We start from the raw sequence: 121,736 nt of genomic DNA, 5'->3' as shown, positions 1-121,736 counted from the left end.
AACCAGTACAGCTGCAACACCCCCACACCACCGACACACTACTGCAACCACCATACCACCACAACCAGTACAGCTGCACCACTGCCACACCACCGCAATGACCACACCACCACAACCAATACAGCTGCACCACCACCACACCACTGCAGCCGGCACACTGGCACAACCAGTACAACTGCCACACCACCACACCACCACAACCAGTACAGCTGCACCACTGCCACACCACCGCAATGACCACACCACCACAACCAATACAGCTGCACCACTGCCACACCACCACAGCTGCCACACTGCCACAACCAGTATAGCCACACGACCGCCACACCATCACTAGTACAACCACATCACTGCCATACTGCCACACCACTGCCACGCCACTGCCACACCACCACAATGGCCACACCACCACAGCTGCTACAACTGCACCATTGCCATACCACCACAACCACCACAGCCACTGCAGCTGCACCATCACCACACCACAACTGCCCCACCACCACAACCAGAACAGCCACACCATGGCCACACCACAACTGCCACGCTGTCACAGCCAGTACAGCCCCACCACCACAACCACCACACTACCACACAGTACAACCACACCACCACAAACAGTACAGCCATACTGCTGTCGCACCACAACTGCCACACTACAACAGCCACTGGAGTTGCACCACCACCACAGCAGCACAGCTGCTACAGCCACACCAGTGTCATACCACCAGAACCACCACTTCACCACAACCAGTACAGCTGCACCACAGCCACACCACCACAAACACCACACCACCACAGCCACTACAGCTCCAGCACTGCTACACCACCACAACCGCTACAGCACCATCACAACAGCTACAGCGCCATCACAACCATCACAGCACCACAGCTAATACAGCTACACCCCTAACACACCAGAGCCACTGCAGCTACACCACCACACCACCAGCATGACGGCTACAGCTGCACTAGTGCCACACCAGCACAACTGCTACAGTTTTACCACCACCACATGGTCACAGCTGCAACATCTACACCACTGCTGTACCTGTACCGCTGTTACACCAGTGTCACAACCCAACTGCTACAGCTGCACCACCACCACCTTATCACAACCACTACAACTGCACCATACCAGCATGGTTGCTACAGCTATGTCACGACCAGAACCACTACAGCTACAGCCCCACAACATCAGCACAGCTACTACTGCTACACCGCCACACACAATCAGTACAGCACCACCATCACTGTACCAGCACAGCTCCTGCAGCTACACAACCACCTCACCAACACAACCACTCCAGCTACAGCACCACCACACCAGCACAACCCCTACAGCTATACCACTGTCACACTGCTACAGCCACTGCCTCCACACAGCTTCTGCAGCACCGCAGCCACTGTGCCAGCACAGCCGCTTCACCAGCACACCCCAGGGGTGAGGAGGCTTTTGTCTCATGTTGCTGAGAACTGTGTTGGGTGTTAAGCTTTATTCCGATGATATCAGGAGAAAAGAGGCAGCTGCTTCTGGCTGTTGGCCTCCCGTTATCTTGTGCTAGGAATCTACTTCTGGCCTTTCAGACTGTTCTGCTGACGTAGATGCTTTGGGTGAGAGCCACTGGGACATATTCACTGCGATAAAGCCTTGACATAGAAATGGAAAGAGAAGGCTGGATTTTTATTGTGTGGTTCAGTTATTACTTCTGACCCTGCTGCCCTCAGTAGCATAATGACGGCAGCTCACAGCAGCAAGAATTCATAGTCACATGGATATTAAAGATGATATCTGAATAATAGCACCCTGAAGCCTTATTGTAGCTCTTCCTTGTCTTGCATTGCAGATAGCAGTCTTGTGAAAGTAATAAAAGCAATCTTTTTGAAAGAAATAATTTCAAAAAAATAATAGGTGATGTTTCAGCCCCGTTGTTCTTTCCCATTAACTCTCTTATCCTAACACAAAATAACTGCATTTTGGTAGATAGGTGTAGCATGGTAAAGATCTAAAAGTCCCACTGGATTTTATGTTCCTTCTTTTTTGTCCCTGCAGATTGTGCTCTTGCTTTATGCTGTGCTGTTGTCTGTCAAACCTGTTTTAAAGGTCTTAGCAGATAAACCTCCACCATTTCTCTTGCACCTTTATTATGCATTTCAGCAGCTTTTACTCTTGGCAATTTTCCTGATGTTAAGCTTGAACTGCTTTTTTGCTTTATTATTCCTTCTTACTTACCTGCGACTGATAAATGCGTGGATAATCTGGGTACCTCTTAGTCATTGCAAATTGAGATTTAGGAAATGGTAAATGTTTGAAAGCAGAAGCGTGGCTTTGTGCGAAGCATACAAATATTCCTTCTTTTAGTCTTCCCAGATAAATTAGTTCCTTTTGGTTTTTGTAAGCTCCTTCCAATTTATCAAATTCCTCTTTGGTGTTTCAGATGCTCACATAATCTTTTGTATACTACCTTGCCAGAGCCCTGTTAGACACAGTTATCTCTTTGCTCTGCAACATGCCAACCTCAGAAGTGAACCCAAAATTGCACTGCCTTTTTTTTGTTGTTGTCAAACTGTTCTGAAACATTGTGTCCTGAGGGAATTACTACAGGGGATAAAGAGAGAACAGTGTCCATTCCCATTTAATCATTAATTCTTCTATGATGGTATGTGAGGATTTAAATTATAAGCCACGGATGAAATTGCTAGCTGCGGTAAGGACTGGGCTGTTTAGACGCTTAGCAAGTGTTCCTGTTTGGACTTTTGGGAGCAGCCATCATTCAAATAAGAAACACTTACTACATCTTTCATTTCCTGCCCTCAAAAAATGAGTGAGCACTCCATTTCTCTTAATTCATTGACCCGCTATCAAATACTGACACTTTATAGTTACAGCCTCTCTTTCTGTGTATTAAGCAGAATCTTTAAGGGTTCTGTGACCAACTTTTTGAGCAGTTTGGAGCAGCTGCGTGAGTTACTAATGCTGGTGGGGAAACTTTATACTTCTCAGAGCATCTGCTATCAGGCCTGCCTAGTGTATTATTGGAACCTGGTGGGGCTCTAGGTAAAATAAACAGGCATGTAGACCAGCTTAAGATTTTCTTTTTCTCTAAGTGCTTTGCTTTTAAAATAATCTTGTAATTTGGTTTTACAAAGACGCTTTGGGCCTGCTTGCTACTGAAGATGGACTTGCTGGATATGAGTGCTGATACTGAGCAGTGACATGTGGCATGACGTCCGATGCACTCATCGAAGCTAATCAACAAGCACCAAGGCCATTTGTGTCTCTGTTCTCTTTGGCTTCTGCCTGCAGAGTCATCACAGCGTGATGGTATCACAACCTGATGGGTGCACATTTGTCCTTTCCTCTTGACTGAGACATGAGGAACTCAGATTCCAGGAAAAAAAAAAAATCACCTTCCTGCTGATTCACCATGTAGTTTTAGGCAAATCATTTTAACTTTGTGTTGTTCAACTTTCCTGTCTGTGAAAATAGGGATAGTAATACCTGATTCACAAAAGTACTGCAAAGACAATGATATTATTGTTTATGAACGCTATCCACGCATTGTTAGCGCTAACTTAGCTCCCCAGACAGTTTACATTTCAGAGGTTTTTATCTTCAGCTCCATGGGGGAAAGTCTTTCTTACGTGTGACATCAAAATGTGCATGTATGAAAATCACCACTTCATCATAAAAACAAGTCCATGGCTTCATTGCCTGGAGCGGGATCAGAGAGGATAGGTTGCAAAGACCCAATGTTGTGGATGAAAGGCTTCTTTAGTAATTAGGGACACTATAAAAAAGAAATGCAATTACTTTAATATACACCAAGTTTTCGTTAAGAAGTGTGATGCTTTTGAAATAGAAAACCTTTTAACGTGGCAAAGGCAACTTACCCCCCAAGCAGAGGTGCTTACAGATGGCTTGTTAGAGATGGCTTGGCCTACTAGCCCAAGAAAGTTATCTCCATCACCTCTGCTGAAATCTCTGGGACGAGAAACATGCCCTGAGGCACGGTGCAGTGCACGAGGGGCAGCAAGAGGACAGCACCAAAACAGGACATGTCTCAGAGCCCAGCAGATGCAGACTTCCCCACTGACTGCATGTGTCTGAGCTAGCCAAGGAGAGGCCACAACATCTCCCACATCCCACCGAGTAACCTTCTAGTGGGAGTAGGCGCTGGTTATTTTAGAGAGCCTACCGTTCATAAGACTTGTCATTGTTCGAGGACCCTGTGTGGTGACTGTAAAGAGCAGCTGGTTCTTGGGGTTGGACTGTGGTATTTTGAGTGAAAATTGACTCTGTGTAAGGCAAAAAAGATGAATGGAAAAATAATGAGCCTGAGCTTTTTTGGTTGGTGGCCCTCCATTCTACAGTAAATGCAGTGAACTTGTGGGCCAGTTTAATTTCTGGTAAGATCCCAAAAACCAGTGGTCTGTAATCAGTTGCATAGGCCAAGCTTGAAACTAGAAATGTTTTTCCCAGGACAGCTAAAGGGAAACTAGTGATTCCTCTAATACCTTACAGAGTGTATTGATTACTAGCTAAAAAGATGGATTAAACATCTTCTTTCTTTATTGCGTTCCAAGTACACAGCCTCTCAGTAACAGCCTCAGTGTGATGATCCAGAGAATGAACATTACTCTTATCTGATACATATATATATATGCTATTTAATAAGTTCAACAATACAAGCTGTTTGGGATGGCTCTTTGCAATCAGACGCTGTGATTAGAGTTTTGATCAGTGCAGTTTGCCTTTAAGAAGCAAAAACACACCCTGCATTCAGGGGATGCTTATTGTAAGGTGCTGCCTTCCATCCAATTAGTAATATTCTGGGCAAGAAATTAAATTGGGTGCTACAGAAAGAAGAAAGCATTAATTAGAAAAAGATGCTGCTGTCGGAAGAAGAAAAATAAAGCTACTCATATACCACTTGCCTCTTGTGTTGTGAGTAATACGGCTATGATCTACGATGGAGCCAAGTAACCCTTCACTTTTTTTATGTGGATTACATGGACAGATTCAAAGCAAGCAGCCCCCACTGGGCCCTGTTTCTGTCCTAAGCAGGCGAGGCCATGTCTGACAGTGACTTTAAGTAGACTTGTTGGAGCCGGTGCCAAATGGTAATAAGTTGCTTTCTGATGATGAATGGTACCTCTGAGATATACCGCACTGAATTTTATAGCTCACTCTCACGCCACTTCTGTGCAGATAGCTTGGGCTCTCTCAAGCTGGTATCTGAACAGGAAATTCAATACCAAAATTATGTGCAGGCTCTGTTTTCTTTTTCCTCTCTAGCTCTTTTTTTCCCCCCCCCCCCCCATGAAAGAGCATTATATGAGCAGAACCGACTAGTGAGAGGCTGCCGCACAGTAAGAACCCTTGCTTTTGTGTATTTGCAAAGGGATCTAAGGTTGGAAGCTGGCTTTCATGTCTGTATTACTTTCTGTGACTGAGAGCTGACGCTGGAGGGAAGGTAACTGTGGGACCATGCTAACTGCAGAGACTGCCTGGGCGAGGCCAAAGGAGATATGAATTTTGGCACTCCTATAGCAGTCAAACACAACAGAGGTGAAGCTCACATTTATGAACCACTTTGCTTGCAAAGGGACCCCAGAACTTTGAACAAATGGTCCATATGAGCAAAGCCTACCGATTCCCTCTTACCCCTGTGCAAGACATATATTGGACATGAGACAGGAGCCTTTCCTCCCACACACCCAGACACAGCAGGTTAAATGATTGGTGATGGGCTGTAGCGCAGGGTTTCGTCTAAGGAGAACATCCCTCAACGGATCTCTATGGACCTGGAGCCTCTATGGACATGGATCCAGCTGGGATGGGCAATTTCTATTGCTTCCCCCTTCACACAGCTGCTGCACAGCCTCTCTCCTGCAACTGCAGTAGGAATGCTAGGAAATCAGGATCCGTCCTTCAGTACTGACGTGGGCTCTTGACTGCATTAAGGTTTTTTTTCTTTTTTGCAATTGGTGTGATACATGCAATGACTTCCCTCCAACATGGAAGACAGCATTTGCTTTTTATTAATGGGGCAGGATGGTGATAAAGGCAATAGCGTGCGTTAATTTGCAGGACTAGAAGCCAAATGTGTGTTTAGGCTGGACAATAAGAGTGTTTTGAACAGACATTTGCCAGGTTGGGCTGTTCTGGCACCAGGAATTTTGTGAAGACTGTCCTTAGTGTGGAAATGATCTTAATGGGTGGATGTTTAACCCATGGGATACTGTACCCCACACAGAGCTTGAAATGAATATATCCGGGGGATATTTGGGGATATATAGGAGCACATTTCAGGCAGATGATACCATCAGCATCTGTTGGTTATTTTCTTTTGTCAGGCCAAAGACAGCGAACATGCTAGGAGTAGCAAACGGCTAGCATGGTTTTGCTTTGTCAGAGTGCTTCCTTTAGATGAGTAAGAAGGAATGTTAATTTTCTCTCTTGATCCCTGTTGGGGTTAATCAGTAACTTCTTGGGGCAGCATAGAGAAACTAACCCCCCGGTCAAACAGGAAGACCGCAGTATACCACAGCCCAGCCTCGGCTGTCACAGGAACATCCTTCTTGCGGTTTCTCCTCGAGTCCTTTATTTCTGACTATTTTTAACAAAGCTGGAAATGCATTACGGCTCGCAAGCTGCTCCTGGTGAGCCAGGCGGAGAGGCTGCCCGTGGCTGCAAGTGGCTGAAGCTTGCTTTGAAATTGCATCCAGTGTCCCTCTGCGAGCAGCTGGGGCACTGGCTGGGGGTTCCTCCTAGTTCAGGAAACACGTAAAAGCTACAGGCCGCTGCCACCGTCTCGGGATCTCAGATACTTGAGTGTCCCCGAAAGACCAAACTAATGACTTGTGTCAAAGAACCCTGTTTCTTTTTAACGGAGACTCACCTCTAAAATGAAAGACACACGCAGCTTTTTCTTCTCGCTTGCAAAAATTTTCATTTATATTTTCACCAGTGGAAAAAAATTGTGGGCATGGGCCGGGCCTGGCAAAGTCCTAGGAAAGCTGGCAGCTCTGTGCAGTGGAGAAATGGAGAAATAGCTCAGTTGTGACGCTCCAGGTAGCTTTCTAAGCAGAGGGAAAAGAAAATGCCTGCTCTCCCTCGCAGTATGTGGGTGTTCCTGGGAGCTCTGCTGGGATTTGTCCCTTTGCGTGACTTTGCGGGACAGATTAAGCCTGGTCTCATCCGAAGCTGCAAAAAGACTTTTGGAAGCTACAGGGAAATGAGACAAAAGCGGCTTTTCTCTTTCAGCTTTCACAGTTCCTTGCGTAAGTGGCAAACGAAGCCGTAATCGGTGCCAAGCAAAGCAAATAATATCATCGGGACGTTTGGACCAACGAACCACACTGTGTCTTTACTTAGTTTCTAGATTTTGATTGCCCAGCTCCTCCCGGAGGTTTTTACCAAAAGACTGACTTGTATTGCTGCTAATGGCTTACTTGATGCCTATTTGACATATATATATATATTTTTTCCTTTTAATTGACAGCTGCTTTGTAGCCCACTGCCAGAACCCCGCTTACCCCCAGATTTTGAAGAGCGGGACCCCCCCCCGGTAGGGAAGGAGGGGCTGCTCGCCCCAAACCACCGCACGACGGGCCGCGGCGGGGCGCGGGGCGGGGCGGGGGCGGATCCCGGGGCGGCGGGGCCGCTGCGGACGAGCCCGCGGAGCCGGCGCTGCCCCGGGGCCCCGCACGATGCCCTACCTGCTCGTCAGCACCCAGATCCGCCTGGTGAGTCCGCCCCGCCGGGGCTGCCGCGGAGGGGCCGTTGCTCGCGGGGGTGGGGGGCCGAGAAGAGCGGAGCCGCGGTGGCCGCAGCCCCCCCTCGCCCCGTGCCCTTAGTGCCGTCCGGTGCAACGGGAGTCCGGGAGGAGGACAGGCCTCCCGTGCCGGTTAGCTGCCGCCCCGTCCGCCCGGTAAAACCTGCGGGTCTCCAACGGGGAGTAGCATAACCCGCGGAAAGCGGTCGCAGGATCCTGGGAACGTCGGACTTGCAATGTCTGGCCGGGTGTCCTCGCCGCAGGTTGTCCCTCGTCCCCGGATAGCCCCGCGTGGGGCTGCGCCGGTGGAAAACCGAGCCGCGGTTGAAGGGAAGCGCGTTGTTGGCACCAAGGTTGTCGTGCGGCCCCCGGTCGGTGGCAGGGGTTTCTCTCGGAGAACCAGGCTGGCAGCTGCAGCCTCTTATTTGGATATAATGACATAACGGAAACGTTAGTTCGTACCGATTGGAAATCTGCAGCCCACAGTATTTCAGGACTTCAAGGGCAGACAGATATGTATTTGTTTCTTTTGTCCCCCCCCACAAAGGGGAACTATATTTATTGTCCGAAGACCAAAATACAGTGACGTGGTTTTGCAATAGGAAGGGTGGGATCGTGAAAAAAGCAGATCAACAAGTTTTCAGGACTTTGGTGAAAGGTGCAGCCTGCCATAGCTGAAGAACATCTTCCATTACACACTTCTGAAAGCCGGTGGGGACACGTGGGGAATTTAAATATCCTACTTTAATATCTCCTATCTCCACAGCACTACTTGAAAATATTGCTTGGAGTTAGGTCCGTGCGGGCAAACCACTGCCCCGACCTGGGGAACGAGCGCTGGACAGCTCGAGATCATCCAGTGAGAGGATGAGCAGGCAACCCAGGCTGGCTTTTAGGAAGGCTGTGAGTTGGACAGGTTGTTTTCTGTTGCGTGGTGTGTCTGTAGCCGGAGTGAGTGGCTGCAGGTGGGAATGCTGCAGGGGCAGCAACTCGAACGGAAAAGGCTTTTCCCTTGTGCCAGTTTGTATTTTTTCCAGCTCTCCAGACAGCTAATGTAGGAGTGTGCCTGCTTGTTACACGGCCAACTAAAATACGTTTGATTAGTTGAGCTGCTTGAACACTTTCTAGTTGGGCTCTGATCTGAGCTCTTCCCGAGGCTTTGATTTACCTGCAGTTTGTCAGAGTCTGTGGCTAATAGATCAGTGCTGAAAGAAGAGGATTTTGCCCTCTCTGCTAAACTCAGTTCTTGCTCTTCTGCTTTTGCAAAACACACGTACCTTGGCTTTTCTAGGCCAGTACAAACACTCTGCTTTGCATGCTGTGCGCGGTGACAGAGCCGAGCCACGCTGCTGTCCCTCCCTCGGCCAACCGTCCGTCTCGTTGCTAAACTAACCGCGAGGTCAGAGTGCACGGCTTCCCCTTCTGCTGTGTTTGCTTCTGGGACCGAAAGGTTCACCCTGTTGCGTAAGGCTGGACCGCTGCATGGAGCGTGCAGAGCACGAACAGCCTGGGTTTTGCAACCACTGCGCAAGGCTGCAGGACCCTTGGCCTGTTCCCCGACGTTGGTTTCTACAAGGGGTGATGGAGAAGAGGGGGGCTGTAAAGGATCTGGGGTATGCTTAAAAAGGTATGCCATTACCTAGGGTTGAGCATAGCTTTGCGTGTTATAAAGTGGTGTTAACAGCATACAGTAGGTTTGCCGGTATCAGCGGATAGATGACATCCACTGGAGAAGCAGCTTTCACTCGCAAACTTTCTTTGTGTAGCATAGACAGGACTTAAAAGGAAACAATGAGTCCACCTAGTAAACTCAATTGGAAACTTGCCATTGTCTTCAGCAGAGGAATAGTCCGGAGCCTGCGGGAGTGGGTTTTGGGGGGCTGAAGATCCTAGCACCCACATTAGCACCAAGGAAGGAGGGGCGAGTTGTGGGTCCCATCGTGCAGGCGTGTGTGATCTTACGTGCTCGTCTCCATCCTGCTCACCGCCGCAGCCAGCTCTTGCGGTCATGGCTCATGTTCAGAGACGCTGGAATTATTCCCCCCACCCCGAGCTGAGGCACCAGCGTGAACGCTTCAGCGTCTCCTTTCTCTGTTCTTGCTGTCCTGACTTACGTGTTATTTTGGGGCCGCAATGTTTCTCTTGTAAAAACCAGCAGTTGGATCCTGTGTTTTCCTCATCTTTCAGCTTTACTGTTCCAGGGAGGCCGGGTGCTGCCTGCCGGCAGGGTTGGTAACAGTCCTGCAAGGTGGCTGTTGTGGCTCACTTGAGAGGAGATCGCATTTGAGCTATGAGTATTTGATAAGCCCTGATTCTTAGTTTTGGACTTCCTCCAGACCAGGAAAGTCTCCCAAAAAGGCACTTTCGGAGCACGATGCAAAAGCGTTTTCGCACCTCCCCTCCCATATGACATGTGTGAAGTCCATCTGATGGTTTAGGTGGCAAGATGACTCATGTTTCTGGTTGTCTATCCCCAGCTCCTCTGCTGTCCTTTTGGTTTCAAGGGAGAGTGGCGGTCCCTTGTCACCCCACCGAAGTTCCTCTACCCTAATCACTCCCTGGTGCCTTTTCTCCCCTTTTTTCCTACCTTTCCCTGCTAGTGCAGCCGTTCCCAAAGCTGGACTCTGCCAGGCCAAGGTGAACGGTCACGGGAAACCTCATTACATGGTAAAACTTAGAGCCTCGCAAGTTTTGGGTGAGGAGGCTGTCACTTCCTCAGTGCTGTCCTGCAGAGGTCCCCTGCGGTGGACCCGTGGGACCAGGGCCAGCGTGAGCTCAGCCAGCAGGTGACCCTCTGGGAGCAAACCAAGGTCCTTTCCGAGGAGCACGCAGGTGACTGTCCTGAGCTGGGACACCTCAACACTGCTCCCCAGCGCCAAGCAAAGGAACCTGCATCAAATACCAGTGGGATCTGAAATACGGCCCTGGAAACCTTCTTCTGAGGAGTTGCTCCTTCCTGCTTGCCTCTGACACAGTTCCCTTCCCAATGCATCTTCCCCGGTTGTGCCTGAGGCCGGTGCATGGCTTTAGGACTGGGACTTTGGAGAACTGCAAATGTCCCTCATACTCTGCTGTTTGTTCCCTGGACAGAGGTGGGCATAAAGCAAACCTGGTCCCTACGGTGCAGCGACAACCTCTTACCGGAGCCGTCCTGGGGAATGGGGAGGGAGTGGCCATACTGCGGTACATCGCTCAGCTGCTCTGCTGCGTTTCCCTGCAGGAGGTCGGCCCAACCATGGTGGGAGATGAACATTCGGATCCCAACCTGATGAACTACCTGGGGGCCACGAAGAGGAACATGTTGGGTAACCACTTGTAAGTGTTCCTGTGCTGTGTCTCATGCTCTTGTCTGTCCTCATTGTCCCCAGAGCTTCCCTCCTGTCCACCACAGCAAATTCCAACTGCATGTCCACCTTTAAGCTCAGGATTAGGTTGCTGGTGAAAAAAATCTAGGTAATGCCTTGGCAGACCTGAAATGCCTGGTTACTTTTCTCAGCTCTGTCTCGCATCCCTGCGACACAGAGTTGGAGAACAGCCCGTTGTCCATATGCCTCCTCTGGAAATGGGTTATGTTGATGATCCTTTTAATAGACTTTGTTTGCAACTTTCAAAGCATTTCATACACTCTGAGTTGAAATGTCCTTCACAAATGGGGAAGTGCATGGAGAAGTGACCCTTTTGAGGTGTCCGTACAAACCAGTCTCAAACTGTAGACTCATCCTCATACCCTGGAATTGCAGGAAGCTGGTGCACCAGCAGTACCCTTAAAAGTGACGTAGGTTTTGTACATTCAGCAGCTGCTCCTTGAATTGAACATGCAGTGACTGTTCAGTTTGCATTTAAAAACAAAACCCTGTGGTTCAAAGTGCTTTCTGAAAGCCACCGCATTTCACAAGGTGGTGGAGATCAAGGCATTGAAGGGTTATGCACGTGTCCTTTACCTTGCCTGCTAATGCTCACCTGCAGGAAACATTTCCTGATATTTCAGTTAGTTCTTTCTTTTTCTTGCTGTGACCCCATTTTAGCACCTGACCTTCCTCCTCCTCCATCCTTACCTTTTACATGTTTGGGATACCTCCAGGCTGTTACCTGATGCATGCCCTAGCTGAACCAGAATAGGCACCATGAGCATTTTAATCTTTCTGCATCACTTGCTGCCTTTACCCTGTCCTTAGTCCTTGTAGCCAAACTGCCTCCCTTTTGTTACCATTTCCAGTCCCAAGACACTCAGAAGCCAACGGCTTCTGGCCAAGGGCGTGCATCCCTCCTCTCGCAGCCTTGGTCCGGCTGCCGCCTCTTTTGCTGCCACGCCACCCAACAAGCTGATTCCCAGCCTGTCCGATCGCTTTGTACTCTATCGCAGTTCGTCTGAGGTGCCTCCCTTTCACTGAGTGCCTGAGCCAGCCCCCCTCGAAGGCTGCTGCGAGCCTCTCCTTGGGCTGCAGAATTAGAGCTACTCCCCGTCGCCCTCTCTGACACCAACCCCTTAGTCTGTTTGTTTCCAAGGCGGATATATTATACCATGTCCCTGTGTATCTCTCTGCCCACACTGAGTTTGACACCATCCTTCATGACAGCGCAGCTTGTAAATGTTAGCGACCTGTTCTTTACATCTTGTCCCACATTTTTTTTTTCCACTTGATATTTCAAATTCTTATTTTTCTGTAGGAGAAACAAAGCAAAACAAAACCCCAAATGGAAGTTGAAACAACAGAGGGGAGCAGATAGATTTCCGCTGAATCTTGCCCACTCGCCCCGTGGTGCAGAGGAGGAGTAGGAGGAAAACCAGGCATTAAACAGAAGGAGGCCTCTCCTTCCCACTCTGTTCTGCAACTTCTATCAGCTGGGCTGGGAAAACCCACCTACGCAGTACCAGCCTGGCAAACATCAAGGTCTAAGTCCTCAATTCCTGCTGCAGTAAAAACCTGAATAAGGTGGGAGAATAAGGGAAGAAGAGGAAAAAAGTTTAAGGCCCTTGATGAAGAGGAGCCCTTCCAAATGCAAACTCAGGCCATCGCCGCCCACCTGCATCTGCAGGAAGACTGATCTTGCACCCCTTCTGCCACTCAGCTCTCTGCCTAGCAGCGCTAGGGTGGATTTGCCGGCGGAGCAGTCTCTGTGCTGCTATTCCGAAGCCCGTGGGCGGCAGCGAGATTGGCAGGAGTGTGAGCTTCACGCGGCTGCCTGCAAAGCCGAGCCCAGGAGCAGGCAGGGAGTTATGCAATGAGAGAAAGGAGACCCGACAGGGGAAAAAAGAAAGAGGAGGCTTGAGGAAGGAATGAGTGCTGCTGGCTCCTGTGAGATAGGAACAACTCTCTAGGATTCAGGGGGAAGAGAAGGCACAGGAAAGATAAATAAAGTGCTTCCATATTCTCTGTCCCGACAGTCAGGGAGGAGTGTGAAGTTTCAAAGTGCCAGATTTTACTTCTGTTTGGGAGAATCGATCCGAGCTTTTTCTAGGATCTGCTGCTAGAGCCTGGCTGGTGGATTCACCACCTTTCTGGCCTCCCTCACCAGTCTGTGGCTAGCAAGTGCCCGACAAATATTTTCAGCTCGGTTTGGCCCTACCTGTTGCTTAGTATGGCTCGTATTACATCTAGGGTAGTTCTCCTACATCCCAGTGGCACGTCTTCCCCATTTGCACTTGAGCAACAGGAGGTGGAGAAAATAACTTCAGAGGGACGTGGCCACTCACGCCCTGAGAGGCACAGTTGCATGCCAGCGGGTGAGCCCTGAGCCGCCTTCCCCAAGAGGGATGAATGGTCCTCTGTTTGCACCACTGCCTAGCAGGGTTGCCCTCCACCTAGCTGGAAGTGAGGCTTTACCAACAGTAAACTCAGCTACGTGATGCCACAAATCTTGTCCCTCCCGTAGCATTGCGGGTCTGAAAACCTTAAACCTGACCTGATGAGCTCTGAGGGAGTCTGAAAGAGAAGGTCTAAGTAGCGTGGACTAGCTGGGGCACTATAATATACAAATGAACTACTTAATTACCTGTAATAAAGGAGAGAAGCAATCCTGTTATGCAGCTCTGCACTAGCTCCTGCAAATGTCATGTTATTAAGTTCAATCAGCTGCTGGCATGCAGGAATGTGTTGTCGCCCCCTTATCTGACATATAGGGGCAGAACCCTAGGGGCATCCGGGGTTTAAGAAGGGAAGAGCCAGGCTCTGCATGAGCCTGCTCTTTTCCAGGAGCCACTGTGGAGCCAAAGATTACAAACCTGACTCTTAGCTGCTGCCCTGCTGCAGAAGAAGAAACTCTTCTGGGGGCAGTCTGTACCCTTGAGTAGACATGGATGGATGGATGACTGTTGGGTCCTGTCCCAGCCATCTCTTATTTTTATGAAATCTATCCACACTGCTTGGTCTTAAATGAAAACAGATGCTGCCTCTTTAGCTCATTCTGGGAGTTGAGGTCCAAGGCACCTGCTAGTGCTTTAATTTAGCTGTTTCTCAGAGCGTAGCCAAACTGCATCACTAAGGAAGCTGAAAGAACAGCTGTGCAGATTACAAGGCAATTGGCTGATCACTAGAAATAGCTGCATTTGGAGGATACTCCTATTCTAGTTCAGTCCCCTCCCCATGTACCGCATGAGCTCATTTATTTGGGCCCCCTGATTCTGGTGTATCTGGAAGGCAGGGCAGCTGGGGCCAGATCCTTACAATGTGCAGGTGCACAAGTCCTGCCTAATCTCAGGTGATTTTTATGTTCCCTGTTGGCTTTTAGCTGGGTGGAAAGACTTTGCAAGTTTTCATGGCCACCCCATATTGTTTCAGACCGGTTGCAAACAGAGATAGTGGTGTATTTGGTATATGTTGTATGCAATCTTTTGTTTCACTGAATACGGAGTTGTGTTTACAGGCCTGGGCAACACAACCTTCCTTCTGATTTTTAGCTCAGCCACTCAGATTTTTTAGGTTCCCACAAGTAACAAACAATCCCTGCCTCAGTTTCTTCCTCTACATAATGGGAATAATATTTACCAATTTCAACATGTGAATCTGAAGCACATGTGAAAAGCCTCTTAAAGAAAGCATTAACTTCAAAGCCACTTGTAATAATACATATCATCTTTACGCCACATCTATAATTATAGCAAAGTATAGTCTGTCTTAAGAAACAGAAAAAAAAAAGCTTTCACATCTTAGCATTATTTCATGCTTTAAAAGTACTCACCACTCCATTAATATTTTGCAATCTTAGCAATAGCAACTTTGTCTGGAAATACTTTTGGGTCCTTTTTTATTGTTATTCGTATCAAAGTCAGAAGAGTCATTGTTACGATGCCCAAACAACATCACTAACGATCCTGTATCCCATCATTATCAGCTTATCTGGTGCTGTGAGTCATCTAAGAGCTCAACAATTATGAAGCTTATCCCATCTGTTTGAATAAATGCTGTTTCCAGAAAGACTGTGTTAAAAGAATATTAAGGCTGCCAAATCCAGCACTCAGGGTTATGCTTGCCATTTCGGGTCTGCTGCTTCCCAACCTAATTCAGCCCGTTTTGCGTCCGCACTGTGCGAGTCTTCCACTCCACAATCACTGGCTATTTTCTTTACGGTGGAAGCAGTATCGCAGCCCGCAGGTCTTCAGTGGAGAGGCAGCCTCCAGGATCAGGTTGAAAGAAGGAAAGTTTTTGCTCCAGCATTCACAGAGCTGTCAGAAGCTTTAGAGAAGAGCTGGATAGAGACCCCCACCTGTCAATTCTTAGACATCCACAGTGTGCAACCGCTCTGAACTGCCTGGGTAGAGAAGAGTCGGTGCTCCACCTTATTTGGCAGCTGGTTTTTGAGCACAGATGACTTCTGGTTTTTCAAAGGCTTAGTACTTGGCTGAAGGCAGCATGTTTTTCCAACCCCCAAATTTCAAGCACAGGCTTACAAAAACACCACCTGACTCACACACATGTTCTGATGCAGGCAAACATTTTTTTTTTCCATTCCTTAGAAACATTTGAATCCTTTTTTTCTTTTCTTTCATTTCCAAAATGGTCCAGCCAGGTAAGCTAGGGCCTAGGTGTAAGCAACAGCAAACATGGTCTGATAGCAGGGAGCTATCAAGCCTTGTGAGCTCACAGATCTGCAACTTCCCAGTAACAGAGAAAGTCAAGAAAAAGCTCAGGCTGTTCCTGTGCTGCAGTTGCCAAAGATGCTGTGTTTGAAGCCTCTGCCCTACTTTCCTCCTTGCTTTGCAGACAGTATCCTCTTTTTCCATGGATTACCAACCACATACACTTGTGGACTCCCTCAATTGCAGCTTCAGTCCAGTTAACCAGCCAGCATGTGGCTTTGGACAACCAGTTCCAAAACCACCCTTCAATTTTAGGTGACCATTTCATTCCTAACAGCTTTGGTTTGGAAGCTGTGGGTTTTGGCCTCTGCCATCTAGTCAACCAAGACATTGCATCACGCAGGCTGTATGCCAGGTGTGGTCACGGCAATGTCTTATACTGTTTTATTAGTGATGCTGGAGACAGAGTCATTTCCACAAGGAAACCCTTGTCTCTTGCCTTTCCACCTCATCTCACTTCTTCCCCTCTTGTCTGCTTGCAGCTGGGAGTACTATGTAAATGATGCACCCCGGATAGTCCTGGACAAGCTGGAGAACTGTGGTTACCGAGTGGTCAGCATGACAGGCGTGGGCCAGACGTTGGTGTGGTGCCTCCACAAGGAATAGCAAGGAGGACTTCTGCGTTCCGCCTGGACAAGACCCTGCTGTGGATCATCTCACGCAGGACTGACAGCAAACTTTCCCCCTTGAGTAATTCCTTTCTGTCCCAGACTCCAGGAACTCGTGTAGGTGTGTGTGTGTTGGGGGGGGGGGGGGGGAGTGCCATGGAGGCAAAACTTCACCTAACAGAAGCTTGCCATCCCAGCCATTGCACAAGGCCTTAGAGGAGGAATGTATGCCCAATCCAGACTAAAGGTAAATCATACGCAGAGAACAGATGGGTCTAACTATACATTCGCCCAACTGGCAGTCTGGCAAATACTATCCTTTTACATTTTAATCATCCTCTATTTAGCATGCATTGGAGGGAGCTCAAATAAGAGACTTACCAGTCTCTTCCTTAGGGCTGCCCCACAGAGGTGCTGAGCTGTGAGAGTTCAGAGCATGCCGCCACCCAGTCTATGGGAGGGCAGTTGGGAGGGGAGGCCAAACATGAATGGCACTCTCTCTCATCTCTTGCAGCCAAAGTGGTGGCTGCTAAACCAGCACACTGCCCTTTGAGAATCCCTTCATTTGGCAGCAAGGCCAGTTTCTCTCCCCAATGGAATTGTGGTTAGCAGTGTCAGACTTTAAGTCCCAAGACTGCCATTCAAGCATAACACCTAGTTCCTGAAATAGCCTTAGAGCAGCACAGGAAGGTCCAGTGGACATTTCAGGTATGGGCTGTGTAATCTTAACAGCAGCAATTGCAATGCTGGATTGTTTTGGACTGTGTGTATTGATCCTGCTGTAGTGGTAACACCAATAAAACATTTATCTAAAGAGACTGGCATCTTTCTGTGGGCTGTTCTGAACTGTTGTTGCTGAAATCTTCTGGATCCACAGCTCCTGAACAAGCTTTCAGGAATAAAGAAACTTCAAGTTTGAAGAGTTTGGGGTTTGTTCTGACAGCACCTCTCAAGTCCTGTGACTGGGCAGCTACTCTAAGTACACAGGCTCATGAAGTAACATGCTTGCTCAGAAGCCTGTGCAACCATATTTTCCCCTCTGTGGGAAAGGGATAGGGGTTGCAGTCGATGGCAGTTTGCATTCCTACAACAGTTTTAAAAAAGCAGGTTTATTGACTTAATTTAAGAAAACAGCTTTTTAAATGAAGAATGACGGGTTTGGGGGGAATCCGTACTCTCTCATCCTAGGTGTGAGACTCTTCCTCATCTTCCCGCTTGAGCTGTTCAATCAGCTGCTGTCTCTCTGCTGCTTGGCGCATCCGCATCATCACCAAGCTCTCATAGTCTCGCTCTGAGACGACTGATCTCTAGGAGGAGAAAACAAACATGACCTGTAAAGGACAGTACATAGCCCAGGCTCTGACTCCCTACAGTCTCCCTCTTCATAAATCACACTGACAACATGCATGTTCCAGTTCAGGGAGGTGGTTCATAGCAATATGATCCCAGGGAAATCAGTAAGGTGTGAAAGCTGCCTACTCTGCAGAAAGTAGCCAGCATCCTAATGAACTGTATTATTGACCCTTAACAGTGGCAGCAGTGAGAGAGAGAATGGGATAGACAGGGAGCCTGAATTACCTCAACGAGGCTGGATGGGGAAGCATGGCTTGCCGTGCTGTGGCTGGTTACTTTGGATGACAAGCTTGCTTTGCAAGTACAACACCAGTGCACAAATTCCAGTGTACAACTAATCAATTATAAAGGCTAACACCACAGAAATGAAACCTTTCCCTGGTGTAGTCCTGAGAGTGGCTGTACAATGAAAACGGAGTATATTCCCAAGCCTTATTGAGGGAAGAGTGTTTTAGCTCTCAAAAGCTTTTATAGCTTTACTGCTGCGTGCAGTAGCAACTGTCACGTCAGCTAAGTGATTGCAGACTCTACCTAATAAATGTAGGCTGCAGATGACAGCTGCTATCTCAAAGCAAAGTGGTGGTTTTGGCACTCTGCTTTCAAAAGCAATTTAGCATTAGTAGGTGGCCTTACCAATTTTGGAGGTACTCAAAGCACTGCAATGCTTGGAAACATCCATCTCATTTGCTTGACACTTCAAGGTAGAACTAAAAACATCTTGACAAAAAGATGAACAGAAAAATTTCATGTTCACTTTTCTAGGAATTAGATTTAGTGGTGATTTAAGGACATCTTAAATAGAAAACGTAAGGGATGAAAAGCCACTGGAATAGCAAAATAAGATCCTGCAGGAAGGTGGGGCAAGTGCAAATTCGCTATTGTATGCCAGCAAAGTGGTTCCTCCAGCTGCAGAGAGACTAGTTGTGAGAACAAAGTAGAAGCCCACAATTAATTGAAAACTCAGGCTGGGAAACTAAGAGATTAGTACACCATAACTGATATCTTAGCAACTGCATGAATGAAATAACCTTTTGGTATTGTGCAGCATGGATTTTCATAGTGTCTGAGAAAGAGCCAGATTGTATCAGCCTTCAGTGGCAGAACTAGGTTTCTTCAAAGTTCCTGTCCATTAACCACAGATATTTACTGTCATCTGCCTGGCTGAATGAATTAGTCTACATGAGACTCATGCAGATGAGTCACCCATACAAACCTGAATCACTACTTCATACACTGGATTTAAATTTAAAATAGACAAGAGATCACTTCCCATGTCTTTTGTGAGCCCTGCTGATACAACAAGCCATCAGAAGTGACAGTAGGAAGAGCACCAAGGGGAGAATCACGGTCTGATTCAAGATCGGCTACAAGTCGACATTCGTGTTGGTGGTTCTCAAGCAATCGGATGTCTCCGAGGGAGCTTGCCTTCTCCTCAGGCAGAGTGTGGGCTGATGCTTTGCCACTTTACACACCTACTTCCTGCAATCCTGGCAATTACCAATAGTGTAAAACCCAGTTTCTGACGTGGCTGACTCAGCAAGGGCTTGGCTCAAAACAAATTCATACGCACAAGGAACTGCAGCCTGGGAAGCAGTGACAGGAGGCAAATGAAGAGAAAGAGGCATCATGGATTTTTAGTGTTCTGGGTCCAACCTGGCTGAACTGTCCCTGGATTTGCTTCTCCCAACGTCTCCTCGTATTGGTGAACGTGGTGGTCACAGTTCTCTCCGAGTGCTTCAGCAGTTTCTCCTCTGTTGGACTCAGGTGCTGCTCCCACACAGAGTAAGTCTTTATTTTGCATTTGATTTTCCTAATGCTAGTTACATGTTCATTTTGTTGCTTTTTAAATTTCTATTTGTCTGTATTTCTTTGGTTTCCTTCAGTGTGATTGAGTCACCGGCTCCCTTCCTAACCACCTACTGAGATTTTTATACTGTGCCCTTCACCATGAAGGTGGCTGGTTACCATGGTACCAAAGTGCCCTTCTGTTCTAGATACTAGATTAAATCTGTTCTCATGGTGACTGTGTGCTATTGCTATTCTTCATCAGCTTGTTTCTGCAGCGCAGATTCAGTGAGCTCAGACATCACCATTTCTTCTCTACTGAAGAGAAAGACTCCCTAATATTTGACATGCCAATTGCTCCCTAACACAGGGATGTAGTGTGAAGAAGTTTGCATTTCCTGCAATACCAGCCTCTTTGTTTTCCTTCCAGCTACAGGAACAAGGAAGGAAGAGGTTGTTCCTGTTCCGTGTGAGTTGTTGCTGATCCTGCAACTGAAGTCCAGCATCTGACTATTGAGCAGTCAGCAGTTCCTTTCACTGCCTTTCATCAGCATGGATACCTGGAGGAGAGGGTCCATTAAGTCCACAACGTTCTTCAGGCGTTTCTCACTCAGGAGACACAAAAAGCTGGGCAACCAAGTCATCATCTTGAATCAGAACAGCCACACACTCGACAATGATGGACAGTGCCAGAAGAGGGAATGCTTAAGGGATCTGAAGGACAAGTCTGATTACCTGTCATGTCAAAGCGAGCAAAACCTAGCCAAGGCACAAGCACCTCCCAAGCCTCCCCGGCTGTACCTGGACAGTTCTAGTTGCCCTAACATCATTGATCACACAGATTCTCACTCCGACATCTCCTTTTCTGGTGCTACTCATCAATACCATAAAGCCACTCAAACTCACTTCCACAAGGACCAGGCTACAGACTGCGGGACCTCAGAGACAGGTTCCCAGAATGGCACACCTCTTTCTGATCTGTCTGATCCCTTCCTGTCCTTCAAAGTGGATTTGGGGCTATCGCTTCTTGAGGATGTTCTGCAGACCCTCAGAAAACAGAATCCAAGAGATTATGCCATTTGAAGGTATTTACCATTTAATGTATCACATTTACCTACTGACATTGCCAGTTTCGCTAGTCCTGACAGGAGGAAGGATACTGCAGTGTCCCTGTTCTGAGTAGCCTGTTTTGTTGTTCTTGCCTAACCCATTACAGACTGTTCTTGTCCTTGCTAAGGAGTCCTTTGGAGCAGAGCTGTCAGGCTGCATGCCTAGCTGAGAGCACTGTCTGCTGGAACCTCATGAGCGAGTTTCCATTCTCTGCAATGGGAATTTCCCAACCTTGACTGTGTACCTTCTCCTCATGGAAGAATGGACTTGTTTGGCAAAGGACTTATTTTGGGGATGTGGCTGTGACTGTGCGGAGCATGAAAGGGATGTGGTGTACACCATTTGTGGATAACCAGGCAGCTTACAAGGAGACAGCAGTGCTGCCATCTCAAAGCCACAGCTATAGCAAGGGTCAAAAGACAGAAACTGGTGTTTTTTCTCCCACCACATTTGGATGCAGAAGTCAAAGATATTCCTCCTTTTTTTTTTTTTCTTGTGGCTTTCTCTTCCCCTAATTCAAGTGCAGTTGGCACTCCCAGGCTGGAAACAGGTAAGCATCCATAAAGGCTCAAAAAACAACAACAGCAGTTTATTTATCTACTAGCAGGAGAAGAAATTTCCCTAGATACTGCTGCTTGAAGCATGCACTGATCTATCAGCTGTACAGATATAAAAGAATAAATGTATCTGTGATTGGAAGTGTCTTGTTGCCTCATTTCATTGGTAGCAAGCCAAAAAAAGCCCCGACATCAAGAGCCCAGATCCCTTGATCTATAATGACCCCTCTGGTCTCTCAGGTTTTTATGAGGGGGGTGCAGAAGCAGTATGGCTCTGTTTTTCTGGGCTGGGAGAAGGCTAATGCTGCTGGCATGCTGCTATCCTCCCCTGGGGAGGAGAGAGCACACACAGCTCAGAATCAAGACCCAGTGCTGAACTGAACACAGTTCTTCACATGCAAGCTGGACAGCCGGAAAAGCTCTGACAGGCTGAGAACACTTTAGGCAGTGTTGGGGTGAGCTATTAAAATGACACTGCGGAAGCTACTGGGTCACCAGGTCTTACCTTTTCACACTCCTGAATTAGATACCAGGGCCCTTTTTAAAAAACAATCCCCACATTCCCCCCTCATCCCCCCAAAAGAAAACAACAACAGATAGAGATAATCATAAGCTTTGGAGACAGGCAACAGCAATGTGCACAGAGACACTCCAAGAAGGTACAGACAGCCCTTAACCTGCCAAATTCACATCAGGCTGTAAAGGCAGATAATAAAAACCAAACTTGCTGCAGCCTCAAAGGAGCTTAGAAAAGATGCAAGACAGTGCTAGACCAAAAGCTTTTCCCATCACTTCAACATGGCTGAACAGATGGCTCAAAATGAGTGGTGAGCACTGGTAGGGGGATACCAATACAAAAGAGGCAAGGATGACCTTCCCAGGAATGAGTACTTCATGCTCTTGTAGTGGCAAGCTACGCTCTTCACAGCATTATACAGCTGTGTTGTGTCCTGAACCATCCAGAGCTGCAGCATGGCAATCAGTCATCACTGTCAGATAGCCTAGAGTTACCATGGCCAATCCACAACTCTTGTAGTTCAAGCATAATTCTCCCGTTGAGCTCTGGCAGCTCTCCAGGAGCTGCTGGACAATGCATATTCTTGGCTGTGTGAGGAAACAAGCCAGCAAGGACTTCAGGGGCAAACATTGTCTTCTCACAGTGGGGCCTTTAAGGGGTCAGCCTCAATTTCACCTGGGCACTGCTTCAAAGCTCCCCTGGCTTGAGTGTATGTGTGGCTCTTAGTTATTTGAGGACTGTGGTACACAGCTCCTGGCTGACTAGCCCAGGCAGGGAGTACATGCAGCTCTGAAGTCGATGAGTAGCGAGTGTGTTGCCATGAGAACATTGCGGCTCTTTGGCTGTTTTCTGAAGGGAAGTGGGGAGGGAGCTGCATTTGCAGAGTGGGAACAAACGGGGTGGAATCAGACAGAAATAGGAGCTATCCAGAGGGAGCGGCAAATAGGAAGTAAGGGCAGCTTAAAAGAGAATGAAATCTGTGCAGGGCTGAAGGAGAACCTGAAAGTGAGAGTGTGGGCCTTGATGGATGGGAAGCCAGACTGGATGTGAAAGGAGAAGGTGTGGAGTGGATCAGGGCAGTGGCAAAAGGAAGATCTCTGAAAGACTTGATTTTGGATAGCATGGAAGTGAAGAGCTGAGGACAAAGGGTCAGTTAGAAGAAGTACAGCCAAGAAAAGCGATTACCAAATTACCAATTTTGGAAACATCCTAGTGGAAGCAGGAACAGGATTTGGGAGAGGCCCTAGGGTAGGAAAGGAGTAAGAAAGGAAGGGATCAGAGTAGCTTGGAGATTTTAGCCTGGACAGCAAGACTATAATGTAATCAAAGAAACCGCAGCTGCTTACACATAAAAGCAGTAGAAAGGACGGACAAGCATCAGAAGTGTGATTTCCTGAAAAAGGATGTAAATCTGTGGTTGTAAGTCCTCACCATTTTAAAAGCCAACATGAGAATTATGGGGCTGTGCTGGACAGAAGTGACTCTCCACCTCCACCCAGCACGAACACCATCGGTCACTTTAGCCTGCTCTCCCTTGCTGCTCCATCAAGCTAATCCCTCACAGCAGGCAGATGCTGCAGTTTCACACAAACAAGCTTTGGTCACGGAAACAAGCCAAGACAAACTCAGTCATAAGCCAGGGCTTTTACAGTCAAACCTTCAGAGGCAAGAATTCACTATCAAGCTCCAACTGTACCAGCGACCCCCTTAGGTATGGATGAGCTCTTCAGAGCCAGTTCTTGTTCTTTACTAGTGAGGAATACTCAAACTCATTGGACTGGACTCTGCTTTTTTTACAGTTTGTTTTCTAACACTCTCGCCACCTCAGTGAATCTGGATTGTTAGCAGGGCTCTCACTGGTTCTACATTGTGCATGAAGATCCACTCAGCTCTGCTTCCTGTGGCTACTAGGCTAGGCTGTCATAACTGCTTTTGCCCAGGATTTCTGGGAAACAATGCCGCTCAAGGCCAGGCTGTTCAGAGAATGTGCATCCCAAGTGAAAACATACCAGCCTCAAACAAAACTGGGACAGCAACAAGACATTCTGATGAGCAAAGGCATCTACTGTAACTAAAGCGCTTAGCAAAAAGCTGGGACACCAAATGTATCAAACAAGCCTCACAGGCTGCCAAAAATATTTAGGTAGTGAACGCATAGAAGGCTGATCTAAATGCACACACACAAATTAAGGGCACCTGCAGAGCATGAGGCAAGATTCCTCTCAACAACAATCAGATCTGAGTTTTGATCTTTATACCACAGGGAAAGGAGGGGAGGGGAAGGAGTGTCACATGAAGTCTGAACTGGAACTGAAACAACCAGCAAAGGAACTCAGGCTCCTTCACACCTTCCCTCTTAGCCAGCCAAGTTACCATTAAATAGGTCAGAAAACATGCAGAGCACAAAATACATTACACTTTGTTCTATAGCACTGAATTTAACATGCTTCAAAGAAATTAATACAATTTCCACTTCAAAGGGCCAGTGGGAGCAGAGGGTAACTGACAGCCAGCAAATTGTTGCAGCACAGCCTCAGAGTCTGGAGAAACTTACTTTCTATGTTTTAACCACTAGATGTTATTGCCTTTCATCTGTGTTGTGGTTGGAATACATCTGCTATCCAAGAGCAACAGCTCCAGATGGATTAATAATCACCTTGCACTCAAAGTGTCGACCAAAGCCATTAATAACATTGCCAAAGATGACCTAAAATGGACAATAAGGTCTCTTTACTAGGACATTTAGTTTGATACTGCTTTCTTTTCCCTTCCACAGACCCTAAGAATATACATTTGCTTCTTTCAGCACTGAAATCTCATCCTCAGCGAGTAAACCAACCTCTCTAAACAAGCCTTCTAGGAGACTCATTCCAACCAGCTACCAGCCAGAGGATTCCCAGAGTCAAAGTGTATTAGAGTAAATCCACAGGAAGAGCACGTTAGAGGCTTCAGGCCGAGCAAAGAACATCTTTTTCACTTGCAAGAGAGTTTGTGGAAAGAACTACTCATCCAGGTAGCTTGTGTCTCAGCGTGCTGCTAGTCAAACAAAAGGTCACTAAAAAAAGGCTCATCACAAAGCCAGGCCCTTCACTAACAGCTTCTTTTCCAGCTCTGCTGGGAATCAGTGTATTTCACCCAAAGTACAGAGCACGCTGTTAAATTTAGCTTGCTATAGAAACAGATTTAAGTAACAGCAGCCTATGTTCAACTTACCTGTGAAGTCCTCGGCTGACTAGCACTGTCAGAAAGGACAGTGCTGGGATTATTCTGGGGCTGGCCCTCCAGCCAGGAAATCTTTAGAGGATTACTTATCAGGCCAACTTCATTCTTCACAGCCATCTCCTACCAATGAAAATATTCTTTCATCACCATCTGAATTTCAGAACACACTACATTGCAGCTCACTAACAATCATAAGAGTTTTTCCATGTTTCCATGTTTCCAGCCCTGAATCAAGGCAAAGCAGGGCACAAACAATACAGGTTTCACAGCTGCCCTGCATAGGAAGCACCCTTTTTTAAGGCCCATACTGCATCAAGCAGAACGGACATATCACTGCCAGTAGTTCTAATAAAAAGAACACAGATACTTATTTTGATATACTTTGATTATTTGGATATATGAGTAAAAGAGCAGGTGACAAGGAATAAAGAGAGACACTTGCATAGTATAATCTGAAGTTGATGGAACTAGTAAAATGAAGAGTAACTGGTGATTTTTGTTTCATTGCCACGTGAATGATTATAACTTATAGTGAGTCAAGATATTTTGGGTTTTTTTCCCCCCCTCAAATCTGCAGATGCCTGATATAACCTGTAAAACTCATTAAGCCCACCCCCACAAAGGGTAATTAATCCTCAGTCAGAGCTGGTTCAACAGCTCAGTGCCTGCTCTTTAAAGCAGCAGCTCTTTCCTCAGCCATTTACATGTGCAGCCTGCTTGTTTATGTGCACAATCTGCTCTGGGTTTATGCCTTGAGCTTTGCCACTCCCTTCATGCATCTGTATCATTGTACTCTCGTTACCCTTCTCCATGGCTTTAATGATAAAGCAGTGGCTCTAGGCTGCCAGTCTGCTAACCATTCCCTCGTGCAACACCTCTTCTTCTCCACTCTCCACTGAGCATATCTGTGGTCTCCACCAGACTTACAGCAGCCTTAACCGTAGCAAATTCCACGACTGCACTCCCTGTCTTCCTACTTGAGATCAACAAATTGAGCACATCGCCATACTGTTAAGAACAAAAAAGGAAAGGTCAGTTACACACCCAGATGAGAAGCAAAGTACATCTATGGAACACATGGAGAAAACGTGTGTCTCCACAGACCTAAGGCTTGAGCTATCACCCTTTCTGTATTACATAATGCTTCCATGGATCCTGACCTGACATAATTTCTGCCTCTCCAGGAAGTGATTTTGGGGAGGTATGTGGCTACACACCTGGCTTCCAGCAGGCTACAGTGCAGGATGGCTGCTCAGCTCAGCGTCCTAGCTAAAGCAGATACTCTTATGAGGGGAAAATAAAAAACATATGCTGGGACTAATCAGAGCACAGGCTCTCATCTATGCCTGTCTCCCATCTCCTCATAGCAGCTAATGTACAGGACTTTAAGTGACGGTGAAAATGCATCATAACCACACAGCCAGTCTAATCTTTATGCAGGGCATGAACCATTAATGGAAAAGAGTTTCTGACAGCTCTGTTTCTAGCAGGAATTGCTGCTGGGAGCGAGACAGGGATGCCAACTGGGGAACAGTTCACAGCTGATGCTGATGATCTCTGAAAATGGCATGACTGGGAAAGCTGGACAACAGCAAAGAAAATGAGCTACTCTGGTTTCTATATAGCTTACCAGAATTTACTATCCCTTCTTATAGGATAAGAGCAGGGAAAGATCAAGTAATAAAGAAGAGTGCCAGACAGGACCTTTTGAAGGATCCGCAGCAGAACATCCTTTGAGTATCCCCCTTTTGTCTCATCTTCTTTCCTGCATTTCCATTTTAGCTGGGAAATAAATGTGACAAGTTAATTTTGTCTACTTCAACACACTTTGCCATGCTGAATGCAGCTCTTGCCACCTGCAGAATAATCAAGTTGGCTCTTTACAGCTTACAACCCCAACATCGCCAAGACAATGATTTCACCATCAAAACATGCAAAGGGAATAAACTGTTCAGGCAACAAGGAGAAAGACTGCTCATTGGAATAAAAAAAGCTCATACCTGAAAGCATATTAATGGCTATATTAAGGTAATAAGTTGAGGTAATAAGCAGATGTTCCCCAGTGCCTAAAGCAGAGACAATTCAAATTCAGGCTCAAAAGTCGAGATTGAACAGTAAAGGAGAAAAAGACGGGGGAGGGAGGGAGGAAGGATATTTTATAGGCAATGACAGGAGCTGTTTGCATGCATGATGAGTGCTAGATAGAGGAACTTCGTTCCCACTGTACAAAGGGCCATGCCAGCTCAGCAACAGAGCTGAGGTGCCCCTTCTGGTTTCCAGAGCTGCAAACGTTCTGTCAATTTTCACCAAGCCCCAGCTTTATAGGGATATCTTACCTTGAGTTTGGGGGTTATTTTGCCTTCTGCTCCATTCCTTTCATGTTTGCCTAAAAAGAGTGAAAGAAAAAAAAGATAGAAATGACACAAGCAAAAACTTTCTCACCTAAAGAGCATTAGCACAAAATTTACCCTGAGAATGTATGTATGGCAATAGCAACTGCACTTCTGAATTTCTTTTGCACTAGACTATTTCAGCCCCAAGAGTCTTGCACAACACATCAGAAGCCCCAATATAGACAGAATATTGGATGCCAACATTTTTCCTTTCTTTGATTCATACACTTGCTGTAATCAAGAACAGAAAACACGTAACTAAAAATACAAGTGGGAGCCCTGTGTATGTTAGATTCTGTATCATTTCTCCCTGCAAGGGGGGCTACACTGCTAGGAACAAGTGTGGAAAAATTAAGTAAAGACAAAAACAAGGCTAGCATAGCCTGAGAATTTAATCCGGCCCTATAACAAAAATACATTACAGTGACTTGCTTTTCATGCAAAGATCTCAGAGTTTCACAGTAAGTAAATGCTCAGCATCCTCCCCAATTCCCCATATGTGAAATTAAGTTAAGAAAGGCTAGGCTAGGCTGAATGACTTATGTAAAAATCACACAGGAAATTCATGGTGACCCCAAAAGAGAGGTTCCACATCTTGACCTCTGGTGTTATTCTTTTACTCATTAGATCAACATTCTCCCTGTGGGAAAGCAGGAGATTTTACAGTATGACCTCTGCCAGAATAAGAGGGGTAGGAGGCAAAAGATAGTGAGTCTTCCCATCAAACTGAACTCCTTAACAAGAACTCTAACTTGTTTTGAAAAGCCGAACAGAATTTTTCTGAAGCATACAACCATTTTAAGCCCACAGAGACACAGTATGAAAAAAGGCAGGTCACTATAGAAATCTGTGGGTGGGAGTGAGGTTCAGGAATACCAAAGGATGAAGTGCAGGGATTCTGGAAAAGCTCATCCCCTCCTGTATGAAGGGGACTAATGACAGCTCCCAAACAGCCCATGAGAATTAGAGGGAGACAACCTCACACATTGTAACTTTCTATTTTCACATTGCAGCACAGAATGCAGATGTTTTCCAGTTCAACACATTGTTCATTTCCTGAAGGACTTGATGTTTGTCTCTGTACAAATGATAACTAAGTATGCCCCAAAAACATGAGAGAAACAAGTTCCAGGAAGTAAAACTCAGCAACCATAGATTGTACAAGACTTTATTCTCCTTACTGAGTCTCTTTTGGATGATAGAGACTAATGACTTTCAAGAGGATGCAGAAGCAGTAAGCCCAATGACAACTGTCACTGTTTGCAAATTTGAACGGGTCCCTATTTTAAGTATGCAAGGCTGACTGCTTTGATTGTGACAATCAGATAAGTATGACTTTAGGCTTCTTTCCCAGCACAACTGCGGGGCTCCACATCAGGCCATCTAGGTTCAATGCTTTAGATGATGACCGCCCATATTCCTTGCAGAGGAGCAGCCAGAGACAACACGTGAAATATTAGTCTTTTGACTTGTCCCTGAAAATAAGCTGCTCAGTAAGAGTCTTATATATGGCAATATGACTAGGCCAGAAGCTGCATCCACAGGTGAGCTCTGCCTGCAGGTGAGTTGAGTCTTGGAGGCACGCAGTTTGGCTAAGGGCTTCAGTATCATCTATCCTCACCTTGGATGCGCTGCTCTCTCTCAAGTCGGATCTGTTCTTGAATGAGTCTCTGCTGCTCCTCAAGCTGACGGGAGCCTTCTTCACGCAGGCGTATTATCTACAGGACAGGTAAGACAGCATGAATATCTCAGGGCATGGTTTAATGGTTGGCTCACACCAGCCTAAAACCGTACTACTGACAAAGAGAACAAAGAGAGTCTTACACTCATCTCCTGAGGCAAATTCCTGCTACTTCCCCTGTGCCAGCCCCACTGCTCATATACTGACTGGACTGCTCATATTCCCTACGGACAGAGCACCTATCAGCTAGCATGTAAGCACTTAGCTGTTGCTATTTCTGCTCTGCAGAAAGAAAAGGACAGACTTAAAAAAAAATTAAAATAAAAAATTTAAAAAAATAATTAAAAAATTATCTGAGATTGACACCATTTGCCAGACTGCTACAAGACCTCTCCACAGGCAAGCCTCTCTCTCTGGCTCATAGAAGCCATATTACAAAAGGCTGAAGAACTGCTACACTCAGGTTTGATGCATCTCATCACATGGATCTCATGATGAATGCGAAGACTTCCAACAATTCTTCTCAAAAACAACATAAAAATCCAAGAATTCATTACTACCTCTTGTTCTAGTGTTCTTGTTATCCGGATCTCCTCTTCTTCACTCTCACGGGTCTGGGCTTCTCGTTCCCTGGCTTCAAGATCTGCAGAGAAAAAAATAAAATAAAATCATCCAAAGAGAATTTTTACTGTTGCTATTGTTGTCTACAGAGCTAGACTGAAATTCAAAATAGAGTCCTGATAGCTACGCCACCTCTCTTCTGCCCAGATACAGCAATGTACTAGCAGTCCCAGCGGTCATCAAAAACCTCAATACCTTCCCAGAGTAGGATCATCCCCAGACATGATTATGGGAGAAGATTTCAACTACTACATTGTACTGGGCATAAAAGAACATAGCTGTTAGAGATGGACAGCAGTTTAATGATCAGTGGCGAGTTCCAGTGGTAGAAGAAATGCAATTACTCAGCTAAGGAACACTTCAAGCCAAAACAAAGTTTTCATTTCATTACCAAGCTTTACTTTCTTTCGCCTCTCATCAAGCTTTTGTGTCCTTTCTGCTGCTTGCTTCTTGGCTTTTCTCACTTTGTCATATGCTGCCTGTCAAAGAACCAACAGAATAGTGTGAAACGATATAAAGCAAAAGGGATAAAATGCAAAGTGATGAATAAAGGGGAAACACTTCAACCAGAGGTGAAGCATTTTCTGTCTCTTTTTAGAGACCGAATGTTGGAAGTTAACACAAATATCCTGAAAACATTAAAAGAGGTCCAATGCTCTCTAGATTGACCCTGAAAGGACAGTCAAAAAGTCCAGGAAAAACTGCAAAGTATATTTGAGAGAAAGCCTAACCCATTTTACAGGTGTGAAGAACATTTTGGGCTCCTGAAGAGGCCAAAAGTGGCTTTGGGGGCACCGGTAACATTGGCAAAGAAATGTCATATTCTGAAAGGCACGGAGTAATTATTTCTTTTATACCTGTTGATGACGGGCCAGGTCTGGCTTAGAGCAAAGTTTTAAAATAAACAAGGTTTACTTTACATGAAAGGTTTATTCATAAGATGGATGTTTAATTTGACTGGGGGAAAAGTATCAGATCAAAGAACACCAGAATTCTTCAGTAGTAATAGCACATAATTGTTCATTTAGCACCATACAGACTCAAGAGCTGGAGTAAACTCTCAGTTTCACTGACACTCGTTTAAAGCAGTTGATAATCTGTTCACCAACCTTTACAGAATCCTTCTACAGTAGGTAAAGCACAGACTTGCACAAGTGCTTAAACATTACTTTTGAATAGTCATACCTGCAAGCACTCCTCTTGTTTTATAAACTAGAGAAGCTGATGTTTTTCCTTCCTGCATGTGAAAGGTTTGCTAAACACTCTTTTCCCTTTTAAATATAGAAGCTAAACGTTCTTGGAAGCAAAAAGCTTCATCGCTCCTTGGAAGGGAGATTACAATTTCTGCCAATGCTTGGAAAGAGGACAGTCGTATCATATTTTTAAATCTTATCATCTGAAATTTTAATATGCATTCTCTCATGAGTTTATCTGGATACAATTATTTGCTCATGCTGAACTTTTTGTTTTTATGCTTTCCCTTCACATATCTGGACTACTTTCAGGGCTTGAGTAGTTGGTACTCAACCACTACTTCAGCAGGAACACAGTCCAAGCTATATCTGGAAGCCCGCAAAGTTCTTGTGGCAAAAGGACAGAGCTCAAGACTATGATTTGACTTTTCTGTTTACAAGTCTCTGTGCCCCCTGGAAAGAAAGACTTTGATCCATAAAGATCACAAGCCTAGATATTATTTGTTTGTCAGACTGAATTCAAGGGAACTGCAAATGCAACGATGTCACAGGAATTTAATGTGTCTCTGAATCAATCAGTGGTGATTATTTATTTCTTTATTTTAAAAGTGGGACATGCCTCAGTTTAACACATTAGTAAACACAGTATCTCACTCAGTAAATGGATGGAACCACACAGAAAACATCAGATTGGACTAAGAACATTTCGTCTAAGTTTTTATCCAGCACATACTATTTGATCTCCCAGTGAACTACAAGGCTTAACAGATGAGACTTGATTCATGAAGGCTCCATCAGAGAAGGAAGCAGGGAACACGACAGACAAGAGGAGAGTTTTCACTGCCTCCCTATCAGGCTTGCACAGAGTAACACCACACACTCCCACCATGAAGAGAAGATAGGCATCCTTACCCTTGCTGCTGCATCTGTTAGCACTGCTAAGGCCTGAGATAGTTGGTGGAAGACTTCCGCTGGGAATTAGAAGAAAAAAGGGTAAGATGCAGAAAACCATGCTAGTGGTCTGGAGATGAACCAGAAAAGACAATCCCTTATGGAAGGGACCTGCAGAACGTCAGAAAGAAGAATAACCTTTCCAAAGCATTTGCAAGCAAACCTCATAGCCAGGATCTCCCCAATTCAAAGAACAACATTGTTATCTAAACTTCAGTGTAAATTAAGAAACAAAAATTGGGACCATTGCATTACAAGAAATATCTGGAAAACATGAATTCAACAGAACCCATATAGAAATGCATTCCTGAACCTGCAGTCAGTCTAAAACACAGTGTGTTACAAATAAATTCTCCTTTCCATATTAATAACTTTTCAGTCCAAGATCCAAACATTCCATTTTACATCAATATTGCTGAACCTTTTCCTGAAGGTATATGCTTATTAGCTGGAGGCCACAATCTTCAATCCACCTCCAAACTTTCTGCAGATAATCAAAACTCCCAGTGTACTCAGCTGCACAGTCAGTGCCAACTCTCTAACAGACAATAATGGACATTGCCCATATAGAATAATTATTTATAAGCTTACTATTAAAGTTTTGATTCTGAGAAGTATGAATTAAAAGAATGACTAACCAGTTAACATCAGTGACAATATGGCCAAAGGTCCAGGATTCAAGTACCAGACGGAAAGATTTTGGGAGGTGCGAATAAAATTTCAGCATTCACTTAACACTTAGGCTTTTGAAAGCCAACACATATGCATTTAATCTTAAAACCCAGAGGAACCCAGCAATGAAAATAACTCTTAATCCTGCATATGTATACATCATATGACACAAAACCAGGTATTCTCTTAATTGCATGCAAAGACAGACCTGAGGTTAGCAGAGCCACCTCCAGGAGTCTGCACATGTGGATCAGACAAGAACAGTGGTTTGTGTCCACACACTCCAACCTTACCTGCTTTGGGATTGTCCGGGTTCTTATCCGGGTGACAAGTCAGGGCCTTCTGGCGGTATGCTTTCTTAACCTGCAAGAGCCAGAACAGAGATTCATCAGTTAGTACTGTTTGGTCTGTATTGAGAAACACAACCTGGAAAACTGCACCACAGAAGTGCAAAAAAGCCTCTACTCAGAGGGTGTGTGGGGGTATTTTTGGGTTTTTTTTGTTGTTTTTTTTGCTTAACTTAGAACACACCTCCCTATCATAAGCTGAAGACTGTAGTAGAGCCAACATTCATTTGCATGACTAGAAGTCCCCTGGGCCTGACAGAAAATAAAAGCCATTTCTGGAGTGCCACTGGTCCCTCAAACGTAAAAAATGAAGGAGCCTATCTTAACAGCAAGAGACTACTGAAACTCACTTTTCAACTTCAGTGCAGTGACCTGCCTTTTTTATCACACTGCATTGAAAGGATAACCATTTCAGCCCAGGATATTTAGTAAGCAGGCAGCTATATTTTGAATCAATTCAAACCTTTTAAGGCCAGAAATTTTATTTTTAGGTGCATTGCGTTACAGCAGTCACAATCATCAAGACCAAGTCTAATACACTGAAGCACAGTTTTCGATCCAGTCAGGGGGATACAGCGTTCTTCATAGCTATAGCTATTTGGGACAGAGTATGTACAATTTACTGCATAATGATTCAGTTTGGCAGGTGAAGAAATTTTGACCAAAGACTGTTTAATCTCTTCTACACTTCAAAGAAAAATTGACAACTTTATGGGCTAATTCACTACAGAGGGTTTTAATAATCGAGTTCTCTTTATCAGGGGGAACATCTGCATGCAAGAAAGGAAAGGGAAAAAAGCTGCTCTGTTCAACTGCCAAGCAGTCTTAATCCGACCACAAGAAATAAGTGGTGGCTCAGCACCACCTCGTGGACAAAACTGAGGGAAGGTAGATGTGCAGCTGAAACATTACAGGCCCAATTCTGTCTCCTCCACAAGGAAGACTCCAGCAGAGAGAGAGGGAAGTCTTCTCATATCATGCATCATTCACAACTATCTTAACAACTGTTCTATACAGCAAGTTTAGCTAAGGCTTCTCTAAACAATTAAGTTAGATTTTTTTAGGTAAGACTTAAGTAAGCTTTGCTCCACTTTGTTCAGCTCTTTTGGTGACGCTTCTCTGAATATAAAGGTCCTCTGGGTTGTTTCAAATACTTTATATCAAGGAGTAGAACTCTAAATTACACCTGTCAGTTTTTAAGTTGTATTGTAACATTCAAATCGTAATTTCTTCTTTTTTCCCATTGAGCAGCTCAGCATTGAAATTGAGGTCAACTGAAGCATTTCACCTCATTCAGTCCCATGTTTTATATTTGGCTTGTTTCCCCATTTCATGCTTATGGTACCTGGAATTTCCAGGCAGTCTCTGATACAATTGCTGGACAGGCCCAGACTTTAGCTTCCAAGTTTTACTCAATTATTCTTCTACTGCTCTTTACTGCTTTAAAAAAAAAAAAGAAAGAAAAGAAAGAAAAAAAAGAAAAGAGAGAGAAAACTTAACAGGGAAAAACAAAGTTCTTATTTTAACTTTGTTCGGGTATTAGGAGTTTTACTCAGCAAGTCTTACTACCCTTGAACAGCTCAGTCACTTTCCCTGTTTAATCCTGTAGGCCCTTCAGACATTTATAGTGTTGACTTTGCTTTTAGATTAAAGAAAAAATAGGAACATGTAATTCAAAAAAAAAAAAATATAACAAGATATCGTGGGAACCTACAGCACCTAAAAATGATCTCTAATAACTAGGGGTTTTCTTTTCTTTTGGTAAACATCAGAGGAGACTTCCTTCTGAAGGCACATACGCAAACAACGTGGGAGGAAAGTTGGCTGAGGCTAACTGGAATTTCGCAGCTCATTTCAACTGATTTCGCCCTCTTCCAAAACGAGGTCTCGCTCCACAGGTTTCAGACAAGGAAACAGAAGCATAAGTGGAGTGCAGCCAGGTCACCACTAGAAAAACGAGCTTTTCGCCTTGCTAACAAAGACAGCCGCCAGCAGCTAACAGGCGACAACGCAGCGCCAGCCCAGCTACAACGGCAGCGGTGCCCACGGCGGCGATGTCGTATTAAAACAGCGGAGCAACCGCTGAACTGGCGACGCGGAGACCAGCAGAGCAGTGCGAGCACCCAGCGCCACCTCCCGCCCTCCTCCTCCCCCTACAAAAGCGGCAGCAACTTCCGTTACTGCGTGAAGAGCGGAAAAGCCGGAGCCGCCGAGGACGGGGAGGCGCAGAGGGAAGAGAGAGGTCCGCGGCCGAGCCTCCCGCGGCCCCGTTGGGAGCCCCGGTCCTGACCTCCTTCTCCGACGCCTTCTCCCCGACCCCCAGCAAGCCGTACAGGTCCAGCTGCAGCACATCCTTATCGACCGCCATCTCCGCGCTGACCGGCTTCTCCCCCCGCCGCTGCCGAGCACGCCGGGCCCGCTCCGCGCGCTGCCTGCCGGGAAATTGAGTCTTTCGGCGCCCCACGCTGCGGCGGTGCCGGCGCGACGGGATAGGGACGCAGCTTGACTACAAGTCCCACAATGCACCGCGTGGCCCGCGGCAGGCCGGGAAGTTCTCAGCGCCTGGGCGCACAGCGGTCGCTCCCGGCAGGCATGGCGCGGATGGGCGGGTGTTAGCGCAGTGCGCTGGGCGATGTAGTTTGTTCATGGAACAGCGCGTGGCGCTTGGAAGCGGGGCGGGGCGGCCGAGGGACTACAACTCCCGTCGGGCCTTGCGCCGCCGGCGGAGGAGGCCAGAAGTAAAGGCAGCTTGCAGGGTGCCGCAGGCTGTGCCGGAAAGGAAAGCACTAAAGCTGCCCGCTCTCTGCTCTTGGGCTGCTCAGTGCGCCTGAGCCAAGGCACAGTGGCTGGGGACGACCCTAATCTAGTTCTCCGTATTTGTTTATTGCTCTTTCAAGATACGTTCATTTTTTTCGACAGCTTTATATATGTGTATATATATTCCCCCAAAGACATGTCTTGCTTTAGCCCTTCATTTTGCATCCTGGTATCATGATGGAGCTTTCTTCATGAGAACTGTGTTTTCCTTATACCCTTGAGTTTCTGGCTAAGCCCTTGCTGAGCTCCTGTTTCATAGGGTGTTCAGTCAGAAGATACAAATCAGGGTTTGTGAGGCTCTTCTGCAACACTGCCTTTTGAGAAAGCCAGGTTTAAAACTTCGTGGAGGGATCCTGGATGGCTGTGGATATCATCGTTACTAGAAAGGACTAGGTTAAGCTCCACAGTGTTAATTTAAAACAGTGACAGTCTTTTCATTTGTGTAGTATAGCACAGCCTGGCAACAGGATGTTCCTAGTGTTACCTCTACAACAGGCAAACCACAGCAGAGCTCCTCTTCAGAATTAATTTGTTGTCTGGATTTCTTTTTTCACTTTTGCACACACCTCTGAATAAGCCACCTGATTGCATTTGGCTGTGACTGGCCATGACTGGCTTGGAGCCAGAGATGTAGTGAAACACTCTGTATCTCCTCCGACGTTGTACCGTCTGTGCTGCTTTTGAGGGCCTTAATCCTGACTCCTTGGGAGTACCTCGTATTGCTGTGTAGCAGAGCTTGGTGCATGTTGTCCCTGTTCTCTGTCACACTGTTTCTTCAAATAGTCTGTGGTTCACAGAGGATTTTCCTATCTAATGATTTTAACTCCTTTACTCAGTTGTACTGTGTCTTTTTCCATCCTTGTCACAGGCATGTAGCCAGCTTTTGAGGCTATGCAAAGCCAGCCAACTGGGCAGTAGTGGGCAGTTGTGAAACCCCAAGGTTACGCAGGTGCAGATACCAGGAGCTCTCAGAAGAGGAGAGAGCTCTTACAGAGAGACTGGAGAGCTCAGGGAAGGATGGAGACCCTTGTGTTTCAGAGGACAGCAGAGGCACCCTATGTGGTAATACTGCTACTTGTGAGACAACAGAAATGGAGGGAAGAGGGGAGTGGTAGACTTTCGGAGCCTGACTTTTCAGAGGAATCGGAGGGATAAACTAGTCAGAGAAGCCAGGTCCTTGGCTAGATTCTAGAGTGATTTAAGAGTAACATTCTATTTAATTTGTGCTCCTGGTTTCTCTTTAAACTGCCTCTCCATTTTGGAGCACTATTTTACCCATGAAATTGAGTCCTCCTTTTCCATTGCCTTGGATAAAAGCCAGCGTCAAGGATAGCAGAAGCAGGGCAAAATGGGGGCCTTTGGCCAATATTGTGCAGAAGGTGTCCTTTAGGTCACTGTGACTGGCATGCCAGGCCACAGCAATGCTGGCTCTGGGGGATTGTGCCTTCGCCAGTCTTGCCTCATGAGAGGAGAGAAAAAGGACTCTGATTTCAGTCAACAGTTGTCCTGATGTTCTGGGAGAACCTTGTGGTGCCTGTGGGAGAACAAATTCTGTTAAAAATGGCACTTGATCCCTGAAAGAGAAAAATATTCAGTGATGCATTTACCTGAGAGTGTAGGGGACAGTTCTCTCTGCTCTAGCAGGCCTTTCTCAGGCCAATATGTCTAGCGTGCAGTGAGGGGTAGGGGAGCAATGGATTCTGCTACTTAAGTGGCACATGTATTTCACACTCTGTCCTTAGTCTCTAGTAAGGTGATTGCCAAAGGAGGTTACCCCAGTGCTCATGTGGGGATAACTATGGAGGAGGTGGCAGCTCAGAAGAAAACAGTGGCTGTTAGTAGTGCCATAGTCTATTCATCACTGCAGCATGACAGCTCAGATAAGGGGCTGAGGGAGGTTTCTTCTCAGGTGTTCAGGGCTCTGATTTCAGAAAGAAGTGCAATTTAAGAAAATTAAAACATGAAGCCTTTTGCATCCAATGACCATAATAGATATAATTCAATATATAAAATTAATATATATAACTAGTAAATAATTAATATATATCATATATAATTCAATGATATAAGAATAAGCCTCTCTTGTGGATTGGACTGAATTGCAGAGTCCATCCCTCCTCAGGCTGAGATCAGAGCTAGGCTGCCTGTGCTGAAGGAAGACTGCCAGGCACCTACTCCATTCACCCAGGAAATGAATGACTGCCTGGCTGTCCTGCAGGGGAGAGACCCTCCTTCCCAGGTTGCCAAGTTAGTGAGCCCTGTTGGCCCTTTGGCCAGCAATGTGTTAAGAGCTGACAAGGAGCTGTGGTGTCACCAGGATCTTCTGAAGTGTTTCAGCCTTCCCTTCTTCACCTTCTTTTGTGTTCAGGTGGCTTCCTTCAGAAATCTCTCAGCTTCCTGTTCATGTTGCTTTTGCTCAGAAGCAAATAAAGAGTCTTTGCCACTCAAGCTGCTTGAATGTGGATGTAGTGAGTTGCTTTATGTTTTATGTCGGAAGTGGTTTGTTTGTAACAATTGATGCTAAGTTTATTCTCCTCGACGCATTCGTATATTAAAGGGCTTGATATTTTTCAAAGCTGTTCATCTATGTTTGGGGCTAATACAGCCTTGACTTCTAGTCATATCTACAGTTGCTAGCACATCCTTGGGCAGAATTCTGTTAATTATTCTAGAAATGGAAGTGCAGAGAGCTTAAATGGACAGACTGAGATTGCAAAAGGCCCTGGCCTTGGCGAATGACCTTACCCCTGATAAATTCTTTCCTCATTCTCCTTTTTCGGCAGTGCTGCATATCCAGCTGTTCCCATAGACTTTGGTGGGAGCTGCTGGCTGGCACTGCTGAAAATGACAGTTTATTCACATTGGAGGCAGTGGCAGAACTGTGGTTGGGACTCAGCAGTACCCGGTCCTCTACTTTCAGCACCTCTTTCCCTACCTTTGCAACTGCAGTTGGAGTTGTTGGCATTCGACATCTCTGAGAATCAAGCCCTGAAGGTCTCATACTAGATACTGCGAAGCCACGACTTCCAAGATCAGTAGATGCATCAGCCCCACTAAGACAGTCTTGGTTACCCAAATTTTACTTTGAGTTAATTTTTCCCCTTTCCTCTCATTGCCTTCCTCCCATGCCCTCTTCCTTGTTTCCTAGGTACACCAATCCCCTGATAACAGAAGCCTGGCACAGCAAATAGGTGTCCTGTTAACTCAGGTGGCTGAGGGCATTGCCAGTGAGGAGTGTTACAGGCCAGTAGTCCAGCCTCCAGGTACCCGTTTTGGCTTCCAAAGATCTAATTTTGTCTACTGGTCAGTGTGTGTTATAGTGGGAAGGGAACATGTACTTTCCTATCTAGCTTATAGAAGGGCTGTGTGTCCTGTTTTTCCTTCTCTTCGTCTTATGGCTCTCAAATTGACCAAGAGCAGCCACTGAGCTCCAGATTGGGTCTTGCTGTCTCTGTCTAGGAGGAGTTTTCTTCCTTTCAAGATCAAATTGTTTGGATTGCTCCTTGCCAGTTCTATAAGGTGATCCTTCCCCAGGGAGGAGCTTTTGCTACTCCTTACCATTCTGTGCTCTGTTATTACACATTAGGACCTGGGATACAACTGTGTTGCTACCTCACTGTAAAGAACAGACTAGTGCGCTTGCTGCTGTCCATATACGGTCCGGACCCTGCTGTGGCACGCCTTCTCTTGATACTTCAATTAATGGAGAGCCACAAGCTGCTCCTGCACCATTGCATTATTGATGTTGGCTGTGCCCCAGGAAGGCTGCCACCGAGTCAACAGCATGTTCTGCTTGGGTGTTGCCACACTTTGAATGATCTCAATCAGAAAAGTGAAGGTAGAGATTGCCTCATGAGTCTGGACTCAAAACAGCTAGAGGAAGAGAAGAATAAACTTCTGGAAGAGGCTGCCGCTGAACTGCAGGAAGTGAACACGAGGAAGGAAAAGGTCCTAGAAGTTGCAAGGAGAATACAGCACCAACAGAAGGACTGGCTTTTTGTGGCAGAGCAGTGGCTTTTCTCTTCAGAGACTTTGTTCATTTAATTCTTTCATGTTTTGCAAGAAACAGGCAAGGATTTGGGTTTCATCTGTGTGAGGGAATGCTCCCAGCTTCCCCCCCCGTCTGGTGCCAGTCACAAGCAGTCTGCATTCCTGTGCTTCACACTCCAAAGGGGAGGATGTCAAGGCTTTGAGATAAGGCCTGCTTGGGCACTGGGAGGATATCAAAGCTTTGAAATGAGACCTGCTTGGGCACCAAGACCCTGGGAAACAAAGCCTTCTCTCACTGCCGGAACAGTGTTAATTAGGGTGGTCTGGACTATCTCCTCCTCGTCAAGACCTTGGGAAATAACACCTGCTTTCACTGCTGGGACAGCGTTAATCATTGCAGACTGGAATTAATCCCTTCTTACCCGAGCTATGGGATCTCTCCTTGGGACCACCACTGCAAGAGTAAAACAGGCATTCGCAGTCACTCAAACTCCTTTCTTCAGTGCTGAAGAGTGCTCAAGGCAGCTAGCCTGCCAGTGGGGATATTTGGCTATCCCCCTCCACCCCATGACTGTGGGTGCGATCGTCGTATAAATGACAGAGGAGAGTTGAACCCTGCAGCCAAGAGCTAGGGACTGTGACTGCGCAAGAGAACTACAACTGGCCTAGCAACTCCACTTCCACCTTCCCCTAAAGGGTATAAATAGGTTGGCCCAGGAGGCTGTCTTTGGCTCTTCGCAGGTGACAGTGGGTCTGCCAGCTTGCGGATCCTCTCGGGATGGGGGCACCCTCCTGCAGTTACATCCCTGGGATTGAGTGTATGTTGGCTGCTCAGGCAATGCGTCAGTAAGATCAATTAGAATTGGAAAATAAGTATTCTAGTTGAACTAAGTTTCTGTTGATAAGAATTGTTGCTTTGTACTGTTGTAACTTGTATAGTAAATTTAGATCTTTAAAATAAGTTGTGGAGTCATGCAGTAAACCTCCTTGTCCCCTCCTTCCCTCCCTTGCGCCGCATGAAACCCTCATGGTCCGGGACTGTAAAGATAGTCGGTCGTCCCATGACAGTCACGTTCCAGAAGTTATTTCCCTCTTTTATCCCCCCCTGCCCCCGCAAAAAAAATCTGTAGGCTAATTCAGATGTAGTCATCTACGAATAGGTATTAACACTAAGTGACCAAATAAACCCCCTTCCTTCTAGAGACTTGGCATCCTAACTCTTATTGCTAAAGATCTCTTAAAAACTTGCAATCCCTCCCCTCTGCTTCAAAGAGCATGAGATTCTGCAGCATCCCTTGGTGGTACCTTCTCAGCTGTGCAGCTGTCTGAAATCAAGTGTAAGAGGAAACACATCTTGGTGCTTGAGGGCATGACTATGCTGTCAGGTAGAGGCAGAGACAGGCTAAAGCTGGATGTGCAGGTCCCAGGGACAAAAGTGCCTGGGGGTTCAGCAGGAAGACATCCCAGCTGCTTGGGTGGAGGCCCACTCCAGGCCTGGAGGCAATGCAGCAGTGAGTTTTTGGCCCAGACAGAGCTCTGCTGCCTCCAAGCTCTGCTGGTTTGGTCTCTCAGCTATGTGATGAGCTCGACTGTTCAGCATCTTCATGTTTCTGAATCACAAGACATGGACTTACTGATCTCATTTTCTGTCAGCTCAGTGCTCTCTGCTCCTCCTGCCTTTCTTGCTTTCCATGAGCACATCCTCCTTGAGTCAAATGAGATTTTCCTCTTGTTTGTCCCAAGTAAGTTTTCTGTAAATACCTCCTGCAAAGTCTCCCGTTCTCGAACTTCCTCCTGGAGGAATCCCTGCTTGAATTATAGCAATTTCTTAAGAAACCAAGCCTAAGACGGAAATCCCTTATGAGTTTATTTTTAACCACCTCTTACGATATTACAAGACATTTCACAAAATAAATCAAGAGATGACAGGGAAATGATTATCACAGAGGCCCCTAATGACAGGATGCTAGGTAACATTCTGTCTCAGTAGATTTTAAGGCATGTTTCTAATTTGCTGCATTTCTGTAAATATAGGTGATTCCCTACAACTCCAGATGGCTGGCATAAAAATCACTCTTAAAAAGTCCTATCAACTGTATGGAGTCAGTCAGCCAGCAGGTTAACTCACAAATACGTAATTTGCTGTTGCTTTCCTAAGTGCCTCCTTCACCTCCTTGTTCCTCATGCTGTAGATCAGAGGGTTGAGCATGGGGACTATAGTGGTATAAAATACAGCAGTGACTTTCTCCATTTCTGGTGAGTACTTGGAGCCCGGCTGCATGTGGCTCAGTCCTGCAGGCACATAGAACAAGGTAACAGTCAAAAGGTGGGAGGCACAGGTGGAGAAGGCCTTGTGCCTTCTTCCTTCAGCAGGCCTACTCCTCAGGATGCAGAAGAGGATGCACGCATATGAGAGGATGATGATGAGCAGCACAGACATAGAAATGGCCCCATTGAAAGTCACAAGTAAAACCTCATTGATATGGCCATCAGAGCAGGTGAGTTTCAGCAGAGGGTTAGTGTCACAAAAGTAATGGTTGATGACATTAGGCCCGCAGAATGGAAGCCGCAGCAAGCAACATGTCTGCGTTAGTGAGTTCAGAATCCCCCCCAGGTATGACCCGGCCACCAGCCAAATACAGACTCGCTTGGGCATAGACATAGTATAGAGAAGTGGGACACAAATAGCCATGTAGCGGTCATATGCCATCACAGCCAGCAAGAACACTTCTGTAGTCACAAACACAAGGAAAGAGAAATGCTGGGCAAAGCATGCTGAGTAAGGAATGTCTTTGTTTTCCACTAAGAAGCCAATTAGCATCCTTGGAGAAATGACAGAGGAATAGCAAAGATCAATAATAGACAAATTGCAGAGGAAGAAGTACATGGGAGTGTGCAGCTGGGGGGTTATCCTGATCAGGGTCACCATCCCAAGATTGCCTATCAGGGTGATGAGATAAATCATTAAGAAGATGATGAAGAGAGGAAGCTGCAGCTCTGGCTTGTCTGTCAGTCCTAGGAGCATGAACTGTGTCACCGCGGTGTTATTGCCTTTAGCCATATTTATCATATTTCATGATAGTATACCTGTTGGAATGAGGAAAACAATCAGTGTGAAACAAGAGAGAGCAATTGCATGGGTTACATAGGATGCCACAATCAGAGTTCCTTTTTTAGACTATCCACTAGAAAGTACAAAGCTTTGATGCTTTAGATAGCATCTAACTATGGCTAGGTTCTCAGCAAATCCCCACTGGCAGAATAAATCCTCTAAAGCCTTTCAGGAGCTGGAATTTGGCTGCAAGCCAAGCAGGTCATAAAAGAGTGATGATATGTACTCAAGGCAGATAATGGCAAAACAGAGAGGGGAAGAGTGGACCTAAATGCAGAGCTACCTGAAGCAAATCTGTGTGCCACCACGTGAGTCAATTTTTTTTTCCACCTGAGCCACCCCTGCAGTTCCCCTTTTTCCACAGAAGGAGAGCACATACTATTTTTGCAGTATATCAAGGCCTCTCCCAGTCACTGAGCTGTCTTCTGCTTTTCAAAGACATTTGTTATAGCTTTAGTTAAGACATGATTAGGAGCTCCTGAAATACAGTATGCTGTAGTTGCATCTCTCTACTACCCTGTCCTAAAGTGTGGGAGGAGGCAGTGGGGAGTGCTCAGTAGCGTTGCTCAGGTACGAAGCGCATCAGTGAATTTGTAACTTAGCTGTCATCCTTAGAGTTTCAGCGGTACCCATCAGTGTGGCTATTCCAGCTTGAGGTACGTCATTGCACTCCACTTCTGTACGAAACTAGATTTTACTTCAAGTTGCACAATAGATGTTGTTTTCACTTTACAAATCTCTTCATGAGGCTCCAACGTATCATAAGTGGCTGGTAGGATGTTTCTTGGGTTTATGCTGCAGCTATTCTTCGCTTTCACCACTCAATGAACACATTTTCCTGAGGGAACCTGAGCATCCACATCTTATGGAAAGAACCATGATCGATCATTCTCCTCCTTCTCATTATTACTGTTCTAGGTGTACTCAATGCTAATGCTGGGACCAAGGTCTTTCCTTCTGCAAACAATAAATAATATTGCAGCACAGGCAGAAGTGGAAAGTTTTTCTCGTTGCTGAGGCACATTTTTATTCTGTCCAAAAAAAAATTCCCGGGGCCATACTGGCAAAAATCATGGAGACTTCCTCGCAGGCTCAGACCTGTGTAATGCTCCTGGCAAGGCTGCAGGTTTCCAGCATGACTCTGGATCCTTAGAGTAGTCCTGCTCTTGTGTCTTCCCTCTGTCTTCTCTGCTCAGCCTACATACTCAGTTCAGGACAGCAGACTAGCTAGTCAAATGTTTTCACAGAGGCATTATCACAATGAGCTGGTGACACCTATTTAAAGTCTGGAAGTGATGCCTAGTAATTAGAGTAAGAATTTCAGTCATATGGAAAACGTGCAGTGCAGATGTATTCCAATAATCAGCATTTGCTCTGAAACAATAAATTTTCAAGCTTGAAGACTGTACAATCAAATCTTATTCTAGAGTTGAAGTGTATGCCTAGAATCCTTCACTCGCTGTATAATACTGTAGTCTTACCTAGCATCCAGATGAGTGTTTCAGAATCGGCTCTGAATTGCATACAATATGTATGCAGCATCCTAAGACAGAAACAAGAAATGTGATCGATTTTGCCTCCATTTTTAAAATGATTCTAATGTAACGTGAGGAGAGAAGCGGAAGTTTGCAAGCTGATATTTGAAAAGAAAGAAAATCATTATTTCAGCTCCAGCAGCAAGAAGAAGCAGTGAATTGCACCAACCTTTTGGCCAGAATGATTGACTTTGCCCCAAAGGGCTTATGTAGGGAGACAGCTTCTCGGTACATTTACTTATTTGGCCCTCATGGACAGAATCCCTGAAGTAAAGCATAGCTCAGCAGAGAGTTGCAAGCTGGTCACAGAAGGGATCATTAGAAATTCTCTGAGTCTGGAGGAAGTATAGACTTAGGCCTTATCCTCAACAGCTAATTATACAAAAACAGCTCATTAACCTTTCTTTGCTTAGTTCTGATGTGGGATAAAAATAAAATCTTCATGCTGTGAAGCCACAGGTGAGAGAGAAGCCATATGACTATTTCATATAAAGTTGAATTGGATGCTGAGGTTTAGAATTTATTCTCCTCTTCTGGACTGCCTACGTTTAGAGTTTCACTTGAACTTGTATAGAATCTTAGACATGTTAAGGTAGTGGAAGTATGCGTGGGGTAACCAGACAACTTCCAGTGTGCATATGCCCCTTCAAATCAGTCTCTCCCCTTAATGTGTAATAGCTTCTACAGCTCTGACTTAAAAGACACCGATTTCTCAAATTGATCCTTTATGTCTGGAAATCACCACTGTAATTGTATCCTGTTTACCATATGACCAAGAACTTCATGGAGGCTGAAAAGAGGTCCTCTCAGAGGGCAAATACTACTGAACTCAACCCAAACTAACTGTACCAAGCATAAATTACGGTGGACTTCAGTATAACAAGAGGAGTCAAGTGTGCAAAGCAGTGAATTATATTTCTCTAATAAATCATGCTTATTTTAGCTAAGGGCCATTGCAGAAACTTCCTTCATTTAAAAGTTGCTTTCTTCATGGGCATCCATCTGTGAAACATTCCTTGCCTGAAGCTTAAGTATGTGCTTAACAGCTGTGCTCATTTGGAGTAAACTTAATTAAGACTTCACTATATTTAATACTGTCCACTTAGTTATAATTAATATTAATGAATTGGCTTTCAGATTTATTCCAGCCTTAGATACAGCAGGAGAGTTTTAGGAGGGCAGTGATTTCAGAGTAGAAGTGATGGATGACACTGGAGTAGCAAAACTTCAAGCTCAGCAACCCACGAGTGTGTATCAAATGCAGTGTAGGCACTGGCTATAAGAAATATCTTTCTTCTCTGTTAGGAAATTTGCCAGCATATTGGGAACTACCATAGAGGAGAAGCAAGCATCTGGAAATGAGAGCTTGCTGAGAAAGAAGTACACTGGTGTGTGCAGCTGTGTGTCAACCCTAATTATCATGACCACCTCTAAACTCCCCAGAATGGTGATCACGTAGATAAATAAAAATAGGAGAAGAAGTGGGACCTGCATCTCTGGAAGATCGGACAATCCAACAAGCACAAATCTAGTTAGTACCATGTGATTTTCTTCAGCCATCGCCTGAGCTTAATTGTTATCTGTTGGAAAAAAATAGACATTCTATTAAATATCAATACTAGCCATTCCTTGTATTCCAATAAGAAATGTTGTGTTCTATAGACACAGAACAAAAAGATCTTCAGATCATACACAAAGCAATGTATCTGGAAACAGACTCCATAGTGTTCTGGCTGATCAACAGTGATCTCAGCAAACAGTTAGTGATGGCTCCAAGTGCTATGAACGGATGGACAGTGTGGATTCATAGATGAGAGTGAAGGAGGGATTTTGACCTTCCTAACTTTCTCCTAATTATCAGTGGCATTATTCTGTCCAAAAATAGACAACTGACAAAACAGACAGCTACTTCCAAGCAAGACCAAATGCTCTTTATACTAATGGGAAAGAAAGAGAGGCATGCCTTACATGTTGGTCACCACCACCTAAAGTAGGTCCCTCAGACAGATGAGTCAGGTGCATTTTTCCTCTTACTTTAATGGGAGCCTAGATGACAGCCCTACAAACAGACTTCAACACTATGGCTATCTAATGTTCAGCACAATGGACTGCTCTGGAGGGGTGGGATTCTTCACACCAGGCAAAGATGCCTAACTGCAAGTGTCTCGGTTTTAAGTTTTCACATGTGAGCTTGGTGTTCTAGCTCCTATCACAGACAATGAAGAGCCAGTCAAGCCATCATTAGTTTCTTAAAAAAAAAAAAAAAAAAGAGCTAATCAAACATGGAGCTTTATTGCTTAAGCATTAAGTATCTAATGCCTTTTCTGATGTCATCAGGACAGCCCTCCAAGGCTTCAGCCGAGGAGGGAAAATTTAGAAATTTTCAAATGTTCCTTGACCTCCATGAATTGGCAACTGTGCTTTCAAATTCCTATATTAGGGAATATGGATCTGCCAAAAGATAGCCATCTGTGAGGCAGGTGTCCAAGCTCCTCTTATGATCTAGATGTGTAGTCTAATCTAGCTCTCTGGGCTGCTTCTGCAGACAGTGAGGAGAAGAGAAATTCATTCGGTCCTAAAAGAAGTGTCTGTTGGAAGTGTCTTAACTGCAACCTCCGATTAAGTGTCCAACTTTTAAGTGGTCACGTGACAACTAATCCTTAGTTGTATTTTCTCTTCTGTTTTCTGCGTTTCAGGAGAGCAGTAAGATTTTTTTCTCCACCATCAGATCTTCCCCATGATTTGGGATGCAGCAACATCCACAGCCAAGGAGATCTGCATGGGAATCCTAACCAAATTCCATGGATACTGTGGTTTCTGAGCATCTCAAGAAATGTCTGAGTAACCAAGACTTCACAAACTGACCAGTGGTTATTTGTGCCTCAGCCTACTAGGTATACCATTAATTTACAGCAATCTATATAGCCAGCACTTCAGACAACTTGGAACACCTGAAGTTTCAGATTAGTTTTCCTAAAAGGTTACCAGGTACATGCTATCAGAGGCATCAACACTCATTCCCCAGTTCTCAAAGCCTTGTCTGGTACAAGGAGCTCCAACCCACCAGAAACTGAATGCTTGCATCTTTGTCATACCCCTGGCTGCTGCAACCTCTCAGAAGGAAGAGTAGAACCTGCAGCTGGACCCTACCCAATATCACCCGTGGTGTGAAATACTTCCTCAAAATTGTTAGATTACCCGATGAAGCCCAAACCTCTGGAAAATTATCATATAGGTAGGATAACGTTAATATTTAAGGTGATGCTTATCACACATATTCTTGCCCATTGAAAAGTTGGGAGCCTTCTCAAAGGTGATTTTCAAAGCTTCCTGTATAATTAACAAAGAGAAGTTACTTCCAGGTAATGTTTCATGTCATTCTAAGTGTCTGAGATTGGTGCTGGGATGAACTACCTTCTGGATGTACCATCTCTCTATTGAGTTTAACTAATCTTATGTCTGCCACTGTGCAGGAAAATGATAATCTTGTATAAATGTAGTCTCAAGTACGCAATGAGTGTATCAAAGCATCTTGAAAGGACTCTCACCACACAATAAGCCAAAATCCTGAATGCCAATTGTAAGTCTGCAACATACTGGGGGGGCAAGGGGATATCATGGAACTGGAAAAGATACGGAAAAACATGACAAGAATACTCAAAGATATGACCTAACATCTGTTAAAGGAAGAGAAGGTTGGCGGAGGGCTCTTCAGGAGGGAAAAGAGACAGCCAAGAGAGGTAGGAGAGAGATCCCTACAACTATAAGCGATGTGGAAAAGGTGAACAAGGAAAGTCTCTTCGCTGTGTCTTTCAACACCAACGGGAGCTAGAAGGTGCCATACTTAGAGCAAAGAAAAGGAGATATTCTTTCAGCACCAAAGAGTTGGAGAATGGAAGAAAATTAACAGGAAGCAGCATTCCATTTTGATTTGTTGTTACACCCTATCGGTTGTTTATGGCCACAGGGAGACAGGATAGTGAAGTAGAATTGTTCGTCTAACTTATGATTGTTTTCTTAGAAACAGACCCCTCACGTGAGGCATGGCAACATGAGAAAGTCATTGCCTAGTGAGGAGAACAACAGATTCTTTGACTATTCCTTCAAGAAAAAAAGAAAATAAACACATTTCTTTTCGTAGTGTTTTTGCTTCAAGCCTAATTAGGAACAGTGAAAAAAATGACATCATATGCACTAAGGAAAAACACTGGTATTTACTATACCAGTTGTCGTGGCCTGAAAGGAGTTGTTCAGGACGACCTCCCTCCCCTTGGGACCAATGACAAAGTTTGTGATGCCCTTGGACTGAATTAAGGTGAAACGACACCAGCCAACCAGTTTTAAGATTTATTAACACAAAGATAAGGCATGTGGTCAAATAGGATCAACTAGCTGGACACGTCCCGTGTCACACGTTTCAAACAGATTCAACAAAAGAGAGGGAAAAAGAGAGAAAAAGGGGAAAAGAGAGAGAGAGAGAGAGAAAAAAGATATCACCACCCGTGGATCCAGCGGTGTCCCGTTGGTCCTCTTCCTTTGGGAGTCTCGGCGGTGGTGGTGGTGGTGGGGCTCCCGTGTGGTGGTAGGTGGGTCCTCTTCACCTGCCACTCTGAGTCCGATGATGTTCCGCTGACTCCACTCGAGATCTTCAGTTGTCGCAAACAAGCCCCCCTCAGGGGCGCCAATCCCCGACACCAGGCAAGGAGGCTTCTGCTCCCTGTGCGCAGCAAGAGCCATGTGCGGAAAGGAGAGAGAGATTTTAGGGGCCTTTGGGGACATTGCCAGCCAGACATGTGCAGCTGATCCATTTGTCCCCCCTGCTCTCTCCTGGCCCTGGGAAGAGCTGGCTGGCACTGGCCCTGGCAGGAGGGGAGGGGATGCCTGGGGTCTGCGCAGATGCAGGCAGTTGATCTCTGCTCTGGTCCTTCCTCTTTCAGCCTTTCAGCCCTTGCAGCAGAGAACCGGGTCCTCAATCCGTTCCCTGGTGGTCCAAACCATCCTGATCCTGAGAGCTCCAAGGACAAAGTCTCCATCCAGAGCCAACCGAGGAACCCTGCCCTCCCGCGTCAGAAGCCTGTGGGAGAGGTGGCAGCGTGCTCTGGCAGGCAGCTGCATTTGCTGCTGGAGCTCTGCTCCGTCCACAGGGGCCACCTGAGCGTGCTGGGAAGTCTGGGAGCTTCCTGGCCTCTCTGCCCCAGGGGCCTGGGCTTGTGCTGCCGCTTTGCCCTCTGCTGCCCTTTTCCCAAAGAAGCAGTGCTGTCTCTTCACCACGTGTGGCTGTCTTGTCTCTGTGGGAACTAAATGGCAGAAAACTCTGGCCCTGAAGGAATCAGGACCATCCTGCGAGGGGTAGGACACACGCTCTTTCCAGCAGTCTGTGGCAGCGCAGAACAGACCCATACACTGTGTCTTTGCCACAAAGTGCCAGCTACCCTGCATGGGGTGCGAAACCAAGAGGAAAGGAGAAGACAAGCTTTCGCCTACCCTGCTCTCTGCAGAGACGGGGGCTGGGGCAAGAGCAGGCCCCCGCGCTGCGCAGGGCTTCCCCATGCCATGGAAGGGCTGGCTGGGGACTGGGGTGCAGCTCTAGACCTTTTCTAGCACCACGGCCTACAGTCCCCAGCAGCCCCCCAGGGCCCAGCCGCGCGGCGGGAGGACAAGGGCCGACGCAGCCCTTGGGGGCCGCCCTCGCCTCCACACGCAGCCCTCAGGGGCTGCCGTCCCTGGGGCCGGGCCGGGGCTGGGGGTCCCCGCCAGGGCAGCGTGGTGGGGCCCGAGCACGGCAGAACCCCCCGGCAGAGGGGACGGCTGGGGGCAGGGGGAGGCAGGCGCAGGGTGCCCCGCTGCGGCCTCGGCCCCCAAGGGCAGCCAGCCCCCCTCCGGCTGCGGGCCCCAGTCCCGGCTGGCCCTGGCTCCTGCCCCGGCTCCCCGAAGCAGCCCCGGCCCCTCCCCGGCTGCCCACAACGGTCCCGGCCCCACCACGGCCCCGCCCCAGCTTCCCCCAACGACTCTGGCCCCACCCCAGCTCCCCACAACGGCCCCGGCCCCACCACGGCCCCGCCCCGGCTCCCCACAACGACTCCGGCCCCACCCAGGCGTCTCGCGGCGTCTCTGGCCCCGCCCCGGCTCCCCCGAATGACTCCAGCCCTGCCCCAGCTCCCCACAAGGACTCCGGCCCCACCACGACCCCGCCCCAGCTCCCCACAACGACTCCGGCCCCACCCAGGCGTCTCGCAGCGTCTCTGGCCCCACCCCGGCTCCCCACAACGGCCCCATCACGACCCCACCCCAGCTCCCCACAACGGCCCCAGCGCTGCCCCGGCTCTCCACAGCGGCCCGCAGAGCCCCTGGCCCCGCGCCGACAGGCCCCAGCAGGGCCCCGAGGCTTTTTTTAATTACTTTTAATTACTTTCTATTCACATTTATATTTTCATTATTCATTCCATTAGCTCTTATTAAAGAATGTTTTATCCATTTAAACCTAGGCTTTTGAATATATATGCTTAATTTATTTAGTCTTATAAATGTGTATATATGTGCTTTGCATGTACACATATCTAAATATATATATAGTATAGTGCATGTATGAATGAATAAAATATGTTTTTGCATGTTTGTATGCTCATATATATATATTTCTATACAAGTTTCTATTGCGTGTAAGTGGATATCGTAGGTAAAAGTGAGCAGCTAGGGCATGTCTGTGCAAAGATGGAGAGGACATCCTGAAAAAACCCCTACAGCATAAGGCACAGGGATGTTGAAAGATGAGTGAAAGAGCAAGCCTCCTTCTGCCCTCTCCTAGCTTTGCTGTGCTTGACATTGCCGTGTCAGGGTCCTTTCAATTCAGTTGCTTCTGCAGGTGAAAAGCAGACTCACCGTGAACCCTGCATGGAAGGGGTCAGTGGTGTGTGTGGGCATCGTTCACCCCAAACTCTGCCAGGCTCTGACTCCTTCCTGGGCTGAGGTGGATGAAGCCTCTAGTGCTCAAGGATTAGAGGAAAAGAACAGCTATGCAAGCCTTGTCTCCTTTTCCTTTATTAGGAAAACATCTGTGCAGTGGAAAGAAAGCGGAAAGGCTGAGGAACAAATACCTCACTGTGTGAAAGCAAGAAAGGAGCTGTTTTTGAGACTCTCTGTGAGATGACATTGACCCACACCAAAGGGAAACACCACTTCTCTTCTCTTCTTGCCTCCTTTTTTTCATTCTCAGTCCGAGAAGGTCTCGCCCCGTCTTCTGGCTAATGGCATTAGTTGTGGTTTGCCATCTTCCCGTGAACCTGCACTCGATAAATGCAGGTGTACTCTGGGTTTCCCCAGTTGCTCTGTATGAGAAGTTTTATATACTGAAAGGCCCTGGGAAGCTCGTTCTGTAAAGAAAATAAGGAAGAAGCAGCAGCTTGACCGGAGCGTAAAGAGCAACAGTACAGTCAGTAGGTATCTGCCTCTGCCAGCCCTAGTCCTTCTGAGATGGAGCAAGCTCCCCAAAGGGGGTGAGAGCAGCTGTGGACATCGAAGGCTCGCTGGTAGCAGGGCTGCTGGGAAGGCCAGGGACATGGGGAAACTCCTGCTGTGGGGGAAGACACCTGGCATCCTCCCTGCCACCGCCTGCTTCAGCTGGGCCCGCGTCCCCCTTCCCACAGCCCCTTCCTTCTGCTGCTTTCTCTGTGCTAACAGAGAGGCCAGGCAGGCGCTCCTGCATGCAGGGCAGCCCAGTGTGCAACCCCCGCGAAGGCCCGCTGTCTCCTCCAGCTGCCTTGCCAGCAGGAGTGGGAGTGCGGGCAGAGAAGGGTGTCCTGGGAAGAGGGGATGCCATCCACCCTGCTGCCAGGACTGATGGTGCTGCCCACTGGCCCCTTGGCCCAGGGAGAAACAATCCACGGTCCTTCTGCCACGGCTTTGAAGGCAAACCTCTTTTCCTCCCAGGCATCTGGCCCACATGCACTTCCTGTACCTTCAGAGGGAAGGTCTGAATGGCTTGTTCTTCCACATCGTACATGAAGGTCCCCAGGAGAGTTTCCTCTTCTCCTTCCGCACCCACTCCCTTAGAGACCGAGCACAAGGGGAGCAGGTCAGACGCGAAATGACAAAGAGGAACCGTGCACACTGCATGCAGACGTGTTATCTGGCCAGCCTCTGCTGGGGCGCTAGCAGTAGCTGGGTGCAGGCTCTGGTGAAGCGGAGTCTGCTCCTTGAGTTTTGATCAAGAGCCTTGAGATGCTTGGCCAAAACAAGTCTTAAGAGGGATAAAGCCATCCCATCCCCAGAAACAGCCCCTTAGGCCACTGCAGTGCTTGGGAGAGGCCGGGGCACGACTCTCTAAGGATGCACAAAGGCAAGCAGGTCCCTGTTAGGGCTTTTCCCCATGGCCAGAGCCAAGCCAGAAGTGCCTGGCAAAGACTTACAGACACAGTGAAGTCTCTGGGGGCGCTGCTGATGGTCCCAGATGGAGAGACTGCCTTGAAGATGTGCTGCACGGTGACAGCAGTCGGTTGGATTCGTGCAGGCAACCTAATGACCACCTGGCCCTGAGACCCTTGGAAAGGCCAGCAGTGCCCTGGGGAAACGTCTGGCTGCAAGCAAAAGGCAACAGCAAAGAGTAGTGAGGGAGTGGCAGAGCCAGCACCACTAAACACGTAGGCAGCAGCACAGGTGCCTGTTTGTCTATGGGCTGTATTCCAGCTGATAAATGAATAGTGTGTGAGGAGATGGGCAGAAGCACAAGGCCTTCTTCCCTGCCCGGTAAAGGGCACTCCCAGTATTCCCGAAAAGAGGAAACTTTTGATTAGGAAAGCATGAAATCTGCCACCCCACATCTGAGTCAGGGTCCTACAGATACCGCTCTGCCCAGCAGCTCGGCAGCTCCCCTCGCTCTCTTCCCCAAGCCTCCCACCCCACTGAAGAATGGAAGGGACTATCAGGGATGGGGTAGGCAAATGGGGGCGGCTAAGGAGAAACTCCTTCAGCCAGCTGTGACCAGGCTTCTGGCAGGATGCCACAGTTCAGTTCAGTTCAGAACAGTGTCCCTCCTGAGGGGAACCACTGGTCTGTAGCAAGGCAAGCCCGGTATTAGACCTTAGGTTTCAGGAACCAGATCAATGCTGTGGGCTTGAGCAAGACCAAAGCACAGAGGGGAGATGCCCTGGCATTTGTCCCCAACTTGGCAGGAAGGAATGAAACCAGCACTGAACCTGATGATTCCCGCTACGATACCTGCAAAATTGTATCTGGAGGGTTTGCAGCAGAAAGGAACCAAAGCACCCTGCAGAGCCAATTATCTTCCCACTCATAGCTCTTGGATGTCCTCTGCCTGTCAATGGTGCCACCTGAAATGAGGAGAGAGCAGCTGAGTGCTGCTAGTCCAGTGGCTGATGTTAAAGGCCCTCACCACTCCTGTTGCTGGCACCACAGGCACAAGGGCCTCTAAACTCAAGGTCAGCAACTCCAGATAACCTTAATGTAAGCTCACTGGAGGGGAAGAGAGCTCTTCTGTGAGCACCAAAACGTTTGTAGGGGCAGTGCCAGAGGCACCAGTGAGGGGCCTGATCCCAGGCCTGGGAGTGAATGCAAGAGAGCCACTCTGCCACAAGCTTGCTTTTGGACGCCAAGAGGTCATTTCATCTCCCTCTGCTTTGGTGAGCAGCCTCCTTTTAGGAGGTCTATACACAAGCACAAGGCAAGGAGACTTGACTTCCTGTGTGCATACCTGAGCTTTTCAGAGCCCAGTCAGACACCTGCATGTGGTCCTCCCAACTTGTCTGAGACATTGCCTGCTTCGTTTGCTGAACTTCCTAGGAAAGACACGAATGAACATGAGAAAAGACCACATCAGCAGGCAGTTCAGTGTGACTACTGCAGCCTAGCACAGCGAGTCTGTTAGAAAATGCAAGAGAAGCCTAGTCCAAGGAGCGGCAAGACTCAACACTTTCTGATGTGAAAAGCGAGGACTTGTGAATAGCTTCCTTGCCCACAGCCATAGTGCAGACGTGGGTCAGACTCCCCACACCCTTGTCTCCACCCGCCAGCTCTCCAGGTCAGACTCAGACTCTGCCAGCGCTGGCTGCTCCCGCGAGTGTTCCTATGTCTCATCATTGCTTCGGGGATCAGGCCAGAGCTACCAGAGGCGAAGAGTAGGCACAGAGCCAAGAGAAGGCTGTCAGGAGTCCTCTGCTGCCTGAAGTGGCCTGGCTAAAGGTGGCCTGGAGAAGGGGCTTTATAGAGGAGAAGCTCAACCAGCAAGTTCCTGGCAAGGGATGGGTGCCTGGGGTGACCAAGAAAACCCCACCAACCACCCCGGAAAGTGCCTTCCCGGGGTCCTGCTTGTCCAAGCCTTCTTCCACCAGATGCAGGATCACCTTCTTCGCATCGTACATCTCCACACTCAGGTGAGCCACCTGCTCCGTCAGAAGCTGCATCTCTTGGGCTTGCTCCCTCAGCAGAGCAAGTGAGTTCCTGAAGACAACAGGAAAGGAGATCCTGTCAGAGAGCTGCCCAGCCCCTGCTGGGAGCCTTCAAGCTCGGGGAGGAGAAGAGACACGTGGGCTTGGGCCCCCTTTTCTTTCCCTGCTTTGCAAGTGCTTCCCGGCACCGCCAGGTTTAGCAAAAGGAAAGACACAAGGGAAAGATATGAGCCCTGGTCCTTATGCAAGTGAGTGCAAAGAGCAGGCGGTCAGCTGACGCTGCTCCACAGAACCAGTGGAACTGTCTCTTACCGCAGAGACTCCAGTTCTGCTGCAGACAGCCCTAGCAGCTCCTGAAAGACAAAGGCTTTCCGTTAGGATGAATATGCACTCCCAGAACCGCCGGGGCTTCCCAGAAGGGGCTTTTCTGGGAAGACACGGCCTAAGTTGCTGCTTCTGTGGCTCACTCTGCATGGAACCGGCCGAGTCAGTGAGCCATCCAAGCACCACCAGCAGTGCTCCTTTGCAGGACTTTCCTGTCCCACAACAACAGTCACTCACCTGTGTCACTTGCCTTGTCCGTGCTGGCAGCAACACCACACAGTAAACACCAGCTGTAATTCACATCACCAAAATAAATACAGTTATTTTACTAGGACTTCTAAAAATCCCTGTGGTCACGTTGTCTCCTCTCAGACTGGGGTGGCAACAGGACCTGATGCAGAGAGAGGACGCGACTCCAGCTGGGAGCCCTTATTACCCCAGGCCTCAGGGGTCTACACAGTCGTCATCTCCAGGCCTGCTTGGTGCCCCAGAGCTCCTCCCCATTTCCCCTTACTGCTCCAGTGAGCACCAAAACCAGGCTCCATGGGCCTTCTAAGAGCTGCTTCTCCATCATGCCCCCTGCACTGCCCTTCTGAGAAGCCCCAGCTCAGCTGGGCTCTGCTTCCAAAGTGATGCCTAGGTCTGACCCTGGCTGCCTGTCCTTCCCTCTGCTTTCCACAGCACAACACATCTCTGAGCAGTGTTGGGATACTGGAGCAGCACAGTGAGGAGCAATGCAGAGCTGGCATCCCTTGGATGGGCTCACCACCTGGAACTCATTTCCACAAGAGAGTTGCAAAGCCTTTTCTCCCTCTCCCTCTCTCTCTCTCTGTCTGCCTGCCTGGCAGGGAGACCACCAATCTTCCTTTGATTTGGACATCCTCAAGAAGCACTTGGGCCATGGGAGTTTCTACAGAGACCGCCCAAAAGGGCAAGCTGCCAAATAGGCAGGACTTCTGTCCAAGAGGGGTCCTACTTCCTAACGCTGTGTGCATCGATATCAGTTCTTAGGCAGGGTGGGCTCCACTTGCAGAGAGCAAGCACCTCAGGAGCACCCTGAATCTCTGAAATGGGAAATTGGAAGGCACCCCAGTGCCTCTCCCTCACCCTGAGAGTTGACATCCAGCCTGTTGGTGCTACCGCTGACAGCTGTCTGCTCATAAGAACTCACCAAGAGTGACTGGGATCAACAAGAGGAGGATTTTCAAGAGCCTTCTCTTGCACAGGGTGATCTCTTGCCTGAAAAAGAGGGAGGAGCCTTGTTGTTATGAATGCTCCAAGTCTGGGACAAACCTCTTCCCAGGTGCATTTTCCTCTACAGGCTGCAGAGAAGCAAGTTTGGCAGTCTACTGCTGCTGGCAGAAAGCTGAAAGACCAACCCCCAAAAGGCACATGGTCTCTGTCAGCCCTATTCCACATGGCGGGCAGCTCTTCTGGGAAGAAAGTGCTCCAAGAGCACCTCTGGAAAAGGAGTTTCCATAATCCAGGGAAATAAACAGATCTCGCAAGGGAAAACAGCTTTCTGGCAGTCTCTGTGGTGTGCTTGCTTTCTCTTTGGCTGAGGAAGGAGGCATGCTTTCCCTGGAGATTCCCAGGATCCTTTCTGGCAGGGGTGTTTTCCACACAACGGGAAGAGCAGGAGCCTCGTATGGCTCCTCTGCCAGAGCCTGCTGTCCAGACACATCTGCGAGGTGTCGTGCTGCCGCCTGGCCCCTCCAAAATGCACCCCGCATTAGGCTGCATCTGCGCTGCCAACCCAGCCAGACACCCAGGGAGAAGAAAGCGGCCTCGTACCGATTCTCCAGGCACCGTCCGGGCCCTGCAGCATCCTCCGCCGTGTCGCTGGCAGTTCTGCTGCCAGAGGAGGCTGTCGGTGCCTTCCACACCCTTCCACGAGGAGCTCTCCCCCTTGCCATTGCTGTGGGAGGCCAAGCTCCCAGCTCAGCTCGTCCCCTTCAGGCCCAGGAGGTTGGCTGGCACCCGGCAAGGCACCGACCCGACCCTCAAGAGCAGAGAGCTGCAAGGCCGCCACAGGCTGCTTCCAGCTGCCGAGGGGCGGCTGGCCCTGACCTCACAGCAGGCCCCGCCATGGGTCACAGTGGTGGCTGCGAGGTCACACTGGGGCTGGGCACACCCGGCGGGCTCTCCTCAGGCAGCGCATTTAGCCCTAGGAGCGTGTTTGTTCCTCGTTTTGTACAGCCCTGGGGGCCTGGATGGCCCCTGCGTGGGGGCACCAGACGCACTGCGGGCACTGGGCAGCACAGCCCATAGCAGCGTCCTGCAGAGGTGGCATGGGGGGCACAGGGCCTCCAGAGCGTGGGCCGCGTGTGTCCTGCCCGCCTGGGGCAGGGCAACCCCTGCCAGCCACGGAGAGCTCTCTGCAGAGACGGGGGCTAGGGCAAGAGCAGGCCCCCGCGCTGCGCAGGGCTTCCCCATGCCATGGAAGGGGTGGCTGGGGACTGGGGTGCAGCTCTAGACCTTTTCTAGCACCACGGCCTACAGTCCGCAGCAGCCCCCCAGGGCCCAGCCGCGCGGCGGGTGGACAAGGGCCGACGCAGCCCTTGGGGGCCGCCCTCGCCTCCACACGCAGCCCTCAGGGGCTGCCGTCCCTGGGGCCGGGCCGGGGCTGGGGGTCCCCGCCAGGGCAGCGTGGTGGGGCCCGAGCACGGCAGAACCCCCCGGCAGAGGGGACGGCTGGGGGCAGGGGGAGGCAGGCGCAGGGCGCCTCGCTGCGGCCTCGGCCCCCAAGGGCAGCCAGCCCCCCTCCGGCTGCGGGCCCCAGTCCCGGCTGGCCCTGGCTCCTGCCCCGGCTCCCCAAAGCAGCCCCGGCCCCGCCCCAGCTCCCCACAACGGTCCCGGCCCCATCATGACCCCACCCCAGCTCCCCACAATGGCCCCAGCGCTGCCCCGGCTCTCCACAGCGGCCCACGGAGCCCCTGGCCCCGCGCCGACAGGCCCCAGCAGGGCCCCGAGGCTTTTTTTAATTACTTTTAATTACTTTCTATTCACATTTATATTTTCATTATTCATTCCATTAGCTCTTATTAAAGAATGTTTTATCCATTTAAACCTAGGCTTTTGAATATATATGCTTAATTTATTTAGTCTTATAAATGTGTATATATGTGCTTTGCATGTACACATATCTAAATATATATATAGTATAGTGCATGTATGAATGAATAAAATATGTTTTTGCATGTTTGTATGCTCATATATATATATTTCTATACAAGTTTCTATTGCGTGTAAGTGGATATCGTAGGTAAAAGTGAGCAGCTAGGGCATGTCTGTGCAAAGATGGAGAGGACATCCTGAAAAAACCCCTACAGCATAAGGCACAGGGATGTTGAAAGATGAGTGAAAGAGCAAGCCTCCTTCTGCCCTCTCCTAGCTTTGCTGTGCTTGACATTGCCGTGTCAGGGTCCTTTCAATTCAGTTGCTTCTGCAGGTGAAAAGCAGACTCACCGTGAACCCTGCATGGAAGGGGTCAGTGGTGTGTGTGGGCATCGTTCACCCCAAACTCTGCCAGGCTCTGACTCCTTCCTGGGCTGAGGTGGATGAAGCCTCTAGTGCTCAAGGATTAGAGGAAAAGAACAGCTATGCAAGCCTTGTCTCCTTTTCCTTTATTAGGAAAACATCTGTGCAGTGGAAAGAAAGCGGAAAGGCTGAGGAACAAATACCTCACTGTGTGAAAGCAAGAAAGGAGCTGTTTTTGAGACTCTCTGTGAGATGACATTGACCCACACCAAAGGGAAACACCACTTCTCTTCTCTTCTTGCCTCCTTTTTTTCATTCTCAGTCCGAGAAGGTCTCGCCCCGTCTTCTGGCTAATGGCATTAGTTGTGGTTTGCCATCTTCCCGTGAACCTGCACTCGATAAATGCAGGTGTACTCTGGGTTTCCCCAGTTGCTCTGTATGAGAAGTTTTATATACTGAAAGGCCCTGGGAAGCTCGTTCTGTAAAGAAAATAAGGAAGAAGCAGCAGCTTGACCGGAGCGTAAAGAGCAACAGTACAGTCAGTAGGTATCTGCCTCTGCCAGCCCTAGTCCTTCTGAGATGGAGCAAGCTCCCCAAAGGGGGTGAGAGCAGCTGTGGACATCGAAGGCTCGCTGGTAGCAGGGCTGCTGGGAAGGCCAGGGACATGGGGAAACTCCTGCTGTAGGGGAAGACACCTGGCATCCTCCCTGCCACCGCCTGCTTCAGCTGGGCCCGCGTCCCCCTTCCCACAGCCCCTTCCTTCTGCTGCTTTCTCTGTGCTAACAGAGAGGCCAGGCAGGCACTCCTGCATGCAGGGCAGCCCAGTGTGCAACCCCCGCGAAGGCCCGCTGTCTCCTCCAGCTGCCTTGCCAGCAGGAGTGGGAGTGGGGGCAGAGAAGGGTGTCCTGGGAAGAGGGGATGCCATCCACCCTGCTGCCAGGACTGATGGTGCTGCCCACTGGCCCCTTGGCCCAGGGAGAAACAATCCACAGTCCTCCTGCCACGGCTTTGAAGGCAAACCTCTTTTCCTCCCAGGCATCTGGCCCACATGCACTTCCCGTACCTTCAGAGGGAAGGTCTGAATGGCTTGTTCTTCCACATCGTACATGAAGGTCCCCAGGAGAGTTTCCTCTTCTCCTTCCGCACCCACTCCCTTAGAGACCGAGCACAAGGGGAGCAGGTCAGACGCGACTTGACAAAGAGGAACCGTGCACACTGCATGCAGACGTGTTATCTGGCCAGCCTCTGCTGGGGCGCTAGCAGTAGTTGGGTGCAGGCTCTGGTGAAGCGGAGTCTGCTCCTTGAGTTTTGATCAAGAGCCTTGAGATGCTTGGCCAAAACAAGGCTTAAGAGGGATAAAGCCATCCCATCCCCGGAAACAGCCCCTTAGGCCACTGCAGTGCTTGGGAGAGGCCGGGGCACGACTCTCTAAGGATGCACAAAGGCAAGCAGGTCCCTGTTAGGGCTTTTCCCCATGGCCAGAGCCAAGCCAGAAGTGCCTGGCAAAGACTTACAGACACAGTGAAGTCTCTGGGGGCGCTGCTGATGGTCCCAGATGGAGAGACTGCCTTGAAGATGTGCTGCACGGTGACAGCAGTCGGTTGGATTCGTGCAGGCAACCTAATGACCACCTGGCCCTGAGACCCTTGGAAAGGCCAGCAGTGCCCTGGGGAAACGTCTGGCTGCAAGCAAAAGGCAACAGCAAAGAGTAGTGAGGGAGTGGCAGAGCCAGCACCACTAAACACGTAGGCAGCAGCACAGGTGCCTGTTTGTCTATGGGCTGTATTCCAGCTGATCAATGAATAGTGTGTGAGGAGATGGGCAGAAGCACAAGGCCTTCTTCCCTGCCTGGTAAAGGGCACTCCCAGTATTCCCGAAAAGAGGAAACTTTTGATTAGGAAAGCATGGAATCTGCCACCCCACATCTGAGTCAGGGTCCTACAGATACCGCTCTGCCCAGCAGCTCGGCAGCTCCCCTCGCTCTCTCCCCCAAGCCTCCCACCCCACTGAAGAATGGAAGGGACTATCAGGGATGGGGTAGGCAAATGGGGGCGGCTAAGGAGAAACTCCTTCAGCCAGCTGTGACCAGGCTTCTGGCAGGATGCCACAGTTCAGTTCAGTTCAGAACGGTGTCCCTCCTGAGGGGAACCACCGGTCTGTAGCAAGGCAAGCCCGGTATTAGACCTTAGGTTTCAGGAACCAGGTCAATGCTGTGGGCTTGAGCAAGACCAAAGCACAGAGGGGAGATGCCCTGGCATTTGTCCCCAACTTGGCAGGAAGGAATGAAACCAGCACTGAAACTGATGATTCCTGCTACGATACCTGCAAAATTGTATCTGGAGGGTTTGCAGCAGAAAGGAACCAAAGCACCCTGCAGAGCCAATTATCTTCCCACTCATAGCTCTTGGATGTCCTCTGCCTGTCAATGGTGCCACCTGAAATGAGGAGAGAGCAGCTGAGTGCTGCTAGTCCAGTGGCTGATGTTAAAGGCCCTCACCACTCCTGTTGCTGGCACCACAGGCACAAGGGCCTCTAAACTCAAGGTCAGCAACTCCAGATAACCTTAATGTAAGCTCACTGGAGAGGAAGAGAGCTCTCTGTGAGCACCAAAACGTTTGTAGGGGCAGTGCCAGGGGCACCAGTGAGGGGCCTGATCCCAGGCCTGGGAGTGAATGCAAGAGAGCCACTCTGCCACAAGCTTGCTTTTGGACGCCAAGAGGTCATTTCATCTCCCTCTGCTTTGGTGAGCAGCCTCCTTTTAGGAGGTCTATACACAAGCACAAGGCAAGGAGACTTGACTTCCTGTGTGCATACCTGAGCTTTTCAGAGCCCAGTCAGACACCTGCGTGTGGTCCTCCCAACTTGTCTGAGACATTGCCTGCTTCGTTTGCTGAACTTCCTAGGAAAGACATGAATGAACATGAGAAAAGACCACATCAGCAGGCAGTTCAGTGTGACTACTGCAGCCTAGCACAGCGAGTCTGTTAGTAAATGCAAGAGAAGCCTAGTCCAAGGAGCGGCAAGACTCAACGCTTTCTGGTGTGAAAAGCGAGGACTCGTGAATAGCTTCCTTGCCCACAGCCATAGTGCAGACGTGGGTCAGACTCCCCACACCCTTGTCTCCACCTGCCAGCTCTCCAGGTCAGACTCAGACTCTGCCAGCGCTGGCTGCTCCCGCGAGTGTTCCTATGTCTCATCACTGCTTCGGGGATCAGGCCAGAGCTACCAGAGGCGAAGAGTAGGCACAGAGCCAAGAGAAGGCTGTCAGGAGTCCTCCGCTGCCTGAAGTGGCCTGGCTAAAGGTGGCCTGGAGAAGGGGCTTTATAGAGGAGAAGCTCAACCAGCAAGTTCCTGGCAAGGGATGGGTGCCTGGGGTGACCAAGAAAACCCCACCAACCACCCCGGAAAGTGCCTTCCCGGGGTCCTGCTTGTCCAAGCCTTCTTCCACCAGATGCAGGATCACCTTCTTCGCATTGTACATCTCCACACTCAGGTGAGCCACCTGCTCCGTCAGAAGCTGCATCTCTTGGGCTTGCTCCCTCAGCAGAGCAAGTGAGTTCCTGAAGACAACAGGAAAGGAGATCCTGTCAGAGAGCTGCCCAGCCCCTGCTGGGAGCCTTCAAGCTCGGGGAGGAGAAGAGACACGTGGGCTTGGGCCCCCTTTTCTTTCCCTGCTTTGCAAGTGCTTCCCGGCACCGCCAGGTTTAGCAAAAGGAAAGACACAAGGGAAAGATATGAGCCCTGGTCCTTATGCAAGTGAGTGCAAAGAGCAGGCGGTCAGCTGACGCTGCTCCACAGAACCAGTGGAACTGTCTCTTACCGCAGAGACTCCAGTTCTGCTGCAGACAGCCCTAGCAGCTCCTGAAAGACAAAGGCTTTCCGTTAGAATGAATATGCACTCCCAGAACTGCCGGGGCTTCGCAGAAGGGGCTTTTCTGGGAAGACACGGCCTAAGTTGCCGCTTCTGTGGCTCAGTCTGCATGGAACCGGCCGAGTCAGGGAGCCATCCAAGCACCACCAGCAGTGCTCCTTTGCAGGACTTTCCTGTCCCACAACAACAGTCACTCACCTGTGTCACTTGCCTTGTCCGTGCTGGCAGCAACACCACACAGTAAACACCAGCTGTAATTCACATCACCAAAATAAATACAGTTATTTTACTAGGACTTTAAAAATCCCTGTGGTCACGTTGTCTCCTCTCAGACTGGGGTGGCAACAGGACCTGATGCAGAGAGAGGACGCGACTCCAGCTGGGAGCCCTTATTACCCCAGGCCTCAGGGGTCTACACAGTCGTCATCTCCAGGCCTGCTTGGTGCCCCAGAGCTCCTCCCCATTTCCCCTTACTGCTCCAGTGAGCACCAAAACCAGGCTCCATGGGCCTTCTAAGAGCTACTTCTCCATCATGCCACCTGCACTGCCCTTCTGAGAAGCCCCAGCTCAGCTGGGCTCTGCTTCCAAAGTGATGCCTAGGTCTGACCCTGGCTGCCTGTCCTTCCCTCTGCTTTCCACAGCACAACACATCTCTGAGCAGTGTTGGGATACTGGAGCAGCACAGTGAGGAGCAATGCAGAGCTGGCATCCCTTGGATGGGCTCACCACCTGGAACTCATTTCCACAAGAGACAGTTGCAAAGCCTTTTCTCCCTCTCCCTCTCTCTCTCTCTGTCTGCCTGCCTGGCAGGGAGACCACCAATCTTCCTTTGATTTGGACATCCTCAAGAAGCACTTTGGCCATGGGAGTTTCTACAGAGACCGCCCAAAAGGGCAAGCTGCAAAATAGGCAGGACTTCTGTCCAAGAGGGTGCTACTTCCTAACGCTGTGTGCATCGATATCAGTTCTTAGGCAGGGTGGGCTCCACTTGCAGAGAGCACCTCAGGAGCACCCTGAATCCCTGAAACGGGAAATTGGAAGGCACCCCAGTGCCTCTCCCTCACCCTGAGAGTTGACATCCAGCCTGTTGGTGCTACCGCTGACAGCTGTCTGCTCATAAGAACTCACCAAGAGTGACTGGGATCAACAAGAGGAGGATTTTCAAGAGCCTTCTCTTGCGCAGGGTGATCTCTTGCCTGAAAAAGAGGGAGGAGCCTTGTTGTTATGAATGCTCCAAGTCTGGGGCAAACCTCTTCCCAGGTGCATTTTCCTCTACAGGCTGCAGAGAAGCAAGTTTGGAAGTCTCCTGCTGCTGGCAGATTCCCAGGATCCTTTCTGGCGGGGGTGTTTTCCACACAAGGGGAAGAGCAGGAGCCTCGTATGGCTCCTCTGCCAGAGCCTGCTGTCCAGACACATCTGCGAGGTGTCGTGCTGCCGCCTGGCCCCTCCAAAATGCACCCCGCATTAGGCTGCATCTGCGCTGCCAACCCAGCCAGACACCCAGGGAGAAGAAAGCGGCCTCGTACCGATTCTCCAGGCACCGTCCGGGCCCTGCAGCATCCTCCGCCGTGTCGCTGGCAGTTCTGCTGCCAGAGGAGGCTGTCGGTGCCTTCCGCACCCTTCCACGAGGAGCTCTCCCCCTTGCCATTGCTGTGGGAGGCCAAGCTCTCAGCTCAGCTCGTCCCCTTCAGGCCCAGGAGGTTGGCTGGCACCCGGCAAGGCACCGACCCGACCCTCAAGAGCAGAGAGCTGCAAGGCCGCCACAGGCTGCTTCCAGCTGCCGAGGGGCGGCTGGCCCTGACCGCACAGCAGGCCCCGCCATGGGTCACAGTGGTGGCTGCGAGGTCACACTGGGGCTGGGCACACCCGGTGGGCTCTCCTCAGGCAGCGCATTTAGCCCTAGGAGCGTGTTTGTTCCTCGTTTTGTACAGCCCTGGGGGCCTGGATGGCCCCTGCGTGGGGGCACCAGACGCACTGCGGGCACTGGGCAGCACAGCCCATAGCAGCGTCCTGCAGAGGTGGCATGGGGGGCACAGGGCCTCCAGAGCGTGGGCCGCGTGTGTCCTGCCCGCCTGGGGCAGGGCAACCCCTGCCAGCCACGGGGAGCTCTCTGCAGAGACGGGGGCTGGGGCAAGAGCAGGCCCCCGCGCTGCGCAGGGCTTCCCCATGCCATGGAAGGGGTGGCTGGGGACTGGGGTGCAGCTCTAGACCTTTTCTAGCACCATGGCCTACAGTCCCCAGCAGCCCCCCAGGGCCCAGCCGCGCGGCGGGTGGACAAGGGCCGACGCAGCCCTTGGGGGCCGCCCTCGCCTCCACACGCAGCCCTCAGGGGCTGCCGTCCCTGGGGCCGGGCCGGGGCTGGGGGTCCCCGCCAGGGCAGCGTGGTGGGGCCCGAGCACGGCAGAACCCCCCGGCAGAGGGGACGGCTGGGGGCAGGGGGAGGCAGGCGCAGGGCGCCCCGCTGCGGCCTCGGCCCCCAAGGGCAGCCAGCCCCCCTCCGGCTGCGGGCCCCAGTCCCGGCTGGCCCTGGCTCCTGCCCCGGCTCCCCGAAGCAGCCCCGGCCCCTCCCCGGCTGCCCACAACGGTCCCGGCCCCACCACGGCCTCGCCCCAGCTCCCCACAGAGGCCCGCGGAGCCCCCGGCCCCACGCTGACAGGCCCCAGCAGGGCCCCGTGGCGGCGCCGCCTGCGCCGGGGGAAGGGCCGGGCACAGGCACCGCCCTCCCGCTCGGGCCGGGGCAGGCAGGGAGGGCACGGAAGGGGCGAGGGGGCCCGGCGGCGCCCCGGGGGTGGCGGGGGAGCGGGACAGCCCCAGGGCGGGAGCCGCCGCGGTGCGGGGGCTCGGGGCCATCTGCTAGACCCGTGTGCTTATCTCCGCGGCGCTGAGCGGGAGGAGTTGCTGGCTGCGAGGCAGCTAGACGGCATCGACCAAACGCCACAGGCACATGGGGCCCGGCCGGTTTCGGTGGGGGTGTGCGGAGCGCAGGCTGGGGCCGCCATGGGACGCTGCCGGGCCCTGCCGCCTCGCCGCATCTCCCACAGCTGCTCGCGCTGCCTGGGCTGCCCGGCCTTGCGCACATTTGCTTCCCCCGGCTCATACTGGCATCTGCCTTCAGTGCTCTGAAAGCTGCCTGACTGGTCCATGGTCCTATTTTGAAGGATTATGGGAAGGGTTTTTAGGGTATTTACATAAGATTCCCAGGGCATCTGAAGCAGAGATACAGCTGCTCCCTGAACAGCACCACAAGCATTATAGTCTTCCCTTTGTTTGTAGCTCTGTCTCAAAAGCAAAATGGAATCGAACATGCCAAAGGCCAAAATAAAGTTGATGAATCTTACCAAGAGTCTTGGTAGGAGATTCAAACTGAGCCATTAAAAAAACCAAAGCAAACGGAGAAACAACCGCCTTCACAAACCTGAGTGTTAGTTTTCTAAGCCTAAATTTACCATTTAGGTAAAATGTAAAAAGGGGGGTTGACCCCCTGCACAGGCTCATTCATTCCACCTTCTTGAAATACCTAGAGTAGAATGAGATTGCTTGTTTGAGGAATATTCTAGCGTTGCCAGGGCAATGTAATTATAGCAGAAACAAATGAATACAACATCTGTGTGGGTCTATTCTCTTTGCTCGCTTTTCTCTGTATCTCCAGCATGAGGTCTCTGTTTCTCATCTCCATTTACATCTTAGCTGCGTTTATAGTGGTTTACAGCACATCTCTCCTTCACAGGGCTGTGCTGAGAAAAAAATATTTATGATCTTGACATCCTCTAATTCTCTTCATACCAGGGACATATAAAGGGCACAGGCGAATTTGATCTGTATTGCATTAAACAGGAAAGTGACTCATCAACAAGAATATCTCCACCAAGACTCATGTTGGACAAAGTAGTGACCTGGCAAGAGGGAAGTCATACCTGATACTCTGGTAGAGAGGTGAATGCGTACTCTTCTACCTGCCTAAGAACACAGACAACCTGAACTTTTAAAATGGAAAGAATGTCTTGAATTGTGTCTAGAAGCAAGCATGATGTGATGCTGAGGAATATTCATTTCACTGATGCTGCTGGTTGATCTTCAAGGCAGCCTTAAATAGGACTCTGGTATTAATCTAGTTTGGAGGTAACTAGGTGGCCAAAGCTAACACAGAGATGTGGAAGAGCTCCAATAAGAATTATCGTCAGAGGCCAAAGCTCTAAGAAAGTATTTTCAATTTCCTTCTTCTGGGTGGAAATCTTTGGCTGATACATGGCTCAGGGCATCCTTTTTCTTCTAAAAAGAATTTTGCTATATTTTGTGAGAAGAGAAAAAGGTTTGAAAAGCTTCTAGAGTCCTGTGTGTTAGAATCAGCCCAAGTGAGACTGCTGACATGATTTTCACTGATTGTGCTTGTCCTGTGCTTGTTCATGGTAGCTGCATATGAGAAGTGATCGAACAGTCCAAGCTAGCAGTTAAGAAAACCCAGAAGGTTCATAGTTATACAAGAAAAGCTATGCAAAAAGCAGAATCAGACAAATCCCCTTTCTTCTCCTCTGTTATGTTATCCTCCTTAATGCAGAGACATCCCTTTATAACTCATGCGAATCAAATAATCAACATGCAATACTCAGTGAATACTTTTTTTTATCAAAGTAAGCTTAAATCTAGTTTCTACAGGAACAAATAAAAAGAGTTATCCATCTTATTTATGCCTCAACTGTCTCACCTCATTTTTTATTCTTAATTCCAAAATATACCCATTTAGATGGACCTGTGTGTTAATACACACAGGAAAATCTGAAGCAATTACATATTTAACAGCCCAGACACACCAAAAAAGGCAATTATACTGTGCTTTACATCTCCTGAGGGACAGGAGCTAACCACATCCCGTCGTCTTGAAAAGATATGCGACGTCTCTGATGCCTTGTGTTGCCTGCTTGAGATGTTTTGTTGACTGATCGATGTCATAAGTGATTGCTACCTGTGGAAACATTTTCAGTCTTAATCGCTTATACCAATTTAGAAAATGTCATCTTTGAAAAAGCAAGGCATAACCACAGAGGTCTGTTCATCCAAGCCTCTCTTTGGTTCCTATTTTAAGATGGAATGGAACTGGTCTTTGCAACAACTTCTCAGGTGGGCTCAAAATTGGCCGTCTGTGTTTAAGTTAGGTGAGATCTAGACCCTATGCCCACTGAAAAGCTTATTGGTTTCAAAAGTGACTAATTTCAATGAGATTCAGGCACCTCTGTAGAAATTAGCTGCATAAATACTTGAGGGAGGTTGAATTTAGCCGCCTTCTCCCTCGGCTCTGTATTTACGAAAGAGAGATAGTACCATTGCCCTGTCCAAGTCCTATAAATCCGGGACGTATGAAACCACTAGTCAATTGTGAACATGTAATTCAGAGGGTTTAAAAAACTGAGACAAGCAACGTATATAGTAGTCATCTGCCACTCCTCCTTCAGTCCCCACGAATCTGCATGAAGTTACTGTCCTTTGCCTGGGACATCGCACCATCACGGAACACATTCTTTTGAGTCATTCATCAAGGTCTCTGCATGAGAACAAGAAAGAGCATGAAGCCTCTGCATAAAATTCAAAGATAAAACCCTTGTCCCACTGAAATGAGGGATAGACTTAACCTCCACATAAGCAGGGCCAGGATTTCCACCATGGTCTCCCCTCCATGGAGGCAAGACAAACACAGAGAGAGAGAGAAAAAGAGACAGGCAGAGTTATTCTTATAGAGCCTCATTAAACTATCTTAGAAGTAATTCACATGGCTTAATTAGGACCTAACCCTTCCTGTTCTGTATATATGCAGAGCGAGAAATGCCCCCAGAGAATGCCCTAATCTTCCTACTGCCCAGATCACACTTGGATGCCCTTCCCAATTGATGTATGAGAATCTGGGCTCCCAGCTTCCCTAGCACTAGTCATCTGACCAGCCACGTGGTATAGACTAGTCATTCAAATCACCTCACTGACCATGACCATTTTTACAGATGATTCAGCTAAAGTTTCTCAGAAACCTGTAACTCTGCACTGACTGTAGAGAGACTATGAGACTTTTTCAGAGTGGATACCTTGTTCCAAATGTCTTGAGTGGGGTTTGTTGTAGGTCTACAATGTAGATATCTGCCTTTGAAGTAGTGATCCCTACACTGACTTTCTATGCAATGGGGAAAAAATCGGCACTTCTAAAGCATGATTTGTTTAGTGTATTACATGTCCATATAAGTTACAAATGAGTCATGCCCCTAAAAATATATTTTTTTCTCCATTAACTCTAGAGGGACTCTGAAAGATCAGCTCAGATGTAGATGTCTACTTTTTAGATTTTGCATTTGCCAGTGAAAACATTTCTATTAAATTTAAGTGAGACAAATTTCAGATTGATAACTGAAGTTAGGCAGCACCATTGTCATGGTTACAAACATTGTTTTAGTGTATGTCTCCTTTCATCATCTTCACTTCCTTGATATAGAGGCCTGTGTTGCTCCCATTTGTAGAACAGGGCAAGATGCATTGCCTCAAATATCCACTCAGTCACGCCACTGACTTCGAAGACTCATAGAGTCCTAAGCACCTCTGCTGATTCCCTTTGAGAACCTGTAAGCAATGATAGTGAACAACCATCTTTTCAGCATAAAGTGTTTTCATTCAGCACTAGCACAAACCACAGGGACAAAATGCTTTAAAAGCCAGAGAGACCTTGAAATTGGAAGTTTAGTCTCATTCTTCATCGCAAGCTGAGAGAAACATGCTTGACTCCTCAAAAAACAGGAAAAAAAGAATATGATGGCATTCACTCCATCAAAGAAGGAAGACAAATGCCCTGAAAGTTTGCCTTCCCTTTATTCAGAAGTTAGACATGTGCAATCAAAAATATACACAGATCATATTCCAGAAGACCTTCAATGTGGGCTAGTCTCAAATCCCATAATAGGATCCTTCCCATCAGCTGTCATCACCACTTGTTGGAGGGTTAATTCCTACACACATCTATTACAGTGTGTAATCAATAATGTAGCATAATCAAAGAGAAAAGGGGATCTCACTTAGGCTTCTGAATCAGTGTTATGAAATAACTCTGCAAAATGTATGGCAGAGCTGTCTGTTAAATCAGCCAAAGATTTCTCCAAAATGCAAGGTTCAAGTGTGCTGTTTTTAAAAACATACAACGCACTCTTACACAGTAGACATATCAATTGGACTCTACTTTAAAATATATGGGTTGAGAGCAATCTCACTAAGGGTAAGCACCGAAAATGTAGATGTACACATCTGGGACGGATTTCTTTTGTAGGCATGCAGAGAAATGTGTTCTTTCGAGATACAATTCATCTGACCTATTTTAGCTTTCTGCTTTAGGATGAGACGAATAATCCCCTAAACTGTTTTCTTCCAGTAACTACAATGCGAACCTAGGGAAATTAGTTTAGATGGAAACACAAGTAACATAGATACCTGCATTTAGTGAGTGGACTTTTGTATGTTTTTGTGGCATGCTGCACCACAACTACCCTATAGTCTCTTCATTCTCTTTTTTTCCAGCTAAGCAGATGACTGAGAAAACACTTTCCTCTCTGTTGATCTTCTTAGGGCTTCCCTTACTTCCTTGTTCCTCAGGCTGTAGATGAGAGGGTTCAGCATGGGAAAGACGACAGTGTAAAATACAGCAATCACTTTGTCTGTGTCCAGCGAGTAGCTGGAGCGAGGCCGTAAATACGTGAAGAGGAGGGAGCCATAGAATAACACAACGGCCATCAGGTGGGAGGTGCAGGTGGAGAAGGCTTTGTGTCTGCCTTCCACTGCATGGATTTGGAGGATGGTGCAAAGGATGCAGGCGTAGGAGGCAACGATGATCAGGAAGGTGCTGGTTTGTATGAAGCCACACAGGGCAAAGAGAAGGACCTCGTTGACATGTATGTTGGAGCAGGAGAGCTTCAGCAGTGGGGGAATGTCACAGAAGAAATGATCGATGGTGTTGGGCCCACAGAACGACAGCGTGAATGTGAAACGTGTGTATCAGTGAGGTCAGACCCCCGCTGAGATAAGCCCCAGCTACCATGAAGGTGCAGGCCCTGCGGGACATGACAACTGCATAGAGAAGAGGATGACATATGGCCACATAGCGGTCATAGGCCATCACAGCCAAAAGGAGGCACTCAGCATCAGCAAAGGCAGCAAAGAGAAACATCTGTGTTGCACAACCAGTTAAAGAAATGGTCTTCTGCTCTGCTAACAGATTCACCAGCATCTTGGGACAAATGGTAGATGAATAGCTAAGGTCCAAGAAAGATAAATTGCTCAGGAAATAGTACATGGGGCTATGAAGGCAGGCATTGAACTGAATGAGCAGAATGATGCCAATGTTCCCCACCAAAGTGGTAACATAGATGAATAGAAAGAGCACAAACAAAGGTAACTCCAGCTCTGGACGGTTGATGAAACCCAAGAGAATGAACTCGGTCACTGCAGTACAGTTTTCTTCAGACATTTCCTTACTTCATGTTTACCCTTTAGGTAAGTGTTGCTGGAGGGATCAGCAAGTCTTACTGGTTAAGCAATGAATAAACACAGTTCATCCTTCCCTGTTCAAGAGAATGATAACATGAGTATCTGACATAATATCCAGGGGGGAAAGCAGTGACTTAGAGCATAACCATCCACAAAAGTTTAGGAGGACATTCAAAGAGAGATTAGTAAAGAGAATTCCATATAAGGAAATCTTCCTTATAAAGCAGATATACTCAGTGACATGCATATGAAATAGGTTCTTAAGTAACATTTTCATCTCAGAGCACAGAGCATAATATGGGTATCTAGGAGTGTTTTATATGATGCATCACTCAGGGAAAACATACTGCTTAACATACAGTAAGCGCTAGATATTCACCTGAGTGAAGCAGAAGGTATGAAGATCAGGCAGAACTTGGGCTTAGAATGACTTTTTTGATTTACTATTGCATGTTGCTCATCTTTTTTTTCTTTTATTTTCTTTCTTAATTCTTTCCAAAGTATTGGGGGAGAGGAGGTTCTTTTCTGAAGTAGATCAATTTTTAAGCTGAAAGTTAGTTATGAAAACAAAAAGAACTATTTTAAATATTGGAACAATTAAAAAAAAATCCTCACATACTTCTTTTGGTTGAAACTCTAAATTGAATTATTTAAATTATATTTTCTAATACATTCCCAAGAATAGATTCCCCCAAATATAATCCCTAGAAATTGAGTTTTGAGTGCTAGTTTCATATTTCTAAAAAGATGATGAGTTTAACTTAACTGCGTAAAAGTAAAGATTCATTTCTGCTTGTGCCAATATGAACTCTAGTAAGGACAGCTCTATCTTGTCCACCCTTTTATTTACAAAGGAGATCTAACAAAAGACATGCTGGTACAAATCACTAAAATAACTGCAAATTTCAATACTATGTAGACAAATGAAACTATAAATGTATATGTTCTTGCAAAACACCCCCTCCCCAAAAAAGACAACAGCAACAAAAAACTCTGAACCATTCAGGATAGGCAGCCAAATGGTTCAGGCTGAATTTGGGGATTCAGAAAAATAAATCTTCCGTTCCCAACTGTATTCCCAGACACTGCAGCTGGAAGGCTTTGCACCTACATTTAGCTGCCTAATGTCTGTTTAAGGCATCTCAAGTCCATTTGTAATCATTAGAGAGCGATAGGCAGGATACATCATTTCCTGGATATGCCTCTTCCTTCACTCTACAGGCACGTAGACTGACTAAGGTCATGACTTATGTCCCTTACATTAGGTGACAAGCAGCCATTCCTGGAATTTTAAAGTTAGGCAAGCTGAGTTACATGGAGACAGAGTAACACTGCAATTTATTTACAAACTATCACTGAGCTTAGACAATTCTAGATTATACTGGTAGAAGAGAAAAAGGCTGTTTCTGCCCTAAAATAAATATCTCATGGTTACGTAGACCTTGCTGTTTCTTCCTATTTGCAGTTTGTTGACCATCCTCATACAAGAAGGCATGGGAACCTTAACACCTTCTAACAGACTTCTGATGTATAACTGCAAGAGATTTGTATTTCCAGATCAATATTTTGGGTACCTTTAAAAATTAAGTTCCACTTTTATTTTCAAAGACATTTTCATATTTTTTCTTTTGTTTTATCCTGATGAATAAAACTTTTCCTTCAGTGCACCTAAAATTAAGCCTTCTAACAAGGCAGTTGATCTGAAACTGTTGCTACATGACTGAGGGAAAATGTGAGGGAACTGAATTTATCATGAAACTCACCTACCAGGGAAAGAAATGGTCTTTTCCATGATTTGTAAAATACTGCTGCTGGGAGCTGCCAGAGATTTTATACTTATGCTGTGGGCACAGGAGACCCTGATCTTCTCAAGGGAGAGAGAGTAGAACAAACAGCTGAAATGTTGTCTCAGTTTCATGAACTGCCTTCATGAAACAATTTGCTGTATAGGTATTTTACACACTGCTGGTAATGTTTCTAATATTCCCTTCGACTGCAAACTGATTAATACTATTTCTCAAGGCCATTAGTATAGTGCTAAATCCTACTTTCATCATGAATAGGCTTCCCAACATGGGCAATAACCTTATCAGGATTCAGCTGTAAGCTTATTTCTCCCACAACTTTAATATTTGCTAAGAGTTTGATTGACAAAATTATCTGCTTAAGATCACGATGATTTGTCTCCATCTAATGGTTAAACTGCATAACATGGGTAAAGAGTTATCTATTAGTTCCCTAGCTTAATCATATCATCTTCATGGACTTTTTTTTTTTTTTTTGGTGGAAAATCAAAATTCTAATTAAAATATGTATACAATCTCCTGGTCTTCTGTCTGGAAGGAATTAATTTCACTGGACTTGAACCAACCAAAAATTAGGCATCTAGTCTAAGCTAGTTATCAATCTACAGTCCATGGAGGGAAAGAGGTATCCTTAGAGAATGGCTGATTTCATGCGATGATAGGTGCATTATTTATGACATGCTTGGAACCCAGTAAAACTGTGTCTGTGTGTAAGACATTACACAAATGTTCCATAAATCCATAAGCTGTATCTCTGAGCAACCGTGAACTTCCTTTATGGTACAGTACTTGTGCCAAGACTAGATAGGGAAAATCTAGGGTGGAATTCAGCTCATCTGACTATAGAGGCAAGATTCAGTTAGAGACTCAGAGATCTCAATATTGGCATGCAAATGTAAGCTTCTACAGGTGAGCTAGGTGTATAGCTCTCCTTACAATCAACAGAGGTGTAATTAATGTAAGCAGCGTAGTTGAGAGGGCAATTCAGTAGGTGCTCACTGGTGTCTACTTCAGAGTGACCTGATTTGCTTTTGAGGCTCCACATATTGTAATGGCTTTCTCTCTGCTAATTTTAACAAGCGCCTGGGCACACAGCCTTTTACACCGGTATGTAGGTGCGTACACCACAGACAGGGAAAACTGGTTTTGCTACCAAAGCTGAGCACAAAGGACTGCAAAAGGCGAAGCAGAGCTTAGATCTTAACTAGAAGTACAGGCCATCTTAGAATAAAATCTCATTAGCATCCCAAGAATTACTTTTAACACAAAAAAGCTAAAATCAAACCCAATGAAATCTGAGGTGGGAATATGGGTGAGGTAACTCTTTACTTTGTCTAACTAAATATCCCTGCTCCTTCTGAGGGATGAGATATGCCTTATTCCTTTCTGCTCCACTATGTGCACTTTCCTGAGGGAATTTGCCATTTCCTGCCCCAACACAACAGGTAGGAAGGTATAAGCATGTGTTCTTGATTGCATGTGGTGTTTCCCAAAAGTCCAGTGTACTTGTGAAAGCAATGCATGAACTCAGGAAAACTTTGTTCATCAATTTTATTGTGAGACTTACAGTTAGATAAAAGAAGAAACCCCAGAATCTGCAAGATCAGTAGAAGTCTAAAATTCTGGGCAATGTCTTCATAACATTTTTGCATTGGGAATTCCTCATCTTCTAAAATAGTTGAGGAGTTTTCATTCTAAGCTTATGCAAAAGCTTAACTTCTGATTAAATAAAGCACAAGAAATACCGGCACTTTGCACTGGAAAAAGCTTATTAGCAGCTTACAGCTGCAGAAATTTATTTGTAGAGTAAGCATTGCTAAGGTGTCTGTCTTACCTTTGTAAAAGCTATAGAACAGTTTATAACCTTCTTAAAAAGAGCTAGTTAAAATTTGTGTCCAGTATTCAATCATTGATCTCTTCCTAAGACAGATGTCAAATATACATATGATGAATGTCTTTCTGAGATCCCTCTCTCTCTGAGTTGCTTAGAAACTGAGAAAGTTCCTTAGACCAAGCACATAAGGCCTCTATGGTACTGGCAAAAGAAACTCTGTGTTTATCATCCGTCTCAAAGGATGCAGTTAGTTAATACACTTATGTGCAAGACAACACATGATAGACTATTCATTCAACCATAAAGCACTGGAAATAAAAGAGCCATTGAAAAGCTAGACCAAATACAGCAAGATCTTACATAGCTTAACGTCATCATATTGAACATCACCCAGGGTTTCTGTGAACCTCTCACAAGTATGAATAGTCAGTGCCTTTGACAACAGCCTTGTGACTTACAGGCAACTGATGAAAATTTAGGTGTTTGGGGGTTAAGATGAGAGAGGAAAATGTTTACAGAACTTTCATTAACATTATCCTTCTAGATATGATACAAAAAAACCCTCAATGAGTCATAGGAAAGGTTCATCCAGTACAGTATGCTGCTCCTGACAGTGGACAAAAAAGCATGTATACACAAGAATAGGGTCAGTGTGCAGTTACACTCCTTGACTATTCATCCTGTCCCTCAGCCACTTGCAGCTGAGGAAGTCACTGAGTTGGAGTAACTATCCCTCACCAAGGCAGGACTGAGCAAGGAGAAATAACACAAGAATAAAAATACAGGCTGTGGGGGCCTATAAAAACAACAAATTTTGGAGAGGAATTGCACTACTGTCAATATTGCAGCATTTGCAGAGATGGTGGACACATGAGGGCAGAAAATTTAGTGCATGTTGATAAAGCACGAGCACTGTCAATGCTAACCTTCCCTGAGTCTTGAAATAACCGCTCTGTAAATGGACATTGAATCCCTGAAGAAGGGGATACAAAGGCAGCTAGATAATTTTCTTACACATCTTACCTTTTGGTACTGTGGGTTACAGAAATTGCTGCCTCCTGCCTCAGTGGGCTATCCACACTCACAAGTATTTTTGATGTTTCAAACAGGTTAAGAGTCCAAATCACAATAAAGTGCCCTGTTTTGTGAGGTGCTGTACAAAGCCTGAGCTGTAACAACTGTCGCCAATGACTGCTGTAATTTACCCCTCCACAAGCAAATGAAAATTCTCATTTGTCCCAGACTCCTGTTTCAAGGTTGACAGCTTGCCCACCACCTTCCTCCTGTGTTTCTCCTTTTAATATGTATTCTTCAGTTCAGTACTGCTGTACTTCTGAGAGAGAAGAGTTTGGCTCCAGACTTTTCAAAATAATTGTTTTCACAATACATATTATTTGAAAATCAAATTAATTGTTTTTTCCAGAAAAATAATTTTGTACCGATCACTCTCCTCAGGGCAGCCTTCACTTCCTGGTTCCTCATGCTGTAGATGAGGGGGTTCAGCCCTGGGATCATCACCATGTAAAACAGTGAGGGCACCTTGCCCTTGTGCTGGGAATGACAAGATCCAGGTCATAAGGAGGCGAAGAGCAGTGTCTTGCAGAAGACGGTTACTGCCACCAGGGGAGACGAGCATGTTAAAAAAGGCTATGGTTCTGCCCTCAACAGAGCAGATCTACAGCAGAGCAGAGAGGATATAGAAATAAGAGAAGATGATGATGAGGCAGTGTGGAGAAAGCACCTGCAGGAGATATGGTGAGGAGTCAGGTGAGCGGCAGAGTATGTGATAGCTGCCCCAGTATGTGCTTTCTACACACTGACCGAAACCGGCCAGGGCCAGACATGCCTATTCTGTTTTCTAAACAACATCTAGCTGCTTTGCAGCCAGTAACTACTCAAGCTTTGCATAGTCAAGATAAGAAAATAGTTCTAGCAGATAAAAGGGGGCCTTAGGATACACAAAGTGAGTCCTGCCTGGGCGTCCAACCCATCCTTCCAGCAGCCTCCCATCAGCGACCCCTCCACATGGCTCTGGGGCACCCGACACAGTTTGGAGTGCAAGTCCTTCATCAAATCTAATTCATCTAACCCCTCACATGCCTTGAGTGTCTCTCTGTGCCAGTATCCAACCCTCCCTTTCCTGTCTTGAGGTCACACGGGAATCCATCATCTTGCCTCTTCAGGAAACCCATCAAGGGGCTCAACCTGATGACAGAGTGGAACCCTCCAAACATCAGCACAGTCGTCTCCATGTCTCCTACATGTTGAGACACAGAGGGTCTCCAGGCTACATTCTCTTAAACTCAAGTGGTATTTCATATCCTTTAATAAGCACTGCTCTCAATAAGAGATATTCCAAAGCAAATACTCACATAGGAACTAGATGACTAGCCAACGTTTTGCTTTACCATCAGCCCCCCAAACGGCTTACTTTCTTAGTGCATTAAACAAAGCTGACTTAATTATTTCCCTGTCTTTGCAGGAGGAGAGGATGATTTTCATTTTGGTAACATTTCCCTGTGTATGTGGTCTCATCAGTTACAGAAATATTACTCTAACTTACTTTTATTATTTAATTTAGTTTGAGGGTATTTTCCTCCTTTTTTATACTTGCTCACTTTATTTAGGACAATTTCAATACCAAGCATGCCATTTTAAAATAAAAGCTAGAGTTATTTCCAGAATTTCCAAGCAAAACTCGTATTTAATAAATGTCAAAGCAAAGTGTTTCCATCATTTTTCAGCTGAAATTCTTCATCCAGTATGGCCTGGATATGATTTTCTTCCACCAAATTTCAGTACAGCGTCATACGGATTTCTTCGCAACTGGGAGTTCTATAATGGCAATAGGAAAATGCTTTCCTGGTCACCAGCTTCCTTCGTTAACATATTGCATTTATTGCATCCTCTGAACTGCTCTTTTCATGGCAACCTTCACGTCACTGTTCCTCAGGCTGTAGACGAAGGGGTTCAGCATGGGAGTCATGACTGTGTAAAACAGCGTGGCCACTTTGTCCTTGGCCAATGCGTAGGTGGAGCTGGGGCGCAGGTACATGAACAAAATCACCCCATAAAACATGGTGACAACCAATAGGTGGGGGGCACAGGTGGAGAAGGCTTTTCTCCTGCCCTCTGGAGAGCAGATCCTCAGGATGGTGGGAAGGATATAAATATAGGAGACAAAGATGACTGTCATTGTGCTGAGACAATTTATGCTGACAAGAGCAAAGACAATGACCTCATAGGTGTGGGTGTCAGAGCAGGAAAGAGCTAAGAGTGGGGGAATATCGCAGAAGTAATGGTTGATAATATTGGCTCGACAGAAGGAAAAAGTAAAGATGAAAGTGGCATGTGTCACTGCATGCAAAATGCTGATTGCATAGGAACCAACTACGAGCCATCTGCATGTCTGCCCGCACATAATGACAGGGTACAGGAGGGGCTTACAGATGGCCACATACCTGTCGCATGCCATGACGGCCAGCAAAAGGCACTCGGCAATCCCAAAGACAACAAAGAAGCACAGCTGGGCTGCACACCCTGAGAAACCAATGGTTTTCTCCTCTTCCAAGATATGTACCAGCATTTGGGGGATGATGACAGAGGAATAGCAAATGTCAACAAAAGCCAAGTGGCTGAGGAAATAGTACATGGGAGTGTGAAGATGAAGGTCTGCCCTGATTAATATAATCATTCCAAAGTTTCCCAAGAGCGTGACAGTGTACATCACCAGGAAAACGAAGAAAAGAGGGGCCTGCAGATCTGGGCAGTCTGTCAGCCCTGAGAGAATGAACTCTGTCACTTCAGTGTAATTTTCGGGGATCATTTTCTGTAACACATTCAACCTGCGGGGGATAGAAAAAAATGACAGAAAACAGCAAGGTTAGAAGAGGGGTGGGAGAAACTGAGCTTTACAATCCTGCCGCTTCAGTCATCTGATTTTGGCACTTCAGTGACCAGCTTCCCCTATATCACTGAAGGGAGACAAAGTACTTCCTATAGGTAAGTCATAAAATGTCAGTTAGACTCTGAGTCATTCTTGGAAGGCCTCTGTCCGATGACTTTAAAAGGAAACTAAAGCCAAAACCTAGCTGTCAAACATACAGCGAGAATACCCACCTGGGCTTAATTCAGCATTTCATCTCTTATGTAGCTTTCTATCTGTGCATTCCTGGCAACATTTAGCACAGGTAGAAAGTCAATACACTGGGCATTTTTCAGTGATAACCTTTTTTTTTTTTTTTAATTAAAATACTTAATGTATGCTGTTTTTTCCTTGGTGAATTTCAGGTACATTTTGAAAAGAATAAAGGGGGGAAAAACCAACATTTTTGAAAAATAAAACAATGTGAAACATTTTGACTTGCTGTATTTCGATTCACCAAAAGCAAAAACAACCTTTTTTCCACAGTCATCCCTGGTTACCATCTAACTTTCTTGAGTATCTTTCTTAGTGTCACAAGTATTTCCTGTTGATTTTTGTTTTCCCTATGCAAATCAAAGCAAAATAAAAGCGTGTGCACTTTTCTTTTTAAGCTGACATGAAAATACAGTTTTCAGTATACACTGCTTTGACTACTCCATAGAAAAAGAAGTCGTAGCAGTACAATAATGACTGGGGAACTAACTTGGATGCATCACCAAAGCCGTAAAGGAATACATGTGAGGAGCAGAGCGGGGCAGACAGAGAAAATCATACACACATTAGTGTAATGTGGCTCCTGTTGCCTTGGCCACCACGATCATCCCTTGCCATTGCAATGGCAGCTGTGAAGAGACTGAACATCTACACATCTCCCTGTTTCATGTCATCTATAATTTCAAGCAGCAGAGCCCTCTCCCTGTGTTAGATTCCTTCTGCCATTCTCAGCCTCATTGCTATAAATGAGATATCTTAAACCTCTGGTCCTTTCTTTCAACTATCTTAATGCCTTCAAGTTCATAAGGAAAAAAAACAAAGAAAAGGCTCACTTATCTTAGCTACCTGATGCTCTTTCATGTCGCATCTGTTCAGACCAAGAAGGGTGAGGAATGAACAGAATACAAAATACCTTCTCATCTTGGATGTGACTTCTTCCATAAAACTCAGGCAGTCAGGGTCTGCAGCCAGCATAGACAGGTCAGCGCAGCACTTTCAGGAACTGTGGTGGGTTTGGCTCTTCCTCCAGAGCATATGAGCATGGCTAAAATTCACCTTCAAACAAGTGTCAGGAGTGTTTTTTAGTACTTGTTCCTTTAATGAAGTACTGAGAACCATTTGTTTCCGCAGCTTCCAGAGTGCAGACAAGACCTCTCTGTAGCTTTTAGTATTCGTGTTGCATTTATATTAATTTCTGTGACCTTGGAGGTATTCCACTCTGTGGAGAATAGAAGCTTGAAAACAAGCAAAGTCCACCCGGGACACAAATTTCTTAACCTATAGCCTCATTAATGAGGCCCAGGAACAATTTGTTATGAATGTCTGGATTTAAGTAGATATCCTCCCCCATCTCCGATGCTGAAGAGAGAGAGTGGACAAAATATGGGCATTTACATCTACACTTATAAAGGATTCACCAAAAGCAAAAACAACCTTTTTTCCACAGTCATCCCTGGTTACTATCTAACTTTCTTGAGTATCTCTCTTAGTACCACAAGCAAGCTAGCTTTTAGCAGTGCAACAATATTTCCTTCAACATCACCTCACTCCATTCAATACTCTCAGAAAACAACATGACGCAGCAGGCAGAGCTCCGAGCCCAGTGCCCTGGAATCAGATTGGAAGCTGAAAGAAATCCTGTTAGCTGACCTTCAGCATGTCACTGCATCTCACCCTGCCTCAGTTTTCACGTGTGAAAATAAGGACTACAGCACAAACCTCTGTTACAATTGATTAGGAAAGCTGTATCTATATCTGCTTATAGAAATACAATGGCTGAAAGAAGATTTTAGAAGCATTACTGTGATCATCTGAAGTCTTGTTATACCACTATTTTTCCCCTTTCCCACTACGGAAAACATAAATTGTAAAAAGGCCCTCTGAGGACAGGCGGAAATGACTTCTTCTACGAAGCTGCCCCTGTCTTTCCACTGACCAAAGCATCCAGAGCTATAGCTCAGAGCTAACAGGCTGTCATTTAGAAACCTGGATATCTAAAATTGGACAAATGAATCAGAGAATATTGCTCTGAACTAAGTTTGTTTTAATGTAAAAGATGATTAGATATAATGCCATGCACACTCTCCCTGAATGCAGGACTTTGCCACTTGGCTGTGACTAGCAGCCATGTATGTTCTTTTGTGTTTTCCTTCAATGCAACACTTCAATGCAACCTTTCCTTCCTAGCAACACCCTCCTAATAAATCCATGAGAAATATGTAGAGATGCAAGAGTGTATCCTCAGCTTCTGAGAATCAGCATAAACATCATTGCTTTGGTTGACAGCACATAGAGCTTCACCAATGCACATTAGATGTGCATTATTTTCTACCCTATCGTGACCTCTAGAAACACAGACATCAAATCCCCATCTTCTTGAGCGCTCCCATGAAAAGTAACAGTGAAGCTGTTGTGGTCATGATGGTCCAAGGATACCAGCAAAATTGGGAGGCTGATTCTCCAGTAACACCTCCAGCAACTTTTTTCAGTCCAGTCTTCTTATTTTGGGCTCTTATTGTTCAAATATGAACTAATGCTCATTCTTCGCTTGTGTAATATATCTGTATCATCCCTGCTGGAGAAAATGGCCAATTTCTGATCATTAACATCCACACCTCAGTGACATTCAAAGCAGTGATCCTGTTAATAGGTAGCCAGTTCCCTAGACTCCTTTCACACTCAGTGGAGATCAAGAGTCAATTCTGAAATGAATTTACACAACCCATTTTAAATATTTATATTAGGCTGAGAAGAATCACACCTTAAAGTGCCCATTCCTTTCCATCCTTGATCAAGAGAGTCTAGACAGTGAGCTCAGATGTGGTGCTCCATTGCACACTTCTAAGATGGGTTGGGTGAATCCTGTGTTCATACCTTTTCTGGCAGATATCTTCCAGGGGAAATCAAATTCGCAGAATGCGACTGTTATTTTATCTTTTTTTTTGGATCATTGTGAACACTCAGATTGCCTGGCTTAAATTTCCCCATCTTCATCTCTGTATTTCTCTTTGCTATCCAAAAGGATAAAGTAAGGAGTAAAGATGCAGGAGACCTGGGTCCTCCCAAAAGATCTTTGCTGTTTTGTTGCAGAAAGGTTGATTCACTTCAATATACCTCACATGCACAGGGTAAAAATAACATTTCCTGCTTCTCATGTATGCAGTAAGATGGATACAACTGATTTGCGGTAAATCATTAATGATTATTATTATTGATGTCTGAGATTGCATGTCAGCCTCATCTCTAACACCAACTTTTTGCCTGCTGCCAAAAATACAGACTATAATGCCATTCTGCAAAAAAGCTTTTTACCGTCACTGCTTGTTAAGGAAGCTCTGTTCATGTCAACAAAATACAGCTACCCAGGCAACGTAGGCAACTCTCCATCTAATTTCTGGAACCTAATTTTACTTAGGCAAGAATTTGGCTGGTCAAACATCTATGGGTATATGCAGAAGCAAAATTATACACATAGAAGTGTATTTCCAATGAAGAAGGAACCATACAGTAAAAAGGCATCTCTGGAGGATGATACAGATTCAAACGGGTGCTCAAAAAATTTCTGTTCCACACCACTGAATATGAGAAAAACCTATCATGTTCCCTGTTTCACTGGTTTTTTTTTTGTTTTTGTTTTTGTTTTGTTTTTAGTCCCTAGTAGTATCTAGAAAGGATTCACAAGGGACAATTTTGACTAATTAATATAAGATTTTTTTTCAGGTTTAAATATATCTTCCATGTCATGTGCTGACATCAACATGTGTCTCAGAAGAAAAACACATCCCAAAGGAACCCAGAGTTTTATATATGTATACATATACATGTGTATGTATGTATGAGCAACAGGAAAACAGCAGACCTATGAAAGAGAGAGGAAGAAAAGCTGTTGAAAAGGCAGGTTAGACCACTACAGTTATATTTTTTTGATTTTAATATTCACATGATTTTGGAAGGAGACACAGCTTAGTCTTGTATATGAGCATGGATGTTAGACATTCAAATGCTACTTCTTTTCTTCTTCCCGTAGTTCTGAAGACATAATTGCCTGTTGTCAGACCTCCTTTTACCTACCTGTGTGTCCCACCTTCAGTCCTCTGACTGCCTGTCTAATTCTCATAGCAGGTGGATTGCATTCACTTCTGAAGCTGTTTATTGCCAGCTGTTTCAACCCTAAATTCTTTCTTTTTCCCTTTTATTTGTATTAGGAAGCCCTATTCATGCATTTAAAAACTCAACATAAGGAATCGAATTCCCTACTGGGATTCATCTTAGCTTCAGAAAAGAGGTTCATGTATTATTTTAGATGTCCTAGGACATCTGCATAGGCCTGACAGATGGGATCTGTAGAGATCATGTCCTGCCAGGGTGACAGCAAGAAGGGGTGCTCTAGATGGGGCTGAACTGGCACTAGAGACCTGCATTTATGCACCTACCTTCCTTCTAGATATCTATAGCACAACTCTCTGCATGTGACCTAAGCTCCTTTTCTAGTTCATGGAGATTTAGCAATAACTGTTAGGAGGGTCTTGAGAATTATTCAGCCATCAACAAACAGATGTCTACTTTATTTAGTGGAATTAGCATTTTAAGCTCCACTTCTACTGGGGGTAAATCCCCATAAGAAAGCATTTCTGAAATGCAAGAGGTAATTTTTTCCTTTCACTGTAATCACTGAAGACCTTATTATCAATTCTGCTTGGGTCATTTACTTCATCCAAATAATTTTAGAATTAATATGAATTGTTAAAATTATGAAGACCATGAAGTTTTCCAAATGAGTTTAGTTTTAAGCAGACAAGCAGTTTAATAAAGTCCTCAGAGTGCTGCCAGGCTTCAGAATTTTTTCTTGTGCTGCTTATTTTTACAATTTTGACTTTTTCTTTTCCCTCAGCTAGCATGTGAAATGTATCACCACCAGCTTCAGCTCAGCAATTTCTGAAGATGAAAGAAGTTCTGTAAGATGAATCCAGCCCAAGAGTGGGTATTAGGTGCCATTATTATCTCTTTCCACTAATACAAGTAGTGGGAGTCGGGCAGTGCTGTGTAACCCCTTATTTGAATCAGTCACTGTTGTACTGAATTCAAATGGTCAATGAAAAGTCCATCTGAAGATTGTCTGGGTAAGTTCAATAGAAGCCCAAACCCTGAAATGTTTAGATGTGATATTATAATGCAGGAAAGTACAGTTTAATGCCTTCAATTAATATTTAGACAGTACATGAAGAGGGGAACTTTTTCACTGCATATTAAAATCCTGGCACTGTTTTGTTGTATTTTATGTAGCTGAAGAGGGGAAAAAGACTGAAAACGGTTTTGAAAATACTTGTCATTCTGATATGTACAGAAGAGCTTCCTCCATACCATTTAGAAAGATGATCTGAAATATCATCTACCTCATGGAGTATTATGGTATTCCTTCATTTTCGTAGAACTGCATTCCTCATGCATCACTTAGTTTTCATTTTGAATAGCCTAAAGATGACTCCTTGATCTCATATATACAGTTCAGGAGGAAATGTGAGAATGACCATGAAAGATCATTGAATTAACTGAGATTGCAGAATATTTGCAGACACCAGGAGAGAAATTTCTTTGGTCTTAAGGATCAGGATGTGAAATTTCTATTTTCCATCAACAACCTTATGCCTAAGGAGTGCTTTCCATTTTCTTATCCATACCTTTTTTAAAGATAGATAAATGGCAGATAGGAATCACACAACAGTGACAGAATTCGTTCTTATTGGGTTCACCAGTCGTCCAGATCTTCAGATTCCTCTCTTTATGGCGTTCCTGCTAGTCTACATTGTCACTCTGCTGGGGAATTTGGGGATGATTGTACTCATCAGGATTGACTCCCAGCTTCATACTCCAATGTATTTCTTCCTCAGCCACTTGGCCTTTGTAGACCTCTGTTATTCTTCAACCATCACACCCAGAATGCTGGCAAACTTCTTATCAGAGAGGAAGACAATTTCTTACCATGCCTGTGCTGCACAGCTGTGTTGTTTTCTCACATTCATGATCACAGAGTGTTTCCTTCTGGCTGGGATGGCATACGATCGCTGTGTGGCCATCTGTAACCCTCTCCGCTATAGGGCCATCATGTCCCAGCAAGTCTGTATCCAACTGGTGGCTGGCCTTTACCTGTACAGTTTCTGTGTTGCCTTGTTCCACACTATAATTACATTTTGCTTGAATTTCTGTGCTTCTAATCTGATCAACCATTTCTACTGCGATGACCTCCCCTTATTAGCGCTCTCCTGTTCCAACACCTACACCAAAGAAATGTTAATATATGCCTTTGCCAGCTTTGATATGATCTCCTCGCTTCTGATTGTGCTTGTCTCCTACCTCTACATCTTCTCTACCATTTTGAAGATCCCCTCTACTCAGGGCAGGCAGAAAGCTTTCGGCACCTGTGCCTCCCACCTGACAGCTGTCACCATCTTCTATGGGACCCTGATTTTCATGTATTTACAGCCCAGCTCTAACCATTCACTGGACAGAGACAAGGTGGCCTCACTGTTCTACACGGTGGTGATCCCCATACTGAACCCCCTTATCTACAGCCTGAGAAACCGGGAGGTGAAGGCTGCCCTAAGGAAAGTAGTGTATAAAATATTGGTGTTTTAAATAATGTCGTAGAAAGGGAACTCTCTCTCCCCCCCAGCCCCCCTTTTCTTTTTTTGCTTTTGACTTTTCTCATTTCTTTCATTGGACCTTTTCTGAACAAAAAAGTAGACACCTCAGGAAATCTGGTATTTCTGTGACATGCAGAAAAAAAAATAGGGCTTCCCTACTGTAGGCTGGCATTTATGTGATATGGTGGATGTAGTTTCAAATCAGTTCACACTAAAAAGGGCTCAGAACACAGATCTCCTATTTCTGGGCAACCTATGAGTTATTGTGGAAAAGTTAGGCATAAAGCAAGTGCACCTTGAGGCTGTAATGCTTTGGGTTGAGATGAAAGGATCTTGACATTTGCTTATTGTAAAATAAAATTCTGCAGCTTCACTTGTTTTCTCCCAAGGTCTGAGAAATGAAGAGAAATGAAGCTTCTTTCTTCTGGTGGATACTTGCTAGGAATCCTTAGGTCTCCTGGCAGACAAGGACTCCCTGAAAAGAAAAATGAGATATGTGAAAAGCCCTCAGCTGAAAACGCATCTGTGATTCCAGAGGGTCTGCTCATTTGTAAATACAAGGCATATGAATTCTCACCAAATCAAAGTTCAAAATGTCTTAGGCAATGTAAGTCAAATATGGGTTTGGTAAGACAGCGATTTTCCTCCCATCAAGCCTTTTATATTTATTTTTTTTCTTTTGCTATTTGCAGTCCAATGAAAAGAGCCAGGCAATGGAAACTATCTAAATTCAAAGCAATTCCAGAACTGCAGTCTTACCTAAAAGAGATTCTTTTTACGGAGACTTGTCCACTCAGTCCAAATGCCATGCTGAGTATTGTCTACAAGACTGTGGATTTGATTTATGGAATCATGAGTTACTCTCCCTGAATGCCTTTTCCAAGAGATTTAGTCGTTTACAGATTCAGTAACCTCCCTACATTGCTGTTTGTTTGAGTAGGTTGCTGCTACTTTCAGAACTTCAAAAAGCTGTGCTTAAGAGATCATTTATTACTTGTTGCCATTATTAATGGGAATAAGATTGTATACAAACGTGTGTATTCATTTTGACAATAAAAATGAGGAGGTGTTATAAATTCCCTCAGACAAAGTTTGCAGAAGTCCCTTAAACATATACTCAGGCTGCCTGGTGATAATCTCAGTCTCCCAAGCCCAAATCCAAAATAGCATCAGATGCTTCAGCTCCAACTGGAAATAGGGACATCCCCCTGCGTATAGTAGCCTGGAGACTAGAGCATTTAGCTGGAGGGTGGCAAAGCTGAGTTCTAGGCCTTCAGCCTGGGCAGGTGTGAACCTAGAGATCTTGCCTTTCATCAGTACTGATCACTACATGTGACCTGTCCTCTGTGACCTGTCACTATCTGTGGCCCCATGGCTATGATGGAGACCTTCATCGTTAAAAAAAGCAACATAAAAAGAAAAACCCAAGTTACTGTCAAAATGTTAGGATAACATTTTCCACAGAAATGGGTCCCCTACTAACTTATGTGCTGACCTTTTTCTTCCATTTTGTTTTTTCTTAATGAGATTTGGGACCAAAAGCCTCCACAGGCTATAGACAGACACTTGCGGCCATGGCATTGTTCTTTCAAGGGGGGACTTAAGAACATGAAGAGCCTGTAATTTCCTCTTCTGACTGCAGTACACACTCTGTCTTTCATTATCTGGTAGTGAACTAAAGGCCTACTTGATCCTTATCTAAATTCCACCATGTGTCCGGCTTTTCAACAGAATTTGTGTCTAGGAGAATGAAAGCAACCTTTTCTAACAGGTTTTTAGGGTAGTTTCAAAGGTAAGAAAAATATCTGCAGCTTGAAATATCATGACATCTGGTAGCTTGTGTCTGCATTACTGTTTGTTTTCTCTATCCTCATTCTGCCCATTAAATCTTAGTCATTTAGAGAATACACAAAAATGCAACCTATATATATGTGTACCAAGTGTACAATACCAAAAATCCTCTAATGAATTTTAATAGAAAAGAATGCTAAAAGCAAAATCTACCCCAAAAAAACCCAAAAAACAACCATGAGAATCTGTGTGGCTTCTTTCCCTAGCACATCTGGTGGGTTTTGGACTCTTGCTCCCAAAAGTTTGGACTTGGAATGAGAAATGACATCCAAGCAAGCATGCAACAACAGAATTCTCTATCCTTAGCTGGGGCAGATCTCTGACAGCTCGAAAACAGCTATTCTGCATGGGTTAAAAGCAGCGGTGGAGCTGATTCAAAATATTCTCATAAACTGTGCCTAATCTCATACCACCAACATTTATAAAATTTCAATATTGACTTGATGAGCACTGGATTGCTCAAAATAAAATTTAAAAAGTGGTAGGACATGAGATCAATCATTCAGTGGCATGTGATGCACACTATAGTGCCAGTCAGCACAAATAGTCCCCTTGATTCACGTGGAATTTCTCATTGTACAAAAATTACAAATGCATGTCAGCAGCAAACAGGCTGCTGGCTTTTGCCAGTTGCTACCAGCTAGCTGAGTCACTGTAACTGATAAAAGCATACTCTTTAGTTATTCTGAACACAGTATAAATAACAGGAGCTTAAGCAGCTCTTAAATCATTGAAGTATTTTGCCAAGTAACACCTCCTCACAAGTTCAGGCTTTTATTTATTCTATCTATGGAAATCTGCAAAGAAATATCAAAACAAGATTGGAATCATAAAATGGCAGCTATTTTTTTTTCTTTAAATTAGCATTTTAAGAGAAATGAAAAGCTAATTGTTGGGTTATAGTGCTTTTCTTTCTTTTCTATATCATCTACAGCTACTGCAGTGCTTTTATTTAACATACCTGTCACTGAGTTTGAGCGTGTGATTTAGCGGGCTGAGTGTTGTCACCTACAGGTGTAGACTTCTACATCCAATCTAGCCATTCTGCACTCTGTTACCAGGTACTCTAGGAAGCAGTTCATCTTGCTCCAAAATAAACATCCTGAATAGCTTATATAGATAGTGCCTTAAAGTTCCTACTTCCCCCATCTTACAGTGACTATTAATTACTCCACTGTATTATAACAGCAGAGTAAATAACCAAAATCATCCTTTCAGCCCGCTTCCTCTGCCACCTCTCTGTGCTAGACCTAGGCAATTCCTCAGCAGTTGCTCCCAAAATGCTGCTGAGCTTCTTTGCTGTGACTGAAATATGCATGTCAGCTCAGGGTTCAGTTTACACTTCTGCAGCCCTAATGTTGTCCATCACTTTTTCTGCAACATTCCTCCACTACTGAAGCTTTCCAGTACTCCCCAGAAACACCTAGCTCTGTCTAAAAAACAGCTTACACTTTGAAACTTTGACATATCCAGAGAGAGGTGGGATGAATCCTCTCCAAAATGTAGGAACCGGATGCGATTGCACTGAAGGGATTGTCACTTCCCTTTAGGCCCTCAGAAATTTGGGTGAACCCTGAGCACAGGTCTGACACTTGGCCAAAAATTTGTCACTGCAACAAACCCCGTTACAGAGCCAAACTGTTTCAGCTGAAACAGCTGAAGCCCAAAATTACATAAGACACACAAATGAAAGGCCTCCTTGACTCCATCACAACATCAACCTCTGCTATCTTTCCCCAAAACAGTGCTGGAAAATTCAGGTATATGAAAGAGCACAAAGATACGTTCACATAACACATAAAGCCAAGAGGGCTCTGAAATACTTTTTCAAGGATATAAAGCCTAATTAAAGGGATCTCTGTAGGATGGGGAACTGCATATTCACAGAAGGAACAGCAATGTTTCGCTCTGTGAAAAGGACATGCCGAACGGCTGAAATAAAGACGTGAGGGACCAGGTCCTTAAGGAACCGCACAACAAGGCAGTGGATGAATACCCCTGGGCACCCACAACTGGCAGTGTTTGGAGTGGGAAGAATATATCTGCTTTCTGTGCCTTATCCTATGAGATAATGCAGAGATTTTACAGGGGAAGCGTCATTGCCCTTTGTTCTGGTGATCTCTAATTCCTGTCAGTGCTGTGCTGGACAACACCATGAGTAAGAGGGATAATTGGGACAATAAAGAGTACGTACTGTGGATAGGTTGATGGGACCATTGCTTATTCTCATTCCTGTACAATGATTTGTGTGTTTATTTTCCATTTGTTTATCCTGAGGGCTTGGACGCGCTCAAATTTGTCATTACTAGAGCCAGTTCTTCCTGCATCTTCATTGCAAGGTAAGAGAATCTGGGATTAAGTGAAATTCTAAGGCTTCCAACTTTTGGTCCTTTTTTTCTTTTTCTTTTTTTTTTTTTTTTTTTAAAGGATATCCAGGAAGACACGTCTTAAAGGGGACTAATTTTCCTCTTTCCTTTTCTCCTCTTTCTTCTTCTTCTCAATCACTGTGCTACCCGAGTAGAAATATTAGAATCACCATATCAGGCTAGATGAAAGAAAAAATAAATAAATAAAAAAAAAAAATCACACCTACCACACCACCTTCAACATACAGATAGCACCAGAGACCCCTGAAGGAGCTGCTCAGAAAACTGGATCATGCTTGGGGAAAGTCATAATGAAACAGCGAGACACAGCTCACCTAATGCTCTCTAAAGGTGGGATTCATCTCAGCTGTTGCTAGAAGTCTGAAGTGAAGCATCCACATCTAAGGTAACTCTCTAGGCTTTAAACTGGTTCTCCAGGCACCCTCACTAGTCCACAGGCAGAGAAACACTAAGTACTCAGATAAGTGAGATATCAGAGGGATAGGGCAGGTCACTTAAGAATGCAAGGCATACAAGCCAGCTGGTGTGCCAGATATGATTTTGGAAAGGCTATCCCATTGTTTTCTCAGGAATTCACCTGCTAGACAATAGCAGCATTCAGTAAAACTGAGGGAATTCTCTCTGAATTCTACAGTTTGAAAAGCAAACCCAGGCTGCTGCCAAGATTAAAAATTGCCAGGTTGTTTAATGTGCAAATGAAAAACTAAGAATATAGTCTTCCACCTTAACAACACTGTAGTTTTCAAAGGGGACAAATAAAGAAAATATATTTGGAAAAACTGTAACGTACAAATACTGCTGCCATGGGCATTTGGAATAGAGCATTTTTTTGTATGCTTGTGAGCTATTCTGCCTGGACAGATACAATTTAGACTCCTATTTTAAGGTGTGGCGAGTTACCCTGTGGAAGAATCTCTCACTTTAACTGGCTACAGGAAGAGCCTAATTAATTAGTTTTTAGACAAGTAATGTTAGGTGAGATGAATTCCAACTTCTGTAGATGCAAATATGCCTGTACTCAGGTGTCCAAACTCATACTGAATGACTGATATTTTGGGGAATGTGCCTAAAAATAGAGATCTTCCCAGATACACTCATTTGTAACTTCTATGCCATAGTGTTTGCTCAGGCAAAACCCCCCCAAATTTAGTGAGGCAGTACTCTTACTGGTAGGACTCAAAAATATTTTAATGAAACTAGGTTGGTTTGTACCAGATGGCAGATCTACGTGCATTGCTCCTAAGCATGTATCTCCAATTCTACCTACTTCAAATTAAGACATTTCAATGTCCAAGTACATTGATGCAACATTCAGGTTTTACATTCACAGACATCAGGAAATGCATAGTCAGCAAATACATACAAAGGACATAAGCATATACTCACTCGTATTCTCATATCCTGTGTTCTTTATGTGTAGAGTTCATTAAGTATACAATGCATACTAGGCAATTTATAGGAACAGTTTGTGTGCATACACCTATGCATAACACTATACATAGGGTGGAGGTATGTATTTATGTTTACAGCAAATTTAGCTATCAAAGCGATGCAAATGTTAAATCTCTATTTGACACGAAACAGCAAACATTCCTACTGAGTCCTAGCCACAGTCGTAACAGTGCACCCTTTCTTAAGACAAAACTTCTTTTAATTTTATTATTTGTTTTCTCCAGAAACCTCAGGGAAACAACTACAGCAGTAATGTATGTTTGTTCCTAACATCAGGTCTAACATGTGGGATGATTGTTTGGATACAATCTGCACCTAGCTGGAACTCCTGCATCTCTCTAACTGCTGATTAGAAGCGTGGAACATTACTAAACATCTGAACATGTTAATTCCTTATTATTTCTTTTTCCACGTAGCCTCCTCCTGCCCGTGTCCATGTTATCTATCTGGCCCCTTAACACGTGAACCAGTGTTTGGGGTCTGAGAGGAATGCCAGGCAAAATGGAAGCCCTTCTCTCAGCTGGTGCCTGCAGACCCTGCATTGCAAATATCAAATAACCATGATGATCCCTGTCTCCAGGTCAGTCAGCTTCCCCTGCCCATGGAAGAAAGAAATCACAGTACAGTCACTAGCTTCATCCTCCTGGGGTTCACCACTGACCCAACGCTGCAGCTTCTCTTGTTTGTGGTGTTCACAATTGTCTACATCATTAGCCTTACCGAAAACATCACCCTGCTTGTGTTAATATGCAGCAGCTCACGGCTCCATACCCCAATGTACTTTTTCATTGGGAACTTGTCCTTCCTGGATCTCTGGTATTTCTCTGTCTATACCCCCAAGATCCTGGCAAACTGTGTCTCTGAGGACAAGAGCATCTCCTTTGAAGGGTGCGCAACTCAATTCTTCTTCTCTGCTGGCTTGGCCTATACTGAGTGCTACCTGCTGGCAGCAATGGCCTATGATCGTTACATGGCCATCTCTGACCCACTGCTCTATGCTGCTGCCATGTCCAAGAAGCTGTGCGTGGGGCTGGTGGTCGCCTCCTATCTCAGTGGTTTTGCCAATTCCACAATCATTACCAGCCACACGTTCACCCTCAGCTTTTGCGATGCCAGCGTCATTGATGACTTCTTCTGCGACCTGCCCCCGCTAGTGAAGCTCTCCTGCAATGTGCCAGACAACTACCATGCGGTCCTGTATTTCATCTTGGCCTCCAATGTCATCCTCCCCTCCGCATTCATCGTCGCTTCCTATGTCTCCATCTTGGCTGCCATCCTGAAGATCCGCTCGGCTGAGGGACAGCGCAAAGCCTTTTCCACCTGTGCTGCCCACCTCACAGCCGTCACCCTCTACTACGGCTCCATCCTCTTCATTTATTCACGACCCAGCTCTTCCTACGTCCTGCGGAGGGACAAGGTGGTCTCTGTGTTTTACACAGTAGTGATCCCCATGCTGAATCCCCTGATCTACAGCCTGAGGAACAAGGATGTGAAGGACGCGCTGAGGAGACTAGTGAAGAGAGAAAGTTTCTTAGTAGAAGAAAATTAGGGACTAGATCTCTGAAGGTGTATGTAGCAGCAAACGCACCTATATTTCTTGTTTGTGTTCTTTATTGCTTTTCACAATAAATATGGAATTATAGGCTGATAGAGTGTAAGCTCTTCTGTTCACAAAATGCTTCCTGATAAACTGGAGGCATCTCTGTTGCAAACATACTTGCTCTCCTTCCTGCCTCCCCCCAGTCCTCAGTACTTCTTCAGCTGGATGCTCCCACCACACAGACACATACACACAGCCCCGAGCACTTCTAGTATCACTTGTAGGAAAGCATATAGAGAAAGATCAAGGAGTTTCTTAGGTCTTAACCTACCTTTTTCCTCTATAGTGTTTTAGTCCAACTGAAAGGAAAAAAAAAAGAAAAAGAAAAAGCTTCTTTTCCCCCCCTTGTAATTAAGACTGTTGAGGAGGATTAGGGGAGCTGAGGTGCATTCATCTCCTTTGAATGCAGATAAACAGAAGTGAAGTAATTAAGTCCAAGTTACTTGCCTCCTTCTGTAATCAATAAAGGTGTGTCTATATTATTTTTTTTTTGTTCAGACAAAGAGTGTCGTTTTAAAGAGGATCTTCCAATTTTCTCCATTTACATTTTCTACTTTGCATTGCAGGGTAGGGTAGGATCAGACAGTCTGAACTGGGCTCTTTGGGGATGAAATTAAAATTTGACTTCCAGCAGCTGTTCAAACCCTTGGACCAAAATAAGTTCAGTCCAAAGGAAACTGTCCCGAAATGTATAAGCCATAGACATCATCTCCTTGCACCTGCTGTTCTGCTATACAGATCTGCTCCAATTACGCCATTCATCCCACCTCTCTTAATTATCCATTTTAGGATGGGATGAAATATCCTCTCTTCTCACATATTTTGGAAGGAACCTGGCTCATTAACTCAGATTTAGACAATGAATTTTTAGATGTCCAGAGTCAGCTGAGACTAATTCACCAGTCACAAAGTCTTAATAGGAGGAAACACAGATCTATATCCTCCACATCCGATGGGTATTCATATGCAGTGTATTTCAATTTGCTTTGCATTCTAAGAATGAGGGAGGGGAGGGGGCAGAATCTATCCAGGGCCCATTAACACCAAGAAACTCAAAGTCTATGGTGTTCCTGAAGAGATCTGCAGAAGTCCAGCAAGCTTCACTGGTTCCTTCTGTCAGGGCCCTGAGTGTACCAACAGGCTCAGCAACCTCTTTGTGAGGCCCGATACACCATTAAGAGCCAGGGTTGAGACTGCCACTTGGCTGGTCCCTTCCTGTCCGGGGTAAGGGTGAGTACTTCTAGTTTCCATTGCCTCGAGTAAGTGATAGTGAATGTTATCCATGATACAGATTCACTGACCAGCTACTCTTTTCTCCACACTTCTACTTGTAGGCAGGAGTGTTGAAATAACCACTGCCTGCCTATCACTGTGATCCAGCTCAAGCAGGATCAGGAGACATCAACCTCACTAAGAACATCTTTGCTCTCTCTGCTGGGACTCCCACTCGTGGCTTAGCTTGCCGAGTGAAACAAGGCTACCCCATGCTTGGGTTTCTGGGAAGACCCTCATCCCCCGATGGCAGATCACACGTCAAATGGCTGCCCTCACTGCTGTGTGCAAAGATAGCCAAGTGAAAAATCTGAGCATGACAGCTGGCACAGAACAAGCACCAACCTTGCTGGGTTATGTCTTGCTGCCTCTTTTGCCAAAGAGCTGTTCTTTGCAGCCTTGACAGAGATACACTATGATGGCAGGTGCTCTCACTTCTCACCAGGATCTCTTCCTTACCCAAGCAAGAGGATCCAGCTAGCCACTGCAGCAGCCAGCATCAGTAAGCTTTGACTTATGTCAGCCAAGCAAGCCTCGGTACATTAAGTCCAGACCTGGTGACTTGCTGGACATACCTGCATATACCACAGGCTCCCTGGGAGTAGCTGAAGCAGGTGAAGCCTTTACTAGGTGTAAACAAAGACAAATTCAAAATCCTCCCTTATACTTAGTGCAGAGCAAATCAGAAAAAGGGGGAGTATATCCATGAGCAAATACCACCTTTTTCTAGACTCCTTCTAGACTAACCCTAACTTTCACAGTATTTAAAGGGCTTTTGAACTATTTTTTAAATTTTCTTTCCATTAGTGAAAAGCAGGCAAGAACAAATTGTCCAGTTAGTGAGAACCAGCAAAAGCTTGTTAACCGTACATGTCATGAAAACAGGGATGCCTTTGCTCTATGAACAGGTTTGTAGCAGTGCAAACAGTGGTAGCAGTTGTAGCTGGACCCACAGAAAGCCTTTCAGCTGGCCTGAACACAAAGCTCTCACCATATAGAGGTTAAATCTGTTGCCATCACAAACGACACTGCTCTCCTCCCAGAGCAAGAAATGCACTTTGGAGGCCAGCCACCCTCCCAGGAGGCATCCACTTAACAAGTCTTTCTGGGTTTCATGAAGAAATTATCCTAATGATCCTGAAACCTTCTTAGTGAGCTTGTAGTCAACTTACTCATTCTTCTTAACAAGCCATGAGGGACTAATTAGCAGAAACTAACAAGAAAGAAACTTTCTTCTGTGTTAATGGCAAGGAACTCTTCTCAAGCAGGTTGGTCACAGCTAGCCCAGGCCCTGAAGTCAGTGACCACAGAGTTGAACTGTCAGCATGCTAACAGTTTTTTTAAGGAGCCTCAGACTCCCTCTTCCACACCTCTCCAGTCCTCCACTCTGTTATCACAGCAGCTGCTGCTCTGCTGGTACAGAAGTTGTTGCAAGAGTCTGAAGGGAATCAAAGCTACGTATCTCTTACCATCAGCTGATCAAGCATCTGACAGCAAGGCACATAGGGCAGGGACCACACCAGCAATGGGGCAGTACCAGAGGACCCAAAGAAGAAGGGCAGAGCAGGTCCAGTAAGAGTAACCAGGGTCAGCCAGGAAATCAGATCTGGATGCAGACCAGCAGCATACCTGATCAGGCACAGCTGCAACACAGCTCACATAAGGGCCAGAGCAGTCAGCTGAGCTTAAATGCAGCCCTCAAGCAAAGAGAGGGAGGAGACCCCCACCAAGATTTTGCACAGATCTTTTCCCAGCAGCCTGATCCAAGGTCACACAGCTGCCCCATATCACAGCTGGCCTTGTGAGCAGTCAAAGCCCTTCTGGGGAGAAGAGGTTGCAGAAGCAGCTGGTGCACTTAGGGCCCTGCCTTCCTCAGCCTCTGTGAGGATGGTGGTGAGCCTCTCTACCCCTGCTGGTATGGGAGGGACTGTTTTTTCTAGAAGCTGTTTGGACAGTTCTCTGTCAGGGCAGGGCAGCACGTGAGCATGGGGTGATGCCTCAGCCCTCACTGCAGAGGGACATGTGGGAGATACGATTGCATGCTGATGTCTTCTGCTGTGTTGCAGGTGGCACATCATAGTCAAAAAGCAATGCTACTAACACTCTTATTTTCTTTATTTCCCTACACGTTCTGCCTCAAGTCCCCTCCAGCAATCAACCACCATGTCTCGCCTTGTAGGACAGCATGATTAATTATTGTTAATTATTATTTAATTTAATTGTTAATTAATGGGTTGGCTAAATTATTAATTTTGCACTAATACTTTTTATTATTGTTGTCAATTATTGGTTTCAGAAGCTGGAATTTTAGGACACAAAATAATAAGGAATTGTCACAAACAGTGGAACTGCCACTTGCATAAGAAGTTGACTGGTTCAAGAAAAAAAAAGCTGTGTGCAAAATGGGATTCACTGCAAGCAAATCACTCAAAATTGCTCTTGAAAATCAGTATCAGTTATATTTAAGGGTAAGCCTTAGAGCTCATCCATTAGAGATAAGCAGGACATTAACACAGAGGGAAATACACAGCAATATGTTAGTTCCATTTTTATTTTTAAAACTACATTTGATTCACTGACACGTAAATGTTGAGTTATGCACAAATAAGACAGTTATCTAGGCTCCCTTTATAGGCAGATGAAAGAAACTGTCACCTCATCTTGCCTGTATTGTAACCCCATCTGGAAACACCTTCTGGAGGTCCTTTTTTCTCTTCATATTCTATACAGGAAGCTAAGACTGGTTTTGTACACCTAATTGAAATTAGATTATGTGAATTCCACTCTCTGTGCCTTCCGGAAGACCTGTTTTAAAGGTAAATCCATTTTCTGTACTCCAGTTAGTTTTAGACACTCATTTTAGAAAGAAACCTTACCCTTCAGGAGTGCCCTCAGGCTGTCCTTCACCCTTGTGTTCCTCAGGCTGTAAATGAGGGGATTCAGCATGCGGCTCGCCACCATATAGAAAACAGACACCACCTTTTCCTGATCCAGCAAATGTTTTGAACTAGGCCATGAAAAAAAAGGAATGTAGCGTTCCCATAGAAGACAGTGACCACAGTTAGATGGGAAGCACAGGTGGGAAAGGCTTGGTACTTGTCCTGCTTAAAGTGAATTTTCAGGATAGCAATCGGAGCGTAAGCATAGGATATGAGGATAATAGGCTCATGGTGATCGTATTGAATCCAACAAACACAAGCCTGGCTGTGTCATTGACACTGGTATCAGAGCAGGAGAGCTTTAATATTGGAGGACCTTCACAGTAGAAATGATTGATGACATTTGGACCACAAAAAGACAGATGAAAGGTGTTGGCAGTGTGTACCATGGAGTACACAGCCCCATCCAGATATGAGCCAGGTACAAGTAAGAGGCTCTCTGGGACAAAGTGACCTTGTAGTTCAGCAGGCTACAGATGCCTGCCTAACAGCCATACGCCGTCACAGCCAGGAGGAGGTGGCACTTCACCTCAGCCATCCATACATTTGGCATTAGCTCGGAACAGTCATAGTGGCAAAGACTGCATAAAAATGAAACAGGGTAACACATCCAACAGAAGGAACGCCCTTTCTCTCTGACAAGAGTTCTGTCAGCATTTGGGGGGTAATGCAGGAGGAACAGCAGATATCTAAGAAGGGTAGGTTGCTGAGGAAAAAATATGTGGAGGATGTGAAGTCTGGGGCCGATTTTTCATGGGAGTGGTCATCCCAAAATTCCCCAACAGGGGGATGGTATAGATCACAAAGGAAAAAAGAAAGATGGGGACCTGAAAATCTGGACAGTCTGTCAGTGCCATTAAAATGCACTCAGTGATCAGGCTGTGATTTCCTTGAAGCATTGATATATCATCCAATAACTGTGAAGACAAAGATACAGCTGGAAACAAATCATCAAGAATCTCTGCACTTTGTCCTTTTTTTGTGATTAGGAGTAGATATAAGAAACTGGGAAACAATGCTTTTTCTAAGGCTAGAAAAAACACAGGTCTCAGAAAAAACTGGTGATAAGAAACACTTTCTAAGAAAGCTTGAAAGGGATTCCCATCTTCCAGCTAACCATCTAAAACTTGGGTATCCAAGGTCCCTTTACAGCTAACCCAAAGAGAAAGGCAACATCGGAGGGCGAGTGATCCCATCACCGTATGGTTATCTAAGAGAGGCGAGATGAATCATCCACAGGCAATATCCACTTCTCTGCCTCTATTGACTTGAAAGGAAGCCTTGGCAACTGTTCCAAGCTAATGCCTAACTTATGGATGGCTGAGGTTAAGTGACATGAACCTCCCCACCCCCACAACCCACAACATGCATGAGAGAGGAGGTGACACCAGCAAAAAAGAAATCAGAGAAATGATAACATAGTTTTCAAAATGATTACATAGTTCAAAGTAAGCAAAAACAACACCCTAATTGGATGCTTTCTCATTTTTGTTCTATGGGAATATGATCTGTGCTAAGCATAACACACATCATCTCTATGATGCAGTTTATGTTGCCTGTGGAAGAGAAGAAGAAAACTATCAAGAATATGAGTCAGTCTCTCCTGGGTGCCTCCTGGGTGTCTTCAGTCTCATGGGTGCCTCCCGGGTGTCTTCAGTCAAATAACTCGTTTAAATATATATTTTATTAAAAGACAAGTGTGAGGAGGGAATAATTCTCCTCCTGATAATGAAATGTTCTGTAAAAATTTAGAGGAGAAGGTTCCTGAACTTACCCGGCGTCTTGTGATCAAAGGCACCTTTTGCTTCTTCTGAGACACAAAGACAACACATACAGTGGGTTGAAGTACAAACTCTGACCAAATGATTCATGGAAAAGTCTTCTGCCTTGCCTGTACGTAAAGTCAGTGGAGAGCCAGGGAAGCTATTTTTTTCTGAAGAACTCATTGATTTCCCTTGAGCAAGAGGAAGAGCTTCCAGGACCTGTATGCAGAGACCCCAGGCTTGTTCCCTCTTATCTTTCAAAATTCCTGTGTGGGCAAATGCGTAGCAGAAATGCACACAGAGTGATTTCAGTGACCTTGATGTGAATAGTCAGGGAAGGAAGGGTGGGGAGAAAAAAAGGAAATATTTGAGCAGCTTTTTTATTTATAGACTTTTTCTCTAGCTTGTATTACTATCTCAGTGAATATTACACACTTTGATTCACAAGAAGTGACTATCAGTGACCTTGACTGATGAGGCTGCAGTCTCAATCCTGGCCACTTAATAAGTCATGTCACAACTTGTTCTAAGCAGATATGATTTTTCATCCTGGTGGTTGTTTTCATTGTACTAAACAATACATCAGAATGTTCTTTGTTCCAGAACCAAGCACATGCCTCATCAACTCCATTGGCTTAAACTGTGAACTGCTGTGCAGGCTCAGTTCAACAATCCATTAAGCCATCCAGACAAGCGTATGGCCACAGTCATACTCCAGGTCTGAGAAAAGCCATGTCAGCTGAGACATTCTTGTATTACTAATGCTTGTGGTAACATACTGGCTGGAAATATCCAATCCCATTTTAGGGTTAAAAAGAACAATAGAAAAAGCAGGAAGAAGCTGAGAACATGAACCTGTGGAGAGAGCTGCCATTGAGATGAAGGTGTCTACGTTTAAGCATCTAAGGAGCTTTCAGGCTAAGGAAAAAGGAAGCTGCTTGGTGCCTGGAGTCAGGGATTTCTTGAGGGAGGGGAAGACTTTCCTGACCAAAGGTATCTACATTCTGCCTAAGTCCCAATTTATATACATAAAATTGCATTATGTATCTATAAATGCACATACTGTCATTTATATCTACAGATTTTAAAACTAGGTCAGAAGAACCAAGAATCAAAATGACAATCCATCAAAACCCTAAATAAATACGCATGATGTACATACATATACACGCAAGCATATTATATTGTCTATTTTATAAGTAAATAAACGTGTGTGTGTGTGTGTGTGTGTGCGCGCGCGCACGCATATATTTATATACATGAATTTGTATATATTCAAGCTGGAGTTGAATAGGTTGTCTCTTTCACGCTGGATTCATCCAAGCTGCCTTTAACATGCAAAGATGGTGCCCAGTTTAACAACATAGGCAGTCCAAGTTCCCCCTGTAGTCTATGGAAGGAGGTAGGCATTTCAGAAGACAAAGAATGTCTCATGAGTTCAATCAGTCCCAGACATTTTTTTTCCTACTGATTAGAAAGAGAACCTAGGAGGCACTTTACTTAGATGGGGCAAACCTGGGCCTAAGCAACTTACCTCATGTCACATAAGGAGTCTGTGACACTTCTGGGAACTGAACCGTGATCTTCTGGTCAGATGATCAAGTTTAGTGCTCAGTGAGCTGTAAACACTTTGATGTGTTCACCAGAAACCTGCCCATTTCTTCATATGAAAGGAGCTCTGATAATCATTTTCACACTGACAGCAATAGCTATTATTAATCGTCATTACTGAAGATAACCGCTAATGTATTCTCAAACCACAAGTGGTCAAAAGGGCTAAATTCCTGGAATTACTAATAAAGACTGTAAACACCAAGGAAAGAATGGCAAATGCATACCTGACTGAGACAGGTCAATAAACAATTTAATCCAAGAGCAGTTAGTGACCAAATGTTTAGGAACAAGGCAGAAATTTCCCAATACATGTGTCCAGTTGCTCACCACTAGTTCACAGGAGAGTGCTATTTTCATACCATAGTCCTACAGACACAGGAGAGTATAAATGTTTCTAAAGAGACCTCTCGATTCTTCCGAAGCATCAGGAAAAATTAGCTTTCAGATGAATGTGTCCTATCTATCAGTCTCCTGAGGGCATCCTTCACCTCCTTGTTCCTCAGGCTGTAGATGAGGGGGTTCAGCATGGGGGTCACCATGGTGTAAAACACAGAGGCCACTTTGTCGAGGTGCTGGGAATGCCTGGAGCTAGGCCGTGAGTACATAGATGCAGCAGATCCATAGAAGAGAGTCACAGCTGCCAGGTGGGAAGCACATGTGGAGAAGGTTTTGTACCTGCCCACAGCCGAGCTCATTCTCAGTATGGTGGCCAGGATGTAAGTGTAGGAGAGAAGAATGATCAGGCTGGTGATCAACAAATTGAAGCCAACCACAACAAACATCATAACCTCATTGATGGTTGGGTCCGTACAAGAAATGGCATAAAGTGGGGGCCCCTCACAGTAAAAATGATTGATGACGTTGGGACCACAGAAGGACAGTCGAAATGCAAACCCTGTATGGATGGTGGCATTCACAAGCCCAGCAATATATGAGCCAGCTACCAGCAGGGCACACACTCTGCTGGACATGGAGACTGCATAGAGCAATGGGCTACAGATGGCCATGTAGCGATCATACGCCATAACAGCCAGGAGGTAGCATTCAGCGGTGGCGAAGGTAGCGTAGAAATAAAATTGTGTAAGGCATGCAGAGTAAGAAATTACTTTCCTCTTTGCTACAAGATCTTTGAGCAATCTGGGGGTGATTGAGGAAGAATAGCAGATGTCTAAGAAGGATAAGCAGCTTAGGAAGAAGTACATTGGGGTGTGAAGCCGAGAATCTATTCGGATTAACACAATCATCCCCAGATTCCCTAATAGAGTGATCACATAGACGACTAGAAACACCATAAAGAGGATGGCCTGGACATTCAGATGCTCTGAGAATCCAGAGAGAACAAATTCAGCAAAGAGGGTGTGATTTCCTTTGTCCATCATCACAACGCAGTTGCTGTATGAAAGCAGAGACATAGAGAAACACAAAGTCAGCATATTCCTTCCGCCCCCCCCCCCCCCCCCATAAATGGTAGATAAATACATGACTTTTTTATTAGGAAGCACAAAGCTCAGAGGCAGGAACTGTAGAACAACATATTGAAGGTTTGCCTCAAAACACATTTCAGGGAAAACAAGGTACATGATGGAATGTATTTCTAAAGGTAGTATTCTCTTCCAGTCACTACTAATTTGGTTTAATAATGTCACTTCCCAATAGGAAGACTTGTTCCATCTCCTGAAGAAGCTATGAGGTTTGTTATTACCAGTGGTAATAATGGGTTATTATCAAAGAAACAGCCACAGCAATTTCTTCTGGCTTTAGAAAACTAAGTCTGTATTTTTAAAAAATCCTTGTCTGAGAAGATAGAAAGAGGGAAAGCACTGGTGAGAGAGAGAGGGATTTTTTAGGGAACTATCTTTAGGAAAGTTAGAATAAAATTCTCCTTTCTTCCCTTCCTTATAATGGAGAAGGTGGGAGCAACTTTGAAATTAAGTTTGAACCAGGAGATTTAGTGGAAGTGTAACATCCTTTTAAACGTGGTGATATTTGTATCATTCTTGTGATGCCACTGAATTGAGAAAGACAATGAAAAGAATTGTAAAAGATCAGTGCCAATGGATACCCCAATAATACTACAGTTCCATTACTAAACAGGGGGAGTAAGATATCGATAACATCATTTAGAAAAAGAATGACAAAAGCCTATGTCTTTTTAAAACAGAAGTTAGAGCTAGTTACAGAAAGCCCTCAGTGAGGGTCTGTGAGCTGTGTTACACAAGATGTTGAATTACGTCATTGTAAAGGACCATTCTGCATGCAATAATCTATGGAAAATGTAACGCATATGCCCTTATTTGACTTGCACATAAGTCCCCCTTAAATCTGGATTTTGTGAAACTGGGACTGCACAAAATTTATATTTCATTCTAGGATTCAAGCCAGTTACAAAAACTTTCACACCACTCTAAAACAATTTGAAGTTTGCCAAATAGCCCACCATGAAGGTTTCCATGCAGTGATGTTCAAAGTATAGCAAGCAGCAGAAATCCACCAGGCCATACAATGCCAGTCCTCTTACTCTGCTTCATGTGAAAAGTGTGAGACAAAAAAGAGCTCAAGAGCAAGACTGCATGCTTTTTCCAGCATGGTAAAAAGGCACCCAGTGAGAAACAAATATATCACACACTTTCTATTTAGTTTTCTTCTGTGCTCTCTCCCCACCTTGTCATATTAACCTGCTTTGTAAATATTAACGATATCAGAGATAGATATCAGTGATCATACAGAGAATTCTTAACACAGCATGTAAAAGCAGTGTGAAGTTCCTGGTCATTAAGTGTCTGCTAAGTAGCTGCTGGCTATTTAACACATCTTAGACCACCAGTGTTTTGTAGAGCCGTTGCATCACCTTGGCCAAACCAGCTGACCTCACCAGTCACTAGAAAATAATTTTGAATCCCAGCAGTCTTAATTAAAATAATCGGCTAAGATCCTGGGGATGATAACCTCTGACAGTGCCTATGTACCTCTGTTGACTTTAAATAGAGCCTAAGCTAGCATCTACCTGAGACTTGGATAAACATCTAAATACCCGGCTTTAGCAAGGCATAACCTAACCTTGGGTGACTATTTCATGTGCAAACAGGTTCCTATCTGAAGTACGCCCTTTGTAACAGACCAGCTCTTCATGGCATGATTTAGGCTAAAATTGAGAGGTGCTCCCCAACTCACCTGTTTGCTCACATTCCAGGGACCTTTTCATCTTACCAGAGACACACAGGCGACGCTTGATGTCTCCTAGACGAAAATTTCATGTGGGAAATAAGCCCCTTCTTCTCCAAGTGTTTGTGGTAAAAGCAAGAATGATTTCCCAGTCATGAAGGGCATCAATTCCTGACCAAGAAAAAGCACTCTTTATATGATCCCTTCATTACAATACCAAGGGTTTCACCAGTAACTTCCTAATTGTGTCATGCAGAAATTTCTCCTGGGAGTTCATAATTTTGGAAATAGCTCCTTAAGGAGGAGACATATACAAATGCTAAGTAAACACCACGACTTTCATCAAATAAGGTGTAAACTAGGGTGTTTTTCCTACTTCTTTTTGTGCACAATTTATCTCTTGGAATCATAGAGAATTAAAAAGAATCGATTCAAGAAATAAAGATTCAAGGATTAGAAAATAGGTTTAGGATTTGGGGAATTTTTGTACATGCTAGTCAGGGAGGAAGGGAAGAAGGGGAGGGAAAACCATTAATGAACCCATCTGCTACAATTTGTTTTAACATTAAAGGAGATATCCTGTTATTAAAAAACTAGGGAGTTGTATCCAGTATCTTCTGTGAGAGTCAAAGCCAGGTTCATGGGGAGAAAATTATCTTTTATTGCTTTTAAAAGAAAAAAACAAAACAATTCTGGCATTTGCAGTTAGATCTTCTAGGGAAAACATCCATACAAAATATCAGCCTTTCTTCAAGAAGTTAGCATCTTACCTTAGTGACCTTTATATCAAAGAAAAAGCATAGCTCAGACACTGCCTTCATCCATTTTGCATTTCTGTTCATTCCAGAAACCTTCCTGCATGCAAAAAGCATCTGTGCTCAGCTGAATTATGGATGATTATTTAACAGCTAGTTTCACATTCTCACTTTTAGTTGGGCATGATTTTTGAAGGACTCCAAAACATCTAACAAACCCAGTTCTTCCATATCCCCCATGCTTTTGTGTTTTTTCCACCTCATTTTTCTTCTCTTTCTCATCCATGAGATTGTCAGACTTGCTCCTGCATAAATCAGTTGTGGCGTCATATCCTTTGGATCATTTTGCCCCTACTGAGTGTTGGTGCAGCATCACCTGTGTGAACATGGCTTCTCAGGACATACAATAAGGCACAGGTAAGCAGAAGCTCATGTCATCTCTTTGTTACCTGCTACTGGCCTAAAGATGCTTGTTTGGATCTACCAAAAGAAGCTTCCTCCAAAGACAGTACCTGTAGCTCATCAGCCCCCCAAATAACTCTTGCAATTTGTTAATCAACACCCTCCTTTTGAAGCCACAGTCAGGTCTTGCATGTGCCAACTTTGAGACCATGTCTGAAAACTGCTCGCAGAGACATCTCTGCTCTCCTGTGTGGGCCAGAACACACAATTCTGGTTTCTCATTTTGGCTGTGCTACACTCCAGGACCCCTGAAAACAACCCAAAGGTGGGGTGTTAGAGAGGTGCCCTGCCAGGGGTGCCAGGGGTGACCCTGAGCAGATACAACTTGAATTGTCAAAGCTCTTCTTACCTGCCTATTTAAAAAGAAAGGTGTTGGTAGATGCAGTGCCTACAGTTTCTTCAGAAGACCATATGGTGGTTCAAAGTCATGGTAGGAGGAGAGCTGCTTAGGAAGTACAATTGCCCAGACTGGCTTGCGTATGGATTTTTATCTCAGACAAAGCATGACTCACTTGCTTGTGCAACACACTCTCCCTCAAGAGAGGGAGGACCTCTCCAGGAGTGGGGCAGCCTATTGTTCACCGGCTATGGGGCATAGAAACTGGGCCTCTCCCCAGAGATACAGCAGACCACTAAGACCCCCTGCTCTCCTCCTCCAGCTTGTAACAAATTCTGATATGCTCAGCAAAAGCCCTTTTTCATTTTTCCCCAAAACTGTTGGCTGCACTAACACCATCAGTATCGGCTCTCCTCTTGGGATCTGCTGGTCTGCCCAGAAGAACTGTGTCATGCCCTGGTCTTGCAGGTATTGTGCCCTGTGGACCACGTCCTAGGTATGCTCTTCTATTGATGTCTCCTGTCCTTGATATGTTTGCCTAGGGTCAGTATGTGCCTGTGGTCTCAGATCTCTCTGGCTACATCCACATTAATGCATAGTAGATAAAAGAGGCATGGGACAAATGGAAGGCCCACTGCGTGGTTCTGGCAGGAAGACATATGGCATCCATACAGCTAAATTCTGTTACAGCCCCAAACAGGGTGGACTTGTCCATTATGCCTACTGGGGAATGGCCCTGCTCCATTCTATTCCCTAAACGACATCTGAGCATCCCCTGGAAGGCAGCAAGTTGCCATAAGCTAGAACCATGCCAGCGACTGAGATAACAATTGGCATAGACTGCCACAAGCTGGCTCATGCTCTGGTCTTGTTTTGTTTAGCGATAGGGGTTTTGCCTTTTTCCTTCATTGCCCCTTATGGCCATGTCCGCCTAGTCTTCTTCTGGCAGCCTCTTTAGGATACCTCTTTACAGTGTCTTGGGCACAAATGGGGCCTCAGGACAGCAGGTCGTGCTTGCCGTCTTTGAGAGACTTCCTTTGACTCCTGAAGAGAGTGCCACCATGTCCAGAGAACCCCAGAAGCCCTGTTTATCCTGGGGTGAGTCCTCCATTGGGCATGGAGAAAGGAAGAGGAAAAATGAGGCAGGGATCCAAGGTATGATGGTTTATAGAGCAAGAGCCATGTGGCCTGGTGTGAGCGAAAAAGGGCTGTGCATTCCTCAGGAAACGGGTTGATGGGCTCTGGTACCAAGGAGGCAGCCTTTTTTCAAGATTAACTTTGAATTAGGCTTAAAGCAAAATAACTATTTTTCACACTGCATATGGTTGAATTCTGAAACTTGTTGCCTCAGGATATTTGGCTTTCAAAAGCAGAAGCGGTAGCAGGAGGAAGTAATTTGTGAACAGTCCTTTGATTTGCCTGTGTGCAATTTCTGCTTGTTCTTCAGCCAAGAGTGGGAAACGAATAACCACTTTGGATTTTTACATACACACTGTTTTACCTCATTTGTGACCAAAGATTATACTACTGCAATTCTAAGTGTGGTGCAAGGGAAAATATGTGTTACTGGGCTGTGCATGCTTGCAAGCCAAACTTTGAACAGAGCTGCACCTTGTTCTAAAAAGTTGTATCTTAATTCCTGGTGAGTGATCAGTAATAAATATTAATTTAAAATTAATTTAAAGATAAGGAAAACAAACAAAAAAACCATATGATTCCCCCACCATGTCAGTCATGCATATGAAAGGGTTACAAGTCAGGGAGGGGATGTTTGCTGTAACTTTCACTTGTTTAATAAACAAGCAAAAACTGTTACACTTGTAAATTGACAGACCAGAGAGACTCACTCATTCTGTGTGCAAGTCAATAGAGTCCAAGTTTCTCTCCAGAAAATGTCTTCCTTTTTATTACTCCTGACTTCTGATCGGAAATCTCCTCATAGTCCCATAGAGGCGGAGTTAACAGGGCTGAAGGTAAATGTTTAGATTACAGCTCAGCCAGTCACTTCAAGTTCTTTTAAAACCAGTGAGGGCTTGGTGGATGATATGCTCAGCTCCATGTATGTCATACTAACTCTGACTCCTAAAATTGATCTGATTAAATGCTCTCTAAGAGTGCCCTAGGCTCCCAGGCTGATTTGCTCAAAAGTAAATTTCTAAAGCTTGGTAAAGTGAATCCCACCAAAGCCATCAAAGCCCCACCAAGTTCAACGGGGACTGGGTATTTAAAGCTGTCTGGTGATTTGAACCATTTGAAAATACGATGACAGCCATCAGGTGGGAAGCACAAGTGGAGAAGGCTTTGGGCCTGCCATTTGCAGAGTGGATCTGCAGGATGGTGGAGACGACGTAGGTATAAGAGAGCAAGATGGCCAGGAGTGTTCCCACCATGGCTAGCCCAGCACAGACAAAAACGGTGATCTCATTCCAGTGGGCATCAGCAAACGAGAGCTTCAGGAGTGGGAGAGTTTCACAGAAAAGGTGATCAATGACATTAGAACGACAAAAAGATAATTTGCTTGTAAAAGCCGTATGTATCATGGAGTTCAAGAAGCCTGCTCCATATGCCCCAACTACCATGTTCAGACAACATCTCCAAGACATGACATTCATACAATGCAGTGGGTTACAAATGGGTGTATGATGGTCATAGGCCATTAATGCAAATAGGATGCACTCAGTCGTTGCCATGGCAATAAAAAAATACATCTGCAAAAAACATTGTGTGCAGGATATCGTTCTTGTCTGCAAAAGGGAGGTCTCAAGGCTCTGGGGGTAATGGTCGATGCATAGCAAATATCTATAAAGGACAAATTGCTGAGGAAAAGATACATGGGAGTGTGAAGCTGGGGAAGATGGAAGAGATTCTCTTCAGATGGAAGTGAATACCAAGCTATGTAAGTGTAGGGAAGCAAGATGGAGAGCTATATAGATAGGTTTAAATGGTTTTGTGTAAATTTGTTTTTCCACTGGGAGGTATCAGATTATTAGTCCTGGTGATGTACTGAAGCTTGGTAGGTAAAGATTTCCACTTGCTTTTTGATTTCTTTTTTCCCTATTCAGCATTGGGCTAAAGCCAAGGCTTGTGAAATAGGAAAAGCAACATTATTGGAGGAAAAAAACAACCCTCTTTTGACTTGAGGACAACAAAGAGATTTCAAAGCTTATTTCAAAAAATATGCACAAGGCAAAACTGCCCTCAAGGATACCTGCTTGGATATGATGTGCTTCTGCACTATGAATAATGCAGGTTCAAAGCCCTGATCCAGACAGTTCAGTATTGCACATACTTCATCTCCACTCTATGGAAACCCCTGACCACAAAGCCCTTGGCTGTTCAGGGGGAAGGAAGGACTACAGTTCTCTCCCCCATTAGCACTCTTTCTCTTTACATGCCTAGTTAAATTCGCAGCAGAGGGTGGGCTTGAATATAGCTTGTTCCCATCGAACATGAGTGCTTTAATGACTAGCATACTGTCACAGTGTGTGTCATGTGGTGTTATTTCATGATTGAAACAGAACTACTGGAAGATTCAGTTAATATTCCCCTATTACCAGGAATATCATCAAAAGGCAGTCATTAATACAATGGGCAATACTGTCTATCAGTTCCATCTCTGTTTTCAGTAAATCTAAGGTAAACTAGAGAGAGGCAAACTCCAAGTTCCCAAGGCCGGTCTCCATGTTCAGCCTTAGCTCAATGCAACCATCAGCGATATGCTCGATGTTGAAGGGTATCTTAAAGCAGCTGATTGTGTTCCTTCCTTTCTTTCACTCCCCCCTTAGTTTTCCAGAAAAATTTTCAGTAACATTTCACACTGTAAAGAAAGAAAACAGGGGGAAGGTGAAGGTGGGATATACCATACCAAAACAAGGTTTTCTTGTTTTGACATTTCTCATCCACATCAGTTGATTATGCTGAGAGATGCTGAAAAAGCTTGGCACAAATACAAGCTTTCCAAAGCTTTCTCTTAGCTTCTCTCAAGCCATTTACACCTGTAAATCCAGGAGTTCCACAATAACAGTTGGGAAGACTAAGTGACTTCTTGTCTTGTGACCTGGTCAAGAAAGATGTTTTAACCTTTTGCATTTGAACTTGCAGAAAGGATCCTACGTGGGGATGAATCCTATGGTTCAAGGAAAACAAATAAATGCAAAGTACCTTCTGGAGTCTCAGGATTTAGGGCGAACACTCTTCTACGAGCTGAGCAGTTCATATTGATTCAAGCAACAGGGCATAACCTTTCCAGAAGAAGATAGAGTGCTGGCAAAGTAAATGTTTCTGGCCTACATTCTGCAAAAGATCTGTCTAAGTGATAGCTGGGCTTTCTTTGGGACCTTCACATGTTGGCATAATGTTTTTTTGAACATGTCTTTGCTTGAACCTAAGTGTTGAAAATAATTTGAAACTACACTGCAGAGAAATCTGCATAAAGAATGTTCTACAGTCACCCATGTCATAAAGAAGTTTGTTGCAGAAGCGAGAGAGACAATTTTTAAAAATTGCATATTAGACTAAAAAAGATAGCAAGGATCCCTGGATTCAGGGTGAATTAGAAACGGAGTTTCAGGGCCCTATCATTTAAGCTTACGAATGTCTTTAGAAGAGTCCTAAAATCCAGTGTCTTGTGCTTTTGCTGCAACCCATTTTTGGAGAATCCTCACACAGACTTACTGCAGGCACACAGGAACAGCAGACAAGTTTTGGAAGAATAACTGGTGATTTCTTTGCTGGAAGAGAACACAAAAATATAGTCAGCAGCTAAATTTTGCTGCAGAGTTACAAGGAGAGCAGCGTTTTAGACAGTTACCTAGGCTCTCTCGATAGAGAGTGATACCGGGAACGAGTCACCTTCTGGAGTTGCTTGCCTCTCTCCATCGAACACTGGAGCTTGCCTAAGTCCTTGTATTACACTTGCTATGCAGGAAGTCCTGCTGGCCTGTCGGAAGCTAGAAAGCAGGCTGAAAATGGCTTTAATTGTTGGGTAAACCTGTGCACTTCCATGTAAACAAAGAAAATAAGGGGGAAATGAAAGTAACAGATAAATGCTCAGCCTTTGGCACTATGTGGCCCAAGGTGCCTAAGATTTCAAAGTGTAAAGTTGGGTAAGATCAATCTCCATGCCTCTTGAAGACGAGTGAAGGACTCTCTCCGTTCAGGTCAACATTAAAATTTCCCCTGAGTTATAAAGGAATGTAATTCATTTCACTTACCTGATTTTGAACATCTCCATTGTAGCCGTGCCTCCGAGCAAAAACACACTATGAGGCCATAATCAATGGAGAGAAATAGTTTTCTAGAGCACAGTTCACCTGGCCTACTTTTACAGGATGGAATAATCACATTTCAGAAATGCCAGTTTCTCTCCACAGACGATAAAAATACCTCGATGTGAGGTTTGTTTTCATAGCCTCAGATCTGTCACAGACTCTCTCAAATTAAATCATGCTCACATCACAATCACAGTTCAAGCATCATTTTTGCTTAAACGCACCTCCCTTTAGGCATGCATACCAAGAAAACAAATATGCACAACATATTTCAAGAACTCAGAAAGCAAAACAGAGGGGAAAAAAATCACACCCCTGCACAAACAGCAAATTAATTGGCAGCATTATGAGCCCTTTCCTCAATACCCTCACCAGATTTCTCAGGCCAGGCTCCAGCTAACACACTGGTGTTACTGAGTGGATCCAGAACCCCCTTGACAACAGAGGAAGTCACTTCTCCCGCTCTTTTGTCTCTGCCCAATTAATGGATTTGTCCAGGCAGCAGCTCTCCTTTCCTCATTCCTGACCCTATAAAAGCTTACGTGGTCACATGTTTTAGGAAGGGTTTTGTGCTTTTGTGGTCATGGGAGAGGTATGGGGCCACCACTATTGATTTCCTGTGGAAAATACTGAGATCACTTGGTGGTGAGCTAGAAATCTAAAGACTTTAAGAGAGCTGTACAGCAAACACAAGGTAGAGTTCAACTGAACTGACAAGTCTGTAGATTGAAATTTTTCATTTGACACAAGCAGACTGTAACACCCAAATATTTCTTTAAAATAAGTAGTAATGTTTGGTCCTTCCTGATGGTCTTTATGTCAATCTGATCTGCAGCAGCTAGGGAATGTGTCTCAAGGCAAGTGGTGCACTGGGGCAGCATGGTTAAAACTTGTCACGTTATATGCTTGATTGCACCAAGGGGATCTTGCAATCCTGACCAATTGCCTTTGGCTCCTCAGCTCAGATCGTGAGATGCCTCTTCCCAGGCAGCTCAGTTAAAATCAAAAGCAAAACGTGAACTTGTATGTCTACCTGCAAAAAGAGCTGTTACAGAAGGGATTCATTTCGCTGAATGTCACTGAGATGAAGATGGGAAGTATAAATCATCCTCTGCCTTAACTGCTGTACAAAAAATGCCTGCTCCTAATCTTTGGCTGTAGAGGAAACACAGGTGCCTGGCAGAGACTAAATCCCTAGCTTTTAGATGTCAAGCTAGGTGAATTAGCTCTTACTTTAGCTCTTTTTTGCTATGCCTGCTGCAAGTCAAAGCAGAGAAGTCAAACACCTTGTCTTTTGAATGGAGTGAAAAATTAAAAGCTTTTGTGTTTCCATCAGAACAAAAGCTGTGAAGCTGCTGCGGCTGTGGGGTCCTGTGAGCAGCCCAGCCCTTCACTGACATGCCGGCAAGAAGGAACTACCAATACTGAGAGTGGGTGAAGGTAAGGGGAGCACAGTGAAACTTAAGTGACTGTGCAGTCTGCCTTCCTGCTGCTTTAAGTATCAAAATACTGCCTCATGCTATGTACCTAATTTCTTCCTCTGTTCTTGACTTCCTCCTCCTCCTGGCTATTTTCAAGTTCTCCAGGGATCAAAGTCCCTGTCTTTGATCCCGGGTGTCTTGAAACCACCTGTAAAAGTCCTGGTGCCTCTGCTGTGTGAGCTGTTGGAGTCAAGTGAGAAAGAGGCTTGCCCTTTCTTCCATGGGTGAGTTAGAAGACTGTGGGTTTGATTACTTTTCACCTTGCGCTCCATGTAGCTCATGCTTAGCCCATGCATTTCAGCCAAGAAATGTTCTCTTTCTCAGTGGAGACCACTTAGAACAACCTTTTCCTTATGATGAAACAATCTCTGTAGTAGCTTCAAGAGAGTTTTCTGTTCAAGCGTTTATTCTCCTTATGCGCTGAATCCTGGTATTCTTTCTTATTTTTGTAATCAGCTCCAGATGCTCAAAGTACTAAGCCCTGGCCAAGGTATTCATAACATCAATTTCTGCCTATCTGTAAGGCAGACATCTGCACCTGAACTACTTACCGAGACATTCTTTGTAGTTAATAGGGAAACACAGGCATTTCTCTGATGCAGCTCCTCTCATCTTGGAGTAGAAAGTCGAACAAATATCAAGGCAGCACATTCCAGTGTCTCAGCTGGTGACAGTTGGTATCTAGACAAAAATTAGCTTGGAACTAGATGGCTGCCTTGTCTCTCACATTTTTACATTAGTCCAACTCTTAGGAGTCGTAACAGTCTCAGACAGTAGAAGCTATTTTCAGAGCCACAGGTTTTTAGAAACTAGATACCAGGTGAAAGGCACTCCTTTCTAAGTCTTTGGCAGATACAACCAAACACCTCTTAAAAATGAGTGTTCTGGAGCCCTGTCCTTGTAATTCTTGCGTATCATAGCTTCCACTTGATTCTTTTCATGTTCCTTTTTAGCCCTGTTCTAATTGCTCAAGCAAGCAACAGCCATGACACTTTTTTTGGATGTGTGTGGGGGGAGGGTGTTATAGTTGGGATTTTGGAAGCCTTGGAATCAGTGAGACATCTAATTTTCTAGATTCTAGCTTCTTAAAAATATCACACCTCAAAGGATCTTCACTTTATTGTCAAAACAACTCCTAACAGGCCTGATTGTGTAGCAGAATCCATTTTCTTGGTGCTAGAGAACGAAAGAGACACACGGAACTTTAAATCTGAAACAAGGGGTGATTCACAGAAATAGAAAAGTACAAGCAAATGTGATATTGGTCAGTAGTCAAGCCTCAATATTAATCATTAGCAACTTTTTTTTTCTAAATCAGCAGAGGAGGTTTAAAATGGATTTCTCCCTTACTAAGAGAAAGGAATGTGCCAGGTTTTCCCAAGTCAGCGAAACAGCTTAAAACAAAGCTCGGTAGTTCATAAAGATAACAAACAGTTAATGAAAACTTGCAAATTGGGTGGCTTGGAGAGAGTATCAGAAGGCCATGCAGCTTGTAGCTGGAGTAAGAGGCACGGAAAATGCGACAGCAGTTGAGGAACACAAAGAGAGAGGTGCCATGGATCAAAACATAGGCTGGGAAAAGGATGTTTGTCGTGACTTTCTGAACAAAGATGCACCTGATTTCACATTGGACCTTTAAGAAGTAGCACCTTACTAAGATGACCTCCTGATAGGTTGGCTGGACCTGTTGTTGAGGCCATTTATATCCTCAAGTCACTCACATCTTGTTCAGGCAAGACAGCCCTATCCATTCAGGTAAGAGGCTATCCTTGCCAAAAGAAATCATGCAAAGTTATTTTATTCGGTCTACAGTATCCTTCTGATTAGACTTTCTCATCTTACATAGTTACTAGGGAAACACAGGCATTTCTATGATGCAACGTGTCATTTGAAACCATTTTTTCTTTTCCAGAGAGAAATTTCATAAACAACTTCTTCAATGCCTTTCTCTGGACTACTGTTAACTGCTGTTGATACGAAAGGCAGCAGACCCTTTGGTCTTCCTGAGCGATGCAGAAGCAGATAATCTACAAGCACCAGTGGAATGGATAGACAAAATCACACCACAGTGACTGAGTTTATTCTCTTGGGATTGACAGATCATCCAACACTGCAGGTTCCTCTCTTCGTTGTGTTCCTCGTGGTCTATATTGCTACTTTGATGGGAAACCTGGGAATGATCTTGTTGGTCAGAGCTGAAGCCTGTCTACACACCCCCATGTACTTCTTCCTCAGCCATTTGTCCCTTGTTGACATTTGCTATTCATCATCGATCGTGCCTAAGATGTTAGTCAACTTTTGGTCTGAAACAAAAACGATTTCCTTCTCCAGCTGTGCAGCACAAATGTCTCTTTTCCTCAACTTTGTTGTCACGGAGTCTTTCCTACTGGCCGTGATGGCTTATGATCGTTACGTAGCCATCTGTAACCCACTTCTTTACAGGCTTGTTATGTCCAGAAAACTCTGTATTTGTTTGGTAGCTGGATCCTATGTATGTGGTATCATATGTTCACTGATACACACTTATTCTGCCTTTCAACTACCCTTCTGTGGACCTGACACCATTAACCATTTTTTTTGTGATGTTTCTCCAGTGTTAGCTCTTGCCTGCTCTGACACACATGTCAGTGAAGTGCTGCTTGTCACCTTTGCTACATTTGTGGAAACTAGCACGATCATAATCATCCTCACCTCTTATACTGTCGTTATCCTGGCTGTGCTGAGGATCCGCTCTAAAGAGGGAAAGTACAAAGCCTTCTCTACGTGTGCCTCCCATTTAATGGTCATCTCTCTATTCCACGGGACCATCCTTTTTATGTATTGCCGACCCAGCCATCCCTATTCTATGGACACAGACAAAATTGCCTCTGTCTTTCACACAGTGGTGATCCCCATGCTGAACCCCCTCATCTACAGCCTCAGGAACACAGAGGTGAAGGATGCTTTGGGGAGAGTCATGAGGAGACAAAATTCCTCCCAATGACTGTACATGTCGCTAGGTTTTAGAGCACTCATAACACAAATCTGAGAGGAAGAGAAGTATCCAGACCTCTGGAAATGCACCCTTATGATTCACAATGTCACAAACAAGTGTGAAGGACTTTCAGTGGCAAAGACGTCCAATATCTCTCTCACACAGAACAATGGCAAATGAAAGACAGAGGAAGGGTCTTGAATACAGTGACTTTTCTCTATGTTAAAAATATGTATAAGACAGTGGCTGCTTGACTCTTCTGTGGAGTTGCTATGCCACCTTCCTTAATGTAGACATCAGCTGAGACAATAGCCCTTGCATACTGGGGTTTCCAGCTACACCATGCAGTTTTAATGTTAAGTCTTGCATTTAGACTGGAATTTGGGGTGCCTAATCAAAACCATGTCAAAATAAGACAGCCAGTCTACATTTGTCAGTTTACCTCTACTCTGCTTAGCAGAGAGACACAGACATCTGCAGTGGCTGATTCACCCCAGCCTTTGGTAGATCTCTTAAGAGAAAACAGGGTGAACTGAATTCCAGACTGCATTATCCCTAGCTGCCTGAGTTAGCTTTAAAGAAATTAATGCAAAAAAAGAGAAACAAAGTGTGTTTTATTTTTCAAGTTAAAAGTTTGCCTTATCACAATTCCAAACAATCATCTAAGTTTCATGTGTATTCCAAAAATGTATTGTGCATAGAATTGCGAAGCATCCTTGTTGCATAGCTACATAAAAGCTGTTGCAAAGAAATCAAGTGTCGGCCATACAATTCAACCACTTTTTGCAGCCAGGGAGACTGTTTTTATCGCATCATAATGGAGGTCATATATGTCTCTGTCTTGAAGAAGTGGTGATCCCCTGCTGGGTTTGGTGATGCTTTATCAGACTTCAGGACCTCTGGAAGTCTTGATTTCTTTCATGTGTGACAACGGCTTATTTTCTTCTGGTAGCAGCAACATATGGGAAGAGCAATGAAATAAAATGCAAAGAAAAAATGCAAAGATTAAAAGAATAGAACTATCTTTGAGATGTTTGTCTGTGTATGCATTTCCACACCCTCAATCTTCTGTCCAACTACCCATTCATATTCTTTCTCTCTGTGTATCTGCTTTATGTTTACAGGAAGTCCCCCTGTTAATGTATGTCATCATTTCAATGCAATCACAGGTGCTTCCAGAGAGTGATTCAGGACCAGGGTGTCTCCAAGGGACAACGCATCTGATCCATTCTCCTCAACTGGCTACAGGGGAGTCTGGACTGACTAGGCTCCCAGTTTAGGAAACTATCAGATATTAGGAAACTTTCAGATATTAGTATCTGTCGTCATTTCCCTACTGCCCTCTTGCCTCATACGTTTTAGGAGACCTGGGGCTTGCTTGAGGTTTGAAGCAGAGCACAGTGGCTTCCAGCCTGTGGAAGAACCTTTGCAAGAAGGTGGTGGCAGTGGATCCATCTGGTCCTCAAATATCTTAGTGATTAACAATTAAATTCTAGGGAGGTAGGCATTTTGATTAGCTGGGGAAGTCATTCCAGCTGGAGCAACACCACTTTCTTACATACACTCAATAGATTAGGCCCAGATCCTTATGCTCCTTGACCCTTCTTTAAGTGTGTGTGTCTTATTTTCCATGTACAGTGTGTAAGGTTTGCTGTCTTGGCTCAGCTGATGGTCAGTAACTTCTTAAAAGCTGATAACAAGACAAGACTGAAATGTGCAATATGTTGATAGATTTGAAATGTGAGTGATAATCAATTGTAAAAACATGATGAAGTGCTGATGTGACTGTGCTATTGATGCTGACTTTGTGCCTCACGCCACATTATCCTCCCTCCTGTCTGCCCCCACGTGTGCCTCTGTCTCTCCACCCTGAGTCCCCAACCTGCCTCCTCACAATTATGGTGGGGAATCTTTTCCCCTCCTTCCCTTCCTCTGTCTGTAGAGTTAGTGCAGGTTTATGGGAGGGGGAGCCAGTGAGGGAGGAGGTAATCCTGGGTTAGTGGCTGTCATACACCAAAATAGAGGGTAGCAGTTTTAGCAGGGTTTCAGCTGGTGCGGCATTCACGGTGGGATGATGTTCCCCCAGGGCATGCCCTGCAGAAAGGTTAGTCCACTTGGAAAGTAGGAAGATGGGAGACCCATCCCATGCTCACTTGTCCCTGCCTCAAAATCCCATTGACCATTATTCAAGACATTTGCTAATATCTCAGTATTTGGCAATACCATAATATTTGTTCAAATGTCTGCATTATCAAGGACTCAGATGGTCCACAGCTCTTCCTATGTCCACAGCCTTATTCTTAGGCTTGCAAAAGCAGTGCAGGAGCGTATTAGGAAGAAGGGGAATGACCAGCTTTCAAGAACTGGAAATAGTCCACTTTGCTCATGGCAGCAAGAAAACTGTTCAACAGTAATTTAGAGCAGAACAAGCATGAAAGCCACAGCCTTTCGTGACTCAGAATTCAAGCCTATCATCACCCCTAAAGCCACTGGATTCATAATACATTTGCCCTTGGAAAACTCTCCTTTGGATCTGGTCTTAAATGCTAGACTGAATTGCTGAACTGGGACCATCAAGCCTATGCTCCCCTTGAGGTTCAATGTGTTTGAGAGAGAAACAGTCCAATATTGACAATTAAACTCACATCCATCCACAGTGTGGAAGAGGTAACTTCAGGTACAAAACCTCATCCAGGATTCATGCAAGCCTTCTCAGTCTTGGGCAATGATTTCTAAATCCCCTCCCAGAGGAGCTTGTTAAGACACTGTTCTCCAGGACACCTATTACCCTCTGACTGATGAAATGCTGGAGAAATAGAAGTTCTCTGGGTGGGGAAGAGAACCTCAAACCTCTGGCTACTGTTCCTCCTGGTGGCAATGAACCCTCACAGCACCTGCAATTTTCTGGTTAGAATACAGTGAGAGGTGGGAGGTGTAATTTCTGGCAGGAGCTGGCTCTTGCAGAGGAAGAAATAGGGCCAAGTTTTTTTTTTCTCAGTCATTTTTTGGTTTTCGTTCTCTCTTTCTTTTCTTTCTTAAAACTCCTTTTCCCCACTGCCTCATGCCTAAGTGCAAATTCTCTGGATGCAGCTTGTGCTGGTAATGTGTTTTCTTTTTTCTTTGCTTTTAACAAACCACTGTGGGCATAAATTAGAAAGCCAATTAGGCCTTGTTTTAACACTTTTAATTGCAGAAATTGTGAAAGAAAAAACAGAGAGAGATGTATTGTGGAGGGGCCTTAAAGGAGCTAACAAGGAAAGATCAGTTTAACTCTGCAAAGGTCTGGCAAATCAATGGCTTGGTTTCAAGGCTAGACTTATTTAAAAATTCGTATTTCCTCTTTAGTAGGCTTATTCACCTTATCCCCTTTTCATCAAATGACAGCTTCACAGTTTATCTATTTAGATCTTGTGTTTCCATCTTTCCTAGGAAAAGCTTCAGAGAAGCTGGATCTCAGGTGCCGGGCCCAGAAATCATTGTGACCCTAAGTGCAAAATGTAGTGTTTGGCTTAGCCAAGAGGCTTGTGCAGACTATTTGAAACACTTTGGATAACAGAGCTGTTTTCACCTGCCTACCACAAAAATGTCAACCTATGGGTTAGTCCCAAGGACAAGAGCCATCATCCATTGAATCATGTGGATAAACTGCCACAAATTGTGTAGCTGATGGCACACAGAGGAGTAAAGTGATGAGCATTTCTACTTCTCCATTCTCCATTTGCCAGCACAAATGATCATGTATCGATGGAGTTTGTAAAGAACAACTGTCAGGAGACAGACACAGGTGGGCATATTTCCATGTCTAGGTGCATATTTTTGTAGGCAGTCTCACTGCTTGCAGTACAAATCCAAGCAGAACATGGAAGAAGAAGAAAGGCTTATCCCAACTCACTATGCAGTGCTAATCTCAACAAAAAGCCTTGTAGCACGGACAGGCAGTGGTTTGTATGTTCTGGGAAACCATGAGGCATTCTCTCTGATAGAGACATCTATCTACTAAAACCAACAATGGCATGTCCCCTATCCTTTAATATACTGAGCAGATGGCTTTAGCTTTGTATTAAAGGAATTTGGGGTTAGAGAATGACAAGGAAACCAGTAGGATAAGTGTGTATGTCTACACACACATAACATAATAATATATTGCATAATGTGTATAAACATGTAGTATAATATAAACTTGTATTTTACAGTAGATATATAGTGCTCTAGCTTGCCATTCATAGAACCCTAGAATAATTCTGGTCCAAAAGGAAACCTGGAGGTCTCTGGTTCAATCTGCTGCTCAGAGCAGGGCTGACTTCATAGCAAAATCAGGTTGCTCAAGGCCTTGTCCGGTTACGTTTTGACCATCTCCAAGGATGGAGATTCCACAACCTCTGAGAGCAAAATTCCCAGTTACTCCTAATTATGTGCATTCCTCTGTCAATTCTTAATGAGGAGGGCATGCCTGTAGTGCACAGTTCAGCTGCTACAGTGAGACTAACTGTCATGGGTGATTTATCAAGAGTCACTTTCACAGGTTTTTATATCCTGAAGTGAACATCTGAAATAAGCCAGGTATCTTGAAGGTGAGCTTCTCCCCAGCAACTACATAAAGAACTCAGTTGGCTATCTTAAATGGAGATGAGGCGTCTGAGACAGACAGTCTAAAGTTAGGTGAGCTGAGTCCCATTTTGTGAAGCTATATTCAGTGCATTTGCAATTTTTCAGTGCCTCCATTACTGTGTTTATTCTGCTCAGTGCATAATTACAATTCTTTCTGCTGTTCTCCTCAGAGCATCCTTCACTTCCTTGTTCCTCAGGCTGTAGATGAGAGGGTTCAACATGGGGATCACCACTGTGTAGAAGACGGAGACCACTTTGTCACTGTTCAGAGAGTAACTAGAGCTGGGACGCAAATACATGAAGATGGTTGTCCCATATAACATGCTCACAGCTGTCAGGTGGGAAGCACAGGTAGAGAAGGCTTTTTGTCTGCCTTCAGCTGAACGGATCCTCAGGATGGTAAAGGATATGAAAACATAAGAGACCAGGATGGTGGAGATGGTGCTGAGCTCAATAACACCGGCGAAGGAGAAGAGGATCATCTCATTGATGTAAGTGTTGGCACAGGACAGAGCAAGGAGGGGAGGAACATCACAGAAGAAGTGGTTGATAACCCTGGAGTTGCAGAAGGGCAGCCTGATGATGAAGGCCATCTGTATGACAGAGTTTACGACACCCCCTAAGTATGACCCTACCACCAGCTGTATGCACCGCCTCCTAGTCATAACAGCTGAATAGAGAAGTGGGCTACAGATGGCCACGTATCGGTCGTAGGCCATTACAGCCAAGAGAAAGCATTCAGTTGTTACAAAGACAATGTAGAAGAAGGCTTGCCCTGTACAGCCAGCAAAGGAAATGGTTTTTGTCTGTGACAGGAAGTGCACCAAAGTCCTGGGAGCAATGACAGAAGAGAAGCAGATATCAACAACAGAGAGGCTACCCAGGAAAAAGTACATAGATGTGTGAAGTCGGGCATCACCTCGGATGACTACAATTATCCCCACGTTGCCCAAAAGGGTAATCATGTAGATGAACAGAAACACCACAAAGAGGGCTGCCTTCATCTCCGGGTGGTCACTGAGGCCCTCAAGAATGAACTCTGCCACCAAGGTGCAGTTCTCCTGTGCCATTCAGTGTCTCACGTCTACTGAGGAGGAAGAGAGCATTAAAATTTAAGACAATGGAAACCATGCCTTCCCCCTCCCCCCTCCTTAAATTGAAATGGGATAATTTGTGTATTTACATCTTGTGCCAACAGGGCACACTGATCATTCATTTCTAGGGCGTTAGAATGGGACTGACTGCACTTTGGCCACTGAGAAGTTAGTTGTCTAGTCTAAGCTAGTCTTCCTTTATAGTTCGAGGAAGGAGAAAGGCATCCTGTGAACGGAAAGCATCCCAGCTTTCCTAAACACTTGTCTCTGCATACAGGGAATCACTTCTGAAGGTGTCTCACTTCCCTGACTGTGGACAGAGCTTAGGGTAGGTTCATTTCCATCTCAGTATCTCATTTTGGTACCTGTAGTTTAATGGGATTGGACACAGACTGAATTATCAGCTCTGCCCTTGACCTCTTGGGATCCAGATTTTCTCCACATCTCTTTCCCTTTCTACCTTTCTCAAGCAGAGCATGATACAGTGCCCAGAAGAATATAGCTTTGATTTCAGGAGGCGCTCCTGGTCAGTACTGCAATACTTCAGAGTAAGAGTAGAAATACTGTAGCTTTCCCTCATTAGTTTTGGAAACAACCCTGAGGTAAAGAGAAAGAGTCATGACTTTCTGAGGAAGGAGGATGAGAGCAAGGGAGCATTACACTATCCTAAGACTCATTCAGAAAACGAGGAGTTTAATATTAGAGTCTCAGAAACACTGGGGAGAGGAAGACAAAGTCTGGAAGGGAGGCCGTGAGGGCAGTTTGGGTCTGAAGGCAAAAGAAGAGAAACTGATCATGACAACACACAGAAAGCTTAGGCATATTCCACTTCTCAAATCTTGCTGAGAGCTTCAAGCTTCAGCTGTCACGCTGCTAGCTTTTCTCTTTACCTCTGCTGTCTATGTCGTTACCCCTCACACCATCTAATTCCTCTAAGCTTCCCTGCCTTTCTCTTTACCTTGTTCCCCTCTCTGCCCTTCCACTCATGACTGTCCAGCTGTGTCGAGCCTCTCCAGATGGCTCATCTCACCCTTGTGCACTTGACCCTTCTTCTGTCATTCCCTGTCCCTGAATCTCTCCTTCCAGCCATCCTTTTTAGCCTGTGTTTAATCTCTCTGAAGCACTGTTTAAGTTGTAGCCAACCTATTTGGTTTTCAGTGGCCGAGTGTGATCGAAGAGGCTGTACAATTAAGAGCCAAACACCACAAAATCTATCTTGATTTCCCTGCGACATTCAGAGCAGGTTCGTTATTCTCTGTATGAAGGTACCAGGTACAGACAGTTCACATGGGTTTAATAAAGAATAAATAGGCCTTCCAATCAATGCTCCAAGCTGTTACAGAGTTCAGCATGTCAGCAGAGCCCACCTTGTACTTGTTTATCACTTCCCTTTTCTCT

At 45.6% G+C, this 121,736-nt stretch overlaps 11 protein-coding genes and 1 pseudogene across 11 annotated transcripts; 5 read left to right on the top strand and 7 right to left on the bottom strand.

The window, feature by feature from the left end:
- The first annotated feature begins 7,594 nt into the window (after nucleotides 1-7,594).
- Nucleotides 7,595-17,281, top strand: GCHFR (GTP cyclohydrolase I feedback regulator). The gene is made up of 3 exons (XM_026115529.2): nucleotides 7,595-7,749; nucleotides 10,999-11,093; nucleotides 16,338-17,281. The coding sequence occupies exons 1-3, from the start codon at nucleotides 7,714-7,716 to the stop codon at nucleotides 16,459-16,461; spliced, it is 255 nt and encodes an 84-aa protein (XP_025971314.1). The 5' UTR covers nucleotides 7,595-7,713; the 3' UTR covers nucleotides 16,462-17,281.
- Nucleotides 17,282-17,556: 275 nt separating this feature from the next.
- On the bottom strand, nucleotides 17,557-35,318 carry DNAJC17 (DnaJ heat shock protein family (Hsp40) member C17). Its single transcript, XM_064513315.1, has 11 exons — nucleotides 35,156-35,318; nucleotides 32,812-32,881; nucleotides 31,808-31,866; nucleotides 30,094-30,181; nucleotides 29,642-29,724; nucleotides 29,022-29,118; nucleotides 27,344-27,393; nucleotides 26,712-26,789; nucleotides 25,935-26,015; nucleotides 24,999-25,127; nucleotides 17,557-17,770 (listed from the first exon to the last, which is right to left on the bottom strand). The coding sequence occupies exons 1-11, from the start codon at nucleotides 35,231-35,233 to the stop codon at nucleotides 17,648-17,650; spliced, it is 936 nt and encodes a 311-aa protein (XP_064369385.1). The 5' UTR covers nucleotides 35,234-35,318; the 3' UTR covers nucleotides 17,557-17,647.
- C5H15orf62 (chromosome 5 C15orf62 homolog) lies at nucleotides 18,827-21,410 on the top strand. The gene is made up of 2 exons (XM_064513316.1): nucleotides 18,827-19,598; nucleotides 20,032-21,410. The coding sequence occupies exon 2, from the start codon at nucleotides 20,154-20,156 to the stop codon at nucleotides 20,682-20,684; it is 531 nt and encodes a 176-aa protein (XP_064369386.1). The 5' UTR covers nucleotides 18,827-19,598; nucleotides 20,032-20,153; the 3' UTR covers nucleotides 20,685-21,410.
- A 6,367-nt stretch (nucleotides 35,319-41,685) lies between the features above and the next one.
- LOC112992452 (olfactory receptor-like protein COR8) lies at nucleotides 41,686-42,733 on the bottom strand. Its single transcript, XM_026115536.2, has one exon. The coding sequence runs from the start codon at nucleotides 42,731-42,733 to the stop codon at nucleotides 41,792-41,794; it is 942 nt and encodes a 313-aa protein (XP_025971321.2). The 3' UTR covers nucleotides 41,686-41,791.
- Nucleotides 42,734-69,933: 27,200 nt separating this feature from the next.
- On the bottom strand, nucleotides 69,934-70,879 carry LOC135328580 (olfactory receptor 5AS1-like). Its single transcript, XM_064513460.1, is given in 2 exon segments — nucleotides 69,934-70,390; nucleotides 70,392-70,879. Coding segments are annotated over 2 exon segments (945 nt in total).
- A 6,555-nt stretch (nucleotides 70,880-77,434) lies between these two features.
- LOC135328555 (olfactory receptor 5AR1-like) lies at nucleotides 77,435-78,364 on the bottom strand. The gene has a single exon (XM_064513314.1). The coding sequence runs from the start codon at nucleotides 78,362-78,364 to the stop codon at nucleotides 77,435-77,437; it is 930 nt and encodes a 309-aa protein (XP_064369384.1).
- Nucleotides 78,365-84,373: 6,009 nt separating this feature from the next.
- Nucleotides 84,374-85,309, top strand: LOC135328554 (olfactory receptor 8U3-like). Its single transcript, XM_064513313.1, has one exon. It carries the CDS (start codon nucleotides 84,374-84,376, stop codon nucleotides 85,307-85,309), a length of 936 nt encoding a protein of 311 aa, XP_064369383.1.
- Nucleotides 85,310-91,608: 6,299 nt separating this feature from the next.
- On the top strand, nucleotides 91,609-92,556 carry LOC135328579 (olfactory receptor 9G19-like). The gene has a single exon (XM_064513459.1). The coding sequence runs from the start codon at nucleotides 91,609-91,611 to the stop codon at nucleotides 92,554-92,556; it is 948 nt and encodes a 315-aa protein (XP_064369529.1).
- An 8,073-nt stretch (nucleotides 92,557-100,629) lies between these two features.
- LOC112994208 (olfactory receptor 5AR1) lies at nucleotides 100,630-101,628 on the bottom strand. Its single transcript, XM_026118405.2, has one exon. It carries the CDS (start codon nucleotides 101,626-101,628, stop codon nucleotides 100,630-100,632), a length of 999 nt encoding a protein of 332 aa, XP_025974190.2.
- Nucleotides 101,629-107,100: 5,472 nt separating this feature from the next.
- Nucleotides 107,101-110,144, bottom strand: LOC135328578 (olfactory receptor 5F1-like; annotated as a pseudogene).
- A 3,562-nt stretch (nucleotides 110,145-113,706) lies between these two features.
- LOC112995604 (olfactory receptor 5AR1-like) lies at nucleotides 113,707-114,645 on the top strand. The gene has a single exon (XM_026120651.2). The coding sequence runs from the start codon at nucleotides 113,707-113,709 to the stop codon at nucleotides 114,643-114,645; it is 939 nt and encodes a 312-aa protein (XP_025976436.2).
- Nucleotides 114,646-119,375: 4,730 nt separating this feature from the next.
- On the bottom strand, nucleotides 119,376-120,332 carry LOC135328553 (olfactory receptor 5J3-like). Its single transcript, XM_064513312.1, has one exon. The coding sequence runs from the start codon at nucleotides 120,312-120,314 to the stop codon at nucleotides 119,376-119,378; it is 939 nt and encodes a 312-aa protein (XP_064369382.1). The 5' UTR covers nucleotides 120,315-120,332.
- Nucleotides 120,333-121,736: the final 1,404 nt, after the last annotated feature.

The sequence above is a fragment of the Dromaius novaehollandiae genome, chromosome 5 (genome assembly GCF_036370855.1).
Source record: "Dromaius novaehollandiae isolate bDroNov1 chromosome 5, bDroNov1.hap1, whole genome shotgun sequence".
NCBI classification, from domain to species: Eukaryota; Metazoa; Chordata; class Aves; order Casuariiformes; family Dromaiidae; genus Dromaius; species Dromaius novaehollandiae.
The sequence above is the reverse complement of the archived record's forward strand: the minus strand, read 5'-3'. Positions and strand labels throughout refer to the sequence as shown.

Bases quoted from the DNA above. Each gene is read 5' to 3' on its own strand.
- DNAJC17 (XM_064513315.1), bottom strand. From the start codon at position 35,233: ATGGCGGTCGATAAGGATGTGCTGCAGCTGGACCTGTACGGCTTGCTG. The intron at 32,882-35,155 runs GTCAGGACCGGG...TGGCTCTTGCAG, and splicing joins AGAAGGCGTCGGAGAAGGAG to GTTAAGAAAGCATACCGCCA. The intron at 25,128-25,934 runs GTAAGTCTGGTG...TTTCATTGGTAG, and splicing joins TTGCTACGGTTAAGGCTGCT to GAGATGGCTGTGAAGAATGA.
- LOC135328579 (XM_064513459.1), top strand. From the start codon at position 91,609: ATGGAAGAAAGAAATCACAGTACAGTCACTAGCTTCATCCTCCTGGGG.
- LOC135328554 (XM_064513313.1), top strand. From the start codon at position 84,374: ATGGCAGATAGGAATCACACAACAGTGACAGAATTCGTTCTTATTGGG.
- LOC135328555 (XM_064513314.1), bottom strand. From the start codon at position 78,364: ATGATCCCCGAAAATTACACTGAAGTGACAGAGTTCATTCTCTCAGGG.
- LOC112995604 (XM_026120651.2), top strand. From the start codon at position 113,707: ATGGATAGACAAAATCACACCACAGTGACTGAGTTTATTCTCTTGGGA.
- LOC112992452 (XM_026115536.2), bottom strand. From the start codon at position 42,733: ATGGCTAAAGGCAATAACACCGCGGTGACACAGTTCATGCTCCTAGGA.
- LOC135328553 (XM_064513312.1), bottom strand. From the start codon at position 120,314: ATGGCACAGGAGAACTGCACCTTGGTGGCAGAGTTCATTCTTGAGGGC.
- GCHFR (XM_026115529.2), top strand. From the start codon at position 7,714: ATGCCCTACCTGCTCGTCAGCACCCAGATCCGCCTG. The intron at 7,750-10,998 runs GTGAGTCCGCCC...GTTTCCCTGCAG, and splicing joins TCAGCACCCAGATCCGCCTG to GAGGTCGGCCCAACCATGGT. The intron at 11,094-16,337 runs GTAAGTGTTCCT...GTCTGCTTGCAG, and splicing joins AACATGTTGGGTAACCACTT to CTGGGAGTACTATGTAAATG.
- LOC112994208 (XM_026118405.2), bottom strand. From the start codon at position 101,628: ATGCTGACTTTGTGTTTCTCTATGTCTCTGCTTTCATACAGCAACTGC.
- C5H15orf62 (XM_064513316.1), top strand. From the start codon at position 20,154: ATGGATACCTGGAGGAGAGGGTCCATTAAGTCCACAACGTTCTTCAGG.